General features: G+C 46.1%; 1 protein-coding gene across 1 annotated transcript; it reads left to right on the forward strand.

Moving 5' to 3' along the window:
- Positions 1-15,717: 15,717 nt before the first annotated feature.
- On the forward strand, positions 15,718-112,980 carry LOC8034476 (metabotropic glutamate receptor). The gene is made up of 5 exons (XM_029979631.4): positions 15,718-15,783; positions 44,224-45,564; positions 72,065-73,125; positions 105,872-106,073; positions 109,100-112,980. Exons 2-5 carry the CDS (start codon positions 44,259-44,261, stop codon positions 109,198-109,200), a joined length of 2,670 nt encoding a protein of 889 aa, XP_029835491.1. The 5' UTR covers positions 15,718-15,783; positions 44,224-44,258; the 3' UTR covers positions 109,201-112,980.
- The last annotated feature ends 19,159 nt before the right edge of the window (positions 112,981-132,139 follow it).

Consider the following 132,139-nt stretch of genomic DNA (forward strand, 5'->3'; position numbering starts at 1 on the left):
GGTCTTCGCGGCAACAATCCGCGGATGACTCATTAAAAAAAAAAAAATGCTCGAGGTACACCTAAGCATTCCTTATAAGTTGTGAATGCGAAAGCATGCAAGCCGCTCGTCCGCTCCCTTTTTCGTCTGTTGCGTACTTTTCGTCGCGGGTCGGCGCGTGTGCTCCCCTGGTGACCTTGGACGCTCCGCGCTGATGGGCACGCAGCGCCATGGGGTGAGCGGTTTTGGAAACTGACGAGCGCAGCGGCCAATGGGAGCCCCGTCGACGCGCGCCAGCCAATGGAACCGAAGGAAACCACCTGCCGTTTTCGCGTTTCAGACTGATTACGTCATCTCGCTCCATGAGACAGTTAATGCTTTCGCATTTAAAATTAACCCACCTGGCCCACCCGTACACGCCGCTTCGCGTCGCACCACCGGCGGCCCCAAACCCCACTGTCGCTTATTGCACTTCCGAAAAGCCAATTCCAAATATAGGGCCAGTGACCATTTCGACATTTCGACGTCTTTTTTAAAAGTAATTTGAAGTTTAATTATAGACTTCCGCGACGCTACTCTCTGAAGGGTTGAAAATATTGTTCGATACCATTTTGACGTCCCCCGACAAAATACTTTTTTCTTATATTGACGTCTCAAAATTTGGGACTTAGGTGCTTCAGAATTAAAGGTGCTAGAAAGTGGCGGCCAAAAAAAAATAAAATATATCGCCTCGCTTACACTTGGAGTCGCGGTTCAGCACGCTTTTTCCGACATCAGATGTCGTCCAGCCGACTGCAGTCTCTATGACCTTTCAAGAGATGGCGAATGCAAGATAACTTCTCAATGTACAAAGAGTGTATCAGCCTGCACGCAACGCTTGCTTGGGTCTGCTAACCAGAAGGCGCTGTTGCTTTTCGTGATTTATTTCAAGTTGCTTATACAAACAAAGGAGTTGAATCTCGTCTCCTAAATGCAGCAGTCGATTGCACGACATTTGTTGTCGGAAAATGCGTGTATCTCGTACAACCGCGACGCTGACTGCAGTATGACAATTTTTGCTCGGCGCGTCGGAACCTGTGAGGCAATGTCTGCATTCGCAAAACTCCGTTGAACGTCCCGATTATTTAGTACCAGTCCCAGACTCGTTATACAGAAACAAACAAAAATGAAAGCCGTTTTCAACTCCCTGTAACGCCGAATTGGAGCGCAGCTCTTGAGGAGGAGGAGGGAAGGGTAGTGAGGGGAGGGAATATTCCTCCTCCTCCTCTTCCCTCATGATCCTGCCTGCTACTCCTGAACGAAAGGGCTCCGGTTCGAAGCCGGCCGAGGGACAAGAAATAAAAGCCTTTTAAAATCATTTTTCGGAGTAACTCACGACTACGCCGACGGCGACGGCGACGCCGCTCAAGCCGGAAACGGGCGCCTAAGAGCTGCGCTTTAAAAGAAAATACGAAGTAAACAACGAACCCACGATTCCCGCTTAAAAACAGGGCGGGAGACAGATGCAAAGCGAGACTTTGCCACCATTCGAAGTCGCGATCGCACGGTATAATAGAGGCCGGGAGGCAAAAGAATCCGTTCTAAACTCTCAGTGTTACGTAATGTACGCACTTGCGTTTCTCAAGTGCATGCAAGGTGGAGGGAAATCCAGCTAACCTTTGTTGTGGATTCAAAGTTTTAAAGTGACACGTGGGCTGAAACGACTCGCGATAGCTCAGAACATCGCCGCCGGGCGTGTCACGTCCGAAAGGATCAACTGCCGAGCTAATCGAACACACACACACGCTCAAAAATTGGGTTGTGTGTGTGTTTATACAGCCTAGAACTTGGTCTGCCTCACAGGGGCGACGAGTCTCCCAGCTGTAGATGAGCAATTTAGCCAGTGCGGTACATCCGCTAGCCTGGGGTCTTTAACGTGCATCACGCAGTAGTGATACACGACCGCACGCCGGTACGATGCTCATCCAGATCGAAACGGGCAGGGGTGGGGCTCGAACCCAGGATCCCTGGGTTCTGCAGCGCGAGCTTTCGCTCCACGTGCTCCGAGCTGGTGTGCGCTAGACCACTCGGCCACCGATCCCCCCACACACGCTCAATAAGACATTTCCAGTGTCCAGTAGGACCGAAACATCTTAGGCATGCCACATAGCGAATCGCGACTGCGTTTGCAGATAAACAGAACGAGACTGTACTGACACAACCACGAAGCGGCCAACGGTCAATGTCGGAAAAAGTCAAAATAATAAAGCACCTTTTTTTTTTTACATTTTCCGGAAGGGATCTTCTTGTGGTCAAAATAATATTCTAGATATTGTGACGGTGGACGTCGAAATAGTCACCGCCCAACATAAACGCGTGTTTCACCGTATACCCGCTCGCATCGCACAAGATCACGAGGGTGGTGCGGCGTTCCCTCAGCGACCTTCACCCTTCAGCTCGTTCTTCAGCCTCGGCGGGGGGTGTGCGGTTACAGACACTTTTACTCTTGTTCCTCGTGGCTCGTCTGCTTCCCGGGGTCGTGTTCCGGCGTGCGTCCCGAGGAAGCGGCAAGGCGCGCATGACACGGGGCACCCGGCCGCGATGTTTCATCATGTCGGCCACTCGCATTACGCGCATTTCTCCGCCTCGGCATGCCATCACGCAACCCCACCCGCGAACGAAGCATTAGCGGTATTAGTGTGTGCACGCCGAGGGCGATATTTGCACAACGTTGCGACGGTATGAGGACATGCTCAGAATGGCGACAGCCAAGTGCTGTGTGCCGCTAGCGCAAAGCAGAATCAAGACGCTTGTTTGGAGCTGATCGATTGCGCGTGTTGGGACTGAACGCGCAATTTCGCTAATGCGCAAGTGAAATACCCCCTAAAAAAGGAGGTGGTGGAAGAATGTGTTAAGTCTCGCGCCTTGGAGAAATATTTTGATGTTGGATATACAGGGTGGCCACCGTGTTTCCTACGACATAAAACGAACCAGTAATATCGGCGCCTGCTGGCGGAAAGCTCAAACTTTCGCCGAATATGTATTTAGGTGGTGGATTCTACCTTGCGGAATCACAATCCAGTAAAAAAAAAAAATGAGACCAATAAACGCACCAAAGGTCGACGGCGGACTAGTTAGAGCAGACGACAGAGTTATTGTTGTATGTAACTTGTGGCGCCATCTCCCAATAGGCGCAGCGAGCGAACAACAAAGTGCGTCTTCTGCTCGCTGAAAACTATCGGGAGATGGCGCCACAAGTTATATTCATCGCTAGTTCGGTAGTCGGCGAACACGTCCGCCGTTGACTTTGCGCGAGTTTATTGATCTCATTTTTTAGAGGAAAAGAACGACGCTTTGAAATATTTCAAAGTGAACTCCTCTTCCCAAAGGCACATTAGGTGAACGTTTAAGCTTTCTTTCTGCAGGCGCCGATTTTTTCTGGTTCGTTTTACAGCGTAAGGAACACTTTGGGCAACCCTATAAAAAAACACACTGGCCAAGAAAGCGAAACCTGCGTCTTAATAGCGAGTTTTAGAATAGGGGGCCCTACAGCTTTGGGTGCCCCAATCAGCTTGGGGCATTGCAATGGGCATGCGCAGAAGTTCTGCGCGTGCGCACTGGGACGCCCCAAGCTGTTTGGGCACTCAAAGCTGCGGGAACCCCTATTCTAAAACTCGCTAATGTCGTGGGTTTGTGTGTTCAGGAAGGTAGCACTTCACGTTCACTGCATCTCGTGGCTATGACTTATTTGGCATCTGGCGTTATAAAAACAGACTCGAGCTAGTTAGGGTTAGAACACAAACCAAGTTGTGCATAGACCATTCTATTCCCTGAGCTCAAAGTTGGAGCTCGGTAACAATTTGAGCTGACAGTGGATCAGCGCCCTTTGAGCTTACTCTAGTGCCTCCGTTTTACTAAACTTCAAACGTCCGACCCTGCTCTGAGACATAAGAATATCATCTTAATTTTTTTTTAACGTCATTATTTGATTAAGAATATTGTTTTGAAGGAACGTCATGAGGAAAGATTGCTCAAACCTCCACGAAGCCGGTCTTTATTTTCTCGTAAGATAGAATCCGAGATTTGCACCAAGTCGCAACTATCCAGTAAAAGGATGCGCCAGGTGCCGGCGGAAATTCTGTTTCTATCGAAAAATCAAAGAGCATAGAGCTGGTGAAAATATCACGGCATAAACTCTCTTTCTAAGAACAACGTAATCCGCTTACGTCGCTCAGTATCCCAAAACGTGGCACTTTTTTTAAGCTAACATGAAATATTTGTAAAAAATAAAAACAGGTAACGAATTCAAAAATTGAATCTCCTAGCAACGACAACAGAACAGTTTCGGCTTTTTTCGTTTCGAAGGAAGAGGTCTGTGATAATCGGTTCGCTTATTCGCGAAGCTCAAAAATCACAAATCTGAAAATAAAAAAAAAATGTCGCCTCATTGACGTACATTGTGCGGCACTGTTAGCGCGAACATGTCTTCACCAATTTGTTTCTTTTGTTGTTACGTTAAACTCGACGAACAATCGTCAGGACTATACGAGTACGTTGCAAACTTCTCGTTCGGGCCACAAACCTAAGCGGTACAATATTATCCCTCTCATTACCAATTTAAAGTAAAATGCGAGAGAGAAGAGAGAGAGAGAGAGAAAAAATAGATATTGAATTTTTAAGAGACGGTGTAAAATGCGAAAAAAGTGACGACGTCGTGTTCGCGCGCTAACAGTGCTGCGCAGTGTAGCTCGTTGTTCAAAAATAACCCTCGTGTTGCGTGCATACGTTCTGGCAGCGTGAAGCTACTCTGTACCAATGGGCGTCCGATGTCTTCTCCGCTGGAGACGAGAAATTTAGCCAGTGCAGTACGACGAGTATGCGCCGTTTTACTTTAAGGCCGGCCAGAGCCGACGCTGTAAAGATCCTACGGGGCCGATCAAGCAACGCCAAAAGGCCCGTCTTCACGGCTCCCGCTTTCTTTGCGGCTTTGTTATCACCGATCAAACACAAGGGGCAAAAAAAGCGCAAGATGGCGGCGAATTCGCTGCGCGTGATTGGTTTAGTGGTTGATAGCAGTCTTGGGTAGTAACGCGTTACTAGTAACGCGTTACTGTAACTTCGTTACTTTTTTGGTAACTTGTAACTGTAACGAGTTACTTTTTAAAAATGTAACTTGTAACTGTAGTTCTATTACTTTTTTCTGAGGTAACGATAAAAGTAACGACGTTACTTTTGTCGTTACTTTCCAGTGTTTTATGAATATTATATCACTGAACAAGGGTGCAATTTAGCCATTCCTTGCACTTTCCAAATCGTCTATTCCGACATTTCGAGTGTCAAGTTGGCCTTGTACAAAGTTGTGAATACGTTCTTTCTCGCGAGTCACGACCCGAATATAGCGACATGTAGATTTTATGAAAAAATATCTACTTATCTTTACGCACGCGCTTGTACTTTGTGCCTGAACACTTACATCTTAGTGTCTTGAAGCACTACCTATGATGTGGTTTTTCTTTTTTCTTTGCAAACGATTTTTAATCGGGTGAATCAACCCTAAAACAAAAATACACCTGAAGGGCACTGCGCATGTTTCGTATTTTGATTTGCGCCACTACTCTGGCGTGGAAACTCTCAAACATTAACTTTGAGAAGCAACTGCTGCTAAGTTACAATATGAAGTAAAAAGCGTACTTTTTAATTTTATGCAATAAAACGTTGTGTGGGCCGTTTTCTAGTTTTTTCTAATTTTTTTGTGTTATAGAGAAGTAACTGAAAAGTAACGTCGTTACTTTTTAAAAGTAACTGCAACTGTAACGAGTTACTCTTTTGTTGTGGTAACTGTAACGGTAACTTCGTTACTTTTTTCTGAAAGTAACTGTAACTGTAACGAATTACTTTTTAAAAGTAACTTACCCATGACTGGTTGATAGCAAGCGCACATATATAAGACGAGCGCCGTGACATGGGCTTTTAGCGCCTCTCGGTCGTCTTCGTCGGATCGCAGAGTGTTGGCTGGAGTCAGACTCTCGGGGGGTATTTAACGCGCATCACGCAGCAGTAGTAATACATAACTCCACTACGGTATACAACGCACGTCCAGACCATATATGATAAACAATTTTTTTTTTTCTATAAGAGAAACCAATGCGCGCTTTGGCCGGGTTCTCTGTACCAGGCACTGCTGCTCTTCTGTACCCGGCAGAGATGAACGTCGGGCGGTATATATTGCGTCAGAAGGCACGGCATTCATCCTTCTCAATTGTCCATCGGAAGGCGGCAACGCAATCGACTGTTTCGCAAACCTGGCTGCATGGCAGGGCGACCATCGAAAACAAGTCCACCGGGAATGCAGTTTGCAAATATGACCGATGCTCCATCGGTAAGAACCGGGACGAGCCATCAACTACACTCGCGAATCTCGGCTCGTTTATATCGTAAAACCTAAGACAATGGTGTTTCGAGTTTTCGTAAGTTTTTTTCGTTTCTTTTTTTTTTTTCCCCCGTTTTGCTCCGTTATCGGTTCGTTGCGTCGGGAGATCATTTCTCAAAGGCCAGTCCCCGCCCCGGGGGTCGGTCTTTGCAACCGAGTCGTCGACAAAACGGAGAAATGCATGCGAACCGAGAATCCATCTCGTCGTGCCGATATATATGTATATTTCTTTTTTTGAATTTTTTTATTCGTGTAGCGGTTGGACAATACGAATTGCATTTGTTCTCCTTGGCTTAGTGATATCTGACTCGCTTCAAGTTGCGATAAAGAAACAAAACTAACTTTTTTTTTTTTGTTTGCTCGTTCTATTTTATGTTTTGCGTCTTCATGCTTTTCGGTGATATTAGCGCCTCGCACCACGATTAAAAATAAGTGTCGTGGAGCCTGAAAAAATAATAAAGGCGTAAGAAAAGCGTCATCAGGCCTAAACTTATTCGTATGATTTCTTATAATAGATGTATCTTAAAACGTATATAATATACAGAGTTATTGTTGTATTTTTCACTTACTAATGACGCTTATATTTAGTTAGAACGTATTAGTTTATTTTTTTTCAACGGGTCATGCGTGAATATTAGTCGTACATGAATCGCAAATATGATTTTAACAATACCACGCATTTGCAGTTACGGGTAGTAAATACCATTGTCTTTCGAAAAATAGCGTAAAACAATTTTTGCATGTTCCGAATTTTGGGCATCGTACGAGACCGAGAATCGACGTCGTCGTGCCGCGTATCTTTTTTTTTTTTTTTTTAATTGTATTCGTGTGGCCTTTGGACAATACGAATTTCACTTGTTCTCTTCCGCTTAGTGATATCTGCCTCAATTCAAGTTGCAATAAAAAAAAAACAGAACTAAAACATTTTTTTTCTTATTTTATGTTTTGTGTCTTCATACTTTTCGGTGATATTAGCACTTCGCATCAGATTGACAATGTTGTGTATATATAAGAGCGGAGGTGTTCAAATAAACTAGAAGCTGTGTTTGAGACTTGTTGTTGTTTTGTCCGTTTTTTTATTTTTCCGTGTCTCCGGTTTACGATGGAAATGACAATAGATGTTGTTGTAGAGCCTGAAAAAAAATAGCAGGGGCAAAAAGACGTCATCGGACTTGAACTCATCATTAAGTATATTCTTATTGGATGTATCTTAAAACAAAAATAATATATCCGTTGTTGTGTTTTCTTCTAGTAATGACACAGTTAGAATGTATTATTAGCGTACAGAAATATTGCGAACAGCTGCTACGCAAAAACAAAATCTAGCAAAACAAAAGAAAAACTTTTAAGGTTGAAAAAAAATTATTTTTTTACGTTCTTAAAGAAAAAAACTAAGTCATGCGTGATTGTTTATTGTGCATACGTCGCAAATATTCTTTTAACAAGAAAACGTATTCGCAGTTGCGGGCAGTAAATACAATCGTCTTTAGAAAAATAGCGTAGAATAATATTTGCATGTTCCGAATTTCCGGCAAGTTTCTGTTGGTTTTTTCGCACATGTATTCTTGCCTTAAATCACTGAATTGCGTACAGTAAATAAAAATCAGTCTCTCCGGCATGTAACGTTATTCCTCTGCCGACTGCTGGAACAAATGCTGGAACGCGGAAATTTAAAGAATTGCCCTAAACTCTGTGTCGCCGTAAATCAAAACGCAACACAAAAACCTTTAAAAAAAAGTGCTAGGCGGCGCAATCTACCGCCCGTTATAAAGGATACAGCCATTAGCATCCGTTCATTCATTCCTCCATATCCACCAGCTAGAACCGTAAGCTTGTGGTGCACTCTTCGTGCTTGAATGAACTGACCGCTGATTATAGACAAACTGAAAGTCAAAAATGTCCTTTTTCCTATTTTCCTCTGCTTTTATTTTTTATTTATTTATTTATTTTTTTTTTTTTTTTTTGCTTTATCGACTCGCAACATCAGCTGCGGTCTGAGTTATGGCGAAACATCGTATCATAGTACGACACGCACGGTAAGGCAAGCTGCGCAACCCACTGAACATTGCAACTTCCTAAAAATGATGATTATGGCGAGATTACAATTCATTAACCATACACGTATGGGCCATGAAACGCAAAATCACTGCGAAATATTTCTTTTTGCCTTATTCACAGCGGAACAGAACATTAAAAACTGGTTGGTAACATTTGAAGCACAAGCTGAAGAATCGGCAGCGACCTTTATTCCCGAAGTCCTGTCTGCGTGGAATATATAGTATATCAAGGAGCGATCGTTTCCATGTTTCGAAGAGTGAACAAGAGCATAATGTTTAACCATTTCGCCCGCCACGTTTAGCGAGAAATGAATGTCACATGACCCGACGTCAAATACGTGACGTCACGACATCGCGTGACAGCAGGACTTGAAATCATGACGTCACCTGACGCGACCCGATCACGACGTCAGGTCACATGACGTCAGTTTTACTCAATAAACATGGCGGGAATTCGACGTAACGTTGACTAGACGTCGCGCGACGTGAGTTTAGGGGCCCGTTTTGTTAGAAAAAACAAAAAAAAACATGATATATCTTAAAGCATTGACAAACTTGTTCCAGCTTGCAAGCAGCAACCTTTCGATTAACATTTTGGTTACTGTTTGCCTGTTTGTCTTCTTTTAACTGTTTTTTTTTCTTTTATTTGCTTCTTAATTACGTTTTAAATTATATATGTATGTTGATGTTTTGTTACATGTTTTTTTCTCGCAGAGTGCCTCTTTTCGCAAATTTTATTTTACAATTTTGTGATAACATATAAAGCATATTTTTATAGTACGTAAATATATCCATTTCTATATCTGGGTTACCTGTTGATATAGCTACGTTTTAACTTTCCTGCTTTTCTGCTGGGTTTCCTTTTATTTTTTTCTGGTGGGTTTCGGTTTAGAAAAAACTGCTTTCAACGGCTTTTTCTTCTCCGTTGTCTCCACCGAGATTGTATTGTCTTGTTGTAAAATAAAGGATATCATAATCCCTCGCCGCTAGGCAACTCCGAACGCAGCGAAAACTGGATCTCTACCCGCGTAATGAAAAAGAAATAACGGTCCTGGCTCGAATGAAAGACGCGGATTGAAGATAAGTGGGCCGTATTCCGGGCTGCCCGGCGACGTCAAGTGCGCCGGAATGATGGCGACGCACTCGAGCTCATCGAGGCGCGCGTCGTCTTGGAAGCCGTTCAGCGGCGCAAGGAGGATTCTCCGAACGAAAACAAAGCTGCTTGACCTTATCCGTCAGCGCAAGACGATGAAGGGAGGAAAGAGAGGGCCCGCTGGTAGAGAGAGGTTCTTCCATTCCAGAACTTTGTCGGTCACGCCTGGGACCGGACAGCAGAGCACACTGCCATAGTGACCTTTCCGGAAAATTCTGGGAGACCTCGAGGCGAAGTGGATTTTGGGATGGTTCCAATGTATCAGCCTCCAACAGTATGAAAGGCCCGGCCATTCAACCAGACTCTCTCAGGTGAATCCAGGAGAAAAGCTTACCAAAGAAAAGCTCACCGTAGAAAAGCTCGCCGGAGAAAAGCTCAACGCAAAACCGGCCGATGCGGAGAAAAACCCACTGGCCACTCAGCGTATGCGAAAAAAAAGCTCACTGATTTTTCTTCTCTTTATATGGGGGCTGTTTCATTATGCGTAGTATCTATCAGTTTATTATCATTAAAATTCGTCAGGTTCGTAAAACACGGAATTTCTTTTTGTAGTATTTGTTAAGCTGATTGGGTATATTCCTCCCAAATTAATAATTGTGGGCGAGTGTTTTCTTGTGGTTTACTCTCTAGGCAACGAAAACCTAACTGAAAGCTTTATGAACCTGAAGAACCGGGAAAAGTTCGAAAACTTAATAATGTCTGCCTAAATCCTAAAAATCAAAACTGTAAATGACGAAAATTCGAAAGTGCACGCGCAACAACGCGGTACATGAAATTCTCCTTGAAGCTTTTGCTAACCTTTGAAAACAGGATAGTACGGTTCGTAGGATATCGAGGTTTCTTGCTTCCACGGACATGCACGTTTTCTTGCCGTTCGTGCTGGTGTTTCCACACGTTGTCTGTGTGTGGTAGTGCCCCTCTACGGCGAGCCACAAATGACCTTCAGAGCTGCACACTGTCACCGTTGCTACTCCTGACCTATATAAGAACTAGTCATCTGCAAGGTAGCGAATTTGGCGAGTTGGTAAACGTTATACGTGATGAAAACCGTTCAAAAGACGAAGACGGAGTGAAAACAAAAAACACGACAGGACGACGCATTTCTCGGAATTAAAGTTTTATAAGAGCAAATAACACAAAAAAATAACAGCGCAGCCGATATTGATTACACCAACAAACACCTACTTATCTATCAGGCACCACACAATTTTCGGAGCTGAAACGGATCACCACACCGTTATTCGTATTATCTCGCAAAAAAACAAACCTCTTCATCTGACCCAGCTAGCGACGGCGCACTGTCAAGCTGTCAATAAATTGTTCTTCTTTACGGGTGTCCAATGTCTTGATTTTATACTTGCGGCGTCATTATTATACAAAATGGGTGATGACTAATTTTGAGGAATAAGTAAATATACCCAATTAACTTCAAGAATATTACAAAAAAGAGAACAATTATTTTTAATGGAGTGACTAATTCTAATCGTGTTAAATTGCCATGTATGACGCAGAATCCGCTAAGCTGAGAAGAAATTAAAAAAAAAAAACGGTGAGCTTTTTTTCGAATCTGCCGGTTTTGCGGTAAAGGTCTTCTCTGGTGAGCTTTTTTCCGGTGAGTTTTTCTCCGCCGCCCGTTTCATTTGCCGGTTGTGAATTCACATTGTCCAGGCTAACATTGCTCGGGGCGCGGAAATTAAATGAACTTTCGTACTATTCTTTCTTTGAAAAGTAAAGTGCCTCTGACCAAACTATGCTTAGGGTCGACGCGTAACCTTTCTAAGCGAATGTGTCTTTTATAATGCGGGAGACTGTGGGCTCGTGCCAACACGGACGCTTCATGTATTCCGAAAGCGGCACGATTCTTTTTCCCTTGTCATTAACGGCTCAGAGCGCAAAAACACACACAAAAAAAGGCAAAACACAAAAGAAATTTATCACATACTTCGTCCTGCTATCCTTCTGCCTTCTGTGCATTTTGAAATCGCAAAACGTTCAACCAACGTCAGCTCCGTCTTCGACTCCTGAAATTCTCGGTTTTCGTCTTCGTTTTCGACTTGCGTGTTGTACATCAGAACGTCACAATGCGTCAAGCAAAAAAAAAAAAAAAGAGTGTGGGGGTGCGGCACATGTCTTGGGAAATGTCTATAAGGCTCGATCGATCATAGACTCACCCGCCACGTCTCTCTCGGGTGACTGAATAATAGTAGACCGTCACGTTTTGTTTAATCAACCTTTTGGTTTGGAGCTCTGTGGAAAATAGCGTCTTTCCCTGAAAATGATCTCACGTTGTTTACGAAAAGAGTCTGCCGGTTTTGCTTTCCCGTGCTAAAACCAGAGAGCCGGTCATGGCGAGTTACAAAAAGGGGCCAGAGGAAGCACGTGAGCAACATCTGGACCTAAAACCCCAACTGCGCTCGGACTGTGAGCACGTAAACGCCGTGTCTAGTGACTGTGAGAAGACTGCTGTTTGGAGTTGAATGTTTCCTGTGCCTTTTCGTCTTTCGTGAATAGTCGTGACTTTATCACTCCCCGCGTGCTGCGCGTAAAAATACGTGTGTATAGAAAAATTGTGAAGTAAACGAAAGATAACGCGATGAACCTGCGAGGAGAAGAAAAATGATAGAAATCACTTTTATGTGATATTCGAAGACATCATATCTTGGCCCCATTATTATTGACCTCTGCTGCCGTGCTTAAAAAAAATATACGTATGTATTTCTATTTTCTTTCATGTTGAAACAGCGCGAATGTTACACGGATGGAGAAAAAAAGTGGACGATGCAAACGGTGACCAACAACTGAGGGTGTATTCTGAAGAAACCACGAAACAAAAAACATTCAAATACACACAACTCTTTACTCATGATGGAATCACGCCTGCGCTTCACAGAATTGGGTGTTTTCGGTTATACAATTTCATGAGCGATCTTCCCCCATCTAAAAGTTCTAACTCACTACCCATCAATGCCAAGGAAGCCTGACTCAAGCAGGTTGGGCCCTCCTTTTTTATTATGTGGGCCTCTACGATCTCGCGAGCTTTTTGGTCCCTATGTTTATGCATAGCGACCAACGATACAATAGCTCCATTGAGGAGGATTACTGTATCTTTTTATCGTCGTATCATCATTCTCGTCATTCCAAAGATACAATAATTCTCCGGAGGTTCATATCTCGAAATTCGGGAATGACGCTGCAACGATTATTGACTTCCGCTCGTTGCGCTATTTAAACTATTTTCTTTTCATTATCGATATGAAAGTACACTGTAATTAACTAATATTGGCACTTCATGTAGATAACAGGGGTCAAAACTATCTGTTGCCATTGGGGTGTGCGCAATATTACCTGACGTTAAGGATTATTTGGAGAGGTGAGAACACAGACGCAGTTCTCACTGACTGCCGACTCGGGGCCTTTTAGAGTAAGTAGCGCTTAAAGGCCGACGACCAGACTCAAGATTCTGCAAGGCAGAAGATCCTCCTCAGCGTGGGAGAGGAGAAAACAGGCAATGGTAAACAGGGTAGAAGGGGGAGAGGAGGGAGCGGGGGAAAAGGGGAAAGCGCGAACTGGTCGTCGGTCTTTAAGAAACAAGCTCGACCCCAGATCTGGACGGTGGTTTACGTTCCCTCCTGCCACCAAACCCTCGCTCTTCAATCTCTGCGCAAATTACCGCTGTTGTGCTCGTTACTTGAAAAAAAGTAATAGATTACAAGTACAATTACTCTTTGTTACGAAGTAGTCAATTACATTACTCGATTACTATAGAAAAAAATGTAATAGATCATTGCTTGAACCGTTACTTTTTCGATGACTTAAAATTTTCACAAAGACGAATATTTCTGCCGGTTTGAAAATTTATATTTCGTACTCTTCTTTAATGAATTAGAATCCCCCTAGTTATATACTACTTAAATTCGAAATGCACTAATATGGATAAACATTCCTCTTGTCGGAGATTTGCTTCGACGATTCCTTGGTAGCAAAGTTGTTCAGAGAAAGGGCGCCATTATAGAAAGGGGAGGGAGAGTATTAAGGATTACAGCTAATGTTAGTACTTCCAAAAGTATTCAGATTTCTTTTATGATTAATTCCTAATAAATGTTCAAATAATTCCAAGTTCTTCCTGAAAGTGATCGAGTACAAGTAATTTGAATACTTGTAATCCCTACCGTACAAGTATGCAAGTTTCCGAATCAACATACAACTTGTCAGCCTCCACTCGTTAACCGAAATGCTCCAAAAAATGTGTCGCAACTTTTGCAAAAGAAAAAAAGATGTGGACGATACGATGGCGAACCAAAAAAAGGCCTTCTGGTCGAGACACATTACGAACAAAGGAAAAGAATAACAGTCGCAGACGTTTGCGTCTCCCTCTTTCCTGCCACTGCCCGTTAGTGCGCAAATGTTTGCGCAGCAAACGCTCTTCAAGAATCAACGGCATAAAGAAACTGAAGATGCCAGCGTCAGGGTTGGGTGAAAAAAAAAAGGAAAGAAACGCATGCAGCGAAGGCTTGCAGACGGAAAACGAAGTCCGCGGCGGCCAGCAAGGACCTTCACCGCCGCACGCCTTATACGGTATAAGGAGGCATTCGGGGCCCCGAAGCATTCGAGACAGTTTGAAGAGCCAAGTGAAACAAGCCAGCCTCCCCGCCGAGAAATAGCGACGCTAACGACCCCGACTATCGGACGAATCGAGCCCTCGCAGGGAATGGAAGGGGCAGCCATGGCCGACCAGGACGAGTTCTCCAGGATAGGATCGAGTAACTCCCTTTGTGCGGAACGGGGACGAGGCTCCTCGTCGCCACCGCCGCCGCTGCCCATGTTGACCGGGCCAGCAGCGTCGAGCGAACGGCTCCGAGGTTGTCCGCATTGATTACCCTCGTATCCCTGGACTGGACGCGTGTCACCGAGAGAAGCCTGAAATGGAAGCAGCAACGGCAGCAGCAGCAGCAGGCGACGCAGAAACAAGCTATACAGAAGAGGCTACCTCGGCTATGGTCGCGCGCAGAGACCCGATCCTTTCTAGTCCTTCCCAACTTTGGGGTTAGTGGACGGACAGGTGCAGCTTGCGTGTTTTTTTTTTTTTTCTTTGTGCCTTCGTGTGCGCTTGTTTCTGGTCTTTTGGTCGTATACAGGGCTCCGACGAGCGGTGTTAGTTTCCGGCACCTGCTTTTGAAGTGGACGTGCGTCAATCGCAATGCTCTTTCATGGATCGGTGGAGTGCCTGGCAGACTGAGCGATCCATTGCAGCCCTGGGCAGTTTTTTTCTTTCGTGGAATGTTCATGATCGGGGGAAAATTGTTTCTATCTTGGCGGGCGCTTGAATTAGGCGTGAAAACACGGTGGCCTGCGCGTGTTCGTTCAGTTCGCCCAGACAGAGGACAGTTTCATGGTAGGTTATAAGTTATTCAGCCTTTTGAATAGGAACTGGGTTTTAAGCTCGAAAACAGAATAATACGGCGAGGCAATAGTAATCCGTAATTTCTGTCGCTACTTTATTGTTTTATGTGTTTTAAACTTGAAGGACGTTTTCATATGCCAAAGCCAACACGCAGTACCTCGCAGCCTCACGTATCTGCTTTCCTTTTGGTGTATCGCCTTTCCGTTACCTCCACCGCATTACTTTATTATTCATTTATGAAACGAACGTATAAAAAGACGGTTGCTGTGTTTCCTTTATCGCTCGTTCGCACCCGACGCGCTCTAAAAATATATATATATATATATATATATATATATATATATATATATATAGCGATTTAAATCCGAATGAACTCCCAACGTGTGCGGCGTTCTAGCGAGTCGCCATAAGCCTGTATGTGCTCAAGATAGATACGCGCTTGATGAGTTACTTTTTTGTCAGCACCGTTGCTCGCTATGGCATTTAATCAAAAGCGTTAATAAAGGTTTACCGCTTCGTGAAACTGCGACGCGCTTTTCAATCATTACACTAACAAAAAAATTTTTCCGAATAGTAGGAATGTACACGTCTATACTGCTTCTTCATTTTAACTTCTTTTAAAGGGGTGCTGTATAGGCTGATAAAACGACTCGCTAGAACAGCTGAATAGGTATCGAGAAAGTATGTTGACGGAGCTGCGTTCTCTTTTCTTTCTTGCAGGAGTGACAGACTGACTGCTTCAATGACTCATCTAGTTGCCTGGCCATTGACTTCTCCCTGGCTTGTGAGTAATTATTAATGTTGCAAGTTGTCCTGGGACTCACTGACCGATTGAGAAACGCAAAGTGTGGCTTAATGTGTTAATTAAAACTTCTCGCTTCGTGATTGGTCCTTCGGCGTTCTTATCGCCCCATGCCGCAGTCTGATAGGCTGAGGAGCGATAATGAGATGCAAGGGTGTCGCCACGCTCCGCGTTTCTGAAGCTCTCGGTGACCATAATCATAGCCTCCTATATACTGACAAAGCCTGAAAGATCGTCATGAAAAGCGGCCGCCGAAATGGGAAAGGTGGAGCGACAGACAACGGATGAGAGGGGAGCCACGTTACTGGCGCCCCGCTGCGGCGAGACGCCAAAGCACACTTCTCCCGAGCGAACAAGTGTGTTTCGGGTCCTCGCCGCTGCAAAAGCAGTGCGCTGACGTCCAGGTTCCCCAAAAAATGGCTCTTTGATGATCTGTCCTACCAGACCCTCGTCTCCAACCAAACCTGCGACCGGGCACTCTAAAGCTCCGTTGTCGAACTGCCAGGCTTTGTGGGTATAGAGGAGGCTGTACCATTGTTGATGCGTGTCTCGCACGAAGAAACGACGCTAAAATTTAGACTAGGACGAAGGGCTTTAGGTGAAGTGGTGCGACAATGGTCGTGTCTCCATCTTTGTACAAGATGCCTTAAAAAATAAAGGAAAGTGAAATAGCTTCTGCAAAATGTAATTGCCAAACAGGGCAGGAACAAGCACATGAACATTTCGTGTCTATTATACACTACACACAAAAAAAAAGGAAAAAAACGTAATTTTTTCTTCTCATTTTATTGATGGTTAATGAAAAGAAAGTTGTCCTCGTGTTTCGCGAGGGAAACGCGAGGGGGGGGGGGGGCTGTAAATTAGTTTTTGTTTTTCGTATCTGTGCTTGTGTCCATTTAGCAAACGCTTCAATTCTGAAGTCAGCCCTTTGATCGAGTTGTTGCTTCTTCATTCTTGTCAAAGATGTTTGACGTTGTTGCTTTTTTTTTTTTTATCGATACATTAAGTTCACGGTAGCGAGGTAAAAGGCAGATTTTTTCTGCCTTACGAAGTTGTCTTTCCCGTTTACACTGCCCAGCGGGCAGCAGCAGCAAAACTAGGTTTCAACAGTCCTTCACAAAAACGCAACAACATGTTATGTACAACGGACACTTAAAACAATTGTGCGGGATTGTGTTAAAACAAAGCATGGTGTACGTCCTTGAAATCAAGAGCTCCAAGTGAATGACACGTTAAAATATTTATTTTATATGGCATGGTAGAAAGAACCTTTTTATGTTGTCTCTAAAGCTGCCTTAAACCACGGTCCTGTAATATTCATGAAACGACTGGATGTTTGTTTAGAAAATCATGTATTAAGTTTGCTAATTGATCTGTTCAATGGTTTGTTCTCGACCGACGTGGTATATAAAAACTGAACTCCATGGAGCGAATATGCTGCGAATAACCGACGAACTCCACCCGGTGGCGTTCGCTCTTGCCAAGGCGTCAAAACAAAACTAGCTGTTCACCGCATATCTAGCTGAACGCCGCTACCGGAAGCGGCCGACGCGCGATTAAAGACACGGGCCAATCAGGACGTAGTACGCGGTTTGGCTTCCGCCTGCTCCCAATGCAGTGTTACAGATCAAGCATGCTCCCCGCCCTCATCGGTATAATCTCCCAACAAACACTTGAAGGCTTATCAAGACTCAGATGTGCATTATCATAGATTACTTGCTCGTTTCGCTGAATTTGTTATGTGCTTTTTAGGAATATGACGTGTTTAAATAAAGCTTTATAAGTGATTGTTTTCGCTAGATATTTACTTTCCCCCTTGGCAACACTGACAGTCGCGTTGTTCGCGACGGCGACGTTCGCAGCTTGTTCGTATTGTATTTCTGTATTACTTGCAAAGAATGGGTCGAAGAATGTGGACGGGGCACATTTTATCTCGTTGTAGATATACATTGAAAGCTTCAGTTTGAATAGTTGCGTAATGTTAAGAGTTTTAAAAAACGGCGTTCTAAAGGTTTTCCATAAAACGCACAACTCTGTTTTTTTTTTGTTTTTTTTTCAAAATAAACAACTCTTTTTTATGTTAGTCTTACTTGTTTAACCCCAAACAAGTGGGCTGTAATGAAGACGCGGACACACTAGAGTATAGTATAACATACGCTTTAACCAGCTTGGAACCAGCAATCTTATTTTATATATAAAGCACCACTGGTCTCATTGAACCCGTCGCCAGCTTGTCGCAAAAAAAAGCCTGTTATCCTTCCCTGCTGCATCGGCACAACAACTCAAGGACCGACTTCTCTTTTCGTCCCCAACACATCCAATGAGACGTAAATTGTTACCGTGATGCGAGTTTGGCCACTCTAACGACTCATTCTGATACCGCGCTTGCAACGCTCTCTGAACTCACACCTACAAAACTGCCGTTAGCTTCCCAAAACATCGCCACGAAGTTGCTAAAATTATAGACGCTAGCTTGCCTACTCACCAGAAGGAAGCTCTAGAAAGGCTTTTTTTTCGTACGAACAACTATTCAATCAATCAATCAATCAATCAAATCTTTATTCAACATCGCACAGATGTTGGGGGCGCAGACAAAAAGCCTATAAAAGGCTTGACTAAGGGTCTGCGCCCCCTACATTCAATTCTAGAGGGCGGCTATTCAAATCATTCGATTTGAATAGCCGCGCCCTCTAGCCCAGACATCGGTGGTCTCTCATCGTAATAGGAACCGGAACAGCATCTCTCATTCAAAGCCGCCCTTAAAGAATTTCATTCACCGAACGAAAGGCCGCCGACATCACGTCAGGAATATGCTGCAAAGAAACATCGTCGAGCCTTCGTCCAGCCCATGGTCGGTTCCTGTTGTTTTCACCAAGAAAAAAGACGGATTCTGGCAATTTCGCGTAGATTACCATCACCTTAACAAGATCACAACTAAAGACGTTTACTTCTTACCTAGGATCGACAATATTCTCGACACTTTTCACGGATCATCATTTTTTTTATGGACCTTAGAAGCAGTTATTGGCAGATACCCATGGCCGATGTTGACAAGCCAAAAACTGCCTTCATTACACCCGCGGGACTACACCAGGTAAATTGAATGCCTTTTGGCATGCGCAATGCACCTGCGGCATTTGAACGCATGATGGACACTGTGCTACGGGGTTTCACATTGAAATCCTGTATTTATTACCTCGACGATGTAATTGTTTTCTCTGCCTCATTCAATGAACATTTTTTGAGCGGCTACAAGAAGTGCTCTAATCCTTTCTCACCGCTAACTTGTAGCTAAACAAAAAATATTTTATCTTTTGACACGTAATCGCAAGTAATAAGGTTGTGCCTCTCGGAAAAATACGCGGACAAGGAGGTATACACGACGTTTCGGCCGGACGCCCTTCTTCAAGCAATCTTGAAGAAGGGCGTCCGCCCGAAACGTCGTGTATACCTCCTTGTCCGCGTATTTTTTCGAGAAGCACAACCTTATTACTTGCGATTACGTGTTTTGGCTCGTTGTGCTCGGCAGCGACCCCATTCTCTTGGATGCTTTATTTTTTGAACTTGTCAAATTAAGGTCCTGGGTTATATCATTACTGCAGATGGCATTTGCCCTTACCCATCTAAATTGCAAGCCGTTTTCGAATTTCTATCACCACAAGATTCAAAAGAAATCTTTCCTCGGCCCTTGAATATATTTCAGAAAATGTATACCGGAATTTTCTTAGATCGCTGTATTCCTCGACATGATACTCCGTGACAACACTTTCCATTGGAGTCGCCCTCAAATCATTACTCTTCAAGTTTTGTAAACTGCCTTGACGACTTTCCCAGTGGTCGATCACTGCGTTCCTGGTGCTGACACTGAGATTCGTAAAAACGCCAGCGGCCGCGGTCTCGGCAAGTTTCCAAATGACTTCCTTTCTGATGGGTCGCAATGTTCCAACCCCGCCGACCACGAAGACACAACTGCTACCCTGAACACCGTCAAGATCACTGAAGCGCAACGATTCTTTTTTTCTCATCCCATTACTTAATGCATTTAAGGTGCTTTTCCGCATCCTTCTGTACAAATTCAGCACCGTGCCCGCCTTTTTCAACTGTTTCAACGGGCGAAGAGGACCAGCGGCAACGCCCCCAAGCGGGTGACTTATTGAGGCCCGGTCAACGAAAGCTCTGCAGGCATTCAATAAAGTTTTTACCAACCAACCAACCTGCCCTACAAGCGAAACAAGGATACATAGAAAGGAAGGCCATAGATTTTAGAGATTCCCTGCCTACTACGGAAGGATATTATCGAAGCAAACCATGACGGCCCGACAGCTGGTCACGTTGGATTTTCTAAAACTTACTTTCGCATCCGAGGCCGTTACTCTTGGACAGGCATGACCCGCAGCGTCAGCAAGTATACGTTCGAGCGTTACCACTGCCAGACTGAGAAACTTCATACCACAAAGCCTCCAGGTTGTCTACAACCCATTGCTCAACCACCATCGCCTATTTCAACACATCGGAATTGGACTTCCTTGGTCCATTATCACAATCCACTGGCTGCAACAAGTGGATAGTTGTCGCAATTGACCATATAACACGATATGCTGAGTCGGTGTCTGTTCCCGCCAACACCGCTTACGAAGTCACAATTTTTTTATATCCCCTCTATTCCGTTGCGCAATGGAATTCCACAATACATAAGTGGCGATCGATGATGCACTCCCTTTCCATCCAACGTGCTCGAAAATGTCCTCCGCCTTTCTTCCATCGTTCACAGCGTTACAACAGCCTAACACCCATAAATCAATGGATTATCTAGGTGCTTGAACCATACTACCGATAAAAAAAAAAATTAGAGAGTGTGTATGTTTATGCAGCCTAGAATTTAGTTTGTCTCAACAGGCGACTTGTCTCCCAGCTGTAGATGAGAAATTTAGCCAGTGCAGTACAACCGCTAGCCTGGAATCTTTAAGGTGCATCACGTATTATTGATACACGACAGGAATGCCGGTACAATGCTCATCCAGATCGAAACGAGCAGGGGTGGGGATTGAGCCCAGGATCCCTGGGCTCTGCAGTGCAAGCTTTCGCTCCCACGTGCTCCGAGCGGGTGTGCGCTAACCCACTCGGCCACCGATCCCCCTACCACACTATCGCTGGCATGGTTTCAATGTACGTCTTGCATCATGACGACAACTGGGACACCATCCTCCCCTACGTAACCTACGCGTCCAATACTACACGATCATCTATTACGGGCCACTCTTCATACTACTTGCCCTACGCTTCCGCAGCCTTGACGCCCCTTGACACGATATCTCCCTACCGACCAGACAACTTCGTTCAACCAAACGCAGGGGAGATTATCTCCAGATTAGAAGACGTCCGTCAGCTTGCCCGCATCCGCACCCTCAAATCTCACCAAAAAGAACTTTCATCTTTTCCACTCTGGTGAAGAAGAAAGAGCAGCGGAGCTTCTGTTCTCGGCGGTGGCTTTCCAGGCGAGCGATCTGCTCTTCTTTCGCAAGGAAATCTGAAGCGCTCGACGTGGTCTCGCGGCGGTTGCGGACCCATTCGCGCTGCTGCGCATATCGCCGCTCGTTCCGTCACCGCTCTTCTAACTCCGAAGAAATGTTTCCGCCATCTATGAGCGACAGCAACAACCAGAGTGTTGTGTGGACCACGGGTGTCGGTCGACATTTGTTTGGTACCTGACACGACCCTGGGGAAACTAGCCCTTAACAACTCCGCTGTAAAAAAAAAAAAAAAAAAAAAAAAAAAAAAAAAAAGTGTTACGATGACTGTTACCTATCCGCTGTCTATAACATAGGTGACGAAGTCCTCTTGTGGAGTCTCCTGGCTGCACCGGAAAAGTGCGAGAAGTTCCTCAAACTGTTTCTTGGTCCTTTTTGTGTTGTCCGACAGTTTTCTCCAATCAATTATGAAGTGGTACCTGTTGCGCCGCCCCATGACCATCGCTCCAGGTCCTCCGACGTGGTGCGCATCAGCCGCATGAAGCTCTACTACCGACAATACTCATAATGCTCTAAACGCGCCGGGTGACCGGCACTTTCAACGCCGGGGTGACTCTTGTAAGCAAGAAGTGGTACCACACACGGCTGCGAGTTTGCCAAGCACGGCTCGGCACGAAACCTTCTTGATCGTTTGGTGGCCATTAAAGGGATACTGAACCGAAATTGGGATTTCGTAAAGCAAGGCTACAGAAGTGTTGAACGGGACGCTACGAACTCCGAAACATCACTCGTACATCGATATCTCAAACGGATGGACGTACTTTTGGAAAAGAAGGGCGCGATCAAGCGAGTTCTTTGACGTAACTGTCCTCCGGGAGAATTTGAGAATGGGGAGAAGCGGCTTCGCTTCTCTCCTCTTGGCTTCGGTTCACCAGCTTGACGGGCCGTAGCGAGGAAGAGAGAGAATGGGAATCGTGACGTGCCTTGTCTCGTCGGCCTCGTCGGCCGGGTTCAATCGCGCACTCCTTTTCCAAAAATAACGGCGATCCGTAAGATTTATCGCCGTATGAGTGATATTTTTTGGTTTTGTAGCTTCCCGCCTATCCGCCCGGCCTTGTTCAGTGAGCTCGAAATTTCGGTTCAGTGTCCCTTTAACAGTTAGCATATATTTTCTTCATTGGACTGGTAAAGGCGAGCCAGTTGAACAGGAATACTTAGAATCGAAAGAATAGAACACGGAGGACAAGCACAGGACAACCACGTTCTTTCATCTAGCAACGACGTTTATTTTGGGCAGAAAAAATTGCACCCTGAACGAGACCCCAACTAAGATAGAGTGATAAGGGGAAAGCCAAACTGGAATCTTCTTCTCTTCTCGAATTCTTATCGAATATAGTAGAAGAAGCCGTCACCGAACACGGAATCTGTAGCTTCCAAAACTCATCCAGAGTGTCACTTTCCGGCTTCCTCGAGCTTCTGCAACTCTACCTAAAATCAACAATGATCAAGCACGAAGGAAAAATCTGGATACAGAAATCTGGGGTGCGTATAGGGTCTTGCCTTGCATCCATATTAAGTGAAATATACCTGTCTTATGTCCATAGAACCATACAGGTAAAGCTCGAGAACACTAGCCCGAAATGTACCGTAGTCCGCTACGTTGATGTCTACTTGATAATTCACCCTATAGCCAATAAAGTCGAGGTGATTGTGGCCTTGTTCGAAAGCGCAGGAGGCAAACTAAAAATCAAAAAGGAAGATTCATCCTCGGAAGGGCTACAATTTCTAGACCTGCGATTGAAAAAAAAAAACAACGAAGGCGTTTGCTGGGCGTTCAGGTAGCTTCCAGAAAAGCCAGTGCTCCCATTTGAGAGTGCTCATTCAAAGTCTGTTAAAATAGGTATCATCAAGACGTTAATCACATCAGCTAAAACGAAATCCTGTCAACATTCGGCGACAGATAGCATAAAGAGCCAAACTTGACACATCCTGAGTTACGGATATCCGGGGGAACTCCTTGTGTCCGTTTTCCGCCAGCTTATTAACCCAAAACTGCAAAAGCCTCTTTCAGTCGAAGGATAGCCAGCGCACCATACATTTATAATGCTTCCCATCGTATCCGATCCGTTGCTTCACGCTATGACACGAAAGTTGTCTTTTCCAGTCGATTCAAATTGGCAAGCATGTGCAACATGATCAACCGAAAATAAGCCAAGCCGGTTTGCAAAAGAAAGCACGCCACGCTTTTCCGGGCCTGCTGCACAAAAAAAAAGTTTACTCCATCCCCCTCAAATGCGGAGGCGAGTACACAGGACAAACCGGCCGATGTATAAATGACCACTTACGTGAGCACAAATACGAAGCCACTTCAAGAACTGATAACCCCATTTGTCCGATCGCGGTTCACGCGAATGAATGCTTTGGATGCGTGCCTGACTTCGCAGGAACCAAGACAAAAGGGGAACACCGCAATCGCTACGCACGTGAGATCATCGAATCTTTTCTCATCCAGAACGCAGAAAACAACGTTTCATCCGCCTCAATAACCTTATCAAGACGGGAATTAGAATTCATCAGGCCTGAAGTTCAAAAATATCGCAACTCCCCGTAAAAACCACACCTTCACGGTAGTCCTGCCCGTGCCTCGTGGTTCTTCCTCCCCCTTTCCGTCTTCCAGTTTTTCTTTCCCCTTATCACCCTTTCATTCTCCCAGTTTTGCTTCCCCCTTATCACCCTTTCTATCACCCTTTTCATCCCCCCTATTTCCCTCCCCCTTATCACCCTATCTTAGTTGGGGTCTCGTTCCAGTGTGCAATTTTCCTGCCCAAAATAAACGTCGTTGCTAAATGAAAGAACGTGGTCGTTCTGTGCTTGTCCGTGTTTTATTCTTTCGATTTTAAGTTTTCTTCATATTTTATTAAATCACCTGTTACCAACGTCGCAACAATATACACGAAGCAAGCCTGTTTCGAACAGACGTCCCTATATAATTCTGTCATCATGTCACCTAACACCTCGTGATTTTCTTTTCTTCTGTATGATGTGTGAGCATTATGATTGCTGCTTAACGGTTTGACATAGTTTATTAAACCCCCCTCAGTGTGAGGAAGTGGCGTACCTTATTTTATTGTAGTTTGCATTTTCCTCTGCACTCTAAAAGCGTTTGTGCGTCTACTTTCACGCACAACACTGGGAGAGCCAATCACCGCAACTTACGGAAGCAGCTCAGCGAATGACAATGCCGAAACATATGTTTAGACGAAAAAACGCAGTCTGAGTTGTGACATTAAGCAATGCAAAACGTCACGCTTGCATTGCTTAATGTCACAACTCAGACTGCGTTTTTTGGTCTAAACATATGTTTCGGCATTGTCATTCGCTGAGCTGCCTCCGTAAGTTGCGGTGATTGGCTCTCCGAGTGTTGTGCGGGAAAGCAGACTCACGGGCTTTTTTTAGAGTGTGCTCCTATAATCCAGCAGCTGCCAAAAATGTCTATTTTTCTTTCGTCGATTAGTATGTTTGAAGTAGAGCGAGTCTGCATTCCCCAGTATACTATATAAAAGAATCGTTAGCCCATCCATATCTCGGGCATGGTCCCCTTTGAGCGCAAAGCGCGGCAACAACCAACAAGACGCGTATACTTTCCGCAGCGTGCTAGAAACGCGCAAACCGGTTCGTCCGGCCTCTCAGCGCGATGAAATGTTATCAAGCATCTTTCGAGAATCAGCGAGAAAGAATCTGATAGCCACACTTCCAGAGACAGGTATACCAAAAAATAGCGTTCCTGGATTTCAGAGTGCCTCCAACTGCTCAATTGGAGTCACGTGATATATGGGTCGCGTTTGCAATGAGAGTTACGAGAAGGGGGCAGTGTTCGTGGTAACGCGTTACTGGTAACGCGTAACATTTTTTTAACGTAACAACGTACTCGTTACATCTTCAAAACTACCGCACAACGTACTTTATTACTTATTTGGAGTAACTGGTGAGGTAGTGACTACCTGGTTACAACAACGCGTTCCTGTGTTTTGCTAGTAACGAGCAACATATTTCGTTACATTTTTTTTTTTTTTGTAACTCCCACAACACTGCGAGGAGGGGACGAGAGCCTTGATCTTCCACAAGCGTCATCGCCTCCGTGCCCACTTTCCCCCTCGCCACGCCACTACGCCACGCACGCGCAATTGCGGCCAATCTGCGCAGGTTGCGTTCGCCATTAAATTACAAACGCACTTCATGGTTTGAGTTGCCCAATCTCTGATATCAAGGCTCTCTACAAAAAGGTGCCCAAAAACTGGCAAGTGCCGCTCGAAAAAATGAAAAAAATAGAACGGAATTACGCGGTGCGCGAGAAAGGGGAGGAACCCGAGTCCAGGTGCGCTCTAGATCGATGGGACGCATTATCCGGGCCACTTTTTCGATCAGGACTATCGACTGCTGCCTCACCGGCCGAGTCTCCTGCTCCTGCTCTGCGCCTCGGTCGGTGACGTGCCCGCCCGCCCGCCTTCACGCGCGCCCACCCTCCGGGGGGCGCCTGCCCCGACGCTGCGCCGCTTCGTCGGAAATCCTCTTTCGGCAATTTCCGTTTAAAGGGGGGGGGGGGAGGGGGGGGGGGGGGGTTCCCGATTTACATTTTGACATCCATTCCCGCTCTGGGTATTGGTCTTCTTGCTCCCCAAGGAGGAAAGGAAGACCCAGAGGCGGCAATTATGGGAGCAAACCGGGTTCCGTAGTTTCGGCCTCTCGGCCGACACACTGGCCGAGAGTGCGTCGGGACGAGCGAAAGGGTATCGGTCCCTCCTTTTTATTTCTTCTAACGAGGGGGAAATAAAGTGGAGGAAAGAAGCGACGGGGAATCCTGGAAATGAGGGTCCTTAAATGCCTAAACGCTCGTCCAAGTGGCGGCTCCTTTGGTTGTCGTTGGGGCGCTTTCAATAAGCACCGGATTATTTGTCGAGGCTCGAGGTCCTCCCCTGAGAATCCGATGGCTGCCTCCACGTTGCTCTCGGCGGGATCTAGCCTCGGCGGGATTCAGAATCACCGTCTTGGGTGTCGCTGATTTCATGGGGGGACAGACAAGGCGAGGTGGCTTTCTGGGCTTAGACGGGCGCTCTCTTCCCCCCAGTAAAGCCTCGAATGGGCGTGCTCTCTCTCTCTCTCTCTCTTCAGGTGCAAGACGTCTTCTTTTTGTCTAGGCCTCAAACCCGGAGCGTCGATGAAGGACCCTTTATGAGCTTTTTTTGTTTAGTTCCTTTATTTTGCGCGCACACACACTCTCGGCGCTGGGAGCCCATTAGTTGGGTTTAGGGGTTCGGAGTAAGGTCGGGAATGAGGATTTCGTGGGTCCTCTGGACGTGAATGGCTAGCGATTTTAGTAGGTATCTTGTTTTTACGCTGCACTGTTGAGGATGACGTTCCACAGAGCGACGGAACTCACGTCATTACTGAACATTCTTGCCCATTTTTATGTGCCGCATATCGGTCGTGTAATCGTACTGCGTGATACACTTTAAAGAACAAAGGTTAACGTTCGTAATATAGTGATTTAATTACTCTTCTAGTGCGAAGATATCAAACGGCCTTTGGAGTCAGGTTACCTTCCCGCTGTCTAAGCGCCCTGGGACAAGTTTGACTTTGACATAGAGCAAATATCATATCTAACGCACGGAGGGGGGTGAAAGAGCAAGTGCACTATGTAGATTTTTCTTTGTATTTTTCTTTATTATTAGGAAAATGCCATACAAAAGGGAATACATACATTGAACAAGATCCATGGTCAATGGCTAGTGACGGATCTTTTTAAGCAAATACTAAAATAAAGCGACAAATCGAAGCATGCACGGGTAAACATATTAAAGGAGCTGTGCAACCATTTTAACGTTGAAAGAATTGGCATCTTCTACTTTTGACATTGTTTATCTTTTCACAAAGAAAAAAAAAACATATCTCCTTCCTTGAAAGGTTGCGATTCCGCCGCGTAATCCCGGGGTAAAAATAATAATATTCCCCGACCTGCAGCCGCGAGCGGCGGCAATGAGAACCACGCTGCATGACGTCGATGGGGGTCTTGAAGAAAGATAGCGAGTTCTGCGAATGCCTGCTCGATAAAAGGTAACTTTTCTATAAATCTTGTCATTCCAACATAAATATAAATGCGTTCAAAACCTGGTATCATCGACAAAACTTTTATTATACGGAGTTTTAGTGGCGCCATCTATCCGAGGTCCACAAAACCGTCAGCTCTATCTTCTACCGCGAACAGCTGCCACAAGCCGGAGGGGGAGGGGGACAGAGCCGGACGGGATGGCCGGACCCCGAAGATACTTTCCACCTTTCACCATATTGTTCGCGCTGCGCCAGCACATGGTCACGTGGTCGCGAGTGGATAAGTTCTCGCTGCTCACTGATGGCTGTAAAGAGAGAGCTTCACCGGAATTCCGCGCGACCCCCATTGACGTCACAGCGCACGTGACTCGGAAGATGGTGAAGGAGTTGAGAGGTGCCGAAAACCTCAATCTTTGTCCATTTTTAGAATAAAAACTAGGACATGCGGGCAAAAGCAATTTTTTGTTGTTTACTTCAGAAAGGTTGAGACACCAACTCCCAAATTATTTAAGGAGAGTACTCAAATCGATGCAAAGCTCCTTTAACCGAATATCATACAGTATATACATCATTCAAGCAAATGGTCTATAAGGCGCGTGGTCTCTTTATCATTGGCTCTTAGCTTATTTTCTCGTGTAAACAAATTTATTTCAATTACCAATAGTTTTTGTATTGCTATTGCTGCTACTCTTATTGTTACTATTACTATGTCCTGCCTGCGTTTGTTTTTATTTTTTTTTAACTTCAGCATTGTACTCATTTGAGCTGCTACGATATCATGTCTTGGAATACTATATCCACCAACATTGCAGCCATATAGTGTTTACACAATTTCCCGTGTTAAATATCTTTATTTGTTTCTCGACTATTAATGCTTATGAGGAAAAAAATTAACCGAAACACAAAATGTCTCCAAGCGTGGAAATAAAAAAGAAGAAAAAAGTCAAAGCTTCCTTTCATTAACTTTGTTTTGTACTGTGTTAAAAAGGCGCTGTGCGTTTCTGAAATCAAAGTAAGGCAGGTTTTACTTTCTGCCAGAAGTTAGATTACAAAACTGGTCGCACTGGGTGAAGAAAGGTGTGGCACTTTTTGTAGAAATGTCGTCAAACCTAACACCACTTCGACTTCTTAAAAAAATCTCTTAAAGAAAAAAAAAACATAAACATAATGGATTGTGTAAGTATATACGAGACGGCAACCCCATTCTGCCAGAATTGTAGATGCCCAAAAAGGAGCCTTAAAAAGGCAGATCATTCAGGGAGTGTTGACGGAACGCGAGCACTTTTGATCGACATTTTTATTATGTTTTTTATCAGACACACGACAGCAACGTAATGCCATCGGCAACGTCGCTCAAGTATCGCCTTCGCGATGAAGATTAGCACTAAACCTTTCAACCGCATACTTTTTGTTTCTGTTTTTTAACGCACCGTATCGATAACACGTCGCTTCCGAAGCGCGCTCAAAAAGAGTGCCGACATTGTATCGAAGTAGTTTTCGGTTCATTAATCACGGGCTCTATATAAAGATTCTCAATACTCCGACGAACAGCTGGAATGAAATCTGCCGCAGCTGCCGCCGACCAGACGCATCGGTCAGAAGGGGGATTGACGGCTTCTTTCGTGGAGAACGCGACGAACCGTTCCTATCTATGGCCACTCTCGGGAGGGGCGCGTCTTCGGGATTGCGCCGGACGAGGTCTTGCGGATGAAACGAGGCGTCATCGCGAACGGAGTAAGTTCCGAAGTTTTCGGCAACTTGGTTCACACACACAGAAAGGTGGCGAAGCTGTGGACCACCCTGATAAGCGCCTTGTGCTCGCCGCCATCTTTGTCTACTGGGCTGCGGAACGCGTTCTGCGCATGCGCGCTAGCTCTCTTGTGAGGAATATGAGACAAAACGCAAGCGCACCACGCACGGATCTGTAATTTCTTTTTAATTAACGCGTAATGCACGCTATATTAGTTTACATTAAAAATAAGTCAGGTAGCATACATTAGTAGAAAAACACGTCGCAAGCCTTTTTCTTTTTTCTTTGGTCGAACATTTACGTTTCTTTTCTCTTTACCTGACTGTACTCTGTAATAGATGAGAAAGCTTTTCTTGTTTTTAATTGTAAAAGGGGTTTTAACGCTATTGAGCTTGAAGCTATCATATATGTTTAACGAAAAGAAAAAACTCAGCCGTACAAGAGTTTTCAATTTCAAACGAAAGCACCACCATTTTTTTTTTTTTTTTTTTTTTTTTGTAAAGACGATGTGTCGGACAGTGAAACGCCACCTGTCACGTTGCTTTGGCAGTCAAAAACGTTCGACACAAACTGATCGTGTCTGGGATGGGACGTTTTCAAGGACGAAGGCAAAAACTGACTCGGTGCATCACCCAGTCGGTTTTACTGCTTATTGTTTCTGCGCTCGTAGCTGTAAACTCAACTTCTATTCTTCGACGAAGAAAAATAAAATAAAAACGTGTAAAAACATTTGCGAGTGGACCCCTCAGTAACCTTTCGTCAATAAACTTAATTTTCAGTATTACTGTAATTTCCATGTGCCGTAAAAGCCAGAGTCAAACTGCTCATACATGATACAAAAGACACGCAATGTTTGCTGTAGACATGAGCGAGAATTTTATGCGGTCACGGATCATGCATGTTCCAAGCATGTTGGCTTCATATACCATGCTTCAAACATGTCTGTAGGCTGTCTTTTCTGTTTGATGTATATTGGCAGTGTGACCGCGACACTGAGTTTATCTGATACAATTGGGGTTGCAATGTAAGCCCAGTGTTGTAGGCGCTATGCCCGTGTCCCACTAGAGCGACAGACAGAAACAAAAGACAGCGACAAGCCTCAAACCCATGCAGCATGCTCGCGATGCTACATTTGGCAGGCGTTTACTCGTTCGGTGCTCGTGAAGTAAGCACGAGCGATTACAAGCCTGCCAAAGATACCCTCGCGTGCATGACGCTCGTGTTTGAGCATTGCCTCCTTTATTCTACAAAGCCTCTCAAATTGCGAAAGACTCTGGTTTGAGGCTTGTCGCTGTCGCTTGTTTCTGTCTGTCGCTCTACTGGGACACGGGCATTACCGAAAAAAAAGGTAACCAAATACGTTACTCCTTCTTTGCAAATATAAGTAACGCGTCACCGTCCTACGTTACTTCAAAAAATAAAAGGCACGCGTTACGGTTACCGATAAAAAATAATGCACGTTACTTTGAGAGGGCAGCTCTTACCGCTCATTCACACTGGAAGCGGATGCGTGTTCGCAAAGCGGTAGCGAAGGCTGTTGTATAAAGATCCAGTGCAATTGCACGCGCACTCGATGTCATCGAGTGCGCGTGCAATTGTACTGGATCTTTATACAACCGCGTTCGCACCCGCTTTGCGAACGCGGATCCGCTTCCACTGTGAATGAGCGATTATGCCTCCTTTTTCGGCTTGATCGGCGTCGCCCTCGCTGTCAGCGTTAGCGTAACCGCGCGCGTTGCATTAGGGACAAACTTCCCCGCTAAATTTAGCGTGAAATTTTTCTGCTCAATTTAGCGGTAATATTTTCTGCTAAATTTATCAGGGAAATGTTCCTGCAGAATTTAGCGTTACTTTTTCCAACTAAAGTTAACGGAAAAATTTTGGCACTAATTTAAGCGGAAAAATATTCCCCCATAAATTTAGCGGCAAGATTTTCGCTAAATTTAGCGGAAAATTTAGCGAAAATTTTTCGCTAAATGCGAGGGGAGCAGGAGACAAGGACGGAAGGGTACGAAGGAGGAGGAGGAGGGCATACCCCCCACTCCTCCTTCCCCTCTAGAGCTGCGCTCTAATTCGGCATTACAGAGAATTGTTAACGTGTTTCATTTTTTTCGTTATGAATTAAGACGCTTTAGTGTTTTGACGTTACAGGTAAAAATAAGTTCCATATAAAAAAAATGTTATATCTATGCAGAGACTGAAGATAATTACTTCATCGTTGTTTTACGGTTTCACCTAAATACTCGAAAAAAAAAACGTAATGAAAAACGCAAAAAAAAACTCGCAAATTCACCAGGCTTGGCGACTAGAAACACGACAAAAATTTAAGTGTAAATGTAACGAGTAACATAACTCCGTTACCCGTTACCAGAAATAACTAACGTAAGCACGTTACGCGTTACGGGAAAAAAGTAACGCATTACCGGTAACGTTATTCCTTTTAACGCTTTACCGCCAACACTGAATATAACTTGGTTTCACAACGAGGGTTCATTAATTCTTAGGGGTTAGAGCTGCGCATAAACGAACCTCAAATAAAACACACGGCTGGTTTACATTTCTTCTTTTTTTTATGATACTACCTGGAATGGAAACCTGCCGGCTATTGAGGTGAGAAGTTGAACACGTGTGCGAAAAGTCAAACAGAAATCGCTCGAATTTTAAGACAAATATTTTCGCACAAAAAAAAAAAAAAGAAACGAACCACGCACTGGTGTTTATTGCGCGGAAGTGTATATGTAAATACATTTTTAAATGCAAGCCGTGTCTTCTACCTTAGTTCAGTCAATAGACCTTCCTAGAAAATCCCAGGAGACCTCGCGGAGAGGGAAATTCTGGTGCTGTTTCGGTGTACGCTAGTCCCGACTCGTGCGCTTTGTATATCTTAGAAGCGGCCCGATTCCTTCTCTCTTATTATTAGGGAGTTTTAGTAGATCGTTTTCAAAGGCCCGCTACCGTTATGGGGCGCGAGTTTCAGAGCATGCATCAAAAGTGGCAGCGCGAGCTTCCGCTACAAGTAGCGTGGCCTAAAAACACGACCTACTAAAACTTTCTATTAGGAGCTGAGAGCCTACAAAAAATAAAGCAAGCACAAAAGGAGGCCATCAAATACTCTGCTTAGCCTTCCTTCTGCCTTCTCTGCGTTTCGAGACCACAAAATATTAAACCAATGTCAACTTCATCTTCGACTCCTGGAAAAGGGCCCTTATTGGAACGTCACAATGTCTCAAGCAGACGGTGGGAGCCCCACATATTTCCGGAAAGGTCTGTACCCACCATAGAGTTATTATAATGTACGCTGGAGGTTCAACTGGTGCTAGTGTGCTGCTGCAAACTGAGGCAGACAGCCAACCAGTCGGAAAATGACTTCCGGTGATGCATTTCTATGGGGAAAAGCGAGTGCATTTTCTCCCTGCCCTCGATTGTAAGAGCAAATATCACGAATAATTCGTACATACCGGGTAGATTGGAACATTTCTCAATCACGCAGACGGAATGATGGGTCAGTTACGGCGTTTTAATTTAAAGTCGTGGCATGAAAAACAGTGCTAAAACCGCTTCGTAGATATTTTGATGTGTATTGTCGGACTCTGCCAGCGCGAACACGGCGTCAGCGCTTTCCAGCATGGGGGACATACGTGCCAAACGAACGAAGGACATTTGGAAAACCAAGAGAGACAGCAAGAATTCTACGCAGTAACACTGGATAAGTAACTCGTTGTGCATGCAGACGATCAAAATTATTTGAAAGCCACGTAATATAGTCCAATTTGGAATAAACAAAACTACTTCTTCATTGTTTCTGCTCATGAATATGTGCGAAGATGCTTGTTCTGCGTCCAGAACATCACCCGCGCGCTCGAAATCTTTGAAAATAGGGAGAAGCCAGAGAACAAGTGCCCGATAAAAGCTACCCGACATAAGAAATAATAAAAATACACTCTTTTCATAGCCCACGTACTTTACTCTTCGCGTTTCGAATGTTTTATAACCGCTCGTAAACATACACGACGGAGTCATTTTCATATAGTGACCGGACGGAAATATTAGCAATGTACAGGCACCGGAATGCTGGCGAACCTTGAAGAAACTCTAAATTCCTTTCGATTATCATTATGCTTAGAATCGCCGCTCGTATTTACATACCTGCCATGGAACAGAGGTTGGGGCCTGAAATATAGGTAAATTTAACATTGTTTAGTGGTAAAAAAAAATGCTGTAACTAAAGCAATTACACTTTTACAATGTTAATGAAGGGACACACTATTCGGTACGACCCCAATAACGAACGTTATATATGTCATTTTCCGTCGAAGAGAGAAAATGTACGCGCGTTTTTCCATATAAATGCACAGGAGAACCGCAAAAATAGACTGGTTGCTGTCTGCTTCCATTTGCCTCCCGGAAGTCGCACAGACACTAGCACCTGTTGAACCTCTAGCAAATATTACAATAACTTTATGATACCGAGGGAAGTCTTGCTAGAATAAGCGTCCTCGTATAATGCCGCCATAACTTAGACTCTGAGAAAGAAAGCCTGCAATCCTGGAGAGGGCGAGCGCTTGATACTCGACTTCGCATGCTATTCCACTCGCGCGCTAGCTTCGGCAGTGCTTTTTTTCTACAGTGATAGCTGTTATTTGGCTTTTATGTGCTTTTACCCCCACTGGAAAGGGCGTCCGCTGTTGATGTCGTATTTGTTTATGTTGCAGAACTAGTGGTTGTAGTCGTTGTTGAAGTTGGCGTTTTAGGGTGTCCGTCGTCGATGCTGCCAGATCATCGAAAGTTATCGCCCGCCGGCCGCGGATGTCGAACCTGGGCCCGCTGCGTGCGAAGTAGAGGCGTTACCACTCAGCGCCACAGCGTCAACAACCCGCTCTCTCTGGAAAATAAAAATGGCAGATAACAAAACGCCGTCGTATAGGACCGTCAATGACAAGAGCACGCGCCGGGAGACTCGCTTTCATGCGATCCGGAACCAAAAAGAAAATCGTTCGAAACAAAATGGTCAGATGTTCCTTCATGTTCCAAACGCATTTTTTCACGTACCCCACAGTGCGTCAACGCGATGCCGATGCTCAACGACTTTGCCATGACGTGTCGCAGCTATTGCTGCTATTGTACTATGGATTAACGCAGGACCGCTCCATTTTTTTCCCCTACAGTCTCAGTTAAGACGCTGATTTCAACTAGTTCTAGCAAGCCGGCCCTGGTTTCTCGAAGGCGGCATGCAGACAGTTTCCGCGTGTTCTAAATTCCGTGCGATTTTTCGTTGATTTTTTCTTTTTCGCACGTGTGCTTAGGCTTCCTCATAACAAAGGCTGCAAAGCTCTTGATCTTGGGAAGCGATGAAAGTAGTCCACGGCCTTCATCAGTCTCCCGGGTTCGACATCGTTACAAGCTATCACGTTTTGAACTCGCGCACCCAAACGGGGAACAGCACCTCCCCCAACCCCTCAACCCTCAGGAACTGCGAGAGAACTGATGAGCTCTAGGGTGCTCGAAAGAAGCCTCCAGGTTTCCGGCTTTTATTGCGTTCCGAACGGCCGCATCCACGAGAGCCACTTCCCCTGCAGGGGCGCAGACAATCGGAGGTCACGGGCAAATGAACTCAAGTGGGCCGCCTCCCCGGCTTCATTTCGGAGGGACCCGCGAGATTCCTGGGCAGGGAGTCCCGGCTCATTTCCTGGTGGGATTGCCAGCCTCTCGTCGGCCAAGACGCCATCTGTCTTACCCGCGCTCGTTTGGGCCTAAGGTGCCTAGAGTCAGTCGGGCAACTGACCATCGGTGCAGCGCGCATTCTAATAGGACTCCCTGATTAAGCGGGTCCTTCGCACACCTTCGGGGAATGGGCTCTAATCTTAACTGCGCCGCTGGACCGCTCCCAGGCTATGGCGGCAGTCCGTCGACTGTACGAACACCTTGAGAAGGATCCGCCGCTTCCCTCTGTGAAACTGCAGGCTGAATTCCTGTCTCCCTTACGTTGTTCAAGCTCGTATACCCTAATGCTAAAGCTTGGAAACTTTCGCGTGCTAAAACAAATCCTGTTTCTAGAGATTGCAGTCCCGAGACAAAAGGAAGCTTGTTCGGCACGAACCAGGTCAAGTTCAAGTTATTTATTTCTCTCCACTTGGAGAGGGGAAGCAGAAAAAAAAGCACCTCAGTGTTGCTTGACAAGCCCCCTCCTCCTTTTTACAACAGCAGAGGACACACACAGATACACGCACAATACATATAACATCACTAGGATAATTATCAACCAACAAAGTATTAGTATCCAAGATTGAAAAGAGAAAATAAGTTAAATCGTACAATCACTTCATGCTCCTACCATGCAGAGACGTGATTAGAAAAACCTGTAGCAGAAACAGAACGAACTTCTTTCCGAGTCCAACCCAAAATGTTCATGTTAAATTCACTGCGCCAATTCAGAAAACGCGGTATTGTAAATCTCATCATTTGATTGCCATAATTAGTCCTGGAATGGGTTAATGTCCGTATATTCGTACACCGAGCGTTGTATGTCCTTTCCCTGAATTCAATGTGAGCGATTGGAAGGAATAAATGCTTGTGGGATAACCACCTTTTGTATGAAAGGGCAAGTTTGTAAATTTAGTAATTGGTAACTTGCACAATGTCGGATTTTTCAAACAATGGTTTCGTTTGACTATCATAACTAGTGTGGTGTATTATGCGAATCACTCTTTTTTGGGGAATATGTATTTGATCGATATCTGTAAAAATGGGGTTTCCCCATACTAAGAAATAATAGTTATAACGAGCGTAAAAAATAGACTTCTAAACTAGTATTATAACGGAGCTGGGAATCCAGTGACGATATATGTATATCGTACGCAGAGCCTTCGGGAGTTTATTACACGTATATTGCACCATTTCGTTCCAAACCATGTCTTGATTAAAAATTACCCCTAGCACTTTCACACCCTCAACTATATCAATAGTGCCTGTACCAAGAGAAAGGACCGACGTATAACTACAACTTGTATTTCAAGACCGAAAAAAGACGGCCTTAATTTTGCCTATATTCACTTGCAGTGAATTTGACAGTGTCCAAGCATTTAGTTTATTAAGGAAATGATCAGCCCTACTAATTGTGTGATCCGCATTAACTCTTGAAAAACTTTTAATAGACTCGTATCATCTGCATAGATAATGTAGTTCACACTATGGTCAATGCTTACCAGGTCATTAATATACAAGTTGAAAAGAAGCGGCCCCAAAATACTACCCTGCGTGGCACTCCAGAGGATACGGCTGAAGATTAGATCGTTACTTATTTATTTCACCACACTGATATCGGTCTTGAACATAACTCTTGATCAACTGTAAAGAAATGCCACGAACACCATAAAGGTACAACTTTGTAAGTACCAATGGATAATGATTTATGCGGTCGAAGGCCTTTGTGAGATCGATTAATATTACAAGTATCATAAGTTTTGTTTCGATATTACCTAAAAGTAATTCCTTTTTTTTTTTCAATAACGATAGTTCAGTCGACCGACCTTTCACAAATTTTTATCGACAGGGCGTAATAATTGAAAATCTCTCACAGGATGTATATAGCCTATGACGTATGATTTCTTTTAAGCCTTTGGAAAATATGGGAAGAGCGGAAATAGGTCCATAATTTCCCAAGTCATTTTTAATGCACGCTTTATATATTACCGTCACTTTTGCAACCTGTATTTATTTTTAAGTTCCATGCTTAAGTGTAAATTAAAAATATGCGTTAGATATGGAGCAATCGCCCGTAAAACATGTTTAACGAGTTTAACTTAAAATTCGTTTAGGTCGATGCTCTTGTGTTTTTTTTTTAGGTTTTTAAAGACCGAGCATACTTCGTCTTCATCGGTTAGGAATAAAAATAGGCAGTCTGAAACGTTGAGCACATATTTGGAAACATTCATTGGGCACACACTTTGTACAGATTTTTAAAAAAAATGCCATTAAAAAATTTAGCTAAAGCTTCGCCAGCTACATCAGCCCCTGGAATTCTTATTTTTGTAATTATCTTTTCATGCCACTCATGTTTGAGTAGACAGTTAATTGTTTTTTCCATACAGCATCCGACCTTTCTTGAACTAGAAATAAATTATTAAAGTATGAATGTTTTCCTGTCTCAAGGCCCTAGTACACTGATTTTTTTTTCCTGTGTGGTAACGTTATTGCTATGCACAAATCGATTATAAAGGGTATTTTCCTTATTTAACAGTTTTCTTATTTCCGACATAACTAAAGGCTTACGTGACTTGCGCGAAATATTTCACGTTTGGTAAGGAAAGCAACGTTCGTATATTGTGATAAAATTAACAAGAAAATAATCAAAGGCTTCGTCGGCGGATACGCTGGACAGCACCGCACTTCAGTTCTCAGAATCGATGTGTTATTCAGAAAGTTTCAGATTTTTATTCTTAATGTTCCTGAAACGAATTTAAGCAGCACTGGAATTTTTATGGTTCAAATCAACATCGGTAAACATGAAGTTTGATAGGTGGTCGTTAATGGTTACCCCAACCACGCCCGCGACAATCTTTGTTGTTGGAACATTCGTTAAAAATAGATCCAACAAAGGTTCGTGCATAGATGTGGTACGCGTAGCTGTAAAATAACGTTAAAAAAGATATATGATTGGTACAACGATACGAAATCAAGCAGATGTTTAGAGGAGGTAAACATATCTATACTAAAGTCGCCACCAAGATAAAAAAAAAATCAGTTTATTTTCGCCAATAAATATTTTAAGAAATCTGCAAAGAATTCAAGAAATTTAAATACATTCTCACTTGGCAGTCGATAAACAATCAAAAATACAAATTTATTGTGTTGTATAGTTGGGATCTCTTGGTCACTTGTTTTTGACGTAAATATTCTAGTGATATAATAAACAAGACATATTTTGACATGAAAGCATACTCCTCCTCCTAGTTTGTCGTTTAGATTTAAACAAAATGCTGCAGAATTATCTAGCAGGTTTTGGTTAGCAATATAAGGTCCAAATAAAATGTAAGCCTAAGAAGATGCTAAGCTCATCAAACTTATTTCAAACAGATTTGATATATAAATGAAATAAAGACAAAGGCTCTTCTAGTTTTCTTTAAAAAAGTTGTGCAACCTCATTTGGCAATAAGTAAGACTTGTAAGCCATTGCGGGTAAAACAAATGTAGAAGAGATTGCAATGGCCAAAACAGAATTACTCAAGGTTCTACTTGTCATCCTTAGTTTTTATTAGATGCGCCTGGATATCGTCCTTCTCTCCAACAAGAACCTGACCGGGTTTGTACCAAACATACGGGGATTTCTTTGTTTGTTTGTTTGTTTTTTTGTTTTTTTCATTGCTATCTTTTTGCGTCAGTTTTTCCAAGACATGGGTTTTAGTTCTGGCATCCCTCAGTCATGATATAGCCACGTATCTCGAGTCACTTGGCTGGCAAAGCGCACCATGATTCCTGGAATTTTGTCTGCGTAAGATGAAAGCCTCTGTGCTGCGGTGATTTAATCCGATGTCAAATCAGGCAGATGTAATTGCCTCGTTAATTCATTTATTATTATAAGCATAAGGTCTTCGTTCTTGCTCATTGAAATCCCGTGTAACTCGAGGTTATTCCTGCGAGTTCTCCATTCAAGGTCATGCACCTTTTGCTGCAGCCTTTTCATTTCCATATTCGCATCAGTCTTTTTCAAATGTGTGACTCTTTTTTTAAGTTTTTTTATCTCTTCATTTTGCTCACCGACACGCTTGAGTACTTCATCATAGTTGTCGGACATGTGCTGGAGCGATTTTTATATTCCGTCTACCGTTTCCTTAAAATCTAATAGAGTGTCAAGTTCAGCATTCATGCGAGCCAGGAGAACAGCCATATTCTCTTCACTATTTTGCGAGCCACTCTGAGTGCCGGAAGCGTCACGTTGTTCTTTAGCCTGCTTACTGCTTCTGCCGTAGCGAGACCTCGCAGATCTGTAAGCCTGGCACCGCCATGCATTCCGAGTAGTATCATTCATTTTTAGGCGACGCTTCCAAAATTCCTGCGCAAGTTCCTACGTGATCTGAGTATTTACACTTCGGTGCATTCGCTCTGTAATTCACTTTTGAACAGTTCTTTGCTACATGCCAGACAGATACCTTCATCATTTGTATCATGGGGCATTTTTTTATTTAAAATCATAAAAAACACATCCAGCACAGAAAAGAAACAAAAAACAATAGCAACAGCAGTAGTAGTAGTAGTAACAAAAGCAGCAGCAGTAGATTGCAATAGCTGAAAAAACGACTTATATGTAACGTGAGGAATAACCAAGCTGAAACAGCGAGAGGTGTTGTTTAGGTCTCAGTGCAGCGGTGCTGCCATTGCTGCTGTGTGTTTCCGAGCTGAGCGTGCCTCCTTTATAACGCAGGGGCTGACGACGTAGCCGACGACGGTAAAAAAAATAAGGCAGACTTATTCGCTCGTTTTTAAGATGCGGTGAATGAAAGGCCGAATGTTGAAGCCAAATGAACTATACTCGGTGATATGTTAAGAATACAGTCTTTGCTCCTCTTTCAGCGCGGGTTTGCTCCCTTTGATAACACTTCGGCACATGCGCCCCAAAAGCACGACGGAAGGTAACAAGGCCGTGCTATACTCGGTGATATGTTAAGAATACAGTATTTGCTCCTCTTTCAGCGCGAGTTTGCTGCCTTTGATAACACTTCGGCACATGCGCCCCCAAAGCACGACGGAAGGTAACAAGGCCGTGCTATACTCGGTGATATGTTAAGAATACAGTATTTGCTCCTCTTTCAGCGCGAGTTTGCTGCCTTTGATAACACTTCGGCACATGCGCCCCAAAAGCACGACGGAAGGTAACAAGCCCGTGCGCCGACTTTTACTCAAATTTTGTTCACCATAAGAACCACAAAAAATAACGCCGCGTGCCAGCCAATGGGGCGGCTGCTACAGACTACAGGCTTCGGTATACATGGGACAGGGGAATTTAGGGACCGTTTGGCGCGGCTTCCAAAGCTGATAACGCCGATTCGCTCCATGGGACAGTTAATGGTTTCGCATTAACAATTCATTCCCACCGCAGGTAATGTGCATCAAACGTTTCACCGGTTCTTCCGCTTCTGCCCATAGGGCGGGCTGATATAGTGTAGCGAGCGTCACCGAGCGCGCGCGCCAAGCAAAGGCGCCGGGCTTTCTAATGAGCTTGTCAACCGACTTTGATCAAGTAAGGTTGCTCGAAATGCTCTAACGCTGAAGAAAAACGGTCTACTAAAACGCATTTCTGAAACTCCGCTCTCCATATTCCGGCGTAGCGGGCCATGCATGCGCAGTTTGACAGCCTCAGAGCGGAGCCGAAAGTAAAAAACGATCTTTATATAGTACTAACACTCTCTATTACACGCCGTAAGTAGCAAGCGATCTTAATGCTCATACTGCGCGGATTTTTTACATGGCCAGGAATCGTCTTAGCACCGCAAAAGATATCTCAAAAGTAAATTCATTCGCACGCGTCGCCGACTAAAGCTATAGTCATTAGAGAGCTTTAGTGCATCGTGTTTTCAGTCCACGCTATTTGTAGCGGGAGCTCGCGCAGGCACTTCGATGCGTGCTGTGAAGCGCGCTCCCGTATAGCGGTTGCGGGTCTTTGAAAAAGATATACTAATACTTCCTACCGCCTCCAGCACGAGCTTTTGATACATTCCACAACCCTTCACCGTTTCGTCAACCCCGATTGTGCACTTGCAGCCAAAGCACGACACAAGGTCACGAGCACCTGCTGGAAGCCGGGCATCTAAAAGAGATGTCCTGTCGTTCTCATTCTATTAGTGACTATAATACATCCAGAACCTTTCTTTCTTTTTATGGGACGCTGACGATGAAGAGCCTTCTGACTCGTAGAAAGGCTGCCGAACGCACCACCGCATCAAGTCGGAGCCAACTTCGCAGATAAGGACGTCGAATGCAGCGCGCCACGCATTTCCATAGCGTCGACCGTCGTTCCTTGTTCCCGTCGAGACGTGGGCTAACACACGGGACCGGGCTCTTAGGAGATGCGCATATACGAGGACGGCTCGTCCGAACCCCGGTGCACGCAGCTCCGAGAGTCACTCGTCGACACCGGGCGGCATTAGCAAGTCAACCGGCAGCCCATAGCAGCCCTTTCCAGAACACGGGATGGGTCACAGCTCTGCGCGACACCAGTGGTGGAAACGACGCCACGCAGCAAAGACAAGCAGCGAGAAAATAAACACAAAAAAACGCAGGAGCACTGATTCCTGTTACGGTTTCGCGTTGTGTTTCCAATACTACGGCTTCTTTTGTTTTCTATCTCTTTTCGACTGTTACTGGGTTTTCTAGGGATCCGTTGAGTTCGAAATCGTTTGACAGCTGCTACAACTGGTGCAACTCTTCTGTATGCAGCGAGATTTTTAAAAAAAGACACCCTGGGTGTCTGGATTCACGTGTGAAAGCAACATTCGTATTCTTTTGTGCGCGAGTTACTTCGCATCTCTTTTGTATGAAAGAAGCCGCAAATAGTAAGAGCCGTTTTACTTTTAACCTGGCTGCCTCGTTCGCTCCTTTGCTGGAGTGCATTCTGCAAGGTAACCTGGTGTAACTGATGCAATCACTTTTTGTTACTTAAAATTGGGGTAAAAAGTTAAGTGGAGAAATATCGGCCGCGAGGAAGGAGAGCAGAAAAGGATTGCAATAAGGAACAAATTTTTTGCTCGACGAACTTCTCTGTTGTGATAAAAGTTTCTTCTATACTTGAAGCGTTCTCTGAGCATTCCTGTTTAGATCCATGCGCGTGCAAGGTGCGAACTATACATTACTGCGCTAAAGCACAAGAGGGGAGCGATTTGGAGATGCTCCAAATCGACTGATTAATTTCGCCACAAATGTTTTGTGTTCTTCTTTTTTATGTATGTGGTTACGAATGCATGTTTTCTGTTTTGTATTGGTTTAATAATAAAAAGAGTTAGTTTTATATTCGTTTATATATAAAAGAAAACAATCTTTTGTTTCGGCTTAAGTTAGAGCGTAGTGAAAAAAATAACACGTAAAGACTAAAAGTGCGAAGTCACAAATCATTCTCTCCATTGGATTGGTCTCGCCGGCGAAACTATACGAAAAAGCAACAAACCCAGTGGCGGTGCCTTTTGGAACTGTTTGATTGAGTCCTTTGACTCCAGCTGTCGCCTGCGCTCTTACACTCGATAGTATAGTGCAGGTTATTGTATTCCTTGCATATATAGACCGATCTCACCAGCCAGTTACACCGAGGCACCACTGGCGCAATGCATCGAAGGGAACTTTAGTCTTTCTGCACGTGCCCGAACCCCGCTGAAACTCTGCGCGTGAAGAGCAAAAGACGGCACGAGCCGCCTCGGGCACTGCCGCCTGCCTGTTGTGTACTAAAGTTATGGCGGCGCCATACATGCGCCGAACGCTTAAAGGGGTACTCCACCGATTTTTTGAGCTACCTCAACTAACTATATTTTTTGACTCCCCGGCCTTTACTCTCTCCGGTATGCTATTTAGAATCGCGAAATTCATAATAGTTATTGCGAAATCGGCAAATGAAAATGATGCAAAAACCAACATTCAAATATACGCGCGCTTTTCAGGGCCGTGACGTCAGTGGCAGGCAGGCTTGCCAGTCGAGCAAGCAGCCAAGAAATAGAATATGCCAATCATTTGTTCCGTGCTGGAGCGCGGGTACTGCAGCGAGCTTCCCAAGCATTCATTTGACACTATGAAACTGCTTCGAATCAGTTTAAAACAAAATCTACAGCCCAAAGAGTGAACCCCTGCCTTCCACTGACGTCACTTTTTCATTGTTGCCAGTAGAGACTTCGAGCTTGAAACACACGGTGAGGACCAAAACTGTAAATTCAATAACTTCGCGAAAAAACAATATTTTGACCTAATATTTGGGATACTATTTTCGCGATGTTTGTTGGTTAGTTTAGCAAAATTTCAAGCAAATCGGAGACAATGAAAAAATCGGTGGAGTTGCCCTTTAAGGCCTGTTCCCACATGCAGCGGAGCGCTACAAGCATAGCGATGACCTCGCGCTAAGCGCGTGCTGATGGGAGCGTTCACCAGCTTTGTATCGCACCGTCAAAACTGTTGCTCATGGCAGACGATAAGTAGCTGACGGCACGTGAGGAGCGCTACATCAGCGCTTCGCTGCATGTGAGAACCGGCCTTTAGTGAGATCGGTCTATTTCGGGTCAATTTTTTTTAAACAGACACAAGCACGAAACTAAAAGATATAATACGATTTAAAAACAAATATTATTGAAGTAGTTAATAGGCATCCTAAATAAAGGTATGCGCCCAGAAACGGAAAAAGACAGAGAGAACGAGAGAGAGAGAGAGAGGGAAGGATAGGGGGGGGGGGGGGGCGGGGCATGAGCTCGCGGGAACGTCAGAACGCCGAGCTCTGGTTGGAACGATTAGTGGGTAGACGTAAAGCTAGACAGAGACCTTTGACTCCACGTCACTCGTCGAACGCGTTTGAATGCGAGGGCTAAACGCCAGACGCCAGCGTTCTGCGTTCTAACGCGTTTGACGAGAGTAGTGGAGGCAGAGGCAGCCTTAGTCTCCACTGCTCTCGTCGAACGCGTGCGAATGCGAAAGCTAAACGGCCGAATGCCGGCATTCCGCGTTCTAACGCGTTCGACGAGTGCAGTGGAGACAAAGGCAGCTAGTTTTAGGTCTACCCACTAATCGTTCCAATCAGAGATCGGCGTTGTATGCAGTCCCCACGGGCTCTTGTCTTCTCCTCTCTCTCTCTCTCGGTTTCTCGGCGCATACGAATAAGAATACGAAACTCATTCAATCAGTAGTGAATAATATCATAATGCTAACTGGCTCTCTATTCATTCCAAGGGTGGTGTGCTAACTATAAAAAGAAATTAGCCATAGCGATGACGGGAAGCAAATCCATCCACCGCTTGCGCAATTTCGAGCAGGCCATAATATGAAATAAAAACCGGGAAAGAACTGAAAGAGAGATTAGTTGTAGAGCTAAGGTAGGTGTGTGGCCCTCGTGACGCGGCCTTTATTCCCACAATGACGCAGGTTGCTGGCGGCGGGCTCGGCGGGCCTTGGGCGACATGCTGAGCCCGGTGCTGGTGTCGTCGTTGCTGTGGCTCGGGGGCCTGGCCATGAAGGCGCACGTGCCGGGCGACATCGTGTTGGGAGGCCTGTTCCCCATCCACGAGAAGGGCGAGCGCACCCGCTGTGGCAAGATCAACAAGGACCGCGGTATCCAGAGGCTGGAGGCGATGCTGTTTGCCATCGACCGCATTAACCAGGACCCGACGCTGCTCAACGGCATCAAACTGGGCGCCACCATACTGGACACCTGCGCGAGCGACAGCTACGCCCTCAACCAGTCGCTCGAGTTTATCAGGGCCTCGATCAACACAGTGGACGCGAACGCCTTCGAGTGTTCGGATGGCGCGGTGCCCAAGCTGCGCTTCAGCAGCAAGGCCATCAGCGGGGTGGTCGGCGGCTCGTACAGCGAGGTGTCCCTGCAGGTGGCGAACCTGCTGCGCCTCTTCCGCATCCCCCAGATCAGCCCGGCGTCGACGGGCACCTCGCTCAGCGACAAGACCCGCTACGACTTCTTCGCCAGGACGGTGCCGCCGGACACCTTCCAGGCGCTCGCCATGGTGGACGTGGTGCAGCGCTTCAACTGGTCCTACGTGTCCCTCGTCACCTCCGAGGGCCAGTACGGTGACTCCGGCATGACGGCCTTCCAAAAGGAAGCGCGCGCGAGGAACATCTGCATTGCCGTCAACGAGAAGGTGCCTCACTCAGCCACCGTGGACACCTTCGACCAGATCTACCAGAACCTTATGCAGAAGAGCAACGCCCGCGGCGTGATCCTCTTCACGCGGGCCGAGGACTCCCGGGGTGTCCTCGCGGCGGCCAAGCGGGCCAACCGCAGCGAGGACTTCGTGTGGGTGGCCAGCGACGGCTGGGGCAAGCAAGAGAAGCTCGTCGAGGGCCTGGAGGAGGTCGCCGAGGGCGCCATCACGATAGAGCTGGAGTCCCGGTTCATACCGGACTTTGACGAGTATATGAAAAACCTGACTGTAGAAACAAACCGTCGGAACCCCTGGTTCAAGGAGTTCTGGGAGGACGTGTTCCAGTGCAGTGTGCGTGACGACGGTGACGTGCGCAACAGCTCGCTGCCCACGTGCTCTAAAAACCTCCGCTTGGACGAGTCCGTGGGCTACCTGCAGGAAACCAAGGTGCAGTTCGTGTTGGACGCCGTGTATGCGATGGCGCACGCATTGCACAAGGTCTGGGAGCATCTATGCGAGCCTAGGGGGGAACTTTATTGCAGCGCCATGAGGGACCTTGATGGGGGGCTGCTCTACAAGAAGTACCTCCTCAATGTCACTTTCGAAGGTACGTCAATTCTCGGTCTTTCCTATTTATCTGTATGTAGAGACATAAAAAGAATAGCTAGTTGGTTTAATTGTGTTCAGACGTAGTCTAGGGTTCTGCTGCCCTCAGTGTGCCACCTTGCATTGAGAGTAAGAATAATAATAATTTTTATTCGCGATTTTTGAGTCACGGGGATTGGGCAAATGCGAACAAATTTTACCTGACGAGGCGCCATCCGTTTTGTACTTTGCTCAAAAACAAAAATATATTATAACCATAAAGGAAACGGATAAGCAGTTCCATCAACCAATACAGCAACGTTATCAATTAGCCGCTAAAAATAGTGTCAAAACAACACACAAAAGTGAAAACATATGAAAGCATAATCAAGATAAAAGCTTATAGCGGCTGACAGTCCTCTTTTACTCAAAAATTGAAACAATAAAAACATATATCTAACATAAAGTATAAACGGCTACAAGCTACAAGTCATGGAAATATGAATTATTTATATGAATATGAATATGGGAATATCAACAGATTATGAACCATTCTACACAATCAATTCTTGAGATCACACTTGGTTCGAAGAAATTATTTTTGAAATTCTGGATTTATGTGCTGTTTTCGTGTACAGCTCTTTTTCGCTTTTGATGTTTCCCAGCCGAAATTCTCAAAATAAGATTTGTTCCTTCCCTGCAAAAAAAAAAAAAGGAATTAAAGGAGAGAATAATCACAAAAGAAAATACCAAAAGTTGGTCAAGCATTGTGGGCCTTACTTAAATTAAAACAAAACTGAATTCGCAGACACAACTTTTTATGTATGTGTTTGACCTTAGTTCTCTATACGATGTACTTCTTTTTTTTTCTTTTTTTAATCTCCCTGCAACTGACAAATCTTTCTTTTTTTTAGATTGGCAGCACGATACTTCATTCGGACAGCTGTCTGAGTTTTAATGCATAATAGACCGATCTCACTAAGCGTTCGGCGCATGCGTGACGCCGCCATAACTTTAGTTCACTGGAGACAGACGGTAATGCACGAGATGCCTTGTTCCGTCCCGTGCTCTACACGCTCAGACCTCCAGCGAGGTTTTCACACGTGCCCAAAGACTAAAGTTCCCCCGATGCATTGCGGCAGCGGTGGCGTAGTCAAACTGGCTGGTGAGATCGGTCCATTGCACATCAAATTTTACGCGCAATTCTTTCTCACTTAGTTGTGCACATTGCAGTAAAAATACCTGCTGTTTTATTTTATAAAAACAAAATCATGAGCCGTTGCACTCTGTGAAGGTGGATTACCAGCGAAGCTGTTAAGCACACGACACAAACGGGACAGAGAATTTTGAACGAAGTTACGAACTATCTCCGCCCCGAGGAGCCGGGGAAAACTAGACACGCGCGACGGGACCGCCACCTGGGGAGAGCGGAAAGAAACTAAGCACGCAAGCGCTCGGAATGACGGCAAAGAGAGGGCGGGCGAGTTTTTGTTGGCGCACATGAAAAATCCACGGAACCGTAGCCATAAACAGCTGTAATTAAACAAACCCTATCTCTGATCTTCTGACTGAACAAGCTGCAACGCGATATAACTTTTTACTATGAGGGTCAGGTGTCAGTTTCATCTCCAACATTTCACACAGAAAATTTACGGTGACATGGAGGAACACGCAAGACGTTTATATGTTTATGGTTGCTTTTTCTAATAACAGCCCAATTAGACGATCATCAAGCAAACATTACTTCTAGGAATGCCTAATATGCCGTAGATAGCAAAATTGTTTAAACGTCATCAACCACCTGCAAAAGGAACTTTGTATAAACAAGCTGGATCACTGAATATTGTTTCAATATCAACAAAGGCCTCACTTTCTTGTAACAGTGAGCCATGTTGCATATTTATTTGTTCAGCGGGATTGTACTATAAACATGATACTATAGTCCGTTGTAACCTAAGAACGAAGGGCGAGGGTAAGACGGGCCGGGGAGGAGGAAGCAGACAGAACGCTAAAGAGAGAAGGACGTTTCCCCCTCTCTTCTCCAGCGTTCCGCCTGCTTCCTCCTCCCGGGCCCGTCTTACCCTCGCCCTTCGTTCTTAGGTTGCAACGGACTATGGGAAGCGAGCAAGCCGGCCGTGTCGCGGCGGTCGCCTACTGTTCGCCGCGACCTGGCGGTAGCCGCCGCAGGAGCACCGGGCAGTAATGGTGACGAACAGCACGGCGGACAGTGTCCCCGTCGTGATTGCGACGAAATTTAAGGCAGTTACGAGTTCGGAAAGTTCCTTCGGAAGCCGGTGCCGCCGGCTCAGAATCATCGCGAAGTAATAGCAACGAACAGCACAGAGGACAGTGGGCGACTAAGAATCCGGAAAGCTTCTTCGGTAGCCGGTGCAGAATCATCGGGGGGAAGCAGTGGCGATTAGCAGCACAGAGGACAATGTTCCTGGGGTGATTACGGCGGGGCTTAAGGCGGTTGCGAATCCAGAAAGCTTCTTCCGTGATGCCAATATGACGAAGAGAAAACTGTTTCATGAATCTGGCCGCGTGTGTGATGTGAAGGAGGTCCGTTTCGACGGACAAGTGGATGTCAGGGAGCGCCGTACTCCTCTAGCAAAATTAAGCGCGCCCGCAAAAATTTTTTGTTGGCGTTGAATGGACTGCGGTAATTATGTACGTTTATTTCTAAATCAGCTTGACAATAAATGGGCGATTTTTTTTCGCGCCGTTCCGCGATTCTCTTTACTATCTTCCTGTAGGCTGATGGAAGCATCCAACGGTAGGCTTAGGAGGGCGACCGCATTCCGCTTCTCGATTCCGGTGAAGTATTTGCTGCATACTTTAGAGTTTGCCGTCGGTGGCGACGCTGTTCCATCGTCGCTAGAAGAGAAAAAAAGTTAATTTTATTATTCGTCAGCAGCTTAAACAAAGCGCGAACTGGAAGGTAAGAAACACCACTAACCTGTATGGACGCACAAGTCGTACCCAGGTCGCGCAGTACTCCGCCTCGTACGGCTTCGAGGGGCGATGTAGTACTTCGTGCCGTGCGCGATGTTGCCGACCACGCAGCAATTGTTGCGGCTTTCTTGGTGCGGAATAGCCATCTCAGAAATTACAGCGCTAACCCACTACAACGCACAACCAACGCAGCGACTGGCAGAAGATGCCCGATGCAACGGACCCGTTTGCCGCTAGGGGCGCCCTGGTCGGGGCTTGAATTAGATCCGCACGGTTCCTATAGGTAGTTGGTCGGTGCTCGTATATATTTCACATGCTTGACGCTCAAGCGACGCACCAGAGCGTGACGTCATCGGCATAAAAGGCACGTTGTAGGAAGGGGATTTCGTTCAGAAGAGGGGGGGGGGGGGGGGGCAGGTCCTTCATAGCCAGGTTGAAGAGCGACGGGGACAGGGTAGAGCCCTGGGGAGTGCCTCGACGAACTGGGTAGGCTTCGGACGGTTTGCCATCCGGTCCCATGATGCGGATGGTCCGGTCGGTGAGGAAGTCGCTGATGTACCGTATCATACGGACACCAGGCTGGGTATGAATGAGCTTGTCAAGGATCGGTTGATGGAGGACGCCGTCAAAAGCCTTTTTCACGTCGACCCCGGCAATGGTGAGAAGTTGAGCAGTACCGGTGTAAGCATACACCTCCTCGTGAAGCCGGGGGGCGGTGCCTTGAGTGCTGTCGTACTTGCGGAATCCGAGGAGGGTATCCGGAGGGTGGTTATGTGAAGCGAGGTGCCATTAGAGGCGCTCCAGGGCCATCTTCTCCATTACCTTCCCAACACACGACGTTAAGTGAGATCGGACGGAGGTTACGAGGGGTGGTGGGCGGGCGACCCCGCTTCGGCAAGAGAATAACCAGGGCCTCTTTCCACGACGAGGGAATGTCGCCCGTTTCCCAGGCCTGGTTGATGATGCGAAGTAGGTGTTCCTTGTGGTTGTCGGGCAGGTTTCGAAGAATCGCATAAGTAACGTTGTCGAGGCCGGGAGTGGTGTTGCGACGAAGCTGCAGGAGAGCGAACCGGAGCTCGGCTGATGTGAAAGGGGAGTTGATTCCGTCCTTGTCATCAGGGTGGGCAAGTGGTGGCGCGAAGGTGGTGGGTTGAAGTTGGGATAGAACATGTCCCTGAGTTCGCAGAGAAGCTCATCAGTGGTGCAGCCGCGTTGGATTTGGTATCTTTGGAGGGCGTGTTGGGGCTTGGATTGGCCCTTGAGCGACCGAAATAGTTGCCAGACTTGAGCGGTGTAGAGTGGGCCATTCATCTCTTTGCAAAGCTGACTCCAATGCTGCGCTGCAAGTTGGTCCGAATATTCCTGACTATCTTGGGTGAGTTGGAAAATCCGGTGGTGAAGGGACTTGTTTTGCTTGTTACGTTTCCATCTGCCGATGAGCTTGCCCAGCGAAGCTAGGTGCTGCTTCCGCTCCTCTGCCTTGTTCGCCCGCCTTGCACGCTTAGCAGCAGCATCCGCTGCCTGACGCTACTTTCGCTGTTCACCGGTTTACCGTGCGCGTATTGGCTTCTGCCCCGTGACGTCGCCTCCCTCTCGCCTTTATCATTCACTACTCTCTTCTCTACGCGGCGCGCTACCCTTTCCACTGTTTTGTCCGCTGACCGACGGCGTCAACTTTTCTCTGTCGTGTAGGTACTACTAATGCTAACGAATTAAAACGTTTGACAGGGTGTCAAGTTGCTATGTGCCGGACGCAAAGCGGATGCCCAACAAACAGACACACACGCACACGCACGCGCGCACACACACACACACACACACACACACACAAACACACACACACACACACACGAAACCAATCAGTGTCTAGCCCCGGCTTTTCTCCAGGCTTCACCTTTATCCAGGCTTTGTGCCGAACTCTTAGCCAAAGAACGTTTCACGTTAAAACGTCACCCCGGTGCCGACAACAGGAGAATACGGGGGCCGGGGGCAAGGAACGTGGTTCCCAAAGCAAAAGGGAACAGTACGGGCTTTGTTCAGTGTCACAAAAACAATGCTGTAGATTTTTTTCCCCCAAAAACCGGGGATTTACCTGTTCGAGGGCAGCCCCACCTCGGGGATTATTCGGTTTTCTCCGATTTCGAATAAACCCCTTCGGGGCTTACCCATCGTGGTTTATCTGTACTTTCTGTTAATAAGAAAGTTGGAACTTTAGCTATATTCGATGTGTCATTCTATAAAAGCCGTGAACAAGCTCAGAAAAAATTACGCGCAAGAGGGACAGAAAATAGAATCGATACGGCTTATCGTCGTTTTCGAGAATTCGACGGCGCCGCTCATCAGTCTTGGCTTCGAGTTCCTGTTGTTTCTGTCTTAATTAACCGTGCAAAACTCAGCGAAGCGCGCTAATAAGCTCGAAAGGGAAAAAAAAAAAAGAAGTGACTAATTGGCACAAAAAGATTAGCGAGGTTCGTTAGTGGTTCCTTACGGGAAGTGTTAACTTCAGCGTGGGCAACGACGGTGGTCCTTGTGCGCTTGAGAGTCTGCGTGTTGTGTTATTCACTGACTTTATTATGATAAGAAGCCGACAAAAACCCCGCCATGTTCAAGTGGAATTAGAAAATTCAATCGAAGCTTCATCAAATTAAAAAAACAAAAAGTTGTTGCTTTTGTTTGATTGTTTTTTTTAAATATCTTGGGGGTTTTGTGCAAGATACGATTAAACGGTTTTGTTGATTCAATAATCAACAATTAGCTGGAGCGCTAAGTTGCTAATATCAACAATGCGGGAGAATATTTTATTAAGTTCAAATCGCAAAATATATTTAAAACAATTCCGTTCTCACAACCTCTTTTGTTTGTTTGTTTGTTTGTTTGTTTGTTTGTTTGTTTGTTCAATTACCAAAATAATTTGACTGCGCTCGCTGCCCAGCGAGACGTAAAAGATATTACAACATACTTCCTCATGGCGTCCTCTAGAGCCACTGCCACACCACTCGTCTTTCATACAAAAAAGACGGTGTTCGCTGCCGAAACTAATAATACATCACATAAAAGCAGGGTGAGGGAAAAAAATTGTAAATTAGTTAATCAGGCTTATTTGATTTGAATAAGATTTATTAGATTTAAATCGCATTAATTTGATTTAAATCACGGTAGCTAGAAATAGTGATTCGTTGCCGCTAGGTGTTTTTTTTTTTTTTTTCAGTATGGCAGATGTATTGGTCAATTCTTCCCTTCTAATAACAGTGCGTAAAAAAAATACTGTAATTGTAATATACAGTTTAACAAGCTTTTTGTTGGTGTAATTTCCGTCATCCTAGAGCAAAAATATCTTAATTTTTTTAATTGGTTAAGAAAAAAATCATTGTTTTCTTTCGAGTTTTAGCATGATTGCAATATGACATTGCTCTTCTAGTTGCTCTTCCCTATACATCGTTTTGATTTTGTTGTTGCAGTGCACCGAGAAACTGAGGGGGAAGACGACACGAAGTTACACTCTAAAAAACGCCCGTACATCCACTTTCCCGCACAGCACTCGGAGAGCCAATCACGGCAACTTACGAAGGTAGCTCAGCGAATGACGATGCCGAAACATATGTATAGACCAAAGAACGCAGTCTGAGTTGTGACATTAAGCAATGCAAAACGTCACGCTTGCATTGCTTAATGTCACAACTCAGACTGCGTTTTTTGGTCTAAACAGATGTTTCGGCACCGTTATTCGACGAGCTGCCTTCGTAAGTTGCCGTGATTGGCTCTCCGAGTGTTGTGTGGGAAAGCGGATGTACGGGCGTTTTTTAGAGTGTAGTGGGCGGACCTAAAGCTCCTGGTCGGTTTGCCTTGCTGCATACCCGACCCGGAGGATTAACACGAAGCCTGGGGTTTCAACAACAAGAAACAATATTTAATAAAACGAGGACGGGACGGTTAATACATTAACTTTTTTACCAGCGGCACTTGAGCCTGCAGGCAACGATTCCCTGTCCGCCGCCTCTGATTGCCCTTACCAAGGCGGCGCGCGCGATGTTCGCGTGGCCGGCTTGACGACTCGGCCGCCACGCGGGAAAGTTCGCCCCCTGTGCCCCGTAGGTGGGCAACGGGGCAACGGTCCCGCCAGGGTGCCCATAAGCTTCGGATGCTAAAGCCAAACGCCGGACGCTGGCGTTTCGCGTTCAAACGCGCTCGACGAGAGCAATGGAGACAAAGGCAGATTGCTTTAGGTTCACCCACTAATCATTCCAACTATAAAGCTCGGCGTTCTATAAAGTCCCCGCGAGCTCTCACCTCCTTCTCTCCCTCATTTCCTCGGAGCGTGGGACGTTATCCGTAGCTGGCGAACAAAGTGGAAGGTAGAAGTTAGGCCCAACTATCCCATTCGCTCAGAAGAGCCTCTTTTTTTGCTCGTGTTAAGCCTTATACAAATCTTTCTCGCTTGATGTTCCTTTTGTATTCATTTTAGTACAAAGCAAATGCACATGAAAAGCATCATTTGATAGACAGACGGCAAGCCAAAAATATGTCCATCATCACAGATCCAACTCTGAGCACCTTGCGGTCAAAACATGAAGACATGTAAATAGGTAAAAAAAATTAAAAAAAAACATCTTGCGGAAGCTTGTTAAAGCAGGGGTCTCAAATTTGAACGTTCGAGAGCAACCATATAGACCGGTTGCTCTCGGGCAGGGGGCGCGAGCGCGTCCGCAAGACGCGACCATGTTATGCTGGCAGCACCCTTGAGGCGGCGCTGTAACGTTCGATTTTGCACGAGCCACGTTCGAATGCAAGCATCTGTCAGCATCTGTAGACGCGCGATCACAAAACGTCTAAAAAGAAACTAGAATAAAAGAAAAAGAATTATGCTGCTCGCGGCCTCAGCGTCCCATTAAGCATTCCTTTTAGCTTTATTATTTTATTGCTCTCTTTCATAGCTTCCGTGAGCCCGTATGTTTCACTTTACTTGATAGCGAAGCCGAAGCTATACTTGCTAAAGCATGTTCCCCTGAACGATGCTCGCACTGCACGAGCGCGCGTGCCTGCTTGGCAGGGACACTGAAAGCATGGAGCTCGCCCTCGTAGCCTCTGCTACGCTGGCACTTATAATGGAACGGAGTATAAAAAACTGTAGTGGGGTAGCGTGATGACGTACGTTCGAAACGCGAGCCAAATATTCTATTTTGCTCGCCTGGAGCGCTGCTCAAAACTTGAGAGTAGGGTGCCTACATGTCTGTCTGTCTCAGGGTGAAGACATCCATTGTTGTACTCAATGTGCCAGCGCGTGATGCTCTCGCGCACTCGGTGCGTGACATGGGTGGTAAAATGGCGTCCATACATTAGCCAAAGCTACGCGCTCGAGCTGAGTGACACCGGTTTGCGCGCACTTCAAAATGCATAAAAAAATGATTGGGCGGAAAAATGGCTGAGTTGTCACCACTCAAGCAAAAGCGCGCGTGTGTATGAAGGCACTCTACTTGAGAGCTACGGGCCTATAGGAGGTATTCACTGGACGCCAAGTTTGAGGGCGATGTTTAGAGCGCATGCTCGGAACGACCTCACATTGATAGCCTGCTAAGACCGGCAACCTTGATGGTGCTAAATGCACGCTCCAAAAGGACTGCGGAAGCTTGCCGTCAGCACGCGCTCAGCAGCAGCGCACACGGATATGGCCGCCAGTGAATACTCCCTATACTTGCGACGCGTCTCTCTCGTGGCACAAGTAAGGGTGTCTCGAGCCCGAACAGCTGCGGCACTGATGCGAGTACGTGCCCCGAACATGTGGGTCCTCGGATTTTTGGGTGCAGCTTCCGAGGGACGTCAAACTCACTATACCAAGAGCTTAGAAGAGACGGCGACGATTAATTATGCATGCAAATGAAATCGCCGCTTCGACGATCCCGATTCCGTTCGAATTCGACAGAGGCCTCGCCGACGCTGACTATGCATGACGGGGTCGGGAGGTTTCGGCCCGCCTTAAGTCAACGCCTACCGCAGGTAACTCAAAGACTCGGCTCTCCGCCGTAACACCCAGTGTCCGTTGAAAACGGGCGCCCCTGGGTGACAACCACGTTGAATTGAAATGCGGTCATCCAATCAACGGATCTGGTTAACGAAACGCGCAGTGACGTTTAGGTGAGTGAGCTGGACAGCGCTGACTTTGCATGGCATCCCGACTGTGGCCCAATGCGTGCCCGCACGTGATACATGCGCGTGGAGTTGGCTTTAGCAGGTTTGCAAGGCTGTGCAAGTGCTTGCGTCTCGCGAACACTCGAACAACAGGAGTCTATTTTATATTTAGCTGGCGCATCTGTAGACCCCTTTTAATGCAAAGTGTCGGAAGGAGGCGCTATTGGCAGTTTATTTACATCCCCGTGAACTTCTAGTCAGAGGAGCGGGCAGACAATCCCCACCGAAGCACCGCTTCTTGTAACCGTCGTGAAATATTTTATGACCCCCTTATTCAGGTGGTTAGCTAAAGAAACGGTTAAGAAAATACTTGCAAAACTTTCCTTTTTTTTTTAAAGCGCAGTTTTTAGGCGCCGTTTTCGGCCTGAGCGGCGTCGCCGTCGGCGTAAACGCGCGCGTTGCATTATGGGATGTTTCCCCGCTAAAGTTAACGGGGAAACCCGCTGAAAGTTAGCGGGGCGTACCGGATGTGGGGGGAAACCGTATTCCCTTGCGGACGGCTCTCCCTTGCCCTTCTCGGGTGATTTGCCAAAGGCACACCTCTCGGGATCATGACTTGGACGCGTCTACCCCTCCGGGGAGCCAACCTACACCCGACCCACACCGGGCGCGTCCTTTCCCGCAGGCTATATAAGACGGCCCTAATCCAACAGGAGGGACTCTCGCTGGGGGAGGCTCTGCTTGATGGAGCCTTCCTTTATTTTACTCATACTCCCCCTCCGTAATACTGTCAATAGCGGCAGCGTGGACTCCGACTGGCCATCCAGTCAAAAGAGACAACGCCGTCATCTCCAACATTGTTGGCCCTCGGGCAAACGTGTGGCGTTATCGTCAATAAACACGTCATTATCCAGACCGAAGGAACCTGCTGTGTTTCTAAGTGGTACCCCCAAAGGGTAAACCGATAAGGTTTACCCACTGTTCTTTCAGTCAAAGCCAATCAAAGGTCGACGTCGTTCTGATGTCACCGGAACTCTAATAAAGAACAAGTCTTCACCAAGAAAATTGTAAACGTAGAAATATGTTTGAACAGCAGCAGAGGCTTTAGTACACGACGTTTCGGGAAGAGACTTCCCTTCTTCAAGCGTGCAGGAAATACAGTTGCAAAGCGTTTTTAGAGAGACAAAGGAGAGAAAGTTTCAGGGGCGAAGCTCCTTAGGGTCTGGCCTTGTCCGTCCGGCGTCCGTGCTCACATCGATCTTGCTGGTGCTTGTGCTCGTGAGATCACGTGTCCACGTGCTCACGTGCTCGTGTAGGGCAAAAAAAAAGATGAAAAAATAAATGTTTGTGCTATCGGCAGGATTCGAACCTGTGCCCCAATGGATTTCTAGTCCATCGCCTTAACCACTCGGCCACGACTGCGGTACGAGTAGGGGGCTCTGAGATGTGGTAGTAACTCAAGAGCTGGGGATGTCATGGATGAAACGTTGCATGTAGCCGCTCAACGTCTATACAGGAGAGAGCGCTGCGGTCAAATGTGTATATAATCGCGTTAAACTTAGCATGCATTGGCTCAACGTTTATAGACGAGAGGGCGCTGCGATCAAATGCTCAAATGCGTATATAACCACGTTCCATACCACACATTCTCTTTCTGACATGGATGAAAACGAACGAAAGGCTCGGCATGCTGCGGCTCAGCGTCAACGTAGACAAGCACCACCAGAGCTTCGCCCCAATCAACATCATTCACGACTTAAAGATGCGGTTTTTTTTTTTTTTGCTTTTTTTAATGTTCTTTTTCGCCTTTGATCTCTCTAAAAGGTTTTGCAACTGTATTTGTTGCACACTTGAAAAAGGCAAGTCTCTTCTTGAGGCGTCGTGTAATAAAGCCTCTACTGCTGTTCAAACATGTTTCTACGTTCACCGCAACTCCTGCGAAAGGAGGAGATGACTTGCTCGCCGTACAGTCTGCTCTGCCGTTACACCGTTGCAGTGGCGCATGCTGTCGGCACAACGCACGCGCGGACGCTTCACCTTACGCGAATCTAGTTTCTGCGCTAGCGCAGTGCCCGCTCCTGGCGTGGGCAAACGCGAGCTCGTTTGAAGAGAGCACGTTGAACTTTGACCATTACAGAATTGGGCTCCTGGACCGTGCCTTTTAAAGCGTCCGCGTTTTGCACGCTTCCCGAAGTGACGCGCACGCGCGTGCTGGGCCAATGAGATCGCCCACTGGCCTCTGGATTTGTAAACGTTGGGGAGGTGTACAGGGACAGAAATTGAGAGAGAGAGAGAAAACAAAAAGAGAAGATGAGACCGTGCGGGGGAACTTCAGAACACCGACCTCCGGTTGGAATGATTATAGTGATTAGACGCAAAGCTAGCTGCCCTTTTACCGGTAAGAAAACTTATGGGTAAATATTGTCGCGAGTGTATCCGACTTTGTAGCACGTTTTCCTTTGACTCGGACAGCGAGGGTTGATTTTCCAGAAGCAATCACTATTTTAATGTTCTGTTATGTATTCGAGAATAACTCCTTTATTTAATAAATTTTAAGAAAAAAAGCTCGCGAAGTTTAAAAATAGCGGCAGCTGCCAGAAAACCAAGCTCGCCCCCCAACTGAAAAGAAGCACTCGTTAAATCTTGGTTACGCTGTCGAAATGATTGGTTATAAGTATTTTGAGCAGTTAAGCAGGCGCTTCTAAAAATTGTTGAGGCTCCGTCATGAGGGTCTCAAAGTTGCCTTTTTATTAATACATTTTCGTGAAAAAGTTAAAATTAATAAACAATTACACAGATATACCTGTATTACAACACATATTGTATCATATGTGTTCATAGCTTGTGTCTAACAACACACAAGCGTGTGTTGTTACATACAAGCTATTAGGATAGCTTAGATTTAGGATACCTCGTATGAAAGCTCGTCTCTTACAGCGCCGTTCTTTTTTCGTTTTTCATTCTTTTGTTTTTTTTTAAGTGTGCTTGTTTTTACTAAGGATGCCGCGAACTTTTTTCGAATCGAAGTTTCGATGATCGAATCAAGCGGTTCGAAAGGTTCGAAAGATTTCGATTTTTCGAATTGTTTATATCGTAAAATTCGACGGAGGTCAAATTTTCGACCTTGTTAAGCTAAGAAGTTCGACGCTTTTCGAACCGTCGAACTTATTACGCTAAAAATTCGATCTTTTTCGAACTTTCGAACTTATACACCAACTCATGTTTACAAACAAACCGCAGCGCCCCTAGCGGACGCCACCGGCGCCGCGCATGCGCGATGAGGGTGTGGGCAAGAAGCTCACCGTCGCCCATAAACAAACCATTGGAACGCGATGTTGTCGGCGTCGGTGTAAGTCCCCCTGCCCTTTTTCACGTTCGAATTGTTGATCCTACGTCTTCCTGGCGATGTCTGACTACTTGAGCGGCGTCAGCGAAATTACCGAGGCTCGTTACACCGAAAAACTTCGCGTGAATAATGTGACATGTGGCGATTCATTCCGCGTGAACGCCGCATTATGTACGCTGAAGCCTGATTCGCATGATGAGATTTCCCTCGCAATTTTCAGTCGCAACGTCGCTCGGGCTGCAAAAGCCTGAACCGTAGCTGAAATGGTCGACGTCGATGCTGAAAATAGCAAGCAGGATCGGACCAAGTGAATTAGGCCTAACAAATCGGTGATTGTTACTGGTAACATTGATCAACATCTTTTTTGTATCTACTGTTTTATCGAGCTTGCTTACCAACCTTCAAATTTAAGTCATTTGAGGCCTGGACTTCTTATCGCAAGCACCGGGCCAACAACTGTTCTACGGGCCGGCGTCGTTTAAGAGAGCAGACGACACGCAGAAACATTTGAAAGAGCAGACGACAGTTGAAAGATCAGGCGGCCGTTTAAACTTGAAGGCGCACTAGACATAGTCCGCATGTGGTCCGCACAACTTGACGGTTTTCTGGCGTCCATGTTGGAACAAAGCAAATAGATCTGACGACCATAAGTATCCGTGAATTCAACCCAAAGTACTTCCCGCCCAAGCAATTGTTGTCCGACGGCGTCTGCTTTCCCCTTTTCACGGCACATATCCAGATTCTCAGACGAACCGAGCACGTGAAAGCTGACCTTCAAACCTTTCTCGACACTTTTGGTACGGCCCCAGTCGCGGAGTTTTGACGAGAAGGCAGGTTTTTGTCTGATTCCTTTCAAAACAACACAGGAATACACGTCTGGCATGGGGACTTCTGCCCACAGCCCCAGACCGGAAGTGCGACCGACGCGCCACCACCGCGCCGTGACGTAACAGAGATGAGTTCGTGTATTGCGCTGCAAGGTTCGATGCTTATCGAACTTTCGAACTTGACTGACCAAAAAATTCGATGAATTTCGAAATATCGAACTTATTTATCAAGAGGATTCGAAAAGTTTCGACCTTTCGAATCCTGAAAAGTCAGAAGTTCGACGAACTTCGACCTTTTAGGGTAAAAGTTCGACGTTCATCGAACTTCGAAAGACCGGCGGACGGTTTCATTTGATTTCATGTAATGGGGTACATTCGTAATTTTTTTTCTCGAACTTTTACGCGCGGTGCTGCGTTCCTTACGAAAGACAATGCCATTTATTTCAATGTTCTGGCATGCTTAGGTTTAAAGAAATAAATCCCCGAAGGGGCGAGGACGGACGACGGGTTTTTGACGATTATCGTTTGTGCCAGATTTGAAGCACGCTGCAGCCGGAGCTATTTAGGGTAGATATGTTATACTTTTTTAAGAACGATCTATGTATAGCCTAGGTAAGTGCCGTCTTCAGATGTGATTATTGTTATTCAACGTGAGTTTCGAAGAAATATCCAAACATGTATCTGCATGCAATTATGACCTAAACTTGATATTTATTTTCGTCTAAGTTGTTTGAGGTATCGCATTTAAATTAACACCACAGACAGTACATATCATTGCCATCTGCAGAATACAAAATAATATATTTATTGTTTTTTCACGTTAAGGAATAAATTAACTCATGGCAGAAGATTTCTAGTAGTGTTCAAGTTCAGCACGTCATTAAAAGAAAACTTTTTTTCTTTTTTTTTTTTCGCTTCACGTTTCTGGGACGTGTTTCTTTTAGCCTGTACACATTTTGGTAAAAGAAACTTGTTTCGAAGTTCTGAACCTCTGAATATGCAAGAATAGAACACTTCCGACGAATTTTTGATAGTTTTTTTTTTTTTCTCCTGCTTTTTATTCCCGCATTTATTTATTTTTTTTTTTTTTTTTTTTCTTTTGTTACTATCGGCACAGGTGTTTAGGTCGAAAAGACAGCTTTGAACTTCCGAACCACTAAGCATGTGACGAGCAGTGCCTTCTGACAACGAGTTTCTAACAATGACCATCTACGCAACCTTTTATGCAGTGAAGAGCGACAGTAGCTATACATATGCATAAATAATTTCAGATTAAAATAAGCACCGGACCGGATTACTACCAGCGTGCAAGGGGTGGCGAGCTAGTTTGCCAGGTCGCTTCAAGGTTTTTCTGAGCCTCAACCTCCTGCTCGCGCCTGGCCGTTTCGAACTGGATGAGTCTCGTAAAACAGTGTGTTCGTGCAATCACTACTGCGTGATGCAAATTAAAGACCCCCCCCCCCCCGGGGCTGGCGGTCACAATTCTGCACGGGCAAATATTCCAGCACGTCCGGGACACTCGTCGTCTCATTTAATTGCCTGACCAACTTCGCAGAATCTAGATATCACACCTTAACTTTTCTAAACTTGATTTTGTGAAAACAAGTGAGTCGTGAAAACGTTATTTGGAACTGAAACTGTAGAAAAACTTGAAAATCGGACTTCGAACTTTGAAATCTTGGATTAGAAAGAAATTCAAAATCTTCAAACTTTTTTTTTTTTTTTTTTTTTGAATTTGGCGTTAAAAGGGAATCGAAACCTTCGACCTTTTCGAACTTTATGCAAAAAGAAATTCGAAATCTTCTATTTTTTCGAACTTCATGTCTATAAAAATTCGAAGCGTTCGAAGTTTTCGAATTGTTTTTACAAATAATTTCGAAATCTTCGAATTTATCGAACCTGAAGGAAAAAAATATTCGAAATATTCGATTTCGAAATTTTAGAAACCGTGAAAGCTTCGAAATTTTCGAATTCGAAACTCCGCTGTGGTCAAAAGTTGCGAATTTTTCGAAATCGAACCTCGGTCGGTACGAAAATATCGAAATTTTTCGAAATCGAACCTCAGTTCGCTTCGCAAATATCGAAACCTTTCGAAATCGAACCTAGGGTGGTTCGCGACATCCCTAGTTTTTACAGGTCTCGACGCAAACGTGTAGCTTTGGCTGGTACCAACTTAACTATATTAGCTCAGTTGAGCAAATCCCGCGGAGGGGTTAGCCCCCCCCCCCCCCACCCCCCTCTCCCTCTTCAATCCGCCTCCCGTCGTTTAAAACGCCATCTAGAGTTTCGTTTCAAAACTGTGTATTCCAAAGAATACGATAAAGCGCCATCTAGAAACAGTGCTTCAAAACATGTGTATTCCGTAGAAATCGCTGCAGTTACCATAGCAGCCGTTCCCAACATGCTAGCGCGTTGAACGACGGAAGGCGGTTCTGTGGACAGTTCTGTAACTAGGCTAATTTAGTGACCTTGGCTATAGCAGCGACGTTTTGGCACGATCTTACAATCCAATGTTTATTTATTTATTTACTTACTTCCGAATCCGCCTGCGGCACTCGCTTCCACAAAAGACAGACTCACCCCGACACAGACATACATAGAAAGGTGTTCATTACAAATAGTGAGCAGAAATCGGGGACACACCTTGGTGAGGCTATATCCAAGAGATAGCCGCGACGTTTCGTCTTGGGCGGGTGCGCATTCCTACTTGAGGGTGGTTCACACATTTGCGTCGGCTGTTTTCGCAGCAACCAAAACGACAGCGACGACCGGAATACCGGGGCAACCATGACTCGTGATCGCTTCACAAAGCTATATACATTTTCCGCAGATATGTACAGATTACTAAAAATAAAAACACTAAATACTGTTGCTCGTTACTCACTCATAAAGTAACTAACTACGTTACTTAGTACTGCAATTCAGAAAGGAAAGCGTTATGTCAGCTTGAAAGCAACGCGTTATTTTCTCGTCACTCTAAATATGTCGTCTTTATTAAGCAAAGATCGCAAGCGGCCATCGCTTCCAATATGTTTCGTGGTTAATAATGTCTTGCTTTTCAACGCTTTCATTCGGGGATTACTGTGACTCTACTGATATACCTCGTGCGCATCATTTTGTGGTCTATCTATAGCGTTTATAGTCGTGCAAATTAAAAGCGCGAGCTGGGGTGAGAACTAGTTTGGGTACTTGTGTCGTACACGTTCCCCTCAGGGTCCGTTTGGAACGAAAGTAGGTTACTTATTCCTTCTCTTAAAAAGTAACTAGGTCATTACTTTCTTACCAAAAAAGTAACTAGAAAGTACAGGGGGCAGCCGTAAGGACCAGCACATTCGTCACGCCTTGCAAAATTATAATTCTAATCGTATATACCTTAAACTTCGCACGCGAATGCCGTTTTGCAGAACGATTATGTCCATTTAATTATTTTAGAATTTTCTATGTCCTATATTGGACGGTCGCCTTCTGCCCAGTGATTTGCGAGCTTGCCCCCAGGTGGCCCTCGTTCATATATTTCGCAAAAATTATTACTTATCGCGATTATCCTGCTCATCACCAGCCTCTCTATTAGGCGTCCTCAGCGTTTTTGCGTTCAGCATGCCACCTGGCAGCGAGTTCGCAAACCAGTGAGCAGACAACGAACAGGCCGGAAGAGGACAGAAAATACACGGCCACCGTTTCCGCGTTATTTCGACTACTTGAATACGAAAGTTTGTTCGTTTGAATACGAAAGGACGTTCGGGCGTGCCAAGTTTCAGGTATGTGCGTTTGGAATTCGAATTTTCCAGGGCGTACCAAATGTGCTGGTGGCCGCACCCCGTACAAGTCTGCTTTTTTGTTGCTTTGGCCATCACTTGCCCCGGTGACTTTGTCGTTGCTGTCACTTCTGTTGTTGTGAACGCAACCAACGCGAGTGTATGGACCAGGCTATATCGTCGTTCTTCTCGTTGTTGTTTCTGTTGTAATAAAAAAAAAAGAGAACGACAGTACAGGACAAAATGTTGGGGGGGGGGGGGGGGGGGGGGGGCGGGGCGGGGGAGGAAGAAAGAGAGACAAGATGAAAAAAAACATAGGAAGTTAAGTTTCAGTGGAGGAGGATAAAACTGTAGAGAAGGCTGTGCACATTGCTCCCTATGCAGGCTTGCCTCCAACGCTGCGCATGCCTTTGGTCCGGATGACCGGAACCGAGAGACGCAAGTTTCGCCAACGACTTTCTTGCCGCCGCAGACTAGGCTGCATTCCTACTTTGCATGGCTCTTCAGTGCTTTGGGAGCTGTAACGGTTTCCCACATTCCGCAATCTGCAATGACTCTCTTCACTAAGCAAGATACCAATGAGGCTTCAAAGCTATTCCCGTGTTTGCAGTTGGGACAAAGTGTGCGTGTGTGTAGACGTTCAGCTGTTTTTTTCTTTTTTTTTCACGATTCTTGGTTGGTCGTTTGGGGAGGAAAAAAAGCGAAGTGAAAACAAATAAAAAAACACCCGAGACACACTCTCCTTGCACCTGTACTCCACCGTGTGACCGTTCGTTCGACCGTATACACTTCCCGTTCCCAATTACATCTTCGCATCAGGGAGGGGATAATACGCACTGATAACGTACAAACCGTGTTGGCGGTAATGCGTTAGGTTTTTCGATAAGGTAGTAATGTACTTTGCATTACTTTTTAAAACAACAACGTATAATGTATTTACGTTACCTATTTTGGTAACGGGTAACCTATAGTTGCGTTACTCATTACCTTTTCTTTCCAAAACTTTAAAAACAAATTGCGCCTCAATTGTTTAATGTCTTTAGGCGTCAAGTTAGACGAATTCGAACAATCATCCCACGTATACCTTCAATATTGTTTCTTGAAATATGACTCTTACGGATACTTGTGGCGTTATAACAGTATAACGTTATAATGTTTAAATAATAAGTAACGCAAAAGGAACGTCTGTTACTTTTTTTTAGCAGTAACGGTATCGGCAACGCGATACTTTTATGTTTATGTAACTTAGGTCGATAAGTGTTCCTTTTTTTTCTTTTAAGTCACAATTAATGTATTTTGTCCTTTTTTGTTTCGGTAACGCCCACAACACTGCGTACAAACTGACTCTCTCAGGGCTTAGTCTCATCGGCACAACAAATACCAATTTCAGTACGCGGACAAAAAAGTTCGCGAGACGTCAGTAATTTGCCGCAGTGCGCTTGTTTACGAAGAGAACCTTCCTTGGCCGGTTCGCGAAACTCGAACGTCAAACAAAGGATGCTAATAACGTATATTTGAGATGTCTGCGAGCAATGCTCGTTGTTTGTCGGGCCCTCATAGAGTGGTGCAGCTGGAGGTAAGTACCGACAACGATTGATGGAGCGTCTCGCACTCTCATTAAAGCAAAGGCCGGCGACTTGTTTACCGGACATACTCGGTGTGTTGGTGCTCTTTCCTTTTTTTTTTAATTGGCTGGAATTTGTTTTTTTTTAATGAGTAATTTGATTGTTATATTCTATTATCGAAGATCGACGGAAATAAGGAATTGCCAAATATTAAAATTATCGTTTACACGACCCAGAGCTCGGCATTCTGGTACGTCTCCGCGTGCTCGCCTCATCCTTTTCCTTAGTTTCTCGGCGCATACGCGGGTAGGCTTTCGAACGTCAAGGTAAAGAAACACGAGCTCTAGAACGAGGTCGATTAAAGTCTGGAATACCGCCTTGAACTCTCGGTCTTTAAAAGAGCGGATTACGAGGAGCCCGTCCTTTGTCCAGTGAGTGGAAATATATGGGTCAGAAAGGGCTTACAAACTAATGGCGCGCATGTGTGACACGATTCTTGCTTATCAGAATGGGAGAACTATTTGGGGCAAGTTGACCGTAAAGGCTGGTTCACACACTTGCAACTGCTTGCGACCAGACATGTACAAGTTACCCGAAAAAAAGTAACTAAATACCGTTACGTGTTGCTCGTTCAAAAAGTGACTAACTACGTTACTTGTTACGGATTCTCAAAAGAAACACGTTACTTTACCTCAAAAGTAGCGAGTTACTTTGACGACCAAATACACAACTGCTTTTGTGTGATGGTGTATTGTTTGCATTTAAGTAATCGTTGCATTTAAGCAGTAGCTGCCTCTCGAAATTTTCACCAGTTATATACGTATCCCCACTTTATTTAGAATACATCTTCGGCGACGCTCAAGAGTCGTTCTACTGACGCGCTCAAAGGAACGGCAGTGTCGTGCTTCGGGAAGAGCTGGTGAATCTGGGATTCCCCCCTCTCTTTTGTTCTCTCTGCTTCTAAAAGTTCCAAGTTGACAATGTGTTCTGTACCCTTCCGGCGTTGGCAACCTCCAGGTTTACATTCGCTCTGTACACGATTCTAGAAGGTTCAACAAAGAAACCTTCTTGTGTTCTCTGGGTAAAGGACATTCCCAGCTGTAGAGTTCGACTGACGTGTTCAGCGATAAACGTTGCTTTACTGTCATGCTGTTTAGTTCTCTCTTTTGGGGGGTTGCCCATCTTTCTTTGATCGCAATAGACGCATACTCAGGCTAGAATTAAAACCAGGCTGTTTAAACGTTGTTGGACACGTTACTCCTCTAAAGTAACGAAATACCGTTACTGCCTAGTTGGCCTTAAAAGTAACTAACTACGTTACTTGTTCCTTTCTCTAAAAAAAAGTAGCTAAATACGTTACTGGTGACCGAAAAAAGTGACTAGGTAGAAGTAACTCCTTACTACTAGAGCCTTACGTACATGTTTGCTTGCGACCGTGTGCCTTAAGGCCCGTTTACACACTTGCAACCGAGTAGGACGGAGAGAGGCAAGACCTGTTTTTAAGCCTCTTGAACGGCGTAGGACCGGATGCGTTGCCGCGGAGCTTGTCGTCGCAAGAGTTTTAAAAACCTGTCTTGTCTCAGTTGGTCCTACTCCGTTGCAAGTGTGTGCACGGGCCTTTAAAACATTTTACAATCCCTTACGACGGGAGAACACACTGTCGCGCCTATCGGGCAGCCGTGGAACACGAGGCAATTACGTATTATTCCTAGTTATTTTCGCGCAACGTCCTTTTCTTTCTTTTTTTTTTTTTTGCTCTAAAAGTTTTTGATTATGTTATAAACGATCATTTCTTATATTTAGTATACGTACATTTGAACTCGCAAGCACCGCCAAACCTTCGCTCTAGTGAAATGCAATTTCAGGGTCGCATCATATAGGTGGCGCCAGCGTGCCAGTGTCTTCTTTCGTCATAAGAAATCGCAATAACTCGGTCCCAACCAAAGCCAAGTGTGTGGACGGGCCTTATAATTAACGGGTCTCTTCGCACATCGAAGACGTGTTATGAAGAGGCAAAAAAAAAAAAGGCAAGAAGCATGAAAGGCCTAGCTTTGCATGGTGCAACCGCCATAGTCCGACCGCGTCATCATGGTGAATCATGTTCTTCGTGGGTTTGTTGTTACCGTCTAAAGCAACCACATATACGAAAAAAAAAAAAAAGCCCACAGAATCCCGGCGCCTTCACCGTGCCTGATTGGTACAGTCGGTGGTAGAAAGCACACAAAGACAACGAAATTTCGTGACGATGTCACTTTAAAGGCCGACGACCATGACTCGTGAATCTGCACGGCAGAACATCCTCCTCACCACGAGGGAGGCGGAAACAGGCAACGCTGGACAGGGTACAAGGCGAGAGAGGAGGAAGTGAGGGAAAAGTGGATAGCGCGAACTGGTCGTCGGTCGTTTTAAGGCTCTGTCATATACTCGGAACGTTGAGCGTAGCGAATTCAGCAGCGTATAGCGCGGAACGTGCCCCTTTCATTGACCGGCGAGCGGGAGCTCTATGTCTGCAACCAATCAGCATTGCCCTGCGCACGCCGCGTTCGCTACGCTCGACGTCGGAGTATATTTGCACAGCAGAGCCTTTAGCAGCTGCTCGATTGACTCCGTCAGATGGTAAAGTCGGCCGCTGTCGGTCTTGGAGTGAAACGGAGAAGCGGAAGTTGGTCCGCTTCCAATTGCACAGGGGTGGCGCTAGTGCCAGAAAGACGCCGAGCTGTGATTGGCTCAATTGGAAGGATAGTGGGTAGACCTCGAGGCAGCTGGCGTTGAGGTCCACCCCACTATCCTTCCGATCGGAACCAATCATAACTCGGCGTCTTTCTGACGTCACCGCTACTCCTGTGCAAGAAGCAGACGAACTTGCGCCACGCTTAGTATGCAGGACCAGAGACTTGCAGCGTCTCGACCCCTCCCCGTATCCTTCGCAGTGTTTCAAGCTAGAGTAAATAGGATCTCTATTTACGACGCAGTGACGCCGCTTAAGTGGCAGCGTAAGGTTAACGTCTCAGGTGACAAAAGGGGTTCGACATTTTGTTGGTCGGGAGGCAAGCCAAGCGCAAAGCATGATACGGAAATGAACTTAAAACGGGCTGGTAACGATGATTTGAGAAAAAAAAAAGAACAAGAAAGAATGAAACATGTAGGAACGAAGACAATCAGTACAGTTCTTTCAACCTGAAAGAATTGTACTGTATGTCTTCGTCCCTACATCCTTCATTATGCCGTGTTTTGCAAAACACTGTGTCCCGAAGCACTGAGCTGTGACTTGTTCTCGTTCCCATAGTGATGACCATTTTCTACAACCAAACCTGCTTCGTATAATTGCAGACCTCAGCATATGCCTGTTTCTCTCGACGAGGGGGCGCTAGTGCGCCCGCCAGACGGGACCATCTAATGCTTGCATCGAACATAAGGCGCCCCTGCAGCGTTCGCTCAAACGAGCCACGGTCATTTACAAGCGTGCATCATGCATCTGTTCAAGTGCGGTAATAGAACACCAGAAAGAACAAAACAAGCGTGAATGAACAAAAGGAAAATGCAATTCGCGCTGTCTTATCAAAACTATGAAAATGCTTTTCTTAGCTTTTTCAATTTTTTTTTTTTTTTTTTTTTTTTTTTTGCCAATGAAATTTTGTTAGTTTAGCATCCGCGAGCCACGTGAAAAGCGAAATGACGCACACTCGAAAGGCGACGGAGAAATATTCGCTTTTGCTCGCCAGAGGCCCTGACCAAACTCGAGAGCTACAGGCTACCGTTGAACACAAAGAGAGTAGCTAATTTTCTTGATGGCCGAGCAGTAGAGACACGATGGCAATGAGGTCATCACGAGTAGTTCCTAGGAGTGGTGTTCGAATCGAGTAGCGCTGCGTCATTCGTAATCATAACCCGTCGCAGTGCCGGGGAAACCCACAGCATACGTTTTGCGCTGTTGAAGCTCATGCGTTCAAGTATAGGCACACCCCTATACTTCGTTTTCCATTAGCTCCGAGCGCAGTCAAGGCTAATGCGGTCAATGAAGCAGCGACAAGAATGAAGCATCACGGCATCTGTCATCTTTCTGTGCGCGCTATCAATCATAAAAAACAGTGATTGCACCGTGGCCTTGCATTTCTAGTATGTGCATGTGGTCTAGTCTTCAGTATACGTTCGGCCGTACACTCCAAGAAAAAAAGAAAAAAAAAAAGAAGCAGAAAAAAGGAAGCAACGGCGCGTTTTCCTCTCTGCTACTGACGCGCCCCCAAGCGGACATGAGATGAAGGGAGGAACGATTTTCTTCTCATTCTCCAGGCAGACGGGAGAAGAATCCTCCCGCCTCATGTTCTTTCGGTTTCGTTTTCGAGCACGTCGCGCGCGTTGTTTAAAGGGATTGCCCGGCAAAATTTTGTCTTTCAGAAAACAAATAAATTATATTGTCATTGCTTTTAGAAAAATTATCCGCGAAATATCAAAATTTTCAATCCTCCGCCGCACAAGTAATTCAATCTTAAACAGAGCCCAACTGCTCGGAGTGCACCTCCAAAGCGCACAGCGTTTTCGTTGGCGACGGTGGAAGCAGCTCTTGATTGCTGTCTCAGTAAAATAACTTTGTTCTAAGAAAGACAAGATTTACGGTATTAAAGAAGCGCAATTCTTCGACGATGATCTTTGGGCGCACCATCAACCATGTTGATCAAAACCGGAAATAAGTCAACGCACACGACTTTGACGTTACCATGCCTGGTGTGACGTCACGATACGACCAGCCATGCATCCTTGCAAAATTTGGCGTGAAGTTTCGTAACGATGTTTATTAGTGATTTAACGAATATTGGGGCGTCTTTTAATGAAATAAATATCACATATCAAGATATTTAGGCGCTCTCTACGGGACCAGCGCAAAAACTTAGTAACTTCCGGGTGTCAACGAAAAATCCCTTTAATAAACGTTGTGGTGTTGACTGAGCTTCAGCGACAGCGAAAGCCACCTGCAATTCCGTCTTCGAGTCCAAACGTGCAGAACACGTCGGTTACATTGATGTTTCAGCACTTATTTTTTGAAACGAGCAAACGAAGCCGTTAGATATAGCGAAGTTCCGGAGCAGTGCCAGCAGCGCTACGTATTCACTGGGCTAAGACGGCCGTCTTCGGGTTCCGGAACCATCCGAAACCACGTGACGACGTTGACGACGTTATGGAAATCACGGAAACTGCGTCCAGGACAGGCAGGGCTTGCTGCCGGGTGCCGGCATGTCTTCTGTGCTGCGTTTGGCTCTGTTCCCTGATGCCGAGTGACAACCGACAATCAACCTGGTTTTGTGTTTCTGCGTGTCACCAACATAGCAGCAACATCGCAACATCACGATGGCGGTGTTGTGTGTTATGGACGAAGACTGGAATTGTCGCCTATGTGACCGGTTGTTCGCGTATCAGTGGTGTGACTGCAAGCTGAGATGTCGTAAACTGTCGGGCATTGATGCCGCTGGGCAGGCCAGGATCGGAGCTGGAGGGGGCGGATGTCGCAGGTTGACATTCTTATTTACATTAAAGAGTTGAAAACCGCTTGAGTAATCACGGTGCAACTGATCGACCTGCGGATAGTCATGCTGGAACGGTGACCTGAACCGCAGCTCCTATCGTACAATGGCCAATGTGTCTGTAGTCAGCGATGTCTTGTTTTCCCCTCCACGAGGGCGCTTGCGCTCTAGGGGAAGGATTGAACTCTTGAAATATAACGGAAAGTACGTATATTTCGTTTGGAATTTAAGTATGATGTAAAATCGGCAAAAAAAATCCTTTATTTTTATGTTTAAATACACGACGGTTCCTAGAGAAACCGCCCTCTTAGTTTCGCACTGGGATAAAAGCTAGAAGTTTTCGAGGTCACTCCGCGGCGTAGCTCAGTACAGTAAGCGGTTCTGTATTTGAGAGAAAACAACTTAAATCGTCTCTATTTGTCCTCTAGGATCACAAATATCGAGATTGTTTCCTTTTTTTAAATTTGGGGCACGGAAACTGTAGAAATTAATTTTCAAAGTACCACTGAAGCCCTTCCTTCCCGGGGCGTGACGTACGTTACATTAGGAGTTTTCGGAATCTCCGCACTCGCGCATCTTCAGCACACGCAATCTTGCTATTTTCAGAACGGTCAAAAAGATACGTCACGACTGGTGTCAGTCCGGGGGAATATACCTGGCAAGCTTGCAATTGCACGTGCTGCCCACATGAGCGAGACACGCTTGACGGCCGAAAGATCCTAGTACGACGTCACTACTGGTCGGAGGTTTTTCGTGTTTTCTCGCGTCTAGTTACATCTTCGGGGGAAACGTACGTGATATTCAGATCCACGAGATTAAAAAGACATCAGAATTCACCACTAACTCGTTTTTATCAATAAAGTGTTCCAGCTTCCCTTTAACACTTGCCGCAAGTTGCGGCATTCACTCCATTCATGTTTGTCGAAAAACGATTTCTCCCCCTGTGAAGCATCGCTTTCAGCTGAGTGAATACCTTGTCTACAGAGATTAATTCATGACGACAATTGCAGGCGCACGGGAACAGCACAAATACAAAAACAAATAGTACTATGGTAGAAAAGCTGGCGTTCTTCGCGCCATTCTACGACGTGCTGTGCGGGGAAGCAAACACTTGGCTTGGAACCGCGGTGGAGCGGCTTGTTTTATGGCCTTTTAAATAATTAAGGCATGAACGTTTACTTTTTACTACGAGATACATCCCCTTGGCCGTTCAATAAAACTTCGAAAGTATGAGATTACTGCAAAAAACCATAACGCTGGGAATATTATTTATTGCTGAGATGCTCGTCAAGAAAAGCCCTACCTTCAGAACGACGAGTATAAGAGGCATAAGCCCAGAGCTCGGAAGTAGTAATCGCGGTATTGTGCTGTTGTATTCGTGTTCGTATGTGTTGTGTATGTGTGCGCTCGGTGTACATGTCCATGATGTTTGTGATACGCAAAATGTGTGTACATGTGTGTATAATAGGTGCCCGAAGCGCAATAGTGGCCTGAGCAAGTAAAAATGTTTTTGTTACCCATGAATTTGTGGTACATAGCGCCACCTAGCCTAGCTACTTACAGTTACTCGGCTTGACCCTGCCATCTGGTGGCGAGCGATGTAATCTTCTCTCACGCCTCGCGATATTTTTTGGTTACCGAGCAACCATGAGCGATGTAGGTTGCTGCATATTTGCTCTTTTAAGAGCGGCTTTTGGTTTCGCCACAGGTTTACCGCTCCTCCGTGATTTCAGGTGCTGAAGAAGGATTTGTGGCTCGAGGAAAAGCAAAGCGTGAAGTGCGCGAAGTTACTCTGTATCGGTCGTCCCCGTTTAAAATCGCACTGGTGACGACGAGAGGACTGGGCGACTGCTTTCGAAACGGAAATTTCTTTACGTGCGGGGGAAGCTGGCTTCGGAAATTAATACAGTTCGCGGAAGGCTCGTGTTACGCTTTTATTTGTTGTTCCTCTCGCCCCGTATAATAGACTTAGCGTCCCCGTTAAGCCTTATTGAGCTCGATTTGCTCGATTCCGGGTTGCCATAATGAGATGCAGACGACGGAAGAACTTTGTTCCCCACTTTCAGGAACGAAAGTTTCTCTTTTTCAGGAGGAACTTAAGTTACAAGTGCGTTCTTTCCTTTAGGGAAGACTATATAGCCCCTTTTTTCTACGAATGTATGGTGCAACGTAGTATAGTGACTCCTCTTTTAGCTCTCAGGGGCTAACCACTATACACCAACCAAGACGATGTTTACAAAGAATCCCGCGTTTGCCCACACCAGGTGTGGGCACTGGGCGGGCGCAGAAACCAGACTCGCGTGCGATAATGCTTTTGCGCATGCGCAGTGCCGACAGAGTGGCGTGACGTCATATAGTTGAGTTGGTTTATGGGAGGGAGTCAATAAAGTGTCCATGACGTGTGCGTTGTGTCCATCGTGCGCCCTTGCATGCAGACATGGCCGGCAGCGTGGTGCGGTTCGACCCGAAGGGCGACGGCCTGGCGCCGTACCGCATCTACAACTACCAGCGGCAGGCGAACAGCTCCCGGTACGAGTACCGGGCGGTGGGCCGCTGGCTGGACGAGCTCGAGCTGAACGTGGACGAGGTGCGCTGGAGCCGCGCCAGCCGGCTGCTGCCGGTGTCCATCTGCAGCCCGCAGTGCGGCGTCGGCGAGATGAAGATTGTGCAGGCCGGGGACACGTGCTGCTGGATCTGCAGCCGCTGCGAGCCCTGGCAGTACGTGGTGGACGAGTTCACGTGCGCCGATTGCGGGGACGGCCGCTGGCCCTACCCGCACAAGCAGAGCTGCTACAACCTGACGCTGCAGTACATGCGCTTCGACTCGCTGTTCGCCGTCGTTCCGATGGTGATCGCCTGCCTGGGCATCGTGCTCACGCTGGCCGTGGTGGCCGTGTTCGTGGTGAACAACGAGACGCCGATCGTGAAGGCGTCCGGCCGCGAGCTCAGCTACCTGCTCCTGTTTGGCATCCTCATCTGCTACCTCATGACCTTCGTGCTGCTGCTCAAGCCCACGCCGGCCTCGTGCGCCTCGCAGCGCTTCGGCGTCGGTCTGGGCTTCTCCATCATCTACAGCGCGCTCTTCACCAAGACCAACCGCATCTCGAGGATCTTCGAGAGCGCTCGGCGCTCCGCGAGGCGGCCCTCCTTCATCAGTCCCAAGTCGCAGGTGGTCATCTCCATGATGCTCATCTCGGTCCAATTCGTGGCCAGCGTGGTCTGGTTCGTGGTGGAGCCGCCCAGCGTGCGCCGCGAGCATCCGGACGGCAAGCGGGACCAGGTCATCCTCAAGTGCAGGATCAAGGACTCGAGCTTCCTCGTGTCGCTCGTCTACAACATGACCCTCATCTGCATCTGCACCGTGTATGCAATCAAGACGCGCAAGATCCCCGAGAACTTCAACGAATCAAAGTTTATCGGCTTCACCATGTACACCACGTGCATCATCTGGCTCGCCTTTGTGCCTATCTACTTCGGCACGGGGAACTCCTTCCAGGTAAGCGGTGCAAAAAAGTGCGCGTTACCCCTGCCCTTCCGCGCCAAAACACTGGTTGAGCGGCAGCCACACTGCCCAGACATCGTACAAGAGACACGGTGTTTCTCTGCAGTCATGGCGACAGAATTATCTGTGAACGCACGTCAATCATGTTCGAAGCAAACATGAAGGAAACATGCTTCGAACATGAGTTCAGACAATTTTTGTATGTCCAGTGGGAACAAGGAAGGCCTCAGACAGGCTCTGCAGACTGTCTCTTGTATAATGTATTAGCTGTGTGGCCACGGCTTTACGCGCACTTCCTCTATCACTGGACTAGCACGACAGGAGGTACGTTCTCTTTCGCCGCTTATTCTCTGTGCAATTTAATTTCTCCTCGTTTTATTCTCGCTCGAAATAGACGGAAGACAATCGACCGCTTGGGCTGTGTGCTGGTAACTTTCGGCTTCTCGTCAACAGGAAGGAATGCCGCCGAAAGTGCGGGTTCATTTAACTCGACCAGACGCGTGCACCAAACCTCGGGCCAGTGGGAACAAGGAAGGCCTCAGACAGGCTCTGCAGACTGTCTCTTGTATAATGTATTAGCTGTGTGGCCACGGCTTTACGCGCACTTCCTCTATCACTGGACTAGCACGACAGGAGGTACGTTCTCTTTCGCCGCTTATTCTCTGTGCAATTTAATTTCTCCTCGTTTTATTCTCGCTCGAAATAGACGGAAGACAATCGACCGCTTGGGCTGTGTGCTGGTAACTTTCGGCTTCTCGTCAACAGGAAGGAATGCCGCCGAAAGTGCGGGTTCATTTAACTCGACCAGACGCGTGCACCAAACCCACCAAACCTCGGGCACGAAGGCAATGAGGCGCGTAGCACGCTTCACCGCGGCGTCTCATTTCCGTTTGGTTTCGCGAAGGCCTAATTTGCGGAACGACATCGCGCACCCTCGCCGGAATTCTGGAATGTGGCGAAAGTGCCTGGCGACGCGCTCGTGCTGTTTTAAACGACAGGCACTTTTATCCTGGTGGCGCTTTCCCCCACCGAGTCGGTTGACTCTCGCCAATGCTCGGCCGTCAACTAAGTCGCGAGATCGAACACTTTACCAGCTGTGTGCCGGCTTGCTGATTGATGTTGGTGTCTCCTCCGGCGGATAAAATAGCCGCAAGTTGGATTTTCAAGTCACGTGACTGGCTGCGTAGGGAGCAGACGTAATAAGCAGGCTTATCTGTCGTTTTCTTTAATACTCGCTCAACACGACATTGCCTAGAAATCACTTCACACACCGCTCTAAAATTACACAAATGCGATTCCTCTTCACCTTTTTTTTTTTTTTTTCTGCGCGCAAAATTGAATTTTGACAATAGAAGCCAGGACAGACTTAGGCAGCCGTTTGCCTGAAACGCTAGGTAGGCACTTTTAGTTTCTTGTCCCCACAGCTAGAGTCGGTCATATGACTTCGAAATCCCTATTACGGCTATTTTAACCGCCGTGATATAGCCGGATCCACCGGCAAACCGGCCCTGGTTGCGTTGAATGGACTCCGTACCGGCATGATTTCGAACGATCACAACTGGACGTTGAAAGTTTCCGCACGCTATTCATCCTAGACTGGCGGATCAGCTCATCTACAATGGTCCAGCAAAGCCACCCTTTTTACGGGATTCGCTTAAAGAAGCACTAAAACGATACATAGAAGTTTACTTGTAATAAAAAATTACACCAGCAGAATAACGTTGAAACAGACGCTTTATGTCCTAAACTTTATATAAATAAAACGGGGCCATTTTTTTTTTTCTTCTCTGAAAGTTTGCATCCTGCTCGACACAGGTAAATTAAGATCAGCGAGTAAAAAAAACTCGGGCTTGGGCATGTGTCCTAGCGCGCTAATTTGTACTGGAGTAAGGGGCAAGAAAGAGAAGCGATAAAAAGCATAATGAATGGTTATGACGGTAGACAGAAATCAATAATGGGGTGATGCTACAAGTCACTTCCACATATTTTTAAACACTTCAAGGCTCGATGTTAATTCGGTACTGGTATGGCAGATAACATCTAGTGTTTTGTACCTGTTCCAGCTACCAATCCTCTTGGAGATTGAAAATTACTATAATAGCTTTTCAGAAAATCTGACTGTCGTCCCAAGTCATAGGTATAGGATGTTTACAGGTAAGTTGGATTGACCTTTTTACGTCACAGCTAATACATGCAATAAACCTCCATTGCCGCCGATTGCACGAATCTAAGAGAGAAACAAGGAGAGCCGACAATTGCTTGTTTGTGTTAACGGTAGCCGCGTTCTATTTACCTGCACTGGTGCAGAAAGGTGTAGGGCGATGTACTTCCGGTCGTATCTCGATACACATACCGGAAGTGCGCTTCTCTGTACCGGTGCAGGAAAGGCAGGTAAATCGAACGCAGCAAGTGTTGTTCATCACCAGGCTCTAACAACGTCGCTCTCGGCAATGCCAATCAAGCCGTGTGGTCTGTGGTTGGAACTGGAGCAGCAATTTCGCGCCATAATGCGTGGTCGGTTAACCTGCCCTGAAATCGTTTTGTTTGTTTCTTTCTTTTGCGACAAACTAGTGTATTTCAAATAGAGGGACTTAATGTAACTAATTTCCAGTATTTAAGTTTTGAAATCTGTTATGATGTGAGTAAGTAAATACTTTTCAAGTTACAATAGAACTTGAGCAACTGTAACTTGAACTCCTTATTGATTTTATTGAGTTTCTTGCGACCTGTTGAATTACGGTGACTCCGAAACCTTTGATGATTTCCAGCGTACGTAGAACTTTTGTTCACACTATAATTTAATCTCACTTGTAAGCCCTGCCCAGTGTTTGAGGCAAATATGGTTTGCATTATTTTAGGTGGTCTGCCCTTCCCTAGTTTGAACTTAATTCCAGGTACCTTCTTCTTCTTGTTTCTCCTCGTTAATGATGCAAGTTGGCTGTTTGCATGGCTATGCTAATTAAATTGAAAAATGCAAAGGTTCAATCATTTTATCGATAAATAGTATGGCCTCTTTCAACTTCATGTAATTTTAATTGGCCCTGAGTTGACTGGTTAAAGATTACAAAAACAAACTTAATGTTTTCGTTAGACGTTTATTTTTCTCATAACAACATTCAATTTTCCAATTCACACACCCCATGTACGTATTATAGCGTTGCTCAAGGACAGAGCACACATTCTATGCAAACACGCTTTCCCCATGAACATGCACGAGGAAGAGCTGCTTATTTTAAATTTTAAATTTAACGTTAAGTACTGTGTTATCGTAATACCATTACCGTCACCGCCACGCCGGAACCAGGCTGGTTCCGGCGTGGCGGCGAAGAAAATGATTTAGCTCATTCCCATTTCATACCGTGCTGCCAAAAAAAAAATGAAAAAGAAAAAGGGATGGGTAATGGTGCTGCGGGGATAAAGGAAAGCAACATGAGCGGCGGAAAGAATGAGAACAGAACAAAACATTTTTGTTTTGTGTTTTTTCCAGTTTTGTCTTGTTCTTGTTCTTTCTGCCGTTCATGATGTTTTCTTTATCTCTTTAACTTTACCAGCACGCTCTAATTTGTCAAGTCAGTGGTGTTGCGGTTCGCTGGCAATACATTCCTGCTCCGATTCCGGTATTCTCGTAATGGCAAAGTTACGTTAACGCTCTGGTACCGCGTTCAATTAGAGACCTGTCGTAGATTCTACACTGTGGATTGCAGGCCTCGCTAGCGCGTGCTCGATCCATACAGAAAGTGAACGGTACGAGCTCCCGCCAGCACCACTATGCTCTTGCGTACGTCCACTGAAAGTCTCTATTGGGAATAAGGAGTTTTAGTAGACCGCGTTTCCCCCTCCGCTAACCCTCCGCTGCGAAGAAACCGCCACTGCGCCTGCGTGCCGATGGCCTTGGCTGTAGAGTTCCGGGTAGTGGAGGGGCTTAGCGGAGGGGAAAACACGGTCTACTAAAACTCGCTATTGCTTCGGTGCTTACGTACCGCTAACACTGGAACTGGAACGTTATGGAGTTAACGAACATATTCACCACAAACACCGAGAGACGCAGGGATAGAAAATGGGATTTTACGACAATATGGAATTTTACTAGATCGTTCCGATGCCTTCGATGATAATGTCCTATACTCCGCCAACGCCTTTGCGTGTGCATCTTATCGTTATCGGGTACCGTTATCTGAGGTGTCGGAACTATCTACCAAAACTCTCTAGCAACGGCCAAGCCTTCTTTCTCTCTATCTCTCTCTCTCTCTCTCTCTCTCTCTCTCTCTCTCTCTCTCACTCTATCTATCTGTCTATCCATTTTTGTTCATATAAAGTAGCCGGTGAAATTTTTTGAGGATCTCCATATCTCTAAATACAACATGAATCATCCGATTCTCTCTGTCTTTCTCCTATTCCGTTTCTTGTTTGGCCCCTCAAATTTTCGCTTGGTTCTCGGACAGAAACCTTTTCAGGCCTTCAGCAGGATAGGGGGAAGCACGCGCGCGTTATTTAAAATTGAGCGCTCGGATTTTGTTTCCGTACCCTTCTTCAGGCCCCTTCTTTCCTCGGCTATTTTTCTGAGTTGTTCCTCTTTGCACTGGCCATACAAAAGAAAGCCGTACTAACTCTTCCTCGCGTCTTTTGAACCGGTGGCAGGTGTGCACGCCACATGGCAAAACGTCGAAAAAAACATTACAAAGACAAACAAAAAACAGGCAAGGTGACGGAATCTGGCTTTTCTTTTGTTGCTGCAAAGCGGACGTCCGCTCGCTCGCCCGCTTGTCCGCCGGGTCTTCTTTCTCCCCATTGACGCCCGAAAATTGCTTTTCGCTCAACATTTATTTTATTCTCGTAGCGTACGCATCAAAAGTTTCCTCGTTCTTCTCTTCCCCGGGTGTTTTCAATTTTAGAAGTGTTTAGGTTTATGCGTTCGCCTTCGCGTGTGCGCGGCTGTATGCTCTCCACGAATCGATGACGACGTATATGAGCAGGAAAGAAGCTGAATACAAGAACTCGCAAAGCCAACAGCAGAAGCTCGAGGGGGCGAAGACGCGAGCGAGTGAAAATCGAAAGAAAATAAGTTTTTGTTTTGCGATCAAAAAAGCCAGTCGACGTCCGCTTCCGCCTGTTGGTGGCGTTACATATTGGCCACCATTTATCAGGAGCGTGTAATATTTGCGCCTCGGTGCCGGGCAGAGTTGTACGGAAACAAAAAAAAAAAAATAAGAGGAAAATAATACAAATTGCTCATGTCCGAGAAACGAAATATACCCGGAAAGATAAAATGCGTTTTATACGGGAAAAAGATGTCACCACCAAAGGCATTATCAAGTTCTTCCTGAAATAAAACTCAAATCTGGCTCTCATAAACTGGGCGCTTCGTAATATGAGCCGAGTTTATGAGAACCTGAAGTTGTGATCCTGCCTGCCTTGAGACTTTACTGCATAGAGTGTTGATTATGAGTGTCGTCTATTAACTCCAATGCATTCCTTCACGCTCTGGGGCTATACAGAGAGCAAGTCGTCTGCTTCATGCACAGAAGTTACGGTGACGTCAGAAGGACGCCGAGCTCTGATAGGCTCTAAAGTAAAAGATGGTGGTTATACCTCAATGCTGGATGCCGTGAAGTCTACCCACTATTATTTTTAATCAGCCAATAAGGGTTCGGCGTTCTGACATCATCGTAACCCCTGTGCAAGAAGCAGACGAACTTGCGCTCCACACACGCAAAGGCAGTTCGTCTGCTCTTTGCGCGGAGGTACAGTGACGTCGCGGAACCGAGCTGTCATTGGAGAAGATCAGGGCATAGCACAGGGGGAAAGCCTGCGCGTTCAGCGCCCGAACAAGATACGGCCCGGTCGCAGTGAAAGATGGAGGAGAAAAAAAGGGGTAGGCGAAGAGAGAGCATATTTTAGGCAGTACCACACAGGTGTCGTAATGCGAACTACCCCTCCTTTGTTTTGTATTTTGCGGGTGGCACGAAAGAAGAAAAAAAAAAAAGTCCGGCTTCATACATACTTCCCTCTACGACCTATCATCCTCGTGCTCTCCTAAAAAGAAGTGTTGCGCCGAGAGATAGAGAAAGGAGGGTGAGTCGTGGGTGGGGAGAGGTGACGTGACATATTACTTTTTTTTTCTTTTTTACGAAAAACAAAACATGGAAGAGAAGTGTTTCGGAAGATGGCTACGGCGGCGCTCGCCTTCCAATACCATTTTTTATGCGTTCTGTCGTTCTGTCCCTCCCATTTTTGGCGGCCAGTTTCGGCTCAGATGGCACCGACTTTCACCCTATTGGCGACGAGATGTTTCGGCGGATCCCTCTTTTGGTACCTATATATGACGCTAGAAATAGGATTACCAATTGCCGGCGACAATTTCGACGCTGCGTTTAAAAAGCACGATGGAAGCTTGGAGCTACCGCGTCCCTAACCCGTTAAAGATTAGTCTGACATCTGTCATACTTCGTTAATAATCCTAGAATTCATCCTACTCTAGACGTTATAGTGATCGTTTGGCCAATCGTGGAAGATCGACCATAGAGACGCTTTCGGCACCACGCGCGTCGCCAATATATAGGAGGATATATGATAGTGTGTAGACACAAAAACTTCCGCTTTTATGCCTGTGTGTCTACCCATTGTATCCTCTCATCGGAACGATCGGGTTCGTCTGCGCCTTGCGCAAAGTGTAATAGTGTCAGGCGTTAAAAAGCCGAGCTCCGGCGTCGTCTGCTTCTTGTAGCAATGGCTGCATTGCCTTTCTACGGCTTTAAGAAATCCACCAGTTATTTGGGAACAAGAGATGGCCTTGAAGAAAGGGAAGTTGAAATATACGCTCTTGTTTTGTGTGTGTGTGTGTGTGTGTGTGTCTCTTTACAACAATTGGACGCTCTAAAAGGAACGAAAAACTCACGGCCGTATGCTGTCTGCTATGGTCACCGACAGGCAGAGGTCGGCATTTTAGGTCGCCCTCACTCACCCTCACCCTCACAGCCACACTCACGTAAGCCCCTCACTCACCATCACCCTCACAGCTACACTCACCTTCAGCCCCTCACTCATCCTCACCCTCACACTCACACTCACCTTCAGCCCTTCACTCACCCTCACTGAACCACACGGCCCTCACGCACTTACCGCCCTCACGGCCCTCACGGCCCTCACTCACTCATGGCCCTCACGCCACTCACCGCCCTCACGCCACTCACCGCCCTCACGGCCCTCACCGCCCTCACGGCCCTCACCGCCCTCACCGCCCTCACGGCCCTCACCGCACTCACGGCCCTCACGCACTCATAGCCCTCACCGCCCTCACGGTCCTCACCGCCCTCACGGCCCTCACGCACTCATAGCCCTCACGCCACTCACCGCCCTCACGGCCCTCACGGCCCTCACGCCACTCACCGCCCTCACGCCACTCACCGCCCTCACGCCACTCACCGCCCTCACGGCCCTCACCGCCCTCACGCCACTCACCGCCCTCACGCCCCTCACCGCCATTGCGGCCCTCACACCCCTCACGCCCCTCACGCACTCATGGCCCTCACGCCACTCAGGCCAGCTTCAGATGGGGCAATTTCGCCCAGAAACTTTACGTCGCAACACCAGCAACACGGGCCGCCCGCGATCACACGCAGTAACCAATTGCTGCAATTTGCCATCGTCATCATAAAATTTTATTTTTCTTGCACTATTTAGACACAATTACGCGTTATAAACGTGTTTTATGCATTTAAATCTCGTTAAGAATACTAATGCACCTTTCAGAAACAGATTATTTCCAAAAAAAAACAATCGATTTCAAACCAGAACCAAGTCTTTCGGTGTCATCATCACCGGCACGAGGTATCACGTGAAAATTTTGCGTCCGGCCCTGATTGGATGCAGCCGCTTCAAACGTATTCGAATTGCTCCGAGTTGCTTGCTTATTTCGAGCCGGACCCGATCTCAACAATTCGTGTCGATCTAGGGAAAGCTAGAGAACAACCCGCCATTAACACCAAAATTGTTGAGAAAGATGCTCGATCTGAAGGGCGCCTCACGCACTCACCGCCCTCACGCACTCATGGCCCTCACACCACCTCATGCACTCACCGCCCTCACGGCCCTCACGCCTCTCATGTCACTGCCCTCACGCACTCATGGACCTCACACCCCTCACGCACTCACCACCCTCACACCACTCACGCACTCATGGCCCTCACGCCATTCACCGCCCTCACGCCCCTCACGCACTCATGGCCCTCATACCCCTTACCGCCCTCACCGCCCTCATGGCCCTCATGGCCCTCACGGCCCTCACCGCCCTCACGGCCCTCACGGCCCTCACGGCCCTCACGGCCCTCACTGCCCTCACAGCCCTCACGGCCCCCACCGCCCTCACCGCCCTCACAGCCCTCACGGCCCTCACTCACCCTCACATTCATGAATTTTTCTGGTTCAGAAACTCCCTCACCCTCACCTCACCTGTGAAGATGAGGGTGAGTGAGGGTGAGTGAGGGCCCTCATGAGTGAGGTTTGCCGAGGTATGCCGACAGGTGCAGTAGCGCGGGGCACGGCGTCTCTGAAGCGTTTTATTATCGCCTCGCAGCCAATGAGATTGCGGCACCTGCCGACAAGAACGCCGATCAACGAATCACGAAGCAAGAAGCGCGAACATTGCAAGCCACACCCTGCACTTCTTAAATTGGCGGTGACTACACCCACCAAAGAAAATAGCATCATCCGATTCGGAGCTTCGTCGCCCACGTCATCACTCACTCTCATCTTTCTGCGCCTCTTCTTTCATGCACGGACGGATGCCTCACTTTTCTGGAACCCCCCTCCTCGTACCCGAAGGGACGTTTTTTAGTCGACTTGTTCGCCGTATATAGACGATTCCAGAAAAAGGTTTGTGGCCGGTGCCATTTTTAGCGTTCGTCCGTGTGGCGCGTGCTTAGCTCGCTTTCCAAGGCAACGGGAATGCGCGTGCTGGGATGTGGTTTTGTAAACCTTAGAACGGTGTAAAGAGCTCCGCGGTGAAGTCGAAGCGCCAATAATCAGCCTTTAATTAATTTGATTAAACAATGAGAAAGACGAACTAAATTGCGGATCGGGGGTCATGCGCTCATCAGTGGCTCAACGGCGCCCACCGCTTCTGCCGCTAAAACTGCGTGTTCAGTAGGAAGTACTACCGGTCGCTTTTTCTCTTTGGCTCAACTGATAAAAAGAAGACCCATGGTCGACCTTCGGGATGCATCGTGGGCTTGTACTCGTATATGCAGTCAGGAGCTCCTGAGTGTGTGATGCAAAAATGTATTCGCTTCGTGGTACATAGGTGAGCTGGAGCTGCGACTTGATCACTTGAAACAAAGTTTGGGAAAGTAGAAAGAAACCGTCCAAGATTGGGTACCGAGAACCATTTCTACAATTCGTACTTTTTAGCGTGCAAAAAAGAAGAAAAGAACATTATACATATAAAAAAAAGAGTTTGTTTTATATATGGAACATCGTGAAATCAATCATTATGAAAACAATCTAAACAGCTGTAGGCCGTCACGTAAAGTGCCTGTGAAAACTATTAGTGTATAACTTTAACCAAAACGAGTGCACGGAGGGAATTGTATGTGTGCCTAAGTGTTGCCTGCGGGTGCGTGTACGTGTCTGTGCGTACGTATAAGAGTGTTTGTGAGTTCGGGCGGACTCATACTTGCGTCTGTCTGCGTTCATGATTCTCTAGCAGCCAGCGTGTCACTGCATCTGCGCACGTCGCCTGATCACATGTTTGCCGGCATGCGCGCGTGACTCTCACTGCACGCGTATTTCTGTTCGTGAGCGTGTGCGTGGTTCTACCTCGCCCGTATTTGTGATCATGTATTGGTTCGTCAAAATATTCAGAATGGCGGGCGTACGTGCGTTTGTTCTGTCTTCGTCATCGTGCGTGGGCGCTACTGTTTGTATTTTTGTCCTCGTGTGAGCACGTGTGACTGGACGTGCAGTGCCGGCACCTCCTTTTCAAGCCTACGCGTCACGTGACGGGACGTCACATCCCGGAAGGCCTGCATGGGCGCTGATTGAATGCGAGTGCCGGGTCAGCGTTCGTGTAGGACTATGATAGGAAACCAGTCCCACGCGAACGCTGACTCGGTACTCGTATTCAACCAGCACCCGTGCAGGCCTTCGGAGGGTGACGTCATATCACGTGACGCGCAGGCTCGAAAGCCGTCTAGGAGGTGCTGGCAGTGCCGTCCATGTCAGAAGCCGATAAGCATGACGACTGTTTAGACATTCTACCCTACAAACGGAAAGCCAAATAAAACCGAAACATAGTATTGCGAATAGTGCCTGGCCATCGTTACTCTCGCTATTAAAGTCATGGGTCATTTGCACATTGTTTGTGAGCAGGAAATAACGATTTTGTACCCATCGAAAAGGGATTCCCTGCCCAAGGAAAACCCGATGTAACACGGCTGTCCTTTTTCTTTTTTTTTTTTTCCGTTCTAGACGGGGAGGGTGGAGCACGTGCTAACAATTAGCATGTTTTATCCATTACCCCTCATTTTCAGCGTTCCTTGCACGGATATCACAATGTTTTATGCATGATTGTAACTGTATTGTTTTGGTTGAACGCGCCTCCCAATGTCTGGAACAGCCGGCTTTATGCATAATACGCTTTGATGAATCGGTCCTAAAAGCATCTATTTGCAAACGTTATAATACAATTAGGCTTAGTTCCCGCTTTGGCGTACCCATTCGATCGCTTGTCTTTGAAGTCCGGGAGGCGCCCAAGATTGCGTGTCCTGTAGGGCTGAGTACTAATACTAGTAATACTAGTAATAGTAGTAGCCGTGGTAACAGTAGTAATGAGAGTAAAAGCGGACTTTGCTTCTTCGACTCAGAAGCATATTTTCTTAGCTGGACGCCAATCTGAACATTCCAAAAGGTTTGCTCTCGAGATCTCCTCACAAGCCTCACTTCGTTCATGCTTTGCTTGGACTGCGCGAAATGTTTGCGTTTTATGCGGGCGCTTAACGAAGGATGGGGGCTCCTTTCACTACTGTTTATTTCAACTTGCGGATTCACCAGTATTGGGGTCTTTTGCATTCTAAATGGGGCGTATAGTTAGCTCCGGGCCGATGAACAGCCCACCACAACGACGCCTTTGATCTCGCGTGCTCGTTCTGGTGTCGATGCGGGCGACCCTCCAACCTCACTCGCAGCAACAATGAAACTCGCAAAAACGAGTCTCTGGCGAGGACAGCTATATATGCCGGCTCCAGAAACGCCGTCCGTTGAAAGTCCACAGGGAACACTTGCGTAGGGGCGTGGATAAATAAAGACCGCCATATTTTTGTGTGCCTATTTTCTTTCGTTCAGCCCTCTGTGTCGTTCTCAATTTCCTACGTGCGGGCGAAATCAGCGGCAGTACGTGCCCGTTTCCAGCAGCATGAAACGGAGGAAAAGAAACTCGAAGCGGACAACTAGACAAACAAGATGGGGTCTGGGAGAGACGACGTGCTCGATACTTTTTTTTTTTTTTTCATTGTTATTAAAAAGGCACTTAAAAGAAAAACAGAGATAACGGGCGAGGAACAAACGATGGAAGACAGAGAGAGGGGGGGAAGAAAGAAAGAGAAAGAGGGACAACAACAGGATTGGCTGCGTACGTCGACGGGAGAAACGTATACAGCGCCAGTAAAAAGACAACAGGCTTACAGCGCGCTTACGTTGTTAATAGGCTCGATGTTCGCAAAAGCTTGGCGCAGGGTGTTTTGATTGGGCAGTGGGGGGCCCGAAGTGCCTCGTTTCTTTTTGTCGTTCGAGGATATAAAGCTTCGTTTCCTGCGAAATAGAAGGGACTGTTACGTGGAAGGCAATTTGTTTTTGTTTTTTTCCCGGCTTTTTGTGCGCGTGGTTCTTTTCGTTCCGACGGCGCGCCGTGTCGGTGATCGGTCTTATTTTGTGCGAAAGTTTCTCTCGTGTTCGCACGATTTGCCTCGCTTTTGTACCAAAGCGCTCGGAACATTTGCCTGGAAGCTGGAACTGCCGCTGTTTGTAAACACCCTGTGCAGTTCCCGACTCCTGTCTGCGCGTACGGATGTTTAAGGCAGCGTGTCGCGCTCCCCTGAAATGTTTGCGATTATCTTTTCTCTCCCCCCACCCCGCCCGTTGTAATTAGCAGTCATGCCAAGTTCCGTCTCATGTTGTTCCTTGTTCCCCAAACATAAATACTGTAAGGCAATATATTCTTGAATATAAATAACCTATATTGATTTCTCTGCTCCGTTTAATTTCAGTCAACGCTAGAACTGATCTGCAGGCGAGTTGCTTTGCCACGCTTTTGTTCAAACTGCCTGAAATAGCGTTCTGGATATAATTGTTTTTTAGCCTTTTCTTCATATGTGTGTGTGTGTGTGTGTGTGTGTGTGTGTGTGTGTGTGTGTGTGTGTGTGTGTGTGTGTGTGTGTGTGTGTGTGTGTGTGTGTGTGTGGGTGGGTGGGTGGGTGGGTGTGTTTTAAACCGGGCATTTTTAGCACTTGCATCTTATTTTGCTCATCATAAGTTTTAAACTCCTATTATACTTCTTGTTGTCATACCTGCCTAACTCCGATCTGTCCATTCTATTCTTTTTCTCTAACTTTTAATTTTACTTACTTACTTTCATGTGCACGGGTCGAAGTGCGCGGATTGCAACCAATACAGAGAACCCCTTTTGTTTTTACTTTAGAAATTAGTTAGCGTCTCTGGCAGTTAGCGGTTTGTAAATAACGACTTTTGAGACACCAAGCTAGCTTCTTTCTCTCTTAACGTTCCGTGTCGTGTTCTCACAGGCTGAAATTCACTCCCACATTCTATTTTTAGCTACAGTTTTATGATCTCTGACAACGCGGCCGACAACTTGTAGAAAGCAGCAAAGAAGCTCACACGTCCTATCCTTCTGTATCTCCTATACGACTAATGTGCATTGACTGGCGTTCGCCTTCTGCGGAAGAGAAATGATATCACATCCTTTTCCTGTACAAAAAGGTAGATACGCCAAAAGCGACGCGTTCACAATGCTGGCTTCGCCAATTCACCGATAATCCCCGATACAGAATTTTATACACAAATTCGAGCTTACACACTTCGCAAGAAACTACCAGGATGGTGTTAAGTTATGAAAGATACATGTCTATCGTACGACAGATGCGTATTTTACGATACGCACTTATTCTAGTCAATTAATTTCCTCCTAATCTAGTTTATTGTCCTATTCAACTTTTTCTTAGGAGTATATTACGTTGAAGTTGCTTGCCTAGATCTGCGCAAGTGGGCTCTTATTGACCAGAATAGAAATATGCGCGTGAGGCATTCTGGTAGAAGTTTATGATAAATTGGAATTGCAGCAATCAATCGGTTAATTTACCGATTAATCGATTAATGCTTTAATCGCGAATAACTGTTTTAGCCGGTTAATCGGTAAAATTTTGACAAACCAAAAGTAAAATTACACGGTTTCATCGTGCACACGTGGACGAGTATACGTGTATGAAGGACAAACTTTAGGTCAAATTTTAGCCTACCGTAAAATGTAGGGGCAAGATTTGTGACTCCTGACCATGGGCGTACCAACCGGGGGAGGGGGGGGGGGGCGCTGCCCCCTCCCCCCCCCCCCCCCCCCAGTTCTCAGAGCGGCGGGACAAGGCATGTGTTTTGCCCCCCCCCCCCCCCCCTGAAACAGCCGCCGCTGGGCAAGGCAAACACTGGCCAGCGGGGCCCGGGGGGGGGGGGGGGGGGGGAGGGGAATCTGGTTTGCACCCCCCCCCCCCCCCCCACTCACAACAAAGTTCGTACGTCGGAATTAAAAATAGCGCGGAAAGACGAGGACCAGACAAAGAAGTGACACGGACGTAGCGCTGTCCGAAGTATGTTCCGAAGTATGTACCAACTCGCCCAAGCCTCAACTTTAGCAAAGTTCGTACGCCACTGCTGCTGACAAGTGCAGAAGGTTACACGTGTCTCGTCCACTTTAATGCCGTGCGAGTGTCCGTTTAACGCAGCACAGACTATTAAGAACAATCAAGGGAGGTCGCTCTTGCCGGCGAATATCGACGAACCTCTTTTGCCTCATGCAGCTGAAGTAAATATCTGCGAGTTTTAAAAATATTATGCTCGAAAATAGCAGAGACCGATTAATCGATTATTTAATCGAGTAATGGGTGGCGATTAATCGGGTTAAAACTTTTAATCGACGCCCAGCCCTAATTGGAATGTAATCAAAAGCATCGATTCACTTTTCTGTGGCCACACGCTTCCAAAAAGTGTATATGTGCGTAACTAAAAACGACAACGCACAATCTGTCGTAAGAAAGTGGGCGAGGTTTTTTTTTTTTTTTTTTGGGGGGGGGGGTATTTTTTTTTTTTTTTTTTGTGGAATGTCATTATTTCTGTTTAAAAAATTTCAGAGGAAAAAGAAAGAACACTCGCTGGCGATGGTGGAACGGGTAGCATTAACTTGTCTGGTTCCTTTGAACTGTTCGTGTAAATATTATACAGAATCTTTCAGGTAATATCCAACTTTTGTTTTTGTGTTGTATTTTTTTGACTGTCAGACGTCAGCGTTTCTATTAAAGCGGTACGGACACGAACTTTTACTTATTATTTTTTTTTTCGCACGAAACTACGTTACATCATCCCCTTAGAAACACCAGTCTTCCGCTCGTAAACGCTCGAAAACTATTTTTAAAACAAATAAAACGACTTTTCAATACCACTTGGTAGTAGGGAGGCCAATGTAGTTATGACGCTGACTACCTCCCGCCCCAGCGCCGGCTTGAATGAAATCGCGAAGCTTGGCGAAGAAATCCACAGTGCTTCCGCAGACGATAAGTAGAAACTTGATCTGAAGACGTGAAGACCCTCTGCCAAGCCAACCCCCATACCACTCCATACCACTCTTCTACCCACTTTATTTTGTGTATGTGTGTGTGTGTTTGATTGTAATTGTTTCTTCCTCTGTTAATTCATCCTTGCCAGCAAAACCCACAGCTCCCGTCAAATACGTTACACTGAGGACAGCCCAGTGTACTCCAAAACATCGTGTTCTAGTGTCTCGCTATCACAATAGTCTACGGCATGAATGTCTATCTCTTAAATTTCAGCCCTATATCTCTTTGTCCTTAAGGGGTAACTCCGGTCAGAAGTTGAACCAAATGACTGATATCGAATTAAGGAGGCTAAATACGATATTATTTATCGATATTAAAAATGCTACCACCAGCTTCTCAGCGGGCGTTCAACGGGTTGGCTGTTTGTGAAGCAACCTTGTGCCCTGATGGCACCTTCGTTTTCAAAGAGGTTTCTCGTTCGTACTGCCACTTCCTTCACCGTGTTTTTCTGCTATAAACATTACATGAGCAGAAATCGTCCCAACGAACGATTTCTGCTTGTTATGTTATGTTTTAAAGGCCGTAGCTTGTAAGTGCTCTTCGACGATCGCGCACTAAGATTATTGACTCTATCTCTGCTCGCTGAAGCGAGTCATGGTGCCGAAGGTGGCCGTTCAGCGCGAACGCTCACGATCACCATCCACAACGCTTCTGCAACGTGTATAGCACACAAACAAAATGGTATAGTTCTCAGTCTGCGTTCCTCGTGGCGAACTCGGTTTGCGGCCTGCAACTTTATCAATGTGTATTAATATTTGCTACAGTTGTTTGACATCTGCAAAGCAAAGCCGTAAAACAGCCGTAGCATCTGAGCAGAGCCTTTGCCTTGGCCTCTACGTGCCCCCGGTGCCGAAGCCCACATTCCCCCCCCCGTTGTGAACCCTCGTTAACTCTCCATCATCGTCTCCAGGGCCGAAGCAGACGTTTCCGCGAGTCTGCGGCCCCTTTTGAACCCCGGCTAGTCGTACCTCTTGCGGTACCGAAATACGAACTTTGCGCAACACGATCCCACAATGCAGCTGATCACCAAGGTTGCCATCATGCACGGAGCCGGGAGTTTCGGTTTCATCGTGGACCCCCGTAACAAAACTTTTGAAATAGAATATCTATAAAACTACACGAGGCATTTAAGCAAAAAAAATTACATTTTGTAATTAAAGGACACTTGCTTTACTGAAAACCGTCATCGAGAAAATGCACCGGAGTTCCCTTTTAAGAGCCCCGTACTCGCTTCAAAAAGAGCTTCTCCGTGAATTATCAAGTGGCTCTTCTTTTCTTTTTCTTGTTTTTGTTACCTGTACACTGCTAAAGTTTATTTCTCTTATATTCTTCCTTCCCATGTCTTTTTTTTTTCTACTTTTTTTCCCTCAACGAGTCTGCAGTCTGCTCAACCATATCACTAGTGTATTTAAACGTGGGCTTTAGAATTCAGTTTGTTCATTTTGTGTTTAAATTTTGCATGTATAATTTCTTTAATCAATCAATCAATTATTTTTATTTGCGTCTGTACAATAATACAGGTACTGGAGGCATGAACAAAAAGCCGACAGATGTCGGCTTGGTGAGGTTTACGCGCCCTTTTCTACCAAACGGCAAGCAAACGATGAAAAAAAAAGTAAAATATTAAAGTAAAATAATTACTGTAGCAATCGTCAATATACACGTTTAAAATTGGGCTACAGATTATAATTTCAAGGAAAAAGTAACCTCTATATTCTAAAATACAGTTGTATGACATAAATATTCACAGAGGCATCAGTTTTAAAGACTGAGAAGTTAAATGTTCGATGATAATGTTATTTTCAATTAGCACATTTACTAAAAAAAGGAAGACGTTGTTTTAGCATTTGAGTTCCATAGGTGGTTCGACTAAAAGGTATCCTCCATACTTCTTCGTGGCGTACGTTATAACGTCTAATATTTATTCCTAATTCCGATGTATTACTAATGTCAGGCGCATTTTGTTTAATACTTGCTTTATATCGAATAAATAAAGTGCACTCGTGCAGTTTCGTTAAGGATAGGATGTTTAATGATTTAAGCAATGGTTTCGTGTGGCTTGATTGTTGGACATTCATCACCAGCTCTGATTGTCTTCTTTTTTTAATTTTTTTTAAGGATTGTTAACTTGTTTAAGTTAGCTGTAGTTGATGTGCCCCAGACCAAGTGACAATAATTCAAATGTGACATGAATAAAAATTGTAAATTATAAGCATAATTTTGAGCGGTAAACTAGAACGGAACTTGTTGAAAATGCCAACAACACTTTATTTTTTTTATTACAATTGGAATGTGGGTGTCTCATGACATGTTTTCTTTAAACATTACACCTAAGGTTGTTTTTTTTTTACATTTGGGACGACTTCAATGCTAGAGGGGCCAAGTTTAAGGCGCAAGTCAATATTTACAAATTTATTATGTGGCTTAAAAATCGTTTTTGTTTTAGATGTATTAATTAGCAGAGAATTTGCTTCGCTCTATTTATGTAAATATTACAATGTGTTAGCGGTTTCTTCAATTGTGTCGATATTGTTGGCTTTAAGAAGTAGTGTTTTGTCATCAGCATAAATTATGAAAGCGGTGTTTGTGCTAATCGTTACAATGTCGTTTATATAAATGTGGGCTTAATATACTTCCTTTGGGGGACCCCTGTTTTTAGTTCTTCAAAGTCTGAAGAATAGTTGTAAAAATAGATTGTTTACGAAATTCTAAATATGATGTTAACAGGTTTAGGGTTAGTCCACGAAAACCATAAAACTGAAGTTTGTTAATTAAGGCAGTATGACTTATGCGATTAAATACTTTAGAGAAATCAGCAAAGACACCAAAAGTTAAAAGTTTTTGTTCAAATTATTTTAGAATGAATTATTTTTTATTTACTAGAGCGAGTTCAGTTGGTCTACTTTTCCGGAAACCATATTGTAATGAGGTTATTAGCGAGAAACGGTCACAAAAAGAAGTCGTACGGTAAGCTAACGATAAGCGAGTGGAACTCTCTCCCAGAACAAGCAGTATCGTGTCAATCGCTGGAATCTTTTTCTTCTTATCTTACATTTGATGACGTGGGCAGCAATCCTTGAAATTGCATGTTTATTTGATTACTTTTCTCTCTTTTGTTTGTTTGTTTGTTTGTTTTTTCTCACATTTTTGTCGCAGCGCAGCGTTCTCAGTCTTCAAGCCGACATTTTCTTTTTAACGGTGGTTACCTGCTCAGATCTTCCAACTCTTTGTTGAAGTTTTCAAGACTAGCCTTGATCTCTCTCAGTTCCTTCCGTAGGTCCCTTTCAAAGGAGCTACGAAATTCGAGTAGGTCTTGTTTAATTTATTTTTTTTTTTTTTTAGATCGTCGCAGAGTTTAGCAAGGTCAGCACTCATTTTAACGCTTCAAGCATAAAGGCAAAACGACGCTAAAGACGCTAAAGGCAGCGGCGTCAGCGGATTAGTCAACGGTTAAACGTGTTAAGAAAGATACTGATTCCAACCTGTGAATGTTTGGAGGCCGTAAGTTATGATGTGAACGATTCGCTGCCGCCTTTGCCAAAGTGATGGTCACAGCCCGCAGCATCCATTTTGCTGGTCCTGGTAGTGGAGCTGTGATGTCCCGTCCAATGCCGTGCAATGACTGCGCAGCAGGATGTTGATTGCGGTTGGTGAATTCGGCACCTGGCAGGTGGGTTCCGTGAATGACGATGTTCCAGCGCTTGTCATCGATGTATTCTGTGAATGTTTGAAGGCCGTAAGTCATGGTGTTGACGATTCACTTCCGCCGCTGCCAAAGTTTACGTGCCTACAGCGTAATCTCCATTTCAGTTAACCTTTGTTCAAATTTTAAATTACCAACTGGCTCTGTGCTCTCAAAGGACGACCAGCCCGTGTCCCCTGTACCCTATCATTTAGTGTGTTCCCCTAAGCTCCCAGTGCCGGTCCGCCCACGCTCCTATGTCGAATTTCCAATCCTAATTGAACCTCTGAGTGACATCATGCACAGCACCCCATTGCCAAAAGATAGTCCACGCAGCATCACTCTTTTTCGTATATACCTGACCACTTGATATCTATTACAATACCACAGGGCCTCGAGTTCCATAATAGAATAACCTATTTTCCCTTTCCAAATCATATTCCCTTAGTGTTCTCTAGATAGCTCCTTTACTATAGTTAAACAATACCTACAGATATTTGTATATTTCTACATGGTTTATTACAGCGTCTCGTATTTGAGGAGCTCCATCTTCCAGACCTGTTACTACAACTCCAACCAAAGATGTCCCCTTCCTCTCCACATATCAAAGTTAGTTTCTCCAATGTATTTCGGATATTTGGCACTAGTACTGTACCTATGATCTATTTCCGAAGTCTGCCCTTTGAAACTACCAAAGTTTTTTTATGTTTTTTTAATAGACTGATCTCATCAGGAGTTGCGCGACGCCCCCGCTGCAGCAATGCATTCTGGTACCTGTAGTTCACCCCAGGTTTCCGACCGCGTCAATGCGCGTTGTACGTCCGGCGCTAGGAAATTTTCGGGTTAGCGCGAGACTTTTAGTCGAATGCTTACTCACGGTTTTCAATGGGTGGCTGCGCCTGTTGTGTGCCAGGGTGCTACAATAACAGCACCAGGCAAAAAGGCATCGGGTTTTATGTCTTCCCGAAGGAAAGCAGTGCCCCAAAAAGAGTGGCTAAGAAAGGTAAAGAGAGAGAGACCAACCGGCAGGAAAAAGAGCGTTTTTTTCAATTTTTTTCGCGATTTGCTTTATTATTTATGTCCACCCCAATGCACGTTAGATAAAAAGTAAGATTACAGGGCAAAAGACGGTCATAAAGCATGCCGTAGTGTTCCATACGTTGGAATCTCCCTGCGAGAGCATTCGCTCCGTAGCGGTCTATCCGTTCGTCTATCTTAATCGGAACCTCCGCACTGCTTTGCGCTGGCCGTTTTGAATACACGTTTTGCTCGATAAATTTTGGTGGTTATAACTTTTATTGCGACGACATGTTTGAAGCACAACTGTACTTCGAAAGTTCAAGACAATCACTAAAAAAAGAGCAGCGATTCCCGATATGACTCACTTAAAATAAAACGACTTTTTCGAAAGCAGTTTTTATTTTTTTTTTTTCAAACAAGCCGTGTAAATACTTTATATTGTAATTTAGAAGTGCGACATTTACCGCCAAAAAGCTAGAAAACGAACCTAACCTACCTCGTGGTGGACTGTTCGACTAGTATTAGTAATACCGGCCGAACAGTCCACCACTGACAGTAATCAGTAATACCGTATTACTGACAGTAATCAGTAACACCGTATTACTGATCTATTCTGCATTAACACCAATCGAGACCGCATAAAACAAACTTCCACCGTGGGGCGACTGTTAGTGTTAGGAGCTAGCACAAACAAATTAAAACTGAATAGAAACTGTACATAAAAACTCATCTCCACCCAAAATGTCCAGGTATCTGGAACGGTTGCTTCTTTTTGACAGATGCGAGTTCTCTACGGCGCGTCAGGCATGGTCTCTCTTCACATCGATTCTTTCTTGTGTTTAGGCTTCTTCCCGCAGCTCATCTGTGTCCTGTCGCACAGGCTGTCAACCAGAATGAATCGACATGTTAAAAAAACATCGCTCACCGAGAAGGTCTATTTAGCTCTTCTTACTTCATTGTCAGTTAAACGTTACCCACAAGCCTGATCACTACTAAGCTCAGATTTCCACCTACACATTTGATGCTGTTCCGCGGCGCTACACCGAGCCGATGGTCCCCCGAATTTTCATGTTCTTTGCCACTGAACTGGATGTTCACTTGTTTCCAAATTCATTGAGACGACCGAGCAGCCGGAGTGCTCGAGTAGTGGCGTCGTTGTTTTTCCCGCGGCCGAACTCGGGCTACGCGTTCACGAAGACGAAGCATGCAGCAAACGACGACGAAGCAGACGACAAAGCGATTCTGCGGCGATAATACGACTGGAACTGCTCTTCTGCGGCTGCTGGCAAACAAATTCATCACAAACAACACAATTTTATGAAGTACAGACATACATGAGAATCCAAGCTGATACCGGGGCGTCCCAAATGATGATGTGCGATGACATACGCCCACCACAGCCTTATACATCGGGTTAAGCCGGAAAGCGATGACTACAAATAGCATGGCGGCGGCACCACTTCCGGGATGCACGCGCCTGTGCGGTTCGCTTGGTGACATCGGTCTATTTATTCACTTACCACTCACCCGCGTCTGCGGATTCGTTTCGTGTAACAAGCAGAACCTTCGCAATGGGGCTCCCGAAAGAAATGCTCTCGCATTTAATATCGCATTAAAAAAATGGGTGGGTCTCTCCACTAACGATCAAGTCGCCACCCGGATAGAGAAGGGGGAAACCGACAGGGAGGACGCCACGAGAGCGCACGACATGACAGCGCCGACGGCAGAGCGCGCGACAGGAGAGCTCCGCTACACGACAGCGCGGGTCACGGGAGTGCTGCACAACAGCTGCAGTCGCTAAGGTGCTTTTCTCCATGGCAGAACGTTCAAGTAAAGCATCGTTCAAGTAGCGAATCCTCCTTCATTTTATCAGCCCAGCACGCGCTTGTTCGTCGCTTCGAAAAGCGAGCAAATCGCGCGCCATACGCATGAGCCCTTTTTTGGAAAGGTATATAGTAACTGGGTTGTTATACATTGGATTATTAGTTACGCGACAGCCAGCGCTGCAAATATGCGAGTGCAGCTTCATATTTCGTCATTATTCATAGGAACGAATGGATTGATTTCTAGCGCGTTCCAAATTCGACGTTTTCTCGACATTGCCAGATTTAAACATGATAATGATGTAACATCTGCGCGCACGGTGGACTCCTGTATCTTCACTCTCAGTAAAAAACTAAAATGCTGAATCACCCCCCCCCCCCCAAAAAAAAAAAAAAAGAAAGAGCTAATCGCCATACCGATTTTGTTTTTCACCCACATTGATTTGTGAATTGATTTTTTTGTTTTGTTTCTGGGGACAAAATGACAAATAGAATTGTCTCGAAAGCGAAAGTAGTGATACCTTTCTTTAAAAGCAGCACTCTATAAGCGGCAGCAATGACAACTGCGCGGTGATGTATTGTGTTAGGAAAGTTAACCTGAACAAAATAAATTATCTTAAATGGTGTGACTGCAGACAGCTGCATTCACCCCGCTTGGTTTAATTTGCGTACTCAGCCAATTAAATGACATCGAGCGTTCGAAATGCGACTCGATTTGGTGTCAATTTCAGCTCCGTGAAAACATGTGTTTGAAGACCCCATTATCGATAATTCCCAAGGCGCTCTCACACGCGCTCTTGTGACGCGCGCTCTTATGACACGCGCTCTCCTGTCACGCGCTCTAGTGTCGTGGCGCTCTATAGCGATGTGCGCGGCCAAAAGCGTCGCTGTGGTCAGCTTTCCACGATTGGCCAAACCATGGGCATATGAGCACTGTCAGATTGTCAACTTTGACGGTGTTAGTTTCGGATTGCGATGGCTCCTAGCTTCTATTGTGCTTTTTAAACACACCATCGAACTCGTCGACGCACCCGATGGTAAGTAGCCAGAAGAACAACTGGTGACGTCACGGCGAGGCAAATCCCAGTCGTGACGTCACGGAGGGAAACCATAAGAGGGCGCCACTGAAATATCTCGGCGCTAATACAGCCTAAAGCCCCTTCATGTTTCAAAAGTAGCACAAGGTGCGTCGATGCACGAGGCACGTGCATCGTGCAGCCTTTGGAAAGACCATGGCGATACAGCGCAGCACTGAGCTAGATTACAGCCCCTCTATCCTGGGAAAAGTGGGGCCACTCATTGTTGTGCAAATGCTCGAAACACGTGCCGCGCGCCACTTCCGGGGCGAACATGGCGTCTGAAATCTAGCTCAGTGCTGCGGTGTGCCGCCATGATCTTCCCAAGGGGTGCACGTTGTACGTGCCTCGTGCATCGACGCACCTTGCGCTATAGCCTCGGAGGGGTCCACTCAGTTCATCCCAAGATACTTCATCCCAGGACACTTCATCCCAGACACTTTATACCAAAGGTGTTTCATCCCAAGACGTTTGATCCCAAGATGTTTCATCCCATGAACATTACATGCCCGGATATTTCATACTTTAGAGTGGCTCTGCCACACTTCATCCCCGGATACGTCATCCCAGGAATGTTCATCCCGTTCACTTCATACCAAAGTCATTTCATCCCAAGATGTTTCATTCCAAGACGTTCCATGCCAGTGGCATTAAATACCAAGGCATTTCATACCAGAATAATTCGGGGCACCTACGAGTTGCTGAGCTCGAGCAAGAAGAAATCTCAAAGTCGCATTTCACCGGCTGCAGCACTTAAATGAACGTCACTTTGGGGCGTGCATAGGAGTGCCCACAGACAACTCGGTACTGGACTTCAGCAAAAGTCGGACCATTCCCACTTAGAGCCCTTTCTTCTCTTTTTGTATTCTTCCCTCTCATTCATTCACTTACTTCAATCCCTATTTGCAGTGTTGCTGCAATGGTCAGATTTACTCATGAAAGCTGTATACTGCAACAAACCGTAATACTGGGGATTGATGTCACTTGAAAACCGGCCGAAAGGTATCGTTCCAAGACAACATTCACCAGAAATATGAAAAATTAATACGTTTATTTTGCAATGACCCACCCATAAGAGCAAAACCTTAACAAGAGGCCAAAGTTCGGGCTAATACGCTCTTCAGAGCGCACAATTCTGGCTAATAAACTCAAGAATCGCTAATTACATAGCACGAGCACGCATTGAGAAAGCTGTCTGCGTCTCTGTTGTTATAGTCATCCAGGATCCGGCATAGACGCTTGTTAGACTGCTCGTACTCCTCCTTCGTGTACAGCGGTGGCTCATGACCCACGTCCAGCTGGATGGCCATCGCGTTCACACGGACTTGTTCAGAGAGAAGCGCATCCAGCAACTTGAATACTGTAGGATGGGATGCACCGATAGAATTTTGGAATACCCGGTGCCAGCTTTCAACGCTATTGTTGGTTCTGGGAAGGCTGACCTCTGTCACGCGCTTGCAATTCCACATAGATATTGGGAACCTTGGGTCCTTGTGGTGTCGACCGACCCAGGTATTCTCAAAGTAGTCTAGGAACTCTTGGTGCTGTTCCGTGCGTCCAAACAAGTCCAGCAGCTGTCTTGCGAGCATGCGATATCTGTCGCAGACGTCGAAAACATCGCAGAAGCACAGTGCGATGAATTTCTTCACGATGAGGTGGTAGCTGGAATCATCAATGAATCGCGTGTGCATGCCCAGCTCTTGAATTCGGCGCCTGATGCTTTGCGCGAAATGAAATAAGCATCCATGCACATCGACGTCAGGAATGCATTCCCGAAAAGCATTCTCTTCAGCCTTTTTGAAGTCCATCACTATTGTGTGCACCTGTCGTGGGCTTGAAGTGGCATATCGTCAATAGCCTCAAGTAGCATGCGCGTTGCTCTTTTGTACGTCGCTTCGCGCTTGTTCGGCAAGAGACAGTATACAAGGGGAAGCACCCTGCCTTTGTAGAGGCCATGAACAACCCAAAGCTGGTAAAACATCTCTGGTGCTACTTTAAATGTGCCGTCACACAACCAGGTTTCGCAGGTATTTAAACGGCACAGGTCCGTGTTACAGGCGAAAATCATTATTCTTTCCGAGTCACTACAGCCTGTGTCCCCTGCGAGAAATACTTCAGGTGACGCTGTTCTTGTCATGCGCAGGTGTTCAGGTACAATTATGTCGTCGATTCGGTGGGGAACTTGAGCTGCGCCATGGGCTTCGCGTCGAACTCTGTTCACCTTTCTTTCCAGTGATGACAGCTTGGGGAGCTTCGCGATAGTCGCCGGTCTTGCCCCTTGTAGGCAGGCGGTGACGACGTTCCGAGGGGTGTCGTGGGAACGCTTGGCTGCAGTTTTGATCTCATCTTGTAAACGCGCCGCAGCGACATTTTCCGGACTCGGTAGATGGCAAGTATGGCCTAGTGCCACTAAATAAGCTACGCTTCAGAGTAACGTCACTAGGCCATATTGTGGTTTAAAATCATGGTTGCCAGTTATCTGAAGCTTTATCTGAAATCACAGGAAGCGCTTTTCCGCCCTCCACAAATGCTCAAACAGTTCGCGGCAGAGCAAAGCAATGTTACATAGCCTTTCTAACACCGAACCGAATGCCGAGGAAGTCTCGCATTTGAATCATGACGATCGGCAGTTGCGTCTGCTCTGCATACGAGCCAAAATGGCGGCGCCCACAACAATGTCGGGGAACGGAGTGCCGATACTCTGAGCGTAGCTCATTTAGTGGCTCTAGCATGGCCTTGTGTAACAGTGGTCGTCTCACCTGCAGTAACAGCTCGTCCCCGGCAACCCCCTCCTGGAATTTCTCGCATCTCCATGCCGTCCTCTCGTCGTTGGTCCTGTGCTTGGTGTACATGTAACCTTCGAAGCAGAGCTTCGGCGATCCTCGACGAGAAGCCACAAAGGTGGCCATGTTCTATAAACAAACTCGATGACAATTAATGATTCGGGCCGGCTGGACTGTTCGACTGATGGAAGCTCGATGCCAAGTGCAGGACGGTCTTACGTGGCACGGGTGACAATAGAAGAAAGACGAAGTGCATGTGTCGGCTCCGCGCGTGCGAAACCGATTTTATAACTTCTTCTTTTAGGCAGAACACTTTGTGGTATAAAATATCCAGGTATGGAATGTCCTTGGTATGAAGAGTCTTGGGATGAGACGTCTCGGGATAGAACGTTTCTGGTATGAAGTGTCCGGGATAAACAGTCCTGGGATGAACTGACCTGGGATGAAGTGAGTAGCCCTTGAATCGGCTGAACCGTGTGGACTATTCTGGTATCAAATGTCGTGGTATGAATTGTCCATGGGATGAACTGTCTTGGGGTGGAACATCCTGGGATGAAATGACTTTGGTATGATGTGTCTGGGATCAACTGTCCTGGGATGAAGCGACTTGGGATGAAGTGTGGTAGAGCCAGTTTCGGAACATGAAGGGGCCTTAAGCTAGACATCAGACGACGTGTTCTTCCCAGAAGAGGCGCGCGGCACGTGTTTCTAGCATTTCCACAACAATGAATGGTGCCACTTTTCCCAGGATAGAGAGGGGCTTTAATACAGCCAAACCGACGATGGTGTAAAAGAGATAGGTTATAAAATATAGCGGTTGAAATGTTTGGTATGGTATAAAGTACGGAGCGATGAACTTCAAGTGTATGCATCCGATCCGGTTTCTTGTTCAGGAAATATCTCTTCACAGATGGTCCACCCGTCCGATCTTTTGTCGAAACTCGGTAATGGCTTTGAACCGCAGTTCCGCGTGGCGCAGTGGGAAGAAAATATTCGACGGTTGATATAGAGCAGACCCATGCTATTAATTCCTGTCTCACTACGTAACATACAGCTAGTATAATTCAAGCCTGACATCGTTATCGTTTTATGCTTCCTTTATTCCGCTAATGGCAGTTGAGCAAATTATTTTACTCAATACATTCTACTTCGCTCGTTTGCACTGGACAACGCGCTTTCAGCGCAAAATCCTCACCAAACGGTGTAACGCCCCCCCCCCCCCCCCCCCCGCCTCCCCTGCGGTGTGAGAGAACATGTGCGCATTGAACTGCCTTAAGCTGTCGCGCAGCACCGAGGGAGAGGGCTGCCGCCGACATACCGAGATACCTGATTCTCCAAGACAACAGAGACGGCTGTCCACGAGGATAGATGGCGGAAGCCACACCTCCTCAATCAAAGGGAGAAATCCAGGGTCTACGCGCGTCCAACCGTTCCAACTGCGCAAAAGCTATCGGCGCCAAGGTCATTGTATGTTTGCGGAATACGATGTAGTTAGATGTGCACATGTAAATAAATAAGGTGTACACTTTTACACTGGCGACCCGGACGTGATCCACTGCTACGCATTAGGCATTTACCGCCTCCAGGTGCTATGCCACTGGCAATGTAAATAATGTAAATACATAGTCTACGACTTTACACCCTATTTATTTACGTACGTACATCTAACAAAAGAGCTGGAGATCGAATTTTGACCAATATTCGAGCTAACTTTCAAAGGAAGCCCCCACTTCGTCTTCTTCCTTCTGTGTGCCTACAATGTGTTCCCTAGTAAAGCATTTGGTTGAGTCGATTAAACGTTTAGTGCCAATGCGCCGAGGACAAACGGTGGAGGCAGAACTGGACGAGCGGCTCTGGCTTGCGTAACTTGAGACCGAACTTTAGCGATTGATGTATTTTTTTTCCCGAGATAAAGAAACAAGCTTGATTTACACTTCAAAACAAAGCCGTACGCCTTATCATAACCGGAGTCCATCTGACCAACAAGAGGCCGCCCGCAGAGTAGATATCGTCATAGCGGCTTCTACTGCTCTGTCCTGCTGCCAGTGTTGGCGGTAACCAGTTACAAGTCACGGCGTTACGGGTAGGCATTATATTTTGGTAACGTAGTGACGCACTCTGACTTTTTTTTTTCAATACAGAGACTATAACGTACTTTCGTTACTTACTTGAAGTAACGGCTAGCATAGTTGCGTTACTCGTTACGTATTCTTACCAAAACTTCAAAAAAAAAAGAGTACACTTCAATATTTTGCACTTTCTAGACGCCAAGACATAGGTATTTTTCCCACTTTTGCGTTTTTCTAGGCGTTTTTTTCTTTTTGTGAGTAATTACGTGAAACTGTAAAGAAGATAAGGTAATTATGTCAGGTTTCTGCATTGACATAATATTTCTTAAAATGTGCAGTTTACCCGTAACGCCAAAACAATAAAACGTTTGAATTCCCATATAAACAGTAACCCAAACGTAAACTGAAAACTTTTTGCCGGTAACGGCATTACGCTTCTTTTATTTTGACGTAACGTAGGTCGGTAACGCGTTCTTTTTATTTGACAGTAACGAGCAATGTATTTCGTTACTCTTTGTTCAGTAACGCCCGCAACACTGTCTGCTGCCGGTAGCGTTATCTGGCCTCCAACGAAGCTTAAAACGAAGCGTGACTTGGCATCTCACCGCAGCGCCTTTAATAGGCTAAATCTAGCGGCCAGTAGTGTCCACACACTACATCATCAACTCGTCAGAAACGCGAGTCTTAACTCCGCAGAATATACTCGACGCATCGGAATAACTTATTCTGCGGCCGAAGCATAACCCGCGACGCACTCGATGGCGTGCACACAGTCCAGGGTCGCCTTATCAGCGAATCGCCACCCCTTCCACCGAATATGATTAATGAACCCAATTCCGGCAGCTTCCCTTCCCGAACGGGGCGAATAAGGTTGCTACACGTCGCTGGAGTTTTCCCCGAACGAGACCGAGATTAAAAGAGCCTCCCGCGTACCATAATGAGGATCGGTTATGCATGGAACTATGCGCAGTCATTTCTGCGCCTCTTAACTGGTACTGCGGTTACAACTTTGGGACGGCAATGCATCCTAGTGAGGCGAGATTGTGTCACTTTTTTTTAGTATGGAGGTGGCATATCCCTGTTGTTCCGTAAATGGCTCCTATAGCGTTTCGTTGTGTATTCTTTTACGAGGTCTGATCTCGCAACTCGAAACGACGTTGCCCAGAGAATGGCTTGTTTAGTTTCAGCAGTTAGCGACGGCGGGATATCGGAAAAAGTCACGAACATTCGTTACCTATAGTGGCTGGCCCCGATGCTGCTGCGCCAAAAACCCCAAAACCGCCACCTATAGTCGCAATTGAGATAAGAACCCACTGCCGCTGGCGTACACCGATTCGAGCTTAAACCACGAGAGGAACCCTCGTGGTTTTGATCGTATTAATGGATAGAGTGTATTAACTGCGAAAGGGTATGATAAGAATCAAACTAATGTTGCCCAAAAACTAACTGGCAATTTTCGCGGTATGATATATATTAATGTTTACTTTGCCGAGTTAAACCTGCAGCTCAGGCTCATAAATCGATTCGGCGAGGACAAACCCCAACAGTCGAATCCCAGTTGCTGCCACATATTTTATACTGGTAACGTGCAGGCTCTAAAAATAACAATAACATGATCCTTTTTTTTTTTTTACCGCAAAAAAAAAATATTTGGCATCCCCAAACTTTCCTTTTCCACCCCAATGTAGCGCGGGAGTTTCGAACCACAGGCCAAAGTTTTAGAACTAACCTTTGTCTTGTTCGAAAGTTAGGTTATTTTAGGGAACTTTCAATGGGGAATTGGCGGCTGACGGGGCACTCGAATAGATGAAGCTGAAAAGCGCTATAGTTACCAAAAACAAGCCCCATTATTCCTTTTTTTTTTTTTTTTTTTTCAGAGGGACATTTTTATTTTTAGAATAAGATAACGGTTTCTTTTGAAGCTTTGGCATTAGCTTCGGACCGCTAGCGCTACATTTGGACAGAGGCCGAGCGTTCGGTAATGCGTCGTTGATTTTTACAAAAAAAAAAATAATATATATTTTTGGGTTTTTTTGTTTATTTGTTGTTGTTGTTGTTTGTTTGTTTGTTTTTGGGGGGAGGGAGGGGGGGAGGGGGACGGTTTATTTCACAAAACACCTAAGACTGTGTTCAACGCTTATCAAGTCAAAGAACACATGGTGAAAAAAATTATTCTACGTCAACGCGGTTTTTTTTTTTTTAATTATTATTCTTAGTTGCGAGTAACAGTTCGTGTGTGTCCCGCTCCCTTGTCCCTGGTATTATATACATTGTTGTTGCTGTTGTTGTTGTTGTTGTTGTTTTTGCTTTGTTTTTATTGTCTCGATAAATTCATAATTGCCGAAGAACGTCCACGAATAAGTTATTTTAAAAAATACTTTGCATGCCACTCGTATCGTCAGTGACGGTTTCAAACTCGGCGTCTAACGCGAGTCCTCAGCTCCCTCTTATCTCCCCACAGCCGGCGAGACTGCGGTGTCAGCCGATAAGATCGTCGAAGAACGGATCGCCACGCAAGAAGCGACAAGATAGCAAGACACGCCCCGCTGTTCTTGAGCTGGCAGCAACTACGAAACGAAACCGAAACCTATCGTGTACGGGCATGCGGCCGTAATGACCGGCACGATGGGCAGGCCTTACAAAATTCGAATTTCAGACGTGCATCCCTGAAATTAGGCACGCAAATGTCGTATTGCAAAAGAACAACAAAAAATAAAAAAAAACATTTATTGCTTATTTATTTTTAGTACTCAACTCAGGAGTGGTGAGTTGTTAAGAATAGAACAAAAAAACGGAGTGTTGGGAGGTACTTTAAATATATTTAACTTAAAGTACCTCCCTCCTAAACATACTTCACTACTTGAAGTAGGTTAAGAAAACATGTACTTTACATGAAGTACACTCTCTGAGTATGTACTTGTACTTTACATAAGATATTTCTTTCTCATATTTTCAGGCAAGAGTACAACTCCCGACTTCAAACCACCTTCTCCAGATCAAAAAGAAAAATAATAATAACAATAAATGTCGTATCGTCATGGGAAAACGCGCTATTGTTTTTCGAGACGTCATCTGGTTGTTTCTCCGAGCGAAATAATTTCGGCTATACGGCCGACACAGACAAGTGCCTTATAAGTTATTGCAATAAATAGCTCGTCAGCGAGAGTAAAACGACTACTCCGGTACTACTCAAATTTATCCAATATTCGCCACCCTCGATTACCCTTAAAACGATGCCCATACCAGTTTCATATATATAAATATATATATATATATATATATATATATATATATATATATATATATATATATATATATATATATATATATATATATATATATATATATATATATATATATATATATATATATATATATATAGAAAGTAATGAAGTCGCACTTCGAAACGTTGTTGGAGTTTGAAAGCATTTAGTGAGTCGACGTTTCGGCCTGAGACAGGCCTTCTTCAAGACTGGTTGCCAGAGTCGGTTACAGAGTTGTTTTTGGTTTCCCTACCCGGGCCACGTCACCTGTCAGATCACGTGTAAAAATGCCCAAGTAAAAGAGCCCAAGTAAAAAAACGCTGCAGTACTCCCCTCCCCCACTCCACGCACGGCCGCAGCAGACGCCGCCAGCCATCGGAGCAAACCAAAGGCCACGTCAGATTTCTTGACCCCAGGGACGTCACGTGCGGAAGGCGCAGTAACATTCACAGAGTTGGATCAGCCCAGATGGCCAGCAACGCACGCCGCGGAAGGACGCAAAGCCAAACAAAGCAGTCAAAAAAAAAAAGGAGAAATGTAATAAGCGCACACAGTAAATAGCGCCAAAACGCATAGAAAAAACCCCCGCATAGAGAAAGAAAAGGTGAAATAAGCACACAGTAAATCAACGCCAACGCGCATAGACAAATCCCCTGCATTAAAAAAAAAAAGACTGAAAAAAAGCGCACACAGTAAATCAAGCAAACGCTCGGCCAAAGCGCATAAACAAATCTCCTGCAAAAAAAAAATCGTAAATATAACAGTGTTAACCACAGTTAACAGTGTTAACCACAGCTAACAGTGTTAACCACAGTTAACACTTATATTTACGTTGTTTTTTTTTTCTTTTTTTTTTTTTTTTGCAGGAGGTTTGTTTATGCGCTTTGGCCGAGCCTTTGCTTGATTTACTGTGTGCGCTTTTTTCAGTTTTTTTTTTAATGCAGGGGATTTGTTTATGCGCGTTGGCGTTGATTTACTCTGTGTGCTTATTGATTTACTTTGTGTGCCAAATCTGCGTGTCCTTGCAGCTATTCTCTGTACATAACTATCGCCTTGAAACGGCCTTCCCTTGTAATGCTTTTCACTTCACTCGAGCTTACTGGCACTAGTGAGACCCAAGTATACTCGCACGCAACGCCACTGACCAAGACACTCCTTCTTTGCGGTTTAATTTCTAGGAAGCGTATTCTCTCAATCTCTCCTTCCCAAAGCTCGATGACGTAGCGTGGGGGTCGCAGTACCCCCAATGACGATATTTGAATGCGGCTCATAGGTTGGACTCGAACATTGCGTGACCACTCGATTTGGGTTCGTGATAATCAATAGCTCGAGAAGCATTCGCGTAGTGGTTGTGTCCAATCGCTGCAATGACGACAATAGCCAAACCACAACAATGTCTGGAACCATTCTTTGCACCACCACTCTTTGCCTGACAGCGCCGTCAACGACCACGTTTTTGCATTGTTGGGGCAGTGATCGTTACACCGTCCCATGGCACCACCATTATTATGAAAGCATCAGGTCACACCGCTTTTTGCTGCATGCGAGCAAAAAACATCTCTCGACAGTTTTTTTTTTTTTTTTTTTGCACTATTTGGGCGGTTGCTTAACTGTCGTAGCACGGCGCAGCATGTAGCATAAAACTTCAGTGCTAGAAGCCCATAGATTGCTCTAGCTTCCGCTGGCGCCATTTTCAGCTGTTCTCTCTCTCTACAATGAGACGAACCCGCTCGTGTTGGTCTCCGGAGATCTCGCTTTGGGCTGTGGAGTTTCGCAAACGATACCTCACATTTTTACTAAGATTTGACAATGTGGAGAGCCATCGCTATTCCAGAGTACGGTTGCTCACCTTTTCGGCTCACTTGTGGAAGCAGGTGGGACTTCATCGGAGGTAGTAACGTGAAGCCATATTTGAGTGCGCCGTTCACCGCGCACGCTCAGAACAAGCCCACATTTATAGGCTGCCGAGACGAGCGATTTTGATGGTGTGAAATGCAGGCAGCTAAATAACTGCAAAAGTTCGCCGTGAGCACGCGCTCAGCAGCCGTGCACTCGGCTATAGCCGCCAGTGTGACCTGTAAAAACGAAGAGACCAGAAGGGGGCGACACTGACAAGACACCCCCTTCCGTGCGCAGATCCAGATCACGACGCTGTGCGTGTCCATCTCGCTGAGTGCCTACGTGGCCTTGTTCTGCCTGTTCTCGCCCAAGATCTACATCATCCTGTGCCACCCGGACAAGAATGTGCGCAAGCTGACCATGAACAGCGCCACCTACAAGAAGGCGCCCACGAGCAGCACGTGCGGCACCTCGGTCAACCACGGCACTTGCGGCACCGGTGAGTGCAACGACCCCGGCTGCAGCATGGTAAACAGGCGCATACCCACGCTCTAAAGTCTGGTTCAGACCGTTGCGTTTGACTGCGTTGCGGCTGAAAGAAACCAGGACACCCCTGTTGCTTATATTGCGTGCCAATCTGATTCCTTGAATTGGATTCCACGCTTCATACGAAGCACAGATGTGCCGGTGATTTGCTTTCGGTTCTCGACGCAACGCAGTCAAACGAACTCAAACGCAAGTGTCTGAACCGGCCTTCACGCAGTGCGCTTCACGCCAACGCCACCCGTGTAGAACATGTCTGGCGTACGCGGAGGAATCGAAGGAGAGGAGAGCGTGCGGCGACGTCGGAGCGACGAGCCCTGATTTGAAGGATTAGCGGGTAAACGCAAAAGCTAGCTTTTTTTTTTTTTTCCACCGTCTTCTTTTAGTCAGAGCAATCAGGAGCATCGTCTGCTCTTTGTTCGGGGTCTGGCGTTCGGCGTCCGGCGTTTAAACGCAAGGCCCTGTTCGAATGGCAGACGACACCCTCGTTCGCCCTGATTGGAGGAAGACGGTAAGTAGAAAGAAGGGCAGCTATCTTTGGCGCCTACCCACTAATCATTACAATCAGAGTTTCGCACTCCAACGTCCAGAACATGCTCTCATCTTTCCTCCTTCAGTTTTTTTTTTTTTTTTTTTTTTTTTTTTTTTTTTTGTATACGAAGCTTACGAACCTTTGTTTTTTGTAGAACCGCGAGCACGAGGCTTTAATTGAGGACCATTCACACACTATATTTATTCAAATGTTTTTGTTTTTCATTGCAGAAGTTTCAACCAGAACACACGAAGCGATACTGAAATTTAAGTGTCTGCTATAGAGTCTCTGACGGGATTAGAACGGCAGAGAACGACCTCCCGTTCTTGTCCTGTGAAAAAGTACACGATAATTCAAGATTCAGTTTTAAGCAAAAAAAAAAAAAAAAAAAAAGACCGTTCTGTTGGATAACTAAATAGATGAGTATGTTAAATGGAGAATTTATGAAAACGTTTTCAGTGGCGTATAGCCTCCAGAAAGGTTTGCAACGCTCCATCTTTTTCTTTCTTTTTAAGGTCATAAATACTGGAATTCTTATAAAGTCATCACAATTCAATTGACTCACATAAAAGTCAGAACGGAAACAAAATGGAAACGGCGGCTGTCCGATAGTGGAGCGCGCGAAAGTGGAAAAGACGCGATTCTGTTCATTCGGAAGACGGAAGGGCTTTCAAGATGGCGGGCTTCGTAGATGAGGACCGCTGAGATCCGGTCCGTATACGCACTTCCTGAGCGACACGTCGATTGAGTTCCCCTCTGCGACGACAATTTCCGTCCATGCCCAATTCTTCTGAGAAAATTAGCTCCGTCGGACGACTTTCTGAAGAGACTGCGGAACCTCCTCAACGTGGCACTATTTTGTAAGCACTGTGTGACAGATGTTAGCACTTGAGTGTTTTGAAGGCTGCCATGGGATGCACTCTGAAGTTTGATACAATTTATTGGGGCAAAGAGGTCAGCCGGAGACTGCTCCTGTTGAAATAAACCTCGCAGCGTGGTGTACAGAAAGGTGAGGCAACAAAGAAATAGGTCTGTGGGTTAAAGGACTGTGAGTGCCCAGGCGCAGGTGGTAGCTAATCGTGTCGTTTAACACGTGAGACTGTGGTGCAGAAGAGGAAACTTTTTTAGCTGGAGGGATAGACACAGAATTTAGCTACTCATGTTTAGACATTTATTATGGTAGGAGCCAAGGCTGCCCCTTTTGTCGATCACGTCTCTTTGAATTAGTTTAGTTTGTTGTATAGTCGCAGGATTTTTTTTATCGAGATTTATACAGTTTTTTTTCGTTGAATAAGCTTTCGTGCAAAGGAGAACGTACGTCTTCAGCTACACCCATAAGCATACGTCGGTATAAAATGACAATGACTTGAATTGAGATTTTTTGGTGGAGTTACATATAGTTTACGGTAACTGCCGGGAAAAAAAATATATTCGAGCATTTATGCTAGCGTTGGCGCTGCAGCTATAGAGTAAAGGAAACTGCTCCGCCAATTCCACGGCGTAATAAACCCAAGGCACGATAATAATATTGACGTTTCTTTTTCCCTCTATTAGTTTTACTTTGTTACTGTTTTTTTTTTAATTTGTTGGTGTCGCAATTTGATTGGTTGCTTAATCTCAGCGAGGTTGTAGCCCCCGGCTGACTTGGCCCTGCGTTTCATAACTTGGCCTCAACGTCAATTTTGTGCAGAGCCATTTATACCGAGAGATAAATTGGCCGAGAAACGGAGCTTGTACTTCGCCTTCCTAATAGCCCAAAGTGGTATCCCCGTTTTTTGCACGTGTGTGTGTTATCGAGGCACGTCAGCGCTCCGTGTCGGTGACAAAATATTGACGGATAGAACGTTTGCACCCCTGGGTTGTTAAACTCTTCCATCATAGTCCCTCTTAAGTAAGAAAAAAAAAAAGAAAGAAGCTGCTAATCTCGCTCGTTGTAAGTGACCCTAGCGTCGTCACTTTCACTACGGTATACCTGGAGTGGAACGCGTTTCCGACAGGAGTGCTTAGCGTTCTACCCCGCACATACATCAAAGCTGAGTGAGAAATGTCGACAAATAATGTATGTCACAGAATCTGGCGTGTCGTGCTGTCGGCTCGGCAAAAAGTTCTAGCGAAAGCGAGTGTCGCGGTCGTCGCGGAGTCCCAACCCTTAGCTGCCGAAACTTCCGTGAACTGCCGAACTGGAGAGCGACTTGCGGAAGAACAGTTCCACCACCACTGCCGTGACATCGTCTGTATCGCAGGCAACACGACACTCCTATGACATCATCGGGTAAAAACCAAGGGACCACTTTTATTTTTATTTTTTTATTTTTTATGACACGATAAACACTCCAGTCCGACACGCGTTTCAAGCACCAAACTTTTCCGAGACGCCTGCTTCGGATGTCGAAACTGAGTGCCTAATAGCTTGTTTTGCTCTTTCTGTCCCCGTGTGTGCGCGTGTGCAGGCAGCTCGGGAGAGCAGCTGAAGCTGACCCTCGCCCATCGGTCCGTCGCCCAGGCCGTGACGGACGTTAGTGAGGACAAGGACAGCCTGGCCTCCCTATAGGGGAGGCTGCCCACGAAGCTCCCTCCACGACGTGCGGTCCGCATCCAATCTTCACACCTTCAAGCCCAAATATAGAAAGAAAACAAAATATTTATAAAATATCTATATATTGTACACGTCATCAACGTCTTCCGAGTGCTATAAACATAGGAACCAAGGGAGCATCGCTACCACAGCGTGGCCACCACGGCGTTCGACGGAGCAGCAGCGGCAGCGACGGAAGTGGACGCGGACTAGGTTGTGAAACGTCGCACGGCGGAGACATGCTCTGGGAGAGACCCCCAGCGGCGAGCTACGGCAACTAGCACCTTCCATCTATGTTCGCTACATACAAGCCCGATTTCACTGTGTCGTAGCTAGAGTTTTGTATAAAACGAAGGACGCGTTGAATCGTCTGATTTCCGTTCCTCGTTGTTGTCGTCGTCGTCGTCGTCGTTAGTGTTGTTAACGTTGCTGTTATATCGTTGATGTTGATTTTTTTTTCTTTTATCCGTTATCCCACTTCTGCTTTCTTTCTTTTCTTTTTCGCGTGTTGTTTCGTTCGTCATTCCGCGGACAACCTCAGAACAATCCTGCCAGCAGTTGTGTGTGCGCATTTTTGTACTTGCGTGTGTACATATGCGTTCGTTCCAGTCCCGTTCCGGGCCCGTTATTAACCATCGCCTCTCGCAGTCCAGTCGTTTTGTAAAGCAGCGTATAGCTCACCTCGGAACTGTCGACAAACAACAGCAATTTAATTCCAGGGAGGGGGAGAAGAAGGAGGAGGAGGAAGACAACACTCGCAGAAACACCGTCATAAACACAACACAACGCGCGGGGAAAAAAAGGATCCGATCTCCCGAGTTAGTTTGTGTCAGACACAAAACAGAAGAGTTTCGTGGTCTCCGTCCGCCAGCGGCAGGAAACGAACTTCTCTTTGGGTTGCCAGCTCCAAAACTGGGGAAACCAGCGCAGAGCGGGGCTCGTGCCAGGGCACACACAGCGCTCGCCCCGTGTGCAGATAAAGATGGGGCTCATCTGCATATGGAGGCTGCTGTGTTTACGCCGACTGCCCGCAGTCCCGGACGGAGGCTGCCTAAACTCGCCCACACAGTCCTCCTCCCCCGTCAGTCTTCACGATAATACCAAGTTGCTTCCCTGCCATACTCGAGCAGGAAGAACAAGCTCAAGCACTCTGTCACGTAGGGAAATGAAGAGGAAATAACACAAAAAGAACGTTGGAATTTAGGGAACCGTTTGGGGGAGGGGGGGGGAGGGGGGGGGACGTTTTGGGAATGGAGATTTTCTGCGAACCCGATGGGGAAAGAGAGAAAAGAACAGGTGTTCTAGGGAACATTGGGATGGTGGTGGTGGTTGTTGGGGTGTCTAGGGCACTGAGAAGGAGCGGTCAACTACAAAATGGGTGCTCTTCGGGTGAGGACTCGACATCTCGCCGAGTTGATCGCTTATCCAGTACGCGAAAAACGCGGAAGAACGCGGTTTTTTCATCTGTGTTTGTCTGCGTGCGTGCGTGCATGTGTATGCGTGTGTGTGTTACAAGCAATGTGCATAAGTGCTTTGTTTATATGTTTGTTAACAGCGTGTTCTTTTAACTGAATAGAAAGCGTAGTTATTACTTGTAAATAGTGGTCCTGTAGGACGCATGAAGTCGTCGTCCCGACTTCTATTGTGTATGCTGTGAATATAAGACAAAGTAGGGCATTTATGGAAAAGTGAGTTTTTGTATGTCTTCATGGGCGTCTTCGGCTGAAATCTGTAAAGATATATCTTGCCGTAAGAATGCTGAATACTTAACAGAACTGGTGCCGTCGCTAATATAATCCCCTCAGCATTGGCAGTGGACATGGCATTTGCTTTGGGCCAAAGACACTTTGACCCCTGTAGAAATTGTCTAAAGGTTTTGTACCCGCCGTTTGCTAGTGTGCATGATAGATACTTAGCTATAGCAAATCTGGCGGCCCTTTGCTGTTGTTAGTAGGGCTTACAATTGTTGTCAATACCGGTAGTTAACCTAAGCCTAATAAAATAACTTCGATGGTTACGTATGAGGTGCTGAACCTTTAGCATACCAAGGTTAAATCTGTTTTTGCCAAAAGAAGTTGTATGGCCACTGTTGCCTGTACATCATAAAACCCACCAACCAAGGTTGTTTTCTTTCACGGCGGAAACTCAACTGGCAGAGTAGTCTTTGCGCGCGCAAAACGTGGTAAATAGCCTCCTTAACTTGTGGTTCATTAAATTAAATAAACGTTTCAAAGGTACACTGCATTCATTGACGACAACTGTGTAGCTTTGTATCTTTGAATCTTGGTATTTATCATCTCAACGTTCGGGGAAAATGCCCGTGTAGTCACTTTTTACTTTTGAGGCGGAGCTGCACTTTCCCTTTCCTTTTTTCTGTCACGCATATGAGTTCAAATACGTAGCGCCCATAATGGCTTGCTCAACAGTCCAGTAGCACGACTGTAGTTAGACAAACCTTCCCAATGCTAGCACTAGTAGCCTCACTGGGGGGAAAAAAGAACGGGACCCACAAGTCGTTCTCCAAAAACCTCGACAGACTGCAGCCCCGTGTTTTGTCAAACATGTATAAATCACCCGTAGCCTCGGTAAATGTCTCGAAAGTCACAAGCGTATGATCAAAGATGCAGCAGTGAAACCCCTCGAGAGGAGAAAACCTCAACGGTTTCTCCTTCTATACATAATCCTTTTAAACTGATGGAGACGCAACTCAGTATAGGCATTCTGTGATGTTGCCGAAGTTCGGTTAGAGTTTAAAAAAAAAAATACAGTCAGTTGTTGAACCGGGCAGCAGCGCCATGTTGGCGTCTCGAAGAAGGCACTTTATAAAAGCATCTCGTTCGACTGTGTGTCTACACGTTCGGTTTCCGTTCTCACTTCTCCGTTACTTTCTGCGTTTCTGCGTGAGCTACCTCGTACCTGCTAATGTACTCTATTCTTAGATATATCCAGGCATCTGTTCATTTCAGTCATCAGGGTTCGCTCTGAACGCGCGTCTTTCCGGCGTTTTTTCCGGCGTTTGGGCGGGCGTTGCTGGGCCACAGGCCCGTTCAAAAGTTGGGTCCTTCTGTACTTGGACAACGGCCCGGACAAAATCTGTTCAGTGCTTGCAGTCGCGTCGGCGCATGAGAAGCGCTTCAAATGAGTAACGATGTTTTCCTGATGACATCACTGTCGGCACTCCACGTTTTGCCGGTTGCATGCTGTCCGCGCTGATCAGGCAAGCAAACCGAGGCGACGCTCTGGTTGAGAGAATCCTTAACTCCTCAAACTTGTTGACAAACTATATCTTCCTTGATTACTTTTGAACAGCACGTGTAAGGGTGGTACGGTTAGAAAGAAACTTTGGTTCTGTTATAATTTTTTTTTTTCATTTAATTAGTTACGTTTGTTTAAGGAAGCATTGAAGTGGAATTTGAGTGTGTGTTTTACGTCGAGAACGTATGATGTACAACACACTTTCCAAACAAAACCTGAAACTCTAAAAAGTGCTTGTACTTTAAGACACCATATAAGTTGCTACTTCTGCGCTTACGTAATAGAGATCCCTTGAGTTAGTAGACTCTTTAAGTATTCTCAATTGTACACAAAAATGCAGCTTCAAAATTGCAGATGCGCACAAATAAAACAAAACAACGTAAATCTCTTTTAGGCATGGTGCAACCAAAACTGTCGGCATAGGTGCAATATCTTCGTCAAGTTTTGTGTTGCTCGAAGCGTACCAAGAGCACGGACGAGGCCCCCGACTAGTCCCAGCAAGCATCTTACTTTTTTTGTGTGTTCCTCGTCTCAATCGCATTTTTCTTATTTTTCATTTTGAGGACTCCCAAATAAATCTAACATTTCATTGAGAAGGTTAAGGGAGTTTACACGTGCCGAATAGCTCATCCCATTTTTGTATAGTTCAAAATTCATAACATGAGAAAGGTGTGTTTTCCACTTTGACTATTTTGACTATATGGCGAACAAAATGTAAACTCCTATGTACGAACTTCTATCGCACTGCCCGTAAAAAGGGCCGACCAAGACTGAAAACCATATATACATTTCTTGGCTGTTTGCAGACCTTCCTATAATCTCCGCAAAGCACGCATCTGTCACGCCATCACGCACCTTGTTGATGAGGAACGTTTCAAAACCACCATTTGGACAAGAGAACGATTAAAGTCGCTACTTCGTTACCACAAAAATATTCCCGAACAGGTTATTCTTAAAACAAAACACTTTTGTCTCGCGTTCCTGGTCATAACTCAAACACACGACTGTTCAATGGCCCTATTAAATCGGTCTCAATATGTTACTTTGATTTGCAAACGGATATTCAGTTTGCGATTTTGTTTTCTTTTTGTAAAGATGCGTGTTGTTTTGTAGATGTTCGCAACGCCAAATTGCACTAGAAAGTGAGTACCTATGTGGACCGAAAGCTGCTGGAAATTACATCCAAAGCGTTGAAATTGCAAACTATCAGCTCGAGCGGTCACTTTAGAGCAAACAGCCAGCCGTCTGTTCGTAGAAATTTTGTGTTGTTCATTTTATTTTTTTATCTAAGGTGCCCGTTCAACCTGTTTTTAAGTGTGTGTTATTTTTCACAAGACTTTCCAGGGTTTATTTGGTATGTGATTATAATTCAGATGAAATACTTACTTGTTTATCAAAAATTATTATTTTTTGTTTATTTCGTCCACACCAATGGAGTATACCAGTAGCATAAAGCAAGGCGAAATAACGGATTTCGTCCTACAGGGTCGGGTTTTTCTATGAAGTACTGCCGTAATCCTACTGTCTTTTTTTTTTTTTTTTTTATTACGGTCTTGTCTGCGTCAACTTTAGAGGAATGTGACTTAAGCAGAACAAAGGGCTAGTATTGCCGCAGTGCCGGTGCAGGTGATTTTTAAGGCTGTCCTCTGAAGCGTTAAAGCACCCTCGCTGCACTTGTAGGTTCACAAATCTGACTTGTACATAAGTGTGTAAAGTGTTTCCGTGGCATAGTTCTGTAGCAATTTAGCGGCTTTCAGTCTGCAATATAGTATGCGAGGCTTCCCCTGACATTGTTTTTCCTTTTTTTTTAGTTTCTACCTAATTTATTGGCTATTCGAATGGTCTATAATTCTTTACTCTTTGTTCTAATGTTACAAACACTGATTTTGTAACCGTGCATAATAGTAAGAAATGAAGATTTCACAGTAACGATAGAACCTGAACCTACTTAAAGGCAGAAATAGCAATACAACTATGAGACGTAAAATATGCCTCCTATTCGTTATATGGGATGTGCCCAGAGAGGTAATCTACCGCTACGTTTGCAATATCCCTTGGTTCTAGGCAAGTTTTGTTTCTTTTTTTTTTCTCGCTCTTTCTTCGCTTCTTAGCGAAAGAAACATACTTACAATTATGCTGGATGAATTTATAGAACGTTATGCCCGACTCCTCTTACGTCAGCCCAGGTACTATATAAAAATCATTATTGCTTTTATTTTTTGACACTCTATTTTGGTGCTTTACTTATAAGTACAGTAACCTTCTGAAGCCTCTTAGCCCCATTTTAGCAGGTTAAGCTGCCTAAGTGGTCCTCCTTGTTACAATAATATTAAGATGCACATAATACCTTTTGTTTCGTGGTCGCGTCGTTTAAGCTTACATTACAAATAATTCTAGTCGACTCAAAATGCCCGTTTGGTTGCATGATGTTCGTCTCTTGTATATCCTGTACAGTCGCTTGCCTCGTGCACATGAAAAATGTCGAACCGACCTTGTACAACATGTAGGGATATGGGTTCTCGCGTGCCTCTTTTGTATTTATCAGTCTGCTGTTCAATGTATATAATTCTGAACCATTTATGCTAAGTAATTTCTGTCTTTTTTTTTTCTTTTTTTTTTCAGAAACGCCGTGTGTTAACATTCCAGTCAAAGTATTTGCGTGCGCAAAAGCTTTTACCTTGGTAGGAAACGTAACTAATAAGTAAACGCGCGCATTTGATGACATATGAAGACTGTTTTAATCTTTCTTGCCTGGTCACGCATGAATCTCGGGGCTTCAGTACATACATAGTTTGTGCCTATTTCTCACGTCAACTTAAACGTACTCAAGCAAGTTTCAACCGGCGGCTAACTAGGCGGACGCGAGACGAACGACACTCTTAAAAAAAAAAAAAAACGTGCGTCTGCTTTTCCGCATAACACTCGGAGAGCCAATCACCGCAACTTACGGAGATAGCTCAGCGAATGAAGGTGCCGAAACATATGTTTAGACCAAAAAATGCAGTCTGAGTTGTGACCTTAAGCAATGCAAGCGTGACGTTTTGCATTGCTTAATGTCACAACTCAGACTGCGTTTTTTCGGTCTAAACATAGGTTTCGGCATCGTCATTTGCAGAGTTGCCCCCTTAAGTTGCGGTGATTGGCTCTCCAAGTGTTGTGCGGAAAAGCAGACGCACGGGCTTTTTTTAGAGTGTACCTGAAACATCCCGAAGGTATCCAGTCACGGACGTATGGCGAATAGGAACCAAACGAAGCAAATGTTGTAGCGAATGTTGTAGCGAAAACAGCAGACTGTTAACAAGTTGTTAATTACCCGGCCACATTCCGATCTTTTTAGTCACGAAGGTTCTGACATCAGAATAGACAACCTGCACTCTAAGAAATGCCTGTGCGTCTACTCACCCGCAAAGCGCTCAAAGAGCCAATCTCTGCGATCTACGAAATCAGCTCAGCGAATGATGAGGCAGAACACCCGTTTAGATTTAAAAATGAAGTCTGCGCTGTGGCATTACGTAATGCAAAGCGTCATGCTTCCATTGTGTAATGCCACAGCGCAGACTTACTATTGAGGTCTAAACGGATGTTCCGCCTCATCATTCGCTGATCTGATTTCGTAGATCGCAGAGATTGGCTCTTTGAGCGCTTTGCGGGTGAGTAGACGTGCAGGCATTTCTTAGGGTGTGCACTAGAGTGGAAAACAATGGGAGAAACTTCCCCTGCCCTCTTAACCTCTCACCAGACTCGTCAAACACAAGGTTGGGGCCGCAGTTTGCAGAGCGGGCCGATTGGACTCTCAGCTAGAAAGGCGCTGCGTTTTCCTCGCCGCGAACTTTCGGCTCCAACTTTGCGTTTGAGAAGTCTTTTAAGCTGTCAGTCACAACGGAGCCCCTATGCCCGGTTTAGGCGACGTAAAATAGAGTAAGACAACTGCGCTGCCCGCACATTCAGTACCTAACAGAGGGCATTCAAATAACTCGCAGTGATTGGTGCGCGACTTCGGGCCAAGTCCCGACCCTAGGGGGATATTTATTTTGATCGACTCTCGTGTTCCTTGATCTTCTGACTCGTTCTCGGCTAACAAGGAGAGTATTGAGTGAAATTTTTACTCGAATCACACAAAATAACACCATTAAGCGTAACCTTTTTATTTATTTATTTATTTTTTGACCTTGTTTTATTTTTGTTGTGCGTAGCTACAAAGGGTCGGTGGGAAACAATAAAGGCTTCACTCCTTTATTCACGCCAGTGTCTGCTTAAACATAAACGATCCGTTGTCGGAATGAGCTTGATGTAAACTTGGCGTTCGGTGATTGGCGTAAGATTATGCCTTGACAGTGGCTACGATGTAAGCGTATGAATATGGCAATAATTATTATAGACGTTATTATTTTGGTGTGCAGTTTAAAAAAATGCAGGGCGTTTATGTTTCACTCTTCGTGACTCGTTCTCCGGCGTTGTTTTGTTGGCTAGTGGCGCCATCTCTTTGAGTGCGGAGTAATAATAAGATGCTCTCGACTAGCCACGCCGCGCGTCCGTTTCTCAAGCTGTCGGCGACGGTGGCATATTTGAACGAAGCTAAAAGCATTAAAGTTGAAGCAGAACGACCGTACGTAAGTGTGGGTTTTATTAGTTTATTACGTGCGGTTACCTTTAGGGAAACTAACTACCTTCAGCAGAAGATCCTGGGAACAGCTATGTATCGCGGAAAAACTTAGGCGTTATAAGGGCCACAACAAGAAGCACCATTTTTTAACACAGGTTGCGTGCATTCTGGTTTTTTTCTGTTTCTTTTTTCCCCACAAACAATAGACTTTTTTCTTCTTTTTTTTTTTTAAGTCCGCGCCAACGCCTGTCCGCCATTGCTTGATCGCGTGCTTTGAGCACGTGTTAGACACAAGGCCTGGGTCAGTGTTCGGCGAGGACTAGGGTCCAGTCATTCGCTTCGTGTCCAATGGACTGATGGATGGATGTTAATGCTATTCCCTTTGTAACGGGTGGTAGCTTGCGCCACCTAGCCTAAGTCCAAAAAGCTCCAAGCAATGGCGACGGCCAATGTTGCTCGACGGACTTTTGAAAGGGGTCTATTAAGTGGGAAGCAGCGAACAAAATACTCTCTCTCTCTCGTCGCCGACCCTGACAAAGTAACCGGTACTTTTACTATGCACATCCGCATATCCAGAGGCCCCCTTCGAGGTTTCAGTCTTGTAGCGCCGCTCTGCGTATAGCTTTCTGAGTATCCCCAGCGTGCTTTGCGCGATGCCCGGATGTCGGCGGATTGTGCGCAACGACTTCGTAACCCGTTGAAGCGAACAGAACGCGAAAGGATAGACTCGAGGCGTGTATAGAAGGCTCGAGAACTGTGTTTGTTATGCAAGTATCATCTTCCACGGTGTGTAATGGTCTCAAGCGTCGTCGAAAGTTCTCGATCCAACATGGTGATGTCTTTTTCCTGTATATATGTGCCTAGGCTAGGTGACTGCTGTTGTTGTATTACTAGTGAGCCCGGACTCATTGTGCGAAGTATGATAGAAGAGATGTAGCCAGTTCTAGGTATGTATTGTATAGAACAAGGTGGGAAACTCATAGCGTTGCCTTCATTTAGATTTTGTATATAATCATAACGTTTTGTCGATATTCCCGATACTCACGCGGATATGAGGGTCTGAGGTCAGTGAGCGTGATTGATCTTTTTTGTGAATGTTCATCACTGTGTTGGTGTTTTTTTTTTTCTGTCTGTTTTATCGGCATGAGTGAAACTCTTTTCAAGTGGCTTTGATATTATAAATAATGTTTCGTACGCGTTGTTCAGAGCAAGATTTTTACATTTGTAAAAATAACAGATTCTAATTATGTTTTCGAAGGAGCGATACTTAAAACACTGGTCGTACAGATACGTTACCGGTGCCTGCACATTTTCAAATAAGTTACATGAGACGACAACTTTCTGGGACGTTAAGCTCGTATATACAGCGACATGTTTCTATTACGAGTGTGTTTTGTTATTGTGGCCGAACATGTACTGTTGTAGATCTGGTTGTAACCGAAAGCATTAACTTTGGGGGACTTTCCGCAACTACTGACGTGTGTTTCAAAGTGGGAAAGCACGGTGTTGCTGAGACATTGAAAGGAATATCAAATATGATTTGAAACTTGTAAGTATTGTTTCCTTAAACTGCCTGTCTGATACACACACAAAAGAACAAGTTATTTATTATAAAGATGATATCAGACATTCTTTATGTACTATATGATCGTGAGAAAGCATATTCTAGTTTTCATTAGACGTACGTTGAGCTGCTAAAAATTTTAGGAACGGTATGCCCTTCTTGTTGGAATGCTTCTCGAAGGATAAGACGCTTCCCAACACACGCGCTATTATTAAGATTTCCCTATTTTAAAGCAGTGCGCTCCAAAACAATGTTGCAACCGAGCGATGTCCGCACAAATCATTGCCGAGAAAAAAAAACAATTAAAGAAATTGCTTCTCACGTCCCGACTTTGTGAGATATTGTACGTAGTGACTGTAATCCCATTTACTCTCGCGAGAACTCTTCGAAGCATTGCGCTGTCTGAACGAGCGTAATTTTCGGGTTACCGGCGCTGCTACAAAGCCTGAAAGACTGGATGCGCGCCCAACCGCAGGTACGATAGTATCAAAGTGACGCCCGATACCACGTTGTCTCACAGTTTTTGTGGAAGTCTCCATTAATAAAAAAAAAATGCATTTCGGCATTGACGCCGCCAAAGCGTTACGGCATTGTGCTAAAGAGGCTGTATACAGACGGGCTCGCTCTTGGCGAGGTTTGCTCTGGGAGCGTGCGGTAGCTCATTGCCGACAACGCCTATAGTTTTTTGTACAGTTCTCATTCTATACGGTTGGACGATGTACACGCGCTGACACCGGAGAGTCCTTTTGTGTGTCGTGCAACGCGGAGATATGGGGACGCGGTTGTCGCCACTGTAAAATACCGACCCCTTTCCAGACGTGTTTCCGTCGGCAGAAAAAAAGCCCGGTGTACGTGTATATATATACTCGGGTTAACCCTGTCGTTGTGTTCACCTTTTTAATAAAAAAAAAGGGGGTATGAGTTACGGCAGCGTGTTGTGTTGCTTTTCTTTGCCTGAATTATCGAATAAAACGAACCTTGGCATTTATCTCTACACCAACACATTGTTTACAAAACGAGCCCGCTTTGCCCACAGCATGTGTGGGCAGTGCGCGTGTGCAGATACCGAATTGGGGAGGACTGAAGTGCGCATGCGCGGTGCCGACAGCAGCGCCACCGCAGTGGTGTGACGTACGAGGGTGTACGTAGTTGGTCTATACCAGGGGTGGCCAAACCGCGGCTCGCGAGCCGCATGCGGCTCTTTGGTGGTCCAAGTGCGGCTCGCGGATCCCTCATAAGTAGACCCCCCCCCCCCCCCCGGCCCCTTTCCGCGTTTCCCCAAGAAAAAAAGAAGGGATTTCAGGCAGAATAAAGTATGGCTCGCGGTTCGGCAGCCTTGTACCCCATACGTACTGTCGTATAGCCTTGTGCAGTCATACGTACAGTCAGACTCGGAACAAAATTTAAATTTGCCCTACCCCCCCCCCCCCCCCCCCGCGGCTCTTAGAAGTTTCGTGGTTTCGCTGGCGGCTCTTAGGCCGCGTCAGCCTGGCCACCCCTGGTCTATACTCTCCCGATGGAACCAATCATTGCTCGACGTCTTGGTGCGTTCGCTGTCGCCTACTAAACCGATAACACGCGCTGTAAATGCGTCGTCATCCTGACCTTTCTTTTTTTGTGTGCCTGACTGGTTTAGACGATGATTGAGCAAAGATGACAAGCGCCTTGACGATGCACTTTCGCGCTGCAACGATTGGCTCTAGCGGATTGTAGCGTCTGTCGCGGTAGGACTTAAAACGGAGTATAGTCAAGCTGAAGTAAAATTAGATATACATCCCTGTTTCTGCGTTAACCTTTAGTACGCCGTTTCACCTTAACGGAACACTGAACTCCTAATAAACATTGTTTGTAAAAGTGCTTGGATAGGACAGGTATGGCAAAAAATAAACCTTTCCCGAAAAACAAATGCAAAAAAATACCGGCGCAATTTTTACATTGAGAAACAGATTTTGAGTAAGGAGCGATTTTGATATTTTGGCACACCGATTCTAAATAGAAGCATATTTTTAGAATCGCTCATAAAACACAAACTCCCCCCCCCCCCCCCAAAAAAAAGAAAAACGAAAAAAGTATAAATGCATGGATTGAACACGTATGACCCTGAAAAAAATAAAGTTAACATTTAGTCGTGAAACGTTTTTTTTGAGGTGAGGGACCTCAAAATGCAGTCTCGTGATATAATTATTGTGTAAACAATTGTCTGTGTGGGGGTCGTTAGGCACCCTAAACATTTTCTTTTTTGTTCAGTGTTTTTAGGTTTTTTCTAAGATAAGTCGAAGTTAATATTGCAGCCCAGAGGAGCCCACGTTAGGCGTCGCTGCGTTCTTGAACCGGACTCACCAACCAACAGGTGAGTGTTCGTTGTCTTCCACAGGTGGTTGAATATGCCAGGAAGAGAGACGGAAACTTTCCGAGGGCACTGTCATAATTGTAGGCACACAGATGTTAGCGTATTCCCGCGTCCTCTTGATGCGGCCAATGTAAAGGCGCAGCAGAGTCGCGACAGTCCGAAGTTACTCAAAACCATCAATCGACAAGTAGCGACAGACCCGCTGACAGGGATTGACTTCCGCGCACACAAAAGTCAATCTCCGACGACTCAACCAACTCATATACCAACTCAACTCAACTTGAGAGCTTCAATCGACACTTTTCAAAAGTCCGTCGAGCAACATTGACAGTCGCCATTGCTTGCAAACCAAGCTCCTGATTGGACCCGAGTCCTCGCCGAACGCTGACATCACACTCGTGTCCAATACGGGCTCAGAGTGCGTTATCAAGCAATGGCGGACAGGCGTTGGCGTGCACTTTTGAAAATGGTCGATTCTGACTTTTTTTTTTTTCTGTTGTGCACATCCAGTACCAAGTTCACCAGCAAACTGTCGCGCACAAATTGAACACTAACCTTGCGTCTGTCGAACACCTTTCGGCAAAAATCAGTTTGCCGACGAATATTTGGATACGCGTTGCCTGCTCAATTACTAAAGTGACGGAAAGAGAACAACTCTAAAAACGTCCATCCAAAGCACAGGCTCAAAGCATTAGAAAATTTTAAAATAGGGGGTCCCTACGCTTCGGGTTCACCGACCATCTTGGGGTCCCGCACTGCGCATGCGCGGGAATTGTACGCATAAGCAGCTTTGCGCGGAGGCGGCATTGCGGTACCCTATTCTAAAACTCGCTATTGGCTTGCCGGGCGCGTGACTACGATGGCCAGTGATACCACGAGCCGGCGAATTAACACAGGACAACTTGTTGTGGCCACGAGCCATATCATACTGTGCGGCGCAAAAATGCTTCCGAAGCACAAGCTGCCACGACGCACGTGACAACTTATTTCACTGGTGAGAGACTCGGGCTCTTTAGCCCCCACCCCCTCTCTTTTTTTTTTTTTTTTTTTACGAGTTTAAACAAAAATTTATTTCTGTCCTGAGGTCTGTCTTAGAGCTCGGAATACTTTCTTAAAGAAGGTTAGATTACTCGAATATTATCTTCAAATTTTATCAAAAGGCCAGTCATGGCCTTGTGCTGTCCCAAATTGAAACACCCCGTCTTGATAAGGCACGCAACCAAAGTAAAAAAAATTTCGAATAGTGGGTCCCTATGCTTTGGGTTCCCCGAGCAGCTTGGGACGTCAGACTGCGCATGTGCACTGCGACGCCCCAGGATGATTTGAGGGACCCAAATCGTCGGCGTCCCCTATTCTAAAACTCCCTAATGTCAGCCTTCTGCTCCAACGTTTGTGTTAAATTTTTTCAAGCATGTTCTTCGATTTATTTCAAAAATAAAAACAAAGCCACGTCTTGAAAATTAATAAAACAGAAACTACTATTAAAAAAAAAAAAAAACTTGAACAAGAATTGCAGTTTGCTATGTGCAGCCGTATACGGTCATTCCATTTTGAAAAAGGCTGCTTCCCCGCAGTAATAGCCTGGCTGCGGGAAAACGCCCTTAGCAGGCCGGATTCACGAAACTGCTAAGAACTGCGTACGAGTAAGTTGCGAACAATATAAGCTTTACAAAACTTATAATTATTTCATTTCGTGAAAACAAATTTGATCTTACGTTTCAGCGTATATATGTTTTCTTTTTCTCGTCAAAATTTATTTATTCCGCAAAAAAAAAGGAAAAAAAAGTCGCGCGGAGTACAAAAAGAGGGAAAATGAATTTGTCTTGCTTTGGCAAACAAGATCTCAATATATACATCTACTGTTGGTCTAAATGTCTTTTGTACTATTACTTTCAATAAGTTGCCAAGAATGCCGTATTTTCTGGTTACTTATACGGTGCGATCCACCTCCCAGTGAGTTCTACGCGGAAACTATTTTCCTTCCGAGTTGTATCGGCTATTATATCAGCACATTTACGACGCAATGCTAAAATGTCTTGCGCACAGATACAAGCCAGACGACAACCTTGATGACCTATCATCTTCGCGTTGGGACAAGCTTCAATTTATCCTGCCCTCTAAGTGGGAACGATTTAATTCCGCAGTTGGTTGTAACAGCTATTGTAACGTTAAATCACGAATAAAAATAGAAGACGAATGCCAAACTGAAAATAAACGTTTCCTGTAACGAGCTTGCGCCTACAAATTTAAAGAGAAATATCTTGCCTACGGAATAGTTACCGTCCCGACGTGGCTCGTTACCGCTGCCTTTTTGCCAAACATGCAAAGCATGGGCGATTGGCTGCATACATGTATCTTCGATACTGCCTGAAAGGTAGTATCTTTGATACTACCTTTCGAAACACTTCGTGCATCGGTATTAGGTATCGCTTACCAGAAATGAAAATATCGATTTATCGTCATCATAAATACAGTTTTATTGTGTCGTGTATTTTTACAATACCCGATACTCAAAAAAAAAAAAGGATGTGTTGCAGATTTGAGGTTGCTGCAAGTGTTCAAAGGAAGGGACTTAGTCTTTCTTCTAGAGTAGACGTCATGCGGTAGACGTCATGCAGCCAATTGCCTCTGCTCTGATTCGACTTGACTTCAAGCTGGAGATGACTGCTTCTTCGTGAAACTGCTATCAACTCTGCTTACAGTAAAATCGAAAATCTACGAAAAACCTGATGCAGACAACGTCTACCGCAAGCCACTTTTGGATGGAATTACAAATGGGTTTACCCGCAGGTTCGACCATTTTTTTGCAGGTGAAACGTAGTGCAAAGGAAGCGGCGGTCGCTGCTGTTCTTTGCCCCTATTTCAACTTGTGGTGGTTGCCCATAAAAATAAAAGACATGCGTCGTCATGCTCAGGAGCTTCCAAAACAAGTTGCTGTTGACTTGGTCAGCAGATCAAAAGTCACGCAATCCAACTGATGCTTTTTTTTTTTTCGTTTGGAGAAACAGCGCGACAAGAAGCAGTAGTCCTCAAGAGGTACTAGTGAAACTTGAGTTTCTTAACTACACTCAGGATCCTCGAGTCGACCTGGCTATGCTTCACTCTTATCCGTTGATAAAAGTCGCGTTCATCAAATACAACACGGCAAAGTGTTTGTCGGCTTCTGTAGAGAGTTTTTTTTTAGTTTTGTTTTTAATTGTTTTGCTTATAGCACGCGCGCATCACATGACTCTTCTAGACCGGCGGTTTTAGCAAATGCTGTCACTTAAGACCTTTAAATAAAGGTAACAACTAAATAAAAGAATTTAGCAAGATACGTTTCCCAATAGAAACTTTCAGCCCTTTTATCTTAGTTCTTTTCCTTCTATCTTTTAACGCAGAATGTTCAACCTCAAACGTGCTAGAAAAATAACTGGTCGGCTTTTTTAGACGCACGGAGCTTGTACCTTTCAGCAGAGGGCAAAGGCAGAGGCAATCCGGTAAGTACTGTAGTAGCAAACGAAAAGCACCAGATAAAGCTGTGTATAGTAAAGTTTTGTGCGTATGAAGAACGTTAGCTAAAACAATTTGCTACGCTGCTTATGAAAGTGATCTTTTAAACGTCTCCGTGGCTTCAGTCTAACGCTAAAGTTCTAATGAAGCCAGCTGCGCCGGCACTGGAGCCCAAAGAAATTCGTGTGGCCAGATTCGGTTAAATCCTTTCAAGAACAGTTCTCTATATCGAATACACTAAATATTCCAGAAACAACGGATACATTTTGTACCTTAGCTGTAGTCATATTTCCAGCTTTATTAATATTGGATTTCAGTAATGTACCGGGAGTATCGACGATACAGTATGGAATGTTTGTATCTCAGAAATCAATTTCGGTTCTGTATCTTGTATCGGTATCAGAAATGCAATTTCTTAGGGTATCGCGTATCGGGTATCGGTATCGAAGATACTTTTTTGAAGTATCGTGCCAAGCCAACGCCTATTAGATAACAAGGCCGCAGTGCTGATAGAAATGTCGTCATCAATGAAGGCCAACGCTGGTCACAGATTGAACAAGTCGATTGCGTCAACGTTCGGATCAAACTTGACTCGAAGTCCAGCGCTGACGCAGCACACGTTTCCAATCTCTGTCCAGCGTTGGCCTTGGCTGCTGACGCAAAAATATCAGAACTGCGGCCTTGCTTTCTCGGCGGTGTTGGACCAGCTCTGTTTCTTTCGCGCGGTACATTCCCAACCAGAGCACACAATGAGAGCCGAGAATGGCCTAGAAATTTCCAGGAGTGCACAAATTTAGAAAGGAAGAAACATGCCGAGCGAGATTCGAACCTCGGTCCACTGCGTGACAAACGGGTACCTTTCCAACTCCGCCACGCACGCGGTAATATCTTCTTCAAAGCGTCACTTCTTTTTCAACGTTTGTCTGCAGACTGTTTAAATCGAACGTCGGCTGTTTAAATGTGCCCTTCCGCTCCTACATAGCAGTGCGTTTGAGCAATAGCTCACTCCGCGAACATGGGCGGGGTATGGAGATGGACATGCCGGTTTTTACATGAACGGGTGTAGTGCATAATCCTATATTCATGCAGTACTTGCTGCGCAGTGTACATATCTAATGCCCCGTGTTGCTAGTAGTGCTGCAGAGGCCCAATTGCTTCTACAGTGGAGAGACACAGTCGCCTCATTTTACCACCAACTTTATGCTCTCTAAAATTATGCATACATCCAAGTTTTACGCGCTATAATGTCTGAATGTGGACATAGAATTATAACTTTGAAATCGTCAAACAATAACTAAAAACAAATTTGACAAGTATTTTTTGTCAGTGACATTTTGCATTTGCTTTAATCTTAACCAAGATAAGTCCGAACAGTCTTAGTGAAGGGATAACCCTCGGATAAGGTGTAAGTTATTTGAAGGAAGTCCCTAATATTGAAAGTGGTATATATGAACGCGAACAAACAAATGCTTCCATCTAGGATGGCATTCAACTCCTTAAAGGGGCACTGACACATCAAAATCATATTTTTTTTTTTATTATCCGAAACGGTCGAAAACGATGCCGGGACATTACCCTCAAAATTTGAAATTTGGGAATTCAGTATTCGTGAAGTAAAAAAACAATTTCCAAATGCCGAATTCGAAGTTCCCGCGCGATCGGCGCCGGTGCCTTGACGTCAAAAATTGCGGAGACCTGAGAGTCCCCTTTCCTGTCACCACTCCCAGCTGTTGCCATGGCGACCCAAAGCGAGGAGGAAAGGAGCGAGCGCCGGCTAGCGCCGGCGTTGCGGCGGACCGGTTTTGAGCGGTGTCGCCTGTTTTCCGTTGGAGGATACAAATCCAGGAGACGGCACCACAACGAACTCCCGATTTTTGGTATTTCAAAAAGAAGGGCCGTACTGCGTTCGCAATTGCGTTAAAAAACATGTTTTAGGATTGCCGTCATTAAATGTTATAAAGATGCCGCCTACAAAGCTTCTAAATTTCCTGATTTTTGACGTCACCGATCAAAAGAAGCGAGGAGGCGAGAAGCGGGAAAATCAAACGCCAAAAATAAAAAGGCGCGCGTGCGCGCGGGAAAATTTTTTTTCGCGATGCGGTTTTTTTTGCGTGTCTATGGCTGCAACTTGCATCGTTTTAGACAATAAAAATAAATACGACCTTTGGGGTGTCAGTGCCCCTTTAATCAGGCAGCCATAACGTAAAATTGTATCATGATAATCCTCCGATAGTGTGTGTCAATCTCGTTGCGGTTCCCCTTAGCGGTTGTATAACTAAACAAAAAAAAAGTTGTAAAAAAAAATTGAAAAAACGCTGGTGCATTTTGTGACATATAAAATGCAATAAATTCAAACTCTAAATATTGCATTGTATCGCATTTATTTATCTCTTGGGGCTGGAAGATATTACACAGAGGAGTGGGCACTATTACAAAAATATGGAAGTAAAAGCGATGAAAAGGCAAAATTACAAAATTACTACTAAAGATTATTCACCGAATTAGTAATTGCAGTTCTAAAATTAGCGGTGTTAGTAATTGTAACTATGACTGCCGGAAGGTGATTTCATTGAATGAAGAACTGGGACAAGAGGGAGGTACTAAAAGTAGGCGTGCCGCCATGAGGAATCCTAACTTTCAAAATAATTATTGGAGCGTGATGATATTGTCACGGGTGGTGACCAATAAACAAGAAATAAACAGAAATAAACAGAAATAAATGAGCGTTTAATGTGGCGAACTTGTGCCAAAAATAAAGAAGGCAACATAAGAAAGCAGAGCGTCGCGGGCGTCGAAGTCGGCGTGTCAGCAGAATCGAGCGCTGGGGCGAGACTGACTCGACAAAGTCGCTGGCGGCCTCTTATCTAGAGTGAGCGCTATCTCGAAGTTTCGGCGGAGAAGGTTCGAGCGTAGCGCGCTCGGCGCGAGAATGAACATGCACATTCTGGAAAAACAAGAGCAGGGATAAACGATAGAAGTTATGTCAGTGGTAAGAATAAACGAGAACCTTCTACAAGTCCGTGACCTTGCGCGCGGCATTATCCCCCCCTTTAAAAGCGCATCGTCCCGATGCAGCACAAAACGAAAAACAAATCCACAACTAAAGGACAGTAGAATTGCGAGCCATAGTTCACAGTTCACCAGTTCACTGTTCACCGTTCACAGTTCACAGTTCACACGTCGACGACGGTGGAAAGTGCTATCGTTCGTAATACGGCTTCAGCCGGACGACGTGCACCACCTCGGGTCGTGGCTGGCGTCTTGCAGATGGACGCGTTCCGTCGGGAAGGACTTCGTAGTTCAGATCGCCGAGCCGTCGGATGATCTTGTAGGGTCCGAAATAGCGTTTCAGAAGCTTCTCGCTGAGACCGCGGCGACGGATGGGCGTCCACACCCACACCCTGTCTCCGGGCTGGAAGTGAACGTCCCTGCGACGAAGGTTGTAGCGGCCCGCGTCGACGCGTTGCTGGTCTTGAATCATGAGTCGGGAGAGCTGGCGGACTTCCTCGGCGCGTTGAGCAACCACCTGGGCGTCGTTGCTCTGATTGTCAGATGGCTCATGGGGCAGCATTGCGTCCAGCATGGTCGTCACCTTCCGACCATGTACCAGCTGAAAAGGGGTGAATCCAGTGGTCTCCTGAACCGCCGTATTGTAGGCGAACGTGACGTAGGGCAGCACCTCGTCCCACGTCTTGTGCTCAACGTCGACGTACATAGAGATCATGTCGGCGATTGTCTTGTTCAGTCTTTCCGTCAGCCCGTTGGTCTGCGGGTGGTACGCAGTTGTACGACGGTGGCTGGTGTGACTGAGTCGGAGGATTTCTTGGGTCAGCTGCGCCATGAACGATGATCCGCGATCTGTAATCAAAACTTCTGGAGCGCCGTGCCGGAGGACGATGGACTCGATGAAAAACTTGGCGACTTCAACAGCCGTGCCTGCTGGAAGGGCTTTCGTCTCGGCGTACCGTGTGAGATAATCGGTGGCGACGATAATCCAGCGGTTTCCCGACGTTGACGGCGGGAAAGGGCCAAGTAAATCCATTCCGATCTGCTGGAACGGCATAGACGGGGGAGAAATCGGGTGCAGAAGTCTTGACGGCTTCGTTGGCGGTTTCTTGCGTCGCTGACACTCATGGCATGATCGAATGTATAGGTGAACGGTCTTCGGTAGCCTCGGCCAGTAGTACTTTTCACGAATCCGGGCGAGCGTCCTGCTGTATCCAAGGTGTCCAGCCGTCGGGTCGTCATGGCATGCTTGAAAGATTTCCTCTCGCAGGCTGGCCGGAACAACCAGCAGCCAGGCAGTGTTGCTCGTTCCGAAGTTCTTCTTGAAGAGCACGCCTCGCCGCAGAACGAAGCTTGGCAGGTCTCGGGCCAAGACTCGCGGAACTGAACTTCCTTGACCTTCGAGGTGGCCCATCACGGCGCGAAGTTCGGGGTCGTCTCGTTGAAGTGCTCCCATGTCAGTGTCCGTAAGTGCTCCGAGAAAACGGGCGTCATCGTCGTCGTCGGTGCTGTCGGGTGGAGATTCAATTGGGGCCCTGGACAAACAATCGGCGTCATTATGCATGCGGCCAGACTTATGCGCAATGGTTACGTCAAATTCTTGCAGTCGAAGGCTCCAGCGAGCGAGGCGTCCTGACGGGTCCTTAAGGTTGGCGAGCCAACAGAGAGCGTGGTGGTCCGTGACAACGCGGAACGGGATCTCGTACAGGTACGGACGGAACTTGGTTAACGCCCAGACGACAGCGAGACATTCCTTGTCGGTTGTTGAGTAATTTTTCTCTGCCTTGGACAGTGCCCGGCTTGCGTAAGCGATCACCCTCTCTGCTCCGTCTTGTCTTTGGACGAGTACCGCGCCTAGTCCGGCGTTGCTGGCGTCCGTGTGAACTTCCGTTTCCGCTGATGGATCGAAGTGTCCGAGAATGGGGGGAGACTGGAGTCTTTCCTTCAGTTCGTTGAACGCCTGTTCTTGCTCCTCCCCCCACTGGAAGTTCACGTCGTCCTTCGTCAGATGTGTGAGCGGTGCAGAAATCTTAGCGAAATCGCGAACGAAACGCCTGTAGTATGCGCACAGCCCAAGAAATCTTCGCACGGCCTTCTTGTCTGATGGCTTCGGAAATTCGGCGACAGCGGATGTCTTTGAAGGGTCAGGACTTACACCTTGAGCACTCACGACATGGCCCAGGAATTTGAGCTCGCCGTAAGCGAACCGACATTTTGACGGCTTCAGTGTCAGTCCGGCATTCTGGATAGCCTGTAGCACGGCTCGCAGGCGTCTCAGGTGCTCGTCGAAGTTGGTGGCGAATACCACGACGTCGTCGAGATAGACGAGACAACTTTGCCACTTCAAGCCGGAAAGAACGGTGTCCATTACGCGCTGGAACGTCGCCGGTGCTGTGCATAGTCCGAACGGCATAACTTTAAATTCGTACAGCCCGTCCGGCGTGACGAAGGCGGTCTTTTCACGATCTTGTTCGTCCACCTCGATCTGCCAGTACCCACTCTTCAGGTCCATCGACGAAAAGTATCGGGCGTGGCGCAGCCGGTCCAGGATGTCGTCGATGCGTGGCAGCGGGTAGACGTCCTTTTTTGTTACGGCGTTAAGTCGGCGATAGTCCACGCAGAACCGAAGGGTCCCGTCTTTCTTTTTCACCAGGACTACCGGTGAAGCCCACGGACTCCTTGAGGGCTGAACAATGTCGTCATCGAGCATTTCTTGGACCTGCTTCTGAATGACTTCTCTCTCTTTGACAGAGACACGGTACGGCGACCGATGAACAGGAAGCGCGTTGTCTTCAGTGACAATTCGGTGTTTCGCAACGGTCGTTTGGCGCACCTTTGACGACGTGGAGAAGCACTCGTTGAACTCGACGAGTAGGTCACTGAGTTGTCGTCGTTGTGGGGTAGGCAGGGTTGGATCGATGTCAAACTGCGAAGGCGGCGTTGTCTTGGGTGGCCATGAGGAGAGGTCTTCTGATATTCCGGCGATTGCGGCTGAGTCCGGGAGTTCCTCCGCGTGACCCACGGCGGTGCCTTTCGTAAGGTGCTGGGCCTCCTGTCGGAAGTTCGTTACGAGTGCGACAGTGTGTCCGTCTTGGAGCTCCGTGACGCCTCTTGCGATGCCGATCCCTCTTCCTAGAAGCAACTGGAGGCTTCCTTCGAGCAAAACGTCGCCGCAGAAAGTCTCATCGACCCCGACGGGTACGAAAACACTTGACCGCGGTGGTAGGTTCACGTGGTTTGCGAGGACTCGTACCGCGGATGACGTCGCTTTGGGGTCCTCCTGCGGTGGAGCAGGTTTTCGTAGCGTCAGCCGGTTTGCTCCGAGGTCGATGACGGCGCCATACTCGCAGAGAAAGTCCATTCCGAGGATAATGTCCCTCGAACAGTCTTGCAGAACGACAAACTTGACAGGGCACGTCTCACCGTGGATCTCGACGCGAGCAGTGCATCTCCCAACCGGCGTGATGAGGTGCCCTCCGGCGGTTCGTATTTGAGGTCCATCCCACGGCGTCGTGACTTTTCGAAGACGGCGGGAGAGCTTCCCACTCAAGACTGAGTAGTCTGCTCCGGTGTCCACGAGTGCTGATGCGTCGTGGCCGTCGATAACAACGTTTAGGTTGTTCGACACCGATGCAGAAGCTTCGTTGCGATGCGTGGCGTCGGGAGAGTGGGAGCGCTCCGTCGTTCTTGGAGGCTCTTTACGTCGGTCGTCTTCGGCAACTCCACCTCCAGGGGTTGCCGCGCCTAGTTTCCCCGGCGAGGAGCGTGGGGTGACAGGCTTTCACGTCGGGGTCGGTGCATCGGCGAAGCCGGACGTCGTGGCGATGGCGACCGGAACTCTCGGCGGGAGGCAGGCTCGGGGGACTGAGGTCGTCGAAGGTACTCGTCGATCTCCCGAGGGCGTTCACCGTAACGGGGGCGGGGGTCATTCGGGTGGAATCCGCGCAGCCCGAGTCGTCGGTATGGGCATTGGCGGTAGGTGTGGTTCGCTTCCCCGCAGTGGAAACACAAAGGACGTCGGTCGGGTGTTCGCCACACGTCGGTCTTCCGAGGTGCGCGGGGCTCCTGGCCGGCATACTGGACCTGGTCGTCGCGGTGGCGGTCGTGCTGCGGCGCAGGAGATCGACGTCGGGGCGGAGCGACATAGGCTCGAGGAGGAGGTGGTGGCCTTCGGGCCACTGCGGCGTAGGTAAGGCTGGGCTCCTCGGGTGCTGCTGCGATGACAGGAGTCTCCACCTGGAAGGCTCGGTGGACCTCCTCTCGTACGACTTCGGCGAGTGAGAGAGAAGACGGGCTATCTGCAGCAGGTAGGATCTTGCGGAGCTCTTCCCGGACGATATCCCGGACGATCTCCCGGACGATCTCCCGGAGGTTGTCGACACCGTTGGTATTTGGGTCCAGTAGGGAAGCTGTGACGGTTGGAGCAGTAGGCGCGCCGGCGAGTCGGTGGTAGTGGCTTGCTCGGGCCGTCAGTGCGCGCTCGATGTTGGTGGCTTCACTGACAAAAGCATCGACGGTCGTCGGGGGATTCCGAACCAGGCCTCCAAAAATTTCTGCCTTGACGCCTCGCATCAGGATTCGAAGTTTCTTTTCCTCTGTGGCCTCCGGGTCGGCTCGGGCGCTTAAACGCAGGACATCCTCCACG

Source organism: Ixodes scapularis, unplaced genomic scaffold (genome assembly GCF_016920785.2).
Source record: "Ixodes scapularis isolate PalLabHiFi unplaced genomic scaffold, ASM1692078v2 PGA_scaffold2__306_contigs__length_199485367, whole genome shotgun sequence".
NCBI lineage: Eukaryota > Metazoa > Arthropoda > Arachnida > Ixodida > Ixodidae > Ixodes > Ixodes scapularis.

Bases quoted from the DNA above. Each gene is read 5' to 3' on its own strand.
- LOC8034476 (XM_029979631.4), top strand. From the start codon at position 44,259: ATGCTGAGCCCGGTGCTGGTGTCGTCGTTGCTGTGGCTCGGGGGCCTG. The intron at 45,565-72,064 runs GTACGTCAATTC...CCTTGCATGCAG, and splicing joins CCTCAATGTCACTTTCGAAG to ACATGGCCGGCAGCGTGGTG. The intron at 73,126-105,871 runs GTAAGCGGTGCA...TTCCGTGCGCAG, and splicing joins GCACGGGGAACTCCTTCCAG to ATCCAGATCACGACGCTGTG.